This window comes from Corylus avellana, chromosome 6 (assembly GCF_965113065.1).
Source record: "Corylus avellana chromosome 6, dhCorAvel1.hap1.2, whole genome shotgun sequence".
In the NCBI taxonomy this organism is placed as follows: domain Eukaryota; kingdom Viridiplantae; phylum Streptophyta; class Magnoliopsida; order Fagales; family Betulaceae; genus Corylus; species Corylus avellana.
The window spans coordinates 29168700-29312104 of record NC_142495.1 but is presented as its reverse complement, the minus strand read 5'-3'; the positions used below and the strand labels follow the sequence as shown (position 1 = coordinate 29312104).

The 143405-nt window shown below is 36.0% G+C and overlaps 13 protein-coding genes, 1 long non-coding RNA gene and 4 pseudogenes across 17 annotated transcripts in view; 13 read left to right on the top strand and 5 right to left on the bottom strand.

The window, feature by feature from the left end:
• Positions 1-391, top strand: part of LOC132186808 (Yippee family putative zinc-binding protein) — a 2706-nt gene extending 2315 nt beyond the window's left edge. The window contains exons 5-6 of the mRNA XM_059600877.2: positions 1-46; positions 153-391. The exon at positions 1-46 is cut by the window's left edge and continues 10 nt beyond it. Coding sequence (XP_059456860.1) covers positions 1-46; positions 153-237 — 131 coding nt within the window. The 3' untranslated portion in view covers positions 238-391. The remainder of the gene's footprint in view (positions 47-152) is intronic.
• Positions 392-3438: 3047 nt separating this feature from the next.
• Positions 3439-7836, bottom strand: LOC132187689 (arginyl-tRNA--protein transferase 2). The gene is made up of 6 exons (XM_059602083.2): positions 7591-7836; positions 7046-7084; positions 6211-6361; positions 4592-5731; positions 3916-4234; positions 3439-3824 (listed from the first exon to the last, which is right to left on the bottom strand). The coding sequence occupies exons 1-6, from the start codon at positions 7727-7729 to the stop codon at positions 3711-3713; spliced, it is 1902 nt and encodes a 633-aa protein (XP_059458066.2). The 5' UTR covers positions 7730-7836; the 3' UTR covers positions 3439-3710.
• A 1189-nt stretch (positions 7837-9025) lies between these two features.
• LOC132188748 (arginyl-tRNA--protein transferase 2) lies at positions 9026-13775 on the bottom strand. The gene is made up of 6 exons (XM_059603283.2): positions 13457-13775; positions 12791-12829; positions 12227-12377; positions 10503-11642; positions 10029-10347; positions 9026-9597 (listed from the first exon to the last, which is right to left on the bottom strand). The coding sequence occupies exons 1-6, from the start codon at positions 13578-13580 to the stop codon at positions 9487-9489; spliced, it is 1884 nt and encodes a 627-aa protein (XP_059459266.2). The 5' UTR covers positions 13581-13775; the 3' UTR covers positions 9026-9486.
• Positions 13776-16759: 2984 nt separating this feature from the next.
• Positions 16760-31706, top strand: LOC132188714 (flocculation FLO11-like protein). 4 transcript variants are annotated; one of them, XM_059603243.2, is made up of 5 exons: positions 16760-17606; positions 18074-18191; positions 18961-19075; positions 19496-20521; positions 20718-21298. In XM_059603243.2, exons 1-5 carry the CDS (start codon positions 17399-17401, stop codon positions 20973-20975), a joined length of 1725 nt encoding a protein of 574 aa, XP_059459226.2. In that variant the 5' UTR covers positions 16760-17398; the 3' UTR covers positions 20976-21298. The 4 variants fall into 4 exon arrangements, with proteins under 4 accessions (XP_059459226.2, XP_088373282.1, XP_088373281.1 ...); XM_088517156.1 differs by lacking the exon at positions 18074-18191 and having other exon boundaries at positions 17517-17606; XM_088517155.1 differs by lacking the exons at positions 16760-17606; positions 18074-18191; positions 18961-19075; positions 19496-20521 and adding exons at positions 27667-30288; positions 31252-31706 and having other exon boundaries at positions 20723-20789; positions 21001-21040.
• On the bottom strand, positions 22439-25968 carry CLC2 (Clathrin light chain protein). The gene is made up of 3 exons (XM_059603244.2): positions 25517-25968; positions 24920-25073; positions 22439-22994 (listed from the first exon to the last, which is right to left on the bottom strand). The coding sequence occupies exons 1-3, from the start codon at positions 25912-25914 to the stop codon at positions 22632-22634; spliced, it is 915 nt and encodes a 304-aa protein (XP_059459227.2). The 5' UTR covers positions 25915-25968; the 3' UTR covers positions 22439-22631.
• A 4677-nt stretch (positions 31707-36383) lies between the features above and the next one.
• On the top strand, positions 36384-41321 carry LOC132188131 (LRR receptor-like serine/threonine-protein kinase EFR). The gene is made up of 2 exons (XM_088517828.1): positions 36384-39060; positions 40867-41321. The coding sequence occupies exons 1-2, from the start codon at positions 36384-36386 to the stop codon at positions 41319-41321; spliced, it is 3132 nt and encodes a 1043-aa protein (XP_088373954.1).
• Positions 41322-51375: 10054 nt separating this feature from the next.
• On the top strand, positions 51376-56466 carry LOC148585167 (LRR receptor-like serine/threonine-protein kinase EFR; annotated as a pseudogene).
• A 1501-nt stretch (positions 56467-57967) lies between these two features.
• On the top strand, positions 57968-61741 carry LOC132188130 (uncharacterized; annotated as a pseudogene).
• A 2077-nt stretch (positions 61742-63818) lies between these two features.
• On the top strand, positions 63819-67749 carry LOC132188129 (putative receptor-like protein kinase At3g47110). The gene is made up of 2 exons (XM_088517406.1): positions 63819-66501; positions 67280-67749. Exons 1-2 carry the CDS (start codon positions 63819-63821, stop codon positions 67732-67734), a joined length of 3138 nt encoding a protein of 1045 aa, XP_088373532.1. The 3' UTR covers positions 67735-67749.
• Positions 67750-71584: 3835 nt separating this feature from the next.
• On the top strand, positions 71585-73005 carry LOC132188128 (putative LRR receptor-like serine/threonine-protein kinase At3g47570 pseudogene; annotated as a pseudogene).
• Positions 73006-76076: 3071 nt separating this feature from the next.
• Positions 76077-80868, top strand: LOC132188123 (putative receptor-like protein kinase At3g47110). The gene is made up of 3 exons (XM_059602526.2): positions 76077-78846; positions 79798-80255; positions 80664-80868. Exons 1-3 carry the CDS (start codon positions 76149-76151, stop codon positions 80679-80681), a joined length of 3174 nt encoding a protein of 1057 aa, XP_059458509.2. The 5' UTR covers positions 76077-76148; the 3' UTR covers positions 80682-80868.
• Positions 80869-84941: 4073 nt separating this feature from the next.
• Positions 84942-129670, bottom strand: LOC132188785 (uncharacterized). The gene is made up of 2 exons (XR_009440915.2): positions 129405-129670; positions 84942-85165 (listed from the first exon to the last, which is right to left on the bottom strand). It is a non-coding gene; the product is annotated as an uncharacterized LOC132188785 (long non-coding RNA).
• Positions 104578-109165, top strand: LOC132187463 (putative receptor-like protein kinase At3g47110). Its single transcript, XM_088517403.1, has 3 exons — positions 104578-107284; positions 108095-108558; positions 108971-109165. Exons 1-2 carry the CDS (start codon positions 104578-104580, stop codon positions 108544-108546), a joined length of 3159 nt encoding a protein of 1052 aa, XP_088373529.1. The 3' UTR covers positions 108547-108558; positions 108971-109165.
• Positions 110066-118853, top strand: LOC148585166 (LRR receptor-like serine/threonine-protein kinase EFR pseudogene; annotated as a pseudogene).
• Positions 120211-125559, top strand: LOC132188124 (putative receptor-like protein kinase At3g47110). The gene is given in 3 exon segments (XM_088517374.1): positions 120211-123628; positions 124492-124961; positions 124963-125559. Coding segments are annotated over 3 exon segments (3198 nt in total). The 5' UTR covers positions 120211-120930; the 3' UTR covers positions 124993-125559.
• A 1050-nt stretch (positions 129671-130720) lies between the features above and the next one.
• On the top strand, positions 130721-131456 carry LOC132188784 (Pleckstrin homology (PH) domain superfamily protein). Its single transcript, XM_059603322.2, has one exon. It carries the CDS (start codon positions 130821-130823, stop codon positions 131250-131252), a length of 432 nt encoding a protein of 143 aa, XP_059459305.1. The 5' UTR covers positions 130721-130820; the 3' UTR covers positions 131253-131456.
• Positions 131457-133857: 2401 nt separating this feature from the next.
• On the top strand, positions 133858-134735 carry LOC132186031 (small ribosomal subunit protein bTHXc). Its single transcript, XM_059599803.2, has 3 exons — positions 133858-134116; positions 134214-134278; positions 134466-134735. Exons 1-3 carry the CDS (start codon positions 133972-133974, stop codon positions 134556-134558), a joined length of 303 nt encoding a protein of 100 aa, XP_059455786.2. The 5' UTR covers positions 133858-133971; the 3' UTR covers positions 134559-134735.
• Positions 134736-136007: 1272 nt separating this feature from the next.
• On the bottom strand, positions 136008-142058 carry ASA1 (anthranilate synthase alpha subunit 1). Its single transcript, XM_059600821.2, has 11 exons — positions 141789-142058; positions 140833-141017; positions 140562-140751; positions 139038-139189; positions 138529-138644; positions 138199-138445; positions 138033-138089; positions 137667-137819; positions 136980-137060; positions 136783-136869; positions 136008-136511 (listed from the first exon to the last, which is right to left on the bottom strand). Exons 1-11 carry the CDS (start codon positions 141961-141963, stop codon positions 136188-136190), a joined length of 1767 nt encoding a protein of 588 aa, XP_059456804.1. The 5' UTR covers positions 141964-142058; the 3' UTR covers positions 136008-136187.
• Positions 142059-143405: the final 1347 nt, after the last annotated feature.

Genomic DNA, 143405 nt, shown 5'->3' with positions numbered 1-143405 from the left:
ATGAAAAGGGCCAGAAGTACAAGGAAGGAAAATCTGTACTTGAACGGTCAGTAGATCTTTGGAGAAAGAAAATTCCAATTCCAGTTTGAAGTTTTGTTATTATTATTACTTTTTTGGGTAAATAATGGTTGTAGAGTTCGTTATTTGAGTAGGTACAAGGTGTCAGGTCCCGATGGAAGCAATTACTGGGTCAGCCATGGAGCACATATTGGTGGAAGTGATGCAGATGATGCTTGATTATCCTTCACCCTTCATTTTCAAGTGTACATTCTTTAACCCCAATGTTTCTTATTCAACTCATGTGAATTTCGAACTTGTAATTCCTCATATTGGCAGTTTGCCCAACTTGCTGTCGGTAACATTAATGAAAACATTTGATTGTTGATTCCTATTTAGTTGTTCAAACTCCCATTACTTTTTGAATACTCAGTTGCTGGTAAACTCTCAATCTTAAGTATGTAACTCGCATCAGAAATACAGAAATGCAGCCTCTTATGCTCCTTTTATTAATGTGTTTGGAGGGGGTTTTTTTTTTTTTTTGAATCGAAATGGTGTTCCAATGTGACATAAGGTAAAAATAGTTTTGAGTGTTTTGGGGTGGTTGTTAATGTTTTTGTTTTGAATTAGAAAACAAAGGAAGAACAAAAAAGCTTTTAACAAGGGTTGATGTCAGCTCTGAAGCTTGTGGTGGAAGTTTGTTTCTGCCTGAAGTGATTTCAGCTCACTTCTTAGATTGAGATTTTGGGTTGATGCCAGCTCTGTACAGAAATGTCATTGTAGAAGTGTCCTTTACTAGGCTAGATTCAAAGTTCTTGTGATCAAAGAACCAAAAACATTCCTAGTAGTTTGGTATGGCAATGAAGCTGAAGGACTGTTGGCCATGCCTGCCTTGACCAAGGTTTGAAACAATCGATGACAACGCTTAAGGTACTACAGCTTTTATTATAATCTCTTTACAAACTTACAAAGTCACATGAGTTGAGTAGCACAATATGAGTTAAAAAATTAAGCAATAAAATTTTACAGGTAAGTTTTTAATTGTCTACTAACTTATGTAGCAAGTGTTACATAGATTTTCACAACATTTTGTAAGGGACTTGCAATAAAAGTTGAAAATATTTCTTACAACACTCATAGTTTTTGTATATTCTACTGCCCAATAGGCTAACAAATTGATCCTATCCAAAATACAGATCAACCGACCAACAAATTGACCCTCTATTCATTTGGCTATAACAAAAAGTTGACCCTTCAGATCACCGAACAATTTCTTTATAATCCCAATTATGACTACCAAAAGGAAAAAAAAAATAATTCCAATGATGGAAATGGGTGTTACTATTTTGTTCTAACTTTATTGGACGCTTCCGAGATATGGAAATTGGTTACAAATACATAGATGGATATAAAAGAATATAAAAATAAAAACAAACAATAGAGAAATATAAATATAAATAATAATAAAAAATCTAAGAGGCGGTCAAACCACTCCAAACTGACTAGAGGGGTTAGCTGAATCCTTGGGAGAGGTTTGGAGGCCGTTTTCAACAAAATTTCTAAAGGAAGTTTGGATAAGAAGTTATTTGTCATTTACTTATTACCACATAGAGTTTTAAGTAATTTTTTAGACCTAAAGGAGCTTATTGCAAATTGGTGCATTTCCATGTACTAATTTTGTATTTTTTTTTTTTCCTAATTCTAAATCTCTAAGTAGCATTTTTAAAATGCTTTGGGATAAATGATCTTTTGGATTATCTATTTTTGTGGTGAAAGAGCAGAAAACAACTTTTGAATTTTGATGTTCTTCAAAATAAAGGCACCAAGATTTTTTCAAAGATTATGGCCAAACTAAGGATTAGTTTTCCTTCAAATTTAGTTGGAGAATTTTTTTTTTAACCCAGTTTATTAAATTGATATTTGTCTTTATAGTATGTGATTTTCACGTCCTCCATATATTTGTTAAAATACATATGAGAATCACACTATATATATATATATATATATATATATATATATATAAACTATTGGTTAAGAAGAAAACTTTGTTCCAAAATAAATAACATTACTCAAATATAGCAAGACAATCATGACGTGTCATAGCATCCCGGTGATTATTTGCGATTACAAACCTCTTTTCTTAAACATTATCAGCTATAAAGGAACCTCGGTAGTTGGCTACTTGGCTTTGTCATCTGTCCTTGGTTCACGCCAACAAGGAAAGCATCTTTATTCCTTAATGGACGGGTTGATTCGTTCCGTGCCATTATATTACTCTTATAAATCACATTTCTTTCTATTTTAATTCTATAATCTCGCACAGTGAGGACAATTATTGTTTCATGAATCAAAATGTCAACTTCCAAGTAGGTTTGCCGCATCAAATGGAGATATCATGCAATACCTAGATATTAAACGGGATAAAATAGCTCTAATTTTTAAATGAACGGCTCAAAATATGACAATAACTAAAAGAGAAAAGGAAAGGGTGGCTTGCACTTTAAGAACTGATTTCCGAACAAGCAAAATCAATTCCAAAGACATCTAGAAATTGTAAATGCCAGCCAGATAACTTCAGATGTTATTACTCTAAATAACTAAGTGTTTGTTTCTAAACATGCGGTTTGGAAATATAATGATTTTCAAACATAATTAAGCATTTGGTAAAATTTCAGTTTGAAAATGTGAATTTTGTGTTGATAATGGCTCAAATTGTCAATAAGTGTGAAGATAATTGCTAGAAAATATCAATATTCAAATTGGTGGGCTCAAGTCCTATTTATCTATAAGAGGATAATGTTAGTTTTAAAAGGAGTCCAGGAACAATTTAGAATTGGATTTCTGAAAAAAACGTGTGTGGGTAAACATGTGGGCTGTAATGTTTATCTTCATCATGGAAAAGACTTTGTATTCATGATGATTTCGTTTTCTCAGCAGTAATTGGATTAAAATTGTTCTCCTATTTTTCGTGATTAAGCCTCTATAAAAAGACATGTAATCCTCGGTTGAGATCATCCGGAAATTTCAAATTGGTGAGAGCATTTTGTGACATTTACAAAATGTACTAAGTTTTTTTTTACTTAGTATTTGAGAGGAACAGTACAAGGGGTTGGGATATTAAAATTGAGCAGTTTAAGCTTCCACCATTGTACTCAATATTTCTAAATAGTAAAAAAGGAGAGCGAATCACGCCACGTGAATGTAAACATATTGTCAAACCACGTAAACTCCTTGTGTACGTGTGTGATTGGTGTGTGTTTCTTTCCAAACTTATCTTTCGCATAAAGGTCTGGTGAAAAATTGGTTGCCAATTAATATCAATTTTCCCAACATTTTGTTACGTTTTTAAACTGCTATTTTTTCAAATGCACTTCCAAGAAAGAAACTTTTTGCGATTTTGTTTTTAAAAATACACTTTTAGCCCGTGAAATCAGGGTCAAGTAAAAAACCCAGTTCATTTTATTGACAAACAGATTACATAAATACAAACAGACATGCATACAAACTGCATGAATCTTGAATAGGAATCTGTACTTCATTACTGGACATGGAAAATGGATCAAACAAAAAGAATCCCCAATCCAAGTAATAATGAACTTCCACAATACCTAATTTTCCAGCTCCCGACTTGAATCAGCAGGCAGCAAACTGAGGAACATACATCCTTTGTTTGGGATGACATTCGAGGGAGTGCCCTTCATGAAGACGAGTCATCAAAGTGAATAAACCATTCGCTTGGACAGCTCTGCACCCACGACCCCCATGTACCTATGCAAACGGGATTCCAAGTAACTCCTCTCAGTGGGACCAAAAGCTCGTCGGAGATCCTTCAGGAAAGAAACAGTGCCAGAGAATGAGAGAATGCACAAGGAAGAACAAAAAGAGTTCTACTGAATACTGGGGTTTGACTAAACATACCTTGTATCTCAAACGAGATCTCTCTAGCCCAATTAATATATCACTGATTTCACCATCATCTATTTCAATAGAAACCAGATTCCCGCTCTCTGGGCCTGATTCATCATCAGAACTTTCAGATTCAGGGTCATTCGCTTCTTCATCCTCATCCATACAAAGATCGTTCGAGTCTTGGCAAATGTCTTCATGTTGCACTTCCACGACATTTTCAGGAACGTGAGATGGTGATGACTCTTCATTTTGTAAAATGGCAAAATCTGATAAGACTACATATGGCTTTCTATCAAGCAGAGGCCTTGCAATATCATAAGGAATCCACCTGCAATAAGATTTCAGCTTGTCAGCCAAACCTGAAACTTCGAATGCCACAGAGACAAGCAAAAAGTAATAGGGAACCGCCAAACCCAGTGCAAAATGATCCGACTCTGACATCTGTAATCGTGAAAAAGTTAAAATATATATATATATATATATATATATATATATATATATATATATATCCTTTCATTGGTTTGTTTTTTTGGTAAACTGTAAGTTTGTTTTATATGGTTTAGTGCAACCATGCCATCTGGATAAACAATCTTCCAAGTCTAAGAGATAGGTACGGGGGTGGATGGTGCTCCAACACACAGTAGAACAGGGTACTGAAACGGTTGATAGATACAGAAGAACTTACTGGTAACGAAGAGGACAGAGAAGCTCAGATGGATGATATGCGGCTTTATATCTCATCTTGCTGCATGAATGAATATAATAACCAAGATAGTAATACTGAAGACTAGGACAATGGACTTTATTCTCTCTCACCCAACCTATTTCTTGCAGGGCTGAGTATTTCCCTAGTGATAGGAGGGCAAAGTCTGGGTCCCAGAACAAGTATTTACTTGACAAACATCTAGGAAGGATATCTATTACACCAACTGCAACTAGTCTGCCATCAATCACATATTGCTGATGAAAAGAACCAAAGCCACAATGAGGAACAGTGCCATCGCCAGTTGGTGGAACAAATACTAATGGAGTGTCCACCAAAAATCTTCGATACGAGCTTTCAGTCACATGATCTGGTGAATCATTATGCACTTTCGTTTGATATTGTCTATATAAAGCAAATTCTTCTGGATCAAAACTGGACCTTTTCATACGGATCTCAAGCCTCCGCTTTTTCCCCTGAGGTTGTTCAGAGCTCTTCTTCAAACAGCCCTTTTTACTTACACAACCTGCCGCAGATTCATTTAAAACTGTATGAACTTGAACACTTTCATCCAGTAATGATTGCTCGCTAGAAGAATAAAAATTTATGTGTCCATTGCAAGCCTTGATTAACAGACCAGAAGTTTCTGCCAGCTGACATAAAGAGCTCGACAATTTTTCTGCAATAACTTTTGGAGACAACTCATTTTCTTCGGCAGAATGTCCTGATAGTCTTAACTCGCGGTTATCACATGATTGTGCCCGCCTTATTGCAGCTGCTATTTGAAATGCAATATTGCTGGAGTACAGGAGATCTTCTGATCCTTCAACTAGTAGCTTCCTTTTGGCTTGTGAAACCTTTTTGACAGAAGCTTTTGGTAATAGAATATCGTAAGGAAATTTCCCACTTTCTTTGCACATGTGTACCACATTGTCAATTTGGTCTGACAAATAATTTAAAATTTGTCCTGCTTCATTCTTCTTTGTATAGTTACTAGACAAGGATTCCTTTGTGGACGAACTTGAAACTTCATTACCAGCAGAGCTGCACGTACCCTTGGAAGTATTCGGATCCTCTATGAGCTCAACTGTTTTCTTAATATCCAACGTGCCATCTAAAAACCTAGGAATATTGAGCACCCAAATACGGAATGAAAATCAGAAGATAAGCTGTGGTAAGAAACTAATGCTAACCTAGCAACATCAAGCAAATGTAATCTGCTGATATTGAAGGTGGATGTAATCAGCCAGTCAACAATCCACTAAAACTCCAAGGAAAACCCAGACAGAAAAGAAACCCTGTGGTCTAGTGTGTGAAATAAGTTAGAAAACATTCAAAAATTAATAGGAAAAAAAAAAAAAAAAAAAAACCCATAAGATGAGGTCATTTTAACTTGCAAAGTTGGATTCTTGGACAAAGGACAGAACAAGCCACTCTCACCTCTTAAGGTCCTTCACGATGCTCACAAAAGTTTTCTAATAAAGTCACAAGGACTTCAGTTAAAGCAGATCATTAAAAAAACCAAAGGTCCTAAATTGTAAAATACAAGGTAGTAAAAAGAATTGAGTTGCAAATGACTTAACATCCAAAACTTTGAATACCTTTGCATTCGTCTAGACACTCGAAGTTGCTCCTTAGAATGAATAAAATCAGCAGGCCTCTGACGAATAGTATAAGAAGGGCAGCACGTTCTTTCCATCTCAGGTTTGTACAGGAAGGAGCCTGATCTTCTCCAGCCCATGTCAAGAAGATCTGCCAAGGACCATTAAATTTATGACAGGCAATCAAGATATAACTATAACCAACAAAAGCGCTGAAAGTTGAAACATAAATTAACATATATTATTATGGTTGCCAAGCTGTGAAAGCTATCAGACCAGAAAATAGAAGAGAAAAGAAACATCATAAATCCCCTGGCAGATGTAACGGGATTAATAAAAGAAACACAGAAGCAATCTATATGCATCTTGTACACTCCGGAGAGGTACTTACATTACTATCATTACTCATACTCAATGTCCCATTTAATTAGGGCATGAACAACACAAAATTATTGAAAGTGGCAACTCTTTAACGTAACAAAACTAGCTATATTCTTATTCAAAGATATTTGAAGGCCCTTAGTAGTATCACCAGGCCTCTAGGGATGAAGGGAAGACTTTGGAGAAAAATATAACATTACGATTGTGATGTACCCATAATGATTGCATCTATACTATATATGAGTGAGACAACCATAAAATTCCCAGCAGCACAGCAACAATGCACCACCCCAATTTTTGCTGTTGGGCAACAAGGACTCCACACGACCCTTTTATGACACAAGAGTCAACTGACTGAGGTAGTATGAAGTGCAATCTGAAGTCGTCCTATACATCTGTGTGCAAATACAAGTGTTAATTTTGCAAAATAGAGCAAGAAGCGAATTCCACCAACCTTGGTAGTCATCAACTGTCATGCTATGCGCCCATAAACCTGCGAAACAAGACAAATAGGGCAAAAACAAATCAGAAATGTTACACTTCAGATTCGTGGCTGTTTAAAACACAAAGATAGAAGATATAAACGTGTATGCACAAACACACCCACGCACACAAATGCAAGCATAAGAGCAAACAATTTCTTGCTTTCAACATATCTTTTTGATATACATATGAATGCCTGAATACGCATCTCGGCCTATGTTGAATTCTTTACAACACATGTATCACTGATCAGGGACTAAAAACCCTGACAAAGCTCCACTCATGAACAAAACCTCGCAAAATTTGCCTAATTCTCATAGTAACCCTCAAATTTCAGCAAAATTAACGGAGTTTTTGAATAGAAATGAAGTAATAATTTGTCCAAAATCCAACAGATACGCGTTCTTCCCCCAAAATTTAAAAAACAATCACAAGCCATATGAAAAGAAAGAAGTCGGAAACCTGACAATTCAGCAGCCAAAAACATTATGCGATTGAATAGAAAGAAAGACGGACCGTGAGAGACGCTGGTGCGACCGGGGGATCGGCAATAGCCGCAAGAGCTTTTGCGCCTACCGCAGTCGACAACGACGCTTTCCCCTCTGCTATTGCCGCGACTGCTGCTACTTCCATCGCTCCTCATCGTCCCTGCCATCACACAACGTTGTTAACACTCCCAAACCCTTCGTTTCTCTCGAATTCTCTGTCCTGTCCCTGAGAAAGTCTCTGGCTCGATCACTCGGCTAAAATATAGAAACTCTTATTTATTTTTCCAGTACTTTTGTCTTTTTTTTTTGTAGTCTTTCCTTTTTTTTCATTAATTCTAAGAATGTCTGCATCTTTTCTACCAAGAATAATGTGATTATTAAAATTACTATTTAACTTGTGATCGATCATTATTAAGTTTTGATCCAAGAGTAATTTTAATAGTCCTATCATTCTTAGTAGGACACTGACCATTTAGAATTATTTTCTTCTTTTTACACTTTCTTTTGTCCGAACATTAAAGTAGCATTTGTATCATGTAAATATTATTTTGGCTAGCTTTTTATCCTAAAATGGCACCAAATTAAGTTGCATTCCGCTCAACTTGGACTATAGAATCACCAAATGTAAAATCAAAGTGTTTTTTTTAATCTCTAACATTGTATTTCCTCTCAATAAAGAACAAATAAAAAAAAAAAAAAATCATTGAAAACGAATATTTAAATAAAATAGTAAAAATAAATAATTAAAATAGAGAGAAAGTGTTTTGAAAAAAGAAAAAAAAATAGTTAAAATAAGAAAGAATGGAACCTTTGTAAGTTTGGAATTGGAATTGTTTAATTGGGAAGATAAAGTCAGATATTCGGAGAATGATGCTAAGAGTGGCATCTTGAACTTACAGGTATTTTTCTTTTATGGCATTTCTTGTTTTGCAATGAAGCATTATGATAAGACGGTTGAACGGGTCCCATACAAATGAAAACAACTGTTGCGATCGTGCACTTCTCAGTCGCTTGTGTGAGAATTGAATGTTTGAAAGGATCAAATAGTTTTGAATTAGAGAGGGAGAGAACCATTACTTTGGGAATCAAAAAGCTCACACATGGAATGCTTGGAGAGGGTATCTCTAGAACTGAAAATCTTTTTTTGGGAGATATCCGTTGGACAGCAGGTGATGGTATATATATATATTTCGTTCTATTTTCTCATTCATAATTGGGCTGTTAAATATCCATTAATTTGATTTATCACGTGAATCTGAGCATAGATTGAACAATGAGTGTTGCACGGACAAAGATTTAATATTGTTACTTTTGACTGTAAAATATAATATTATTGTATCTATTAATGTAAATAATGCCTCATAAATTATTATATGACGTCATTTACACATCTAACGAGAAAATGCCTTCTATTTTTTTTTTTTTTTTTGACATGTCCGCACAAGAAGGGAGAGAGGGATTCGAACTAGTAGCCTCCACTTTATTAAGTGTGATCCAAGCCGATTGAGCTACCTATTGAAGATATGTCCGCACAATAGAAGATGCCTTCTATTGGATCTATGTCACCAATATGTCAAATGGTGAGTTTATAGTTGAGTCCAATAGGTCTTCAAAAACTGAGATAGGGATGAATGACTCTTTGTCAATGGTTACTCCTTTAAAAAAATCGGGTTATTTGTGTGTTATGCATTTGAAGAGAAATGTTGCACTTTCCAAATTTTTTCTTCAAACCATTCCAAGACAACACAATTCAAGGACTCGGTTTAATTTTTTCTCTCTACCTTCTCAGCTTTGTTCAGCTCCATTAGCAGTTCCTTCAAACTCAATCACTTTGTTCTCGGTTTCAGCTTTTGCTCTAACAATGGCGGTTTTCTTGAGCTGAACATAATCTCTCTCTGATTGCCTTCCGGAAAAAATCGAGTCATCAAAGTGAATAAACCATTCGCTCGGATAGCTCTGCACCCACGACCCTCATGTACCTATGCAACCGGGATTCCAAATCTCTCGTCTCAGTGCGACCAAAAACTCGTAGATCCTTCAGGAAAGAAACAACGTGGAGAGTGAGTAAAAGCACAAAGAAGGCATTTCAAAAAAAAATAAAAAATAAAAAACACAAAGAAGGAGAAAAATAATTAAAAAAAAAAAAGAAAAAAAGAAGAAAAAAAGGAGTTCAACATGATAGTAATTCCGTCCATTGGAAGCAGGTTTAGTCCTATATGACTATATCATGTAGCTGTAGGAGCAGCCTTCTGTTAGACCTACCCAGCAGGCAGCAACATTGCCAACAATCAGTTAAACTATTCCTTTTTCCTTAACAACTTCATTGGTTGTTACTTCTGTTTTACCCACACCAGAACAGCCATTAGTAATTCAAATTGAACGAGTATGTTCACTTAAACAAACTTGATTTAAGAAAAATAAGATGTTGCAGAGTAATCGATGCACCTGGGGTTTGACTAAACATACCTTGTATCTCAAACGAGATCTCTCCCACCCAATTAATATATTACTGATGCCACTGTCGTCTCTTTCAGTAAAAACAATATCGCTGCTTTCTGGGCCTGATTCATCATCAGAGCTTTCACATTTAGGATCAATCATTTCTCCATCCTCTTCCATACAAAGATCATTCGAGTCTTGGCAAATGCCGTCATGTTGCACTTCCACGACATTTTCACAAACTTGAGATGGTGATGACTCCCCATTTTGTGAAGTGGCAAAATCTGATAAGACTACATATGGCTTTCTATCAAGCAAAGGCCTTGCAATATCAAAAGGAATCCACCTGCAATAAGATTTCAGCTTGTCAGCCCAATCTAAAACTTCGAATGCCACAGAGACCAGCAAAAAGTGATAGGGGATGGATGGTGATCTGATTATAACTTGGTGAGCAAAGTAGGGCAGGGTACTGAAACGGTTGATAGATAAAGAAGTACTTACTGGTAACGAAGATGACAGAGAAGCTCAGATGGATGATATGCTGCTTTATATCTCATCTTGCTGCACGAATGAATATAATAGCCAAGATAGTAATACTGAAGACTAGGACAATGGACTTGATTCTCTCTCACCCATCCTATTTCTTGCAGGGCTGAGTATTTTCCTGGCGACAGGAAGGCAAAGTCTGGGTCCCAGAACAAGTATGTACTTGACAAACATCTAGGAAGGATATCTATTACACCAACTGCAACTAGTCTGCCATCAATCACATATTGCTGATGAAAAGAACCAAAGCCACAATGAGGAACGGTGCCATCGCCAGTTGGTGGAACAAATACTAATGGAGTGTCGACCAAAAATCTTCGATATAAGCTTTCAGTCACATGATCTGGTGAATCATTATGCACTTTCGTTTGATATTGTCTATATAAAGCAAATTCTTCTGGATCAAAACTGGACCTTTTCATATGGATCTCAAGCCTCCGCTTTTTCCCCTGAGGTTGTTCAGAGCTCTTCTTCGAACAGCCCTTTTTACTTACACAACCTGCTGCAGATTCATTTAAAACTGTATGAACTTGTTGAACACTTCCATCCGATAATGATTGCTCGGTAGAAGAATAAAAATTTATGTGTCCATTGCAAGCCTTGATTAACAGACCAGAAGTTTCTGCCAGCTGATATAAAGAGCTCGACAATTTATCTGCAATAACTTTTGGAGAAAACTTATTTTCTTCGGCAGAATGTCCTGGTAGCGTTAACTCATGGTTATCAAATGATTGTGCCCGCCGCCTTATCGCAGCCGCTATTTGAAATGCAATATTGCTGGAGAACAGGAGATCTTCTGATCCTTCAACTAGTAGCTTCCTTTTGTCTTTTGAAACCTTTTTGACAGAAGCTTTTGGTAATTGAATATCGCAGAGAAATTTCCAACTTTCCTTGAATATGAATACCGCATTGTCAATTTGGTCTGACAAATAATTTAAAAATTGGTCCGCTTCGTTCTTCTTTCCATTGTTACTAGACAAGGATTCCTTTGTGGACAAGCTTGAAACTTCATTACCAGCACAGCTGCATGTATCCTTGGAGGTATCCTCCATGAGCTCGACTGGTTTCTTAATATCCAAAGTGCCATCTAAAAACCTATATTCAAAACCAAATTATGGAATGAAATTCAGAAGAAAGATAAGCTGTGTTTAGAAACTAATGCTTTATTTTTTGACTAATAATTTATTAACGAGAAAAGGAAACACCCTCGTACACGAAAGGTATACAAGAAAAGCTAAGTTGTGGTTAGAAACTAATACTAACCAAACAACATCAAGCAAACTAGTCTACTGATGCTGAAGGTGGATATTATCAGCTATACAACAATCCACTAAAATTCCTAGGAAAAGCTAGATAGAAAAGAAACCCCATGGCCTAATGTGTGAAATAAGTGAAAATAAAACTTAGAATAGGAATAAAAAAACAATCATAAGATAAGCCATTTTAAATTGCAAAGTTGCATTATCTTACAAAGGACAGAATAAACCCCTTTCACCTCTTTAAATCATTCATTATGCTCACAATCATGTATTTCAAATTTTCTAATGAAGTCACATGGAATTAGTGACAACATCTTCAATTAAAGCAGATTATATAGAAAGGAGGTCCTAAATTGTAAAATATAACGTAATAAAACGAATTGAGATGCAAATGACTTAACTTCCAAAACCTTAGAATACCTTTGCATTCGTCTAGACACTCGAAGTTGCTCCTTAGAAGGAATAAAATCAGCTGCCCTCAGCCGAATAGTATAAGAAGGGCAGCATGTCCTTTCCATCTCAGGTTGGTACAGGTAAGAGCCAGAGCGTCTCCAACCCCGGTCAAGAAGATCTGCCAAAGGACCATTAGATTTATGACAGGCAATCAAGATATAACTATAACTATCAAACCAGAAAATAGAAGAGAGAAGAAACATCATGAATCCCCTGGTAGATGTAATGATGTTGATAAAAGAAGCATTGTATATGCATCTTAATGCATTCTGGAGAGGTACTTATCACAATATCATTACTCACGCTCAATGACCCATTTACGTGGGGCATGAAAAACAAAAAATTATTTAAAAAGCAAGTATTTAACTTAACAAAACTGACTATATTTTTGCTCAGGGCCCTAATTATTCTTATTCAAAGGTATTTGAAGGCCTTTAGTAGGAAATGCAATCTAAAGTCCTTCTAAATATCTGTGCGCAAATAACTAAGTTTTGATTTCGCAAAAGAGAGCAAGAATCCAATTCCACCAACCTTGGTAGTCATCAACTGTAAGGCTATCTGCGCATAAACCTGCAAAACAAGAAAAATAGGGAAAAAACAAATCAGAAAGTTGCATCTTATATTCATGGTTGTTTATTAAAACCCAAAGATGGTATATACGTGTATGCATACATACACACACTGTTCTTGAAACCCTGATGGTCATACTTTCTGAAATGGAACACAAACCTTCACATAAGAACAAGCAATTTTTTTGCTTTCAGTTAATCTTTTTGATATACATATGAATGCCTGAGTACGCATCTCTGCCTATGTTGAGCTCTCTACAACACACGTATCACTGATCCAGTTCCTCCGCTGTAATACACAAGCGGTGATCAGGGACTAAGAGCCCTGACAAAGCTCCACTCTTTTCCAGTGAGCGAAACCTCCCAAAATCCTCCTAGTTCTCGTTGCAACCCTCTAATTCAGCAAAATTAACAGTGTTCGATCTGACCTCACCGGCATGCACTTCTTTGCGTTGAAATGAACTAATAATTTGTCCAAAATCCAAATGATAAAGCATCTTTCGCAATATTTAACAAGAAGCGAAGCAATCAACCAGCAAGAACGCAAATTAATCAACACAAAAAATTTGCTCAATCGCAATCAACAAATCGAAATAAATTATGTGATTGAATAGAAAGAAAGACAGACCGTGAGAGATGCTGGTGCAACCGGGGGATTGGCAATAGCCGCAGCGGCCTCTAGACCTCCCCCAGTCTTCCACGACGCTTTCCCCTCTGCTACTGCGGCGACTGCTGCCACTTCCGTCGCTCATCCTCGTCCCTGCCGTTCCACGACGTCGTTAATACACCCCCGGCCCCTCCGTTTCTCTCAGTATCTGTCTCTCACCGGGCCGAAGATCGAGACTTATTTTTGTTAATTGTTCAAAGCACCTAGAAAAAGGAGCAAGTTGCGAATATGTTAGTCCGGATTATCTCTCTACTCTGATTTTTACTCACGATTGGGTCGTTGAATCTTAGTTAATTAACAAAGTTGTTTCAGGAATTTGTTTCTTAATCTTTAATTCAGGCCATTTATGCATTAGTAAAAATCCATTTTTATACGATTAATATTTCATTTTGTTAACGTTGACGCGCTAATCACCTTTAAAATTACTTTTATATAAGGGTTGGTCAAAAGGTAGCTCAACAAAGTGAAATAAACGTATGTGATATATAACATTTATTTTTTTCTACCTTTATAGTTTGTTTTCAATCATATTAGTTGGTTGGGATCAAGGACAAAGCTTTTATCCAAATTGTGAGAGAGGCCATCTTCATATGACAGGGGTGTAAATAACCACTCGTTGACCACTATAACTGTTAATCGCTATCCGCTTAATCGCTAATCATCTTAACCGCTATAATCGTATGACGGTTAGATGTTAGTGGTTATTGAGTTTATTAACCGTAACCGCTAACCACATTTTGATATAATATATTTTTATAATTATAATTATAATAATATTTATACATATAACATAATCAATTGATCATTAAATTATTTGATTATATAATAATAAATTACACATATATAATATGACATAACTCATAAGTCATAAGTATCCAAGTTCATACTAATATAACAATTAAGTATCTAAAAATTTAGTTATAATGTATGTTATAAATTTATAAGTACATATATGTTATAAATTATAATTATACATTATAAACATGCAATTATGCATTTTGAATAATATAAATGTATAAGATTAATACTTAATTATATGATTCAATGCCAATTCAAATACTTATTAAAGTTAATTATGTTATTAATGTATAATGATAATGTGATTCGTATAATATCAAATTAAGTAATTGATATTTGATTAAACAACGTATTACTTATAACCACAATTGAAGTATTAATGTATTATCATTCTAATTTTATTTGTAAAAGAATTGATGAGAGTTTTATTTGTATAATTTCTTGTGTAAAAGTTAACCCATAAGGATTGTGGAACTTTTTTTTTTTTTTTACATGTTGTGTTGATTATGTTGAAGTCTCTGTTCAAATCCTTGTTAAAACTAAATGTTATTTTAAGGACTTTTTACATGTTAAAACTAAATTTTAACAGGTTATGATTTATATTTAAGAATTTTTTTTTTTTTTTAAAAAAAAAATTACAAGTAAATATAAATTTGGGGTCAAATATTTTTGGTTTTTCAATATGGGCTATTTTTATTGCAATTTGGCCCAAGAAGACACTAAAAACGCACAACAAAAAAAAAAAAAAAAAAGGAAACAAAAAAAAGATAAAAAATGCTACATTGATCCAAAAAAAGAAAGAAAGCTAAAAACTGAAAATTTGTTATATGTTTATCTTGAGAAAGTCTAAAAAGTCAAAAATAAAAAAGCCCAAAGAAGCCCGCCAAATTTTGAAAAAACAGTTATTACATGTTTTACTAACCGCTAATCGGCGATTAGTAACTAACCGCTAAGGGGTTACAGTTGCGGTTAGTGAAATTTATTAACTGCTAAGACAATTATGATAAGTAATTTTTACTAATAACTGTTAACCGTAATCGCCTTTACATCCATAATTTTTGGAGCATATGAGTTTTACTACAATAAAGTGGGCATTGACAATGAATGAGATGAGGCAATTCATGAAGATTACCTTTTTCTGCATCCTTGAATAAATGAGCATGCTCTGCCCGACTCCAAATAAAATAGATAACTATTCTCATTTTGTTGTGAAAGAAAGTGAGAATAAGCTTCCGGATGAACGAGCGGAATCTAAACACCAAAGGATGGGGCAACATGTAGATAAAAGGCGAAGAGATCAATGGAGAGTGCATACATGGCAAAGGTGGACGTGCGATATCAACTATACAAAAAATATTGACACAATAATAATCAATTATTATGAAAATGGGTTACAATGCATAAGTTATATATTTACAATTAAGGATTTGTTTTTTCATCTTAGAATTTAGGATTTTAAATTTATACCAGTATTTAAAAATAATAAAAAAAAAACAAAAAATTATAAGTAAATTATCATACGTTAGATTTGTGTTAGGGTCACCTTTAACATCAAAACTCAGTAGCTTTAGGCGAGGGAAGGAAAAACGGAAGCTTCTTTCTAGTCTCCGATGGATCCCTTATGAATGATGAATTGGGTCCCGGCAATAGTGGGAAAATTGCCCATCAAAATTTTCTCAAATCTTGGCCATCTGATGTCATCCAACATCTATCAACCCGCCACGTGTTCCACTAAATATAAATAGTAAAATATTATTTATTTTTTAAAAAGAAAATGCAAAACAAAATATTAAGATAAAATAATTAAAACTCTTGAGTGACTGGCCACCCCAGCTGAGCTATGGGGTTGGCTTTGGCCACCCTAGGGGCTGGTTGGGGGTGGCAGAAGCCACCCTCATGGCCCTAGGGGATGATTCAGAGCCACCTCCCAACCGGCCCTTGGGGTGGCCAAAGCCACTCCTAAGGCTCAGTTGGGGTGGCCGACCACTCGAGAGTTTTAATTATTTTATTTTAAAATTTTGTTTTATATTTTATTTTTAAAAAATAAAAAATATTTTATTATTTATATTTAGTGGAACACGAGGTGGGTTGGGAGCTGTTGAATAACATTAGATGACTAGGATTTGAAAAAAAAATTTATGAGCAATTTTCTCTGCTATTACAAGGGGATCCCAATCGGTATGCTCAATACAAAGGGTATTTAAGAGAAAGTTTCGAGACGTCAATTTAATAGAACTTGGACGACCCAATAGCACAAAGACAGAGATATCTTGTCCTTAAAATAAAACTTATTCAAGCCACCGAAACAACTGCTCACGTGACAAAGCCAACAGCCAACAGCTCGATTTGATCGTACATCGTGTAAATATCAAAGACCGGACTCCGGACAAGTCAATGTAAAGAACCGCAAATTGACAATGCATCAATCATAATTACAGAAGAAATCAGGGACTAAACTGCAAAACCACCATTTCAAATTTCAAAACGAGAACTGAAAAAAGAAGAGGCCAGGGTATTATCGTGATTATAGGCCCACCTAAATGCGCAACCTGAAAACGTAGGCTTTAAGTGATAGAAACCAGGAGAGCTGAAAGGTCCACCTTGCACTCTTTTCCCCATTTCAGACTTCAATCCCCCACCTATTTACCATTTCATGCCACTCCCATCCTCTCTCTATCCTTCCCTCTACTGTGAAATCTCCGATCTCTCTCTAGCTTCGCTGCTTCGTTCAGCTCCATCGGCGGTTCCTTCAAACTCAGTCTTGACTCTTTTTCTAGGTTTCAGCTTAGGTCTGCAACAACGGCGGTTTACTTGAGCTGAAGATATCTCACTCTGTGTGGGCCATTAGACGAGGTCAAAGTTCTGATTTAAAGAAATCCTAGCAAAATGCAGTGATTTACGCTTCGGTTTCAGATCTAATTATTACTAGCTTTGGTCATTTTTGGTTTGGAGGAAGTTCATGATGACCAAAACGATGCGTTTGGTGTAATAGAAACTGTTGTGAGTGGTTGGAGACGTGAATGAGACGCTAAGCTGGGGTTTTTGGGGATTTGTTTAGTTTGATCTGTGATTATTGGTGCTATTCCGGAGCTAGGGTTTTGGGCGATGAATCGGAGTTTTAGGGCTCAGGACCCGCAAATGCAAGCGGCGGTAAGGCAGAGGCAGCAGCAGCAGCAGCAGCTGGGGGGTCTGAGGGCTTCGGTGATGAAGGAGAAGGAAGAAGAGCTCGCATTGTTCCTCGAGATGAGGAAGCGTGAGAAGGAACGGAATGATCTTTTTCTAAACAACTCGGAGGTGTTGGATGCGCCTTTAGGTACCGATTTCTTCAGGTTTTGTTTGGGAATTTTTTAATGCTCCTGAGGGCTTTGATATAGTGCAATGTAGTATGAGTGTTCTCACTCCAATGTTATTTATAGAATGTAGAGTTGCAAAAAAGACTGTTTTTATTTATTTATTTTTATTTTTTATGAATAAGAAAAAATATATATATTGATTTTGCTTATGGTTCTCTATATTCTTCTGCAATTTCTCAGCTAAATATATTTCTATTTTTAGCTTAAATTGTATGGAATTTTGATAATTTCAGATTAGGTAAGTGTTCTTGATTTTGATTTGATAATTTTGCTTGCTTTGTGGTTTGATATTTTATTTTACTGCATAAGTTACTGCTGCAGATTTTGTGTTGAAATTACTGCATTATTGTGGTTGTGTGCCATGGGGTCAAAGCTTGTGACTTTTAGATATTGTGTTTGTAATTTGGTGGTGTTGTTCGTATTGCAGGATCAAAACCCGGAACCTCTCCTATATTTAATATTTCATCATCAACGCCGGCACCTGCACGCAAGGCCGGTGCTGATGATTTCCTCAATTCGGACAATGATAAAAATGACTATGACTGGTAATGTGGTTGTGTTCTTACATTTCTATTGTAAACTTTGCTGGTTACAATAGAATTTGATGTTTCTCTTGTGGGTTTCAGTCATCATTAGCGGAGATAGATTCTGGCAAAACTACTGCTTATGCAAATTAAACCTAGCTTCTGTTGACCAGATAGATTTATTATTTCAGTTAGTTCACTTGGTTTTACTTTTAGTTTTGAGGTTTCGTAAGAAGTTGAACTTGAATTACGGGATGTAGTTCCAAAGAATAAAAAACAAAGAAGAAAGAATTTTTAAAGGTTATTAATATCATGTGCAGTCGATGGAAGTGGATACACTATAGATGTGATGAAAGAACATTTTCAGATGTTCTAAATTCTATTATTGCAATGAAGAAAGTCTTGTCATCCTTAAAAAGAAACATTTTTGTTTCCTTTTCCTGTTTATGGAACTTTAGCAATGTCATAGTAGGATGTTTATGAGAACTTGAAAGAGGTTTCTCTTCCCTATCATCAACTCAGCATCCTACAGTTTATTCCCATCGGATATCCAATTGAGCTTAAATATTTCCATTAATATTGGAAGTCATCAAACTTTCAATTTCTTCGATTCATTACTAATTCAATAAAAGAGCTTTTGCTGTTGAAGATAATGAAGTAGTGTCTGTTTGTCTCTGTTCCTTCTATATGTGTGATTTTATTGGATTACAGTTACTTATTTACAGATATGTAAAAGGTGTGAATTGGTGTTATTTAAGTTGCTCTTAATAGAATTTTCTTCTGTTTTCAGGCTTTTAACCCCTCCTGGTACACCTCTATTTCCTTCTTTGGAGATGGAATCTCAAAGAACCATAATGAGTCAACTTGGTACCCCAAAGGCTCGCCCCACTGCGCTGAAATCTAGGGTAGGTACCCTTAAAATCTTAAAAGTTTTTGGTACACTTCTATCCTCAGTAAATGAAGGTTTCTTGTGGATCAGAATTTCACATGTGTATTCATCTGAGCGTTGTTGGAACCTATCAATATATTGCACGTCTGACAGGGTGGTCTTGAGATTGCTCAATTGAAATTTCACATTTTAACAAGACTGGACTAACGTATCTAAGTATTTAGGGATATTAATACCTTAGCTGCTGTTGCAGTTAAAAATTGTTGTAGTTTCCCCTAGAAATAAAGATGTGTCTTCTCAAATGTATCTTAGTCTTTTGAAGTCCATATCCATGAGGCAATTTTAGTGGCAATCTATTATTGATGATATTGGGGTTAGAATTATGCTTGGAGTCATATAGTCAATTTGCTCACTCATTCCATAATTGTTGTTACAGTTAGCAAACCCACAGCTAGAGCCTACTACAAGGACGAACTTAGTAACTAAACAAGCAGTTTCCTCCCCTGGGTTGAACACTTCAAGTGGCCCCCGCAGGCCACCATCATCTGGGGGTCCAGGATCAAGACCTGCAACACCAACTGGGCGCCCGACATTGACATCAGCGTCTAGGCCTTCAAGATCCTCAACACCTACATCAAGGGCGACCTTGCCTTCAACTAAGCCCTCAGTTTCTGCAACTAAGCCCTCTGTTTCTGCAACTAGGACTACGGCTCCTGCAGCTAAGTCCACAGCTCCTGCAGCTAAGCCCACAGCACCAGCAAGATCCTCTACACCGTCGAGGTCTACGGCAAGATCTTCAACTCCAACTGCCAGACCCACTTTACCTCCATCCAAGTCCACGTCGAGGGCAGCAACACCAACTCGGCGACCATCCACACCATCAAGTGCACCCAATGTATCTGCTCCTCCAGCTAGGTCAACTTCTTCAGTTTCAAAGCCAGCTCCGATGACATCAAGAAATCCTGTGCCATCACGTGGTACTTCCCCAACGGTGAAATCCAGACCATGGAAACCCTCAGAGATGCCTGGTTTCTCACTTGATGCTCCACCAAATTTAAGGACATCAGTTCCGGAAAGGCCACTATCGGCCACTAGGGGCAGGCCTGGACTACCTAGTTCTCGATCTTCCTCCATTGAGCCCAGTTCTAATGGAAGACCAAGGCGGCAATCATGCTCACCCTCAAGAGGACGCACCTCCAATGGCATGCTCCATGCCAGCGGAGGCTCTGTTCCTGCAGTGAGTCGTATGTATTCTAAAGCTAGTGACAATGTGAGCCCAGTCTTAATTGGAACAAAAATGGTTGAAAGGGTAATAAACATGCGGAAACTGGCACCACCAAGGCAAGATGACAAACATTCTCCTCATGGTAATCTCTCAGGGAAGTCATCTTCATCCCCAGACAGTTCAGGCTTCGGAAGAACGCTCTCGAAGAAATCCCTAGATATGGCTATAAGGCATATGGTATGTATATCTTTCCATGTTATGGAGAATCAAATTATTCACATTAGTTTCAGTTCAGACTAGATTTTCTGGTGTCATATTAAGAAAATTTCCATGTTATACCTAAGTTTATCATATATCTACTCGTGAGGGTATGGCATGACTCATTCTTTTCGTTTTCAAAACCATCTTTCTGATTCAAGTTTCCCCTGAGCAGGATATAAGGCGAAGCATTCCGGGTAATTTACGGCCATTGATGACAAATATTCCGGCATCCTCTATGTACAGTGTGAGGTCAGGGCCTGCACGAAGCAGAGCTATTAGCGTTTCAGACTCTCCTCTTGCCACGAGCAGCAATGCTAGTTCTGAAGTTAGTGTGAACAATAATGGCATGTGTTTAGATGGGAGTGAATTAGAAGATGATATTGGGAGCGAGAGGGGTGGTCGATCCCCTGCTAGTATGCGTGGCAGGTGATAGTTCTGAGGCCTATTATCCTGAGATATATAAACTGCATTCTAATCTCCCTATATTTTTATGTTGAATCTGGATCATTCTGACAGCTACAGAGAGTCGGCTTCCTGAAATTATTACTGACCCAAATCATGCTTCTATGATTAATGTAAAGTTATTGGAATTGTTGGGATTTGAGATTATGTAATTCACGGTTGCCGTTTAATCAGGGAAGCTAGTTATGTGGTGAACAGTCTCCTTGCCCATTTGTCTACACGGTTATGCCCGTGTGTACTGTTTTGAGAAGTTGGACCCATCTCATTATGAAATAGAAATCAAATTACCTCTCCCTACCCCTTCCTCCCCAATTCAAGATCACTATAATATCTGCTGGTGATCAACTTACTTTCTTGCTATGTTCATCTTTACCTGCATGGATGGTGCAATTAGGGCAATCAAAGTACTCGAAATTACTTGTTTCGATCTGTTACTGTGTGTGTGTTAGGTCTGATAAAATAGGAATACGAGCAATAATTCTTTTGAAGTGACATGTAATTTAAAGATTGGCCTTTCTTTTGGCCAGCGGTAAGAGAAATCGTCATCCATCAAATTGCGCAGTGGTAGGATAATTCTGATCCACCAAAAAACACAATTGATATTTTTCAGGATGACAACACCAAGAAGGTGGACCACTTGTAGACCTGTGGAAGGCAAGAGCTTCGAAGGCATCAAAATTGCCATCAACAAGCCATCCTCTGCCATTATCCCAATGTCATGAACACCTCCCGATTGCGACAGTTCCCTTAGCTAGGGTCACCCGTTGTATAGAGTTCAAAGCTAGTTGCAATCACTACTAGGAGTTCCAACAATCAATGATCTACGCAGGAATAATAATAAGCCAGGCTTTTCGGGTAGTTGAAAATTTAATGACTCAATGGAGTAAAGCCAGTGACCTCAAGCGCATACGCAGTGGATGGGGTAGGGTGAATCTTGACATTATCTTAATAAATATCAAAATGTGCAATATGAAAACACAATTTAAAAAAATCTAATAAATGTTTAGTAAGTGATTTGACCTTTAAAATCGCATATTTTTTAAAATGCACTTTCTTGCTTAAAATTTAAAAATGTAAATTTTTCTATGTATTTTATAAACCCACCTCCAAACGAGGCACTTCGCAATTTTGTTTCAAAACACATTTTTGACCCACAAATCGCAAGGCCCAATAAACTTGAAGTCATCTCAATTTCAAATTAACTTTTTACTCTGGATTGGAATTGGTTGGAGCCAATCCCTCAATTGGAAGCCTCCTATGGGGCTCATCTAGCCCAGCATGTGCTTGGATAGGTAGGGGCCCGATGGGCTCTATCGAGAGTCTTTTACAATTATAAAAAATCCTAGTCCTTTCAGTCTCTCGTAAATTACTAGTCAACTCAGTCATACAAGCTTTGCCAAGCACCAAACTTGTAAATTACTAATAGAGAGCTTGAAACCAAAGATAAAATATTATCATATATTCGAGGCCATAAGTCGAGATTTATACATTAAAAACACAAAAAAATAGCCTCGCACATTCAAATATTGCCAGCGATGATATTCAAAGGTCTTGATTTCACATACCCTAACAATAGAGTCGCTTACAGTGAAAATATCCTGACTTACAAAGGCTGACATAACTATCAAGCAGCCACAACAGTCTCAGGAGCCGCAACAGCAGCGGCCTTGGGAGGAGCAGCTGCAGCAGCTGCGCCACTGGCTTGAGCATCCTTCTTCGTAGGGGCTGGTGCTGGTGGCGGAGAAGGCTTCAGGTGGGGAGGTGTGTTGTGCTTTAGTTTTACGATTATCTGCCGCATCCTTGAAAGATCAGTAGGCTTTCCAGGCTTGGGACCTTGGACAATGACAACAGAAGGCTTCTTCTCCGGATCTTTCTTCCCTCTTTTTTTTTCGATGGCTGGCACCTCATAAGGAATGAGCTCTGCAATGGTCTTCCAGTAGTTCTTATCCGCCTCAGCATGGAACTTCTCTTGATTGGCAAGAAATAACTGACACAAAAGAAGATATGAGTTCAAAAAGATGCAATCAAGGAAAGAGCCGAGTAACTGCATGATATCTTATATGTCAGAGAGATTAAGCTCATTATCTAAGAAAATTAAGGTAAGACTCCCTCATATGTACAAGTTTCACCCCTCAATGCTTAGCAAAAGAGACTCTACCTAGCGGATAAGGATCACCTGTGCAAATTGTTGGCAATTATGGCAGCGTTATGTGAGAACTCACGTGGGACTCACTTGCTTGAGTGGGTGACTAGATAACTAAAAATTTATGTGGACAGATAAATTCCATATGGCTCCCTCATAATATGCTGCTCAAATTGCTAGTAATTTATTCATACAATCCTGAGCTCAATTACCAACTAAAAAAAATACATATAATAAATAAAATCCCAGGAATGCACAAATTCAGCTAATCAACTTCCAGGATTCACGCATGTCACATTGAGTTCTACAAAAGTGGCAAGTTCACAATTTGTGGACACTGGAAGCTCACAATCTGTGTACTAGGTGACCCCTAAAAAATACAAATCACAAGGGTAAAGAGTCCGACTACCCCAAAAGGAGTACCGTTACTATCTTGAGACATTTAATGAAAGAGCAATCTAAAGAACAGATGCTCCAGTCTGTCGTACAAAACTTTCATATCGATCACATAACCAAGTTGCTTCCTTTCTAAGTCCATGGGTATGCAGTTAAATCTACAAGATCTAGTAATGGTGACCTACAAAATCAAGTTGCTTCAGTTTTAGTTCATGGGTATGCAACTAAATTTACAAAATCAAGTAAGGGTGTGACCTACTTCCAAAATAATAGATATGAGATCTCCCCGTAAATATAATGAAGTTGCCAGAAAACTGGGGATATGTTTGCTAAAGTTTCCAAAAAAGTCTTTTCTCTTTTCAAACACAAAAACACACTTTTCAACCACAAGGACTGGGCAGAGGCATTTGGTTTTTTCATGTTGTCAAAATGCAAAACACTTTAAAAAAAAATTGTTAGAAAACTTCCCACACCATCTTATAGGAATATTTTGAGAGAACATGTGTTTATTTTTCATGTGTAGAGGCTGACTTCTAATTACAAAATAATAATTCTAAGAAATAAAGGTGGCTACATAGCCACTCCCAATGGAGGAGAGAGTGTAGCTGCTTGGCCACACCCACACCAATAGGACACAACTAGCTGCTTGACCACCCCTTCTTGTCTTGTAGGGGTGGCCAAGTGGCTGCCTCTCTATTTTTTTTATAAATAAGAAGTCAACCTCCACAGATGAATATATATATATATATATATATATATATATATATATATATATATATATATATATATTTCTCTCAAAATAGCATGTTTAATGTTTTTTTACTTTGAAAACACAAGACACTTTTCAAAAAGTTTACCATACAATTTAATTAAGTAAATACGATGGATAAAGTTATTTGTTACTTGAAAATAACAGTTAAACCATGACCAATTATATTTGATACCAACAATAGAGTAGGTATCATATTAACAAACTCCACAACAGCCTACTTCATATTATTTGTTACTTGAAAATACCAGTACGTGCATTTTTCCTGGTGTTCTACATTTAACAAGAAACCCACATTTTTCAAATCAAAGCAGAATCAACATTTATCTCTTTTGAGAGTCCATAAGCTCCCATATCTTGTTTTCACTCGTGTGGAAGTAAACAGCAAATGTGATCCTTATAACTATATTTTCAAGTTTCTACACTCTTCCAATACCAAATTTCAACAATTACATAGCCAACACATTATGTTTGCAGCATGTCATCATATACATTGATTTTAATCTTGTAATTCAAGAACAAAACAAAGCAAACAATAGACAGCTATAGATCCAAACATTAATCAAGAAAGTAACTAAGTAGGATATTGCAAATAGCGACAAACCTTTTCCTTCTCCCTGTTAGTGGCTATGTTGTTCTCACAGGTGATCTTCCTCCTCCTGTAGAAATCAACTTTGTATTCATCTGCTTCATCGATTATCTGGTTCAACAACTCCTTCTCAATCTTCTCCTTCTCTGCCAGCTGGATCGCATTCTGTCTGTGGTGCATCACAAATCCAACACGAAAAATGAACCATACAACTACACAAGATTCCATCAAATTCACTAAGCAAACAGAACGTTGTAAGAAAGACGAAAAAATAAAGCTCTTAATCCATAGATGATAATCAATTTCCATAAATTTTCAGTGAAATATTTGATTTTACTTATTTCTCTGTTTGGCTGCCGCGAGAATCTTAGGAAGATAACTAAAAAGATCATTGTCTCAAAATTTCAATCATAATCCAAATTGAACCTAAAAAAGCATTCAGTTGAGTTAAGTGACTGAATCATGATTGATGGAAACGCAAACCAGGACAATTTCCCTTCATTTCTCGGCAACGAAACGGACCACAACTCTAACGTAATAAGTTCGAAGGAATACGGATACACAGTAAAATTTCCAAATATCAGACAAGTAAAGTGAAAACCAAAACCCTACCTCCTCCATTCTCTGAGAGCGAAGCCCTCTTCAGGCTCCATCTGGGCCGGAGGAGGCAAAACCGGACCGTCCGATCCACTAAACCCTCCATCGAAGCCCTCGCCGTTCGCTCCGGCGTAGATCTCCGGCTCTGGCTGCGACACGAACTCGTCATCTCCAGCAGAGAAAGAGTAATTGTTGTCGTTGTTATTGTTATCATGGAAGATCGGCGAGTCGGTGGCCGAGTCCTTGACTGAGTCGGAGTCGGCGAAGTGAGTGGCAGTGAACGAGTCGAATCGCTGGGAGGGAAGGCGCGGGTCGTAGCCTATGTAGCCGTCGTCGTCGAACGGACGAGTCGACCCGGCCGTGGGTACCGAGTCGCCGCCGGGTTGAGTGAATGAGTCGTCGAACGATGACATGGCTGGCTCGTTGGTTATGTACGGACACGTGAAAGGCCTCTCTCTTTTATCAAAACGAAATGTTAAACGACTTATTAGTCGGAGATAGAGCCTCGAGCTTCCGTGTCTTTGTGGGCCTAACAAACGAAATCTTTAGTGGCCCATTAAAAACGGATTCTTTAGTAAGCCTTGTCCAGTGGGTGAACTAGGCTCAATTACTTTATTTTCTTTTAGTTCGGCAAGGCTCCTCTCTACCACCGGTCCACCAACTATTTGCAAAATCAAATCACTACAAAACAATTAATTAAGAAAAATGTAACAAATATCAATAAATAAGTTATACATCAGTTTAAATAAGTTATGGATCCTCTTACTATTTTAACTATTAAAAATATAATTATTTTTTTAATTCATTTCTTTGATTCTTTCACTTCGCTCTCTCACTCTCGCTCACGACGTTGAGAGACACTGTATTGTTATTGCTAGAGGCAGACACCTCAAAAGTCTTCCACTTGGGTTGTCTCAAATTCCCAAAATCCAAGCTTGTTGAAATTGAAAACACGTATCACAAATCCACTCTCAAGCGTGGGATTCCCAGCTTGAGAGTATAATTGCAACTAGCCTAATTGCCACATTAATGGTTTTCAATAACTACTTAATTAGATCCATTAATGCACGCGTATGAAACGGCCACTTTGCCAAAGACTTTGAGTCATGCTAGTGAAGTCTTTTCAGTCTTCTGCCAAAAGACTTGTAACAATTCCTTTTGGCCCACTTCTCACGCGTTCAAGATATTTCATATCAGCGGGTCAAGGACTCAATCACTTGTGCCATGAAAATTCTTCAACACCCTCAACTCTTAAGTGAGCCCTACCAATAGCACACATAATGCTATGTATCTTGCTCCTCCGCTATTGCTTGTGGTGTAGTATTTATTAGATGATTAATTTTTTTAATTTTTTATTTATTTGTTTTTATAATTTAAGTTTTTGAAATAATTGATAATTTAATATATTATCATAACCAAATATCTTGAATTTGAATCAAAGATCTTGAATTTGAACACTAACTCTATCAATTCACCTTCCCATTTTAATTAAACATGCCCATTGATGCGGAGTTTGAGCTTTGAGCTTACACCTAAGTGGAATAACAAGACCACAAAGAGGCTGATTAGTTAGTCCAAACTATATTTTATAAGATCAGCAACGAGGAATAATTTTCCATAGAGAAAGAAACAACGAAGATAGGCAATAGAAGGAAACTGGCCGGCCACATATCCATAGATCTTTTATTAGCTTAGCGATCATTTTCGATGGATATTTTTTTCATAGAGAAACAATAAGACATATCCATAGATCGTAAGGGTGTAAAGACATAAGACAATAAGACATCACTTGCTGTCTTTTAAGATTTTTCTTCCGAAAACAACCAAGACACTAATTGCAGAAACAAACCTTTTAGGGTCGTTCGGCCAAAGACCTTCTAGTCATGGTAGGGAAGTATTTTTCAGTGTTCTGTTAAAAGACTTGGCCCACTTGTCACGCGTTCAAGATATCAGTATCAGTGTGTCAAGGACTCGAGAACTTGTGTTTTGAAAATTATAAATTCATACACCCTTAAGTGAGTCCTACAAAGATCTTGCTCTACCTCGCACAATATCTCACAAATACTCTGCTTCCTTTCTCTCCATTCCAATGAAGCTTCATGATGCCCACAAATTACTTGCACTATGCACTACATACCTTGGTGTCATTCTTCTCCTTTCTATAAGCCTACTATGCTGGAGACCTGCTACTGCTGCCGCTCCAACCAACGAGACAGATCGTTTGGGTGTGCTCAAATTCAAAGAAATGATACCCAGTGACCCATTTAACATCTTCGCCTCTTGGAATGATTCTATCCACTTCTGCAACTGGCAGGGAGTTACATGCGGCCACAAGCATCAAAGAGTTACAGCCTTGGACCTAACTGGCTATAACTTAGGTGGATCCATATCACCTTACATTGGCAACCTCAGCTTTCTAAGGTTCGTCAACCTCTCATACAACTTCTTACACGGCGAAATTCCACAACAAGTTACTCATTTGCTCCGGCTACAACATCTCAATCTTAGCATTAACTTGTTAACGGGGGAAATTCCAAGCAACTTCACCAACTGTCCTCAACTCAGAGTCCTAGACTTCCAAAGTAATAAACTTACTGGGAATATTCCTGTTGAACTCGGCTCTTTAAAGAGGCTTGTGTACTGGCTTGACGTTTCCTCAAATCATTTGACGGGAGGCATCCCACCTTCTCTAGGAAATGTTTCTTCACTCCAAGTACTTGACTTTTCGCTTAATTATTTCGTGGGAAATATTCCAAATGAAATAGGTCATTTGCAAAGGTTAGTTTACTTTGCAGTTGTGGAAAGTAATATGTTTGGTACGTTCCCTTATTCCCTTTACAATATATCGTCTTTGAGGACCATTACCGTCGGAGCTAACCGACTTAATGGCACTCTTCCAGCCAACATAAGCCTCACTCTCCCTAATCTCCAATTTTTGTCCATCACTAGTAATCAATTCTCTGGTCCAATCCCAGTTTCACTATCCAATGTTTCCCCGCTTGAATATCTTGATCTCTCCATAAACAATTTTGTGGGACAAGTTCCAACTGATCTAGGCAACCTGCTAAATCTCTCTGTTTTAGGTGTTGGTGGAAATAATCTTGGAAGTAATTCAGTCAAGGACATGGATTTTTTAACATCTTTGGAAAACTGTACCAAACTTGAAAGCCTAGGTTTTTTTGATAATAATTTCGAAGGTAGTTTACCTGATTCTATAGGAAATTTGTCGAAGCAACTCAGTGCTTTATATATTTATGGCAATCAAATATCTGGAATTATTCCTTCAGCATTAGAGAATCTCATCAACTTAAGAATCCTCGGCATGGAGGAAAATCTGTTCACAGGCACCATTCCCACTTATTTTGGGAAGTTTCAAAAGCTGCAAGGATTGGATTTGCAAAGAAACAGATTGTCGGGGCAGATACCATCCTCTCTAGGCTACCTCACTGAATTGGTAGATCTTTACTTAAATCAAAACAAATTGGAAGGAAGCATTCCATCAAGTTTTGGAAACTGCAAAAGTTTGCAGTTCTTAAATATTTCCCAAAATAACCTTAGTGGAGCCATACCACAAACAAGTCTTTCTTCGCAATTACTTGGAATCGACTTATCACATAACTCCTTCACGGGCATCCTACCCATGGAAGTAGGCAATTTGAAAAATATTGTGGTTTTGGATGTATCTGAAAACAATTTGTTTGGTGAGATTCCTACAACCATTGGAGATTGCTTGAGTTTGCAAAACCTTTACTTGCAGGGTAATTCATTTGAAGGAAACTTGCCTCCATTTATGGCTTCCTTGAAAGACCTTCACTATGCAGATCTTTCACGAAACAATTTTTCGGGAATAATTCCTAAAGATCTACAGAAAGTTTCTGTTCTACTGTATTTGAATCTTTCCTTTAATAATTTGGTGGGCGAGGTACCAACAAAGGGAGTCTTCCAAAATGCTAGTGCAATATCAGTGATAGGAAATAAAAAGCTTTGTGGAGGTATCCCAGAACTAAAACTACAAGCATGCTATGTCGAAGTTATGAAGCAAAGAAAATCCCATGTATTCCAATTAACCGCCATAATTGTTAGTGGGGTTTTATGTTTTATTCTATTTTCATCATTTGTTGTCCTTTATAGGAGGAGAAAATCAAAAAAAGAATCATCTTCTACACTCCCGAAAACCAACTTTCTTTCAAATGTTTCATACAAGGAGCTCTATCAAACTACTGACGGATTTTCTCCTAGCAATTTAATTGGATCTGGTAGTTTTGGTTTCGTATATAAAGGAATTCTTGCTCAGGAAAAAATGATGGTTGCTGTGAAAGTATTGAACCTTCAACAAAAAGGAGCTTCCAAGAGTTTCATGGTGGAATGCAATACGTTAAGAAATATACGGCATCGAAACCTCGTGAAGATCTTAACTTGTTGCTCAAGCGTGGACTATAATGGCAATGAATTCAAAGCACTAATTTATGAATTCATGGCAAATGGAAACTTAGACAAGTGGCTGCACCATGATAGAGACAATGAAAGTGCACCAAGATATTTGAACCTCCTTCAAAGACTAAATGTTGCGATTGATGTAGCTTCTTCATTACATTATCTTCATGATCATTGTGAAACACCAATCATTCATTGTGATTTGAAGCCAAGCAATGTTCTTCTTGATGATGACATGATTGCTAAAGTAAGTGATTTTGGTTTGGCAAGGATCCTCTCTACAGCAAATGATGATTCTCAAAATCAAACTAGCACAGTTGGAATAAAGGGTACTATTGGCTACGCTGCTCCAGGTACATAACTACTTCAATCTTAAATAATTTAAATCATGATTTTGTTAAAGTTGAAAAGTATTATTAACCGTCTTTTTACTATGCTCAAAAAATTCATTTTAGCCTTGTCGATATTATTTCCTTAAGGCTCTCCATATTTATTATGATAACATGTTCATTAGATATATCGAATTTATATGTCGGCTAACAAGAAGGAGAACATGTAAACCCTGTCATGAAAATGGTGAGAACTTTTTTCAAAATAAAACTGGTCTTCTGTATACATTGCTTGAAAATATTGGTCACATATAGTATTTAGGCTTTGATAGAGGTTAATAGGGCGTGCATGTAAAAGAAAAGACATGGCATAGCTTTCGTTGGACTAGACAGTCTATGGATTATTTTAATTGAAGTATGTGATAAATTAGGGGTACAAGGTTTAGACTTAAAACTTTGCTTTGATATTATTTTAAAGGGGAAAATCCACACACCCTTATCAAATTACCACCTAATTGACAATGTCTCCCCCAAACTTTTAATTGTGACATTATCCTCCAAGCTTGGAAAAAGACAATATGTAGGCTATTTTAATTGAAAGAAGGGATACATTACATATAACTTAAAACTTTACTCTGATAGCATGTTAAATCTTTACTTATCCCAAAAAGTTAAAGTGATAAGAAATTGTAAATTTAATTATTTAAATTATTACGTTAACGTACTCCTTAACTTGTCCAACAAATAAGGGAAAACTAAGGAAAGATAATGATTAGTTGATCGATCTGATTGCAATGCTAGCCTATTTTATTATTCAATTTTCCAAAATCTTTCACAAATTCTAATTTTAAAATATATATATATATATAAAAGACTAATTATGTGTAACTTTTAAATATTAAATCCCATACCTTTTAAATTTTGTATTAAACAAGTATTAGAAATCATTATCATGTTAATTGTGCATATGAAATATATGAATTGCAGAGTACGGAATGGGCAGTGAGGCATCAGCACAAGGAGATGTCTATAGCTATGGAATATTTGTGTTGGAGATGTTCACGGGAAAAAGACCCACTGAGACAATGTTTAAAGATGGTTTTAACCTTCATAACTATGTTAATATGGCATTGCCAGAAAAACTTGTGCAAATTGTAGACCCAAATCTCCTAAAAAGAGAAGTAAATGAATCAGCAATAGCAATAGAAGAAGATGGCTACAACTACATCGAACACAAGGATATTGAGGCAATAGATGAAAGAGTCCTTAATCAAAATCTAAGCCAGATGAATTCTAATGTGCAAAAGTGCTTGCTTTCAATTTTCAAGATTAGCATTGCTTGCTCATTAGAATCACCAAAAGAAAGAATGAATATGAAGGATGTCACAAGGGAACTACATCGGATCAAAAATGCTTTTCTAGTGGTTGGGAACCATGGGTAAGGACCAAGAAAGGTAAGGTACTACAAATTTGATTTAGAAGTTCCACCAATGATAAACAATCCATAGAGTGACTAAAGTCTATCTTAAGTATATTGTGTTTTACCTTAAATTTCAAACCTTAAAGTTTTCGAATAATAGGTAGATGACCTGCCAGCACTTTTCAAACATTTACCTAAGGATTTCCACCTTATTTAAGTCCACAGCTAACCTTATAAGTGAATTCAATTTTTTTTTTTTCCCTAACGCTTTTAGAGTAAAATTTGTTTTGTTTCTTGTATCATAGAATTTTCTAAATTTTTCAACATGATAAATATACTCAACTTCTACTTTTGTAGGAAAATGGAGCTTTGTGAAGAAATGATCAGATTGCAGAAAAGTCTCCTTTGTAATGACCCCATTGAGCATTGGCTTGGCTATTTGTGCGAGTAAGTATTTTGTTGCAATAAATCAAACCTACGTTTGATGAGCTACATGTTTAAGACTATATATTTTCTTACAAACATTTGTATTTAAGCATATGGTAATGCACCAAAATATATGAGAATAATGTCAGGAGGTATTATTTTCTAAGCCCAATTCTTCTTATTCTTTCTTTGTGCAACCTCAAAGGACTTCCACTTCCTGAAACGAAATATCATTCAGATCTTTTCTGGAGCAGCATGCGTGCAAATATATATGCAACATGTTCAAGTTAACCCTTAAAAATGTTCCTTGCATGATTCACAATGCTCCATTTCAGTAACCAAAGAAACTTAAGGCGCACCAATTAAGAGCCTTCCTTGTATTTGTTCTCACTATTAATATTGTCCTTAATTATTACTCTTCATGGTATTCTTATCACATTTTAATTCTTTGCTGACCAATATTTTTAGTTTCTAAAGCATCAGATAATTACTTTGAACGGTCTGACGATATTACTTATAACTAAGAATTTCAAGGATGAATTCGAAACGTTTTAAAATTTAGGTACTGAACTGAACTTTATACTATATTGTAGAGACCAGAATATATTTAATTCTAACATTGAATTACATCAACAAACGTCCTGATTTGATTCGAATAACCTCATATTAATATATATATATCATAATTAGACCATGTGTGGTCCGGTGGTGATCCTTGAGCTTTCAAAGGCGAAAGAAAGCCTATTTACTGCCAAATATATAAATAAAAAAAGAAGTTGTTAGAGCATTCACATTGGTTTATGTATATTTTTATGCAAGAAAAATGTTAGGTGCACTTCTAGTGTTCTCTTAGTATTCTCCTGGTTCTAGGTGGAATTTAATTTTTTTTTTTTTTAAAATCAAAATTAAAGTGGCCCCACCACCGGTTTCTATCGAACTCTCTCTCTCTCCGGAATGGAAAAATCTAGCTGTCTCTCTCTCACCGGAACGTGACAAGTCGAGAAAACGAAATCGACGCCAACACACAACGTTGAAGCAAATCTCCAAACCTCAATGGATGTTTGGTTATGCAAAATAGCTAATCAAAACCCACTTTATCTAGTTTAGCTAATAAGTTTTAAAAGTCATCATACATCCGATTATCTTTTTTTTTTTTTTTTTTTTTTTTTTTTTTTATCTATATCATTTTAATTTTTTTTTATAAGGATTGTATTTTTTCTAAAGATGATATTTTTCAAATTTTGAAAAAAAAAAAAGAGATGTAGAGAGAGAAATAGTATGAGAAAATTTTGGGAAAAGAGAAATGTAAAGAAAATTTTGAGAAAAGAGAGATGTGAATAGAGAAATAGTATATAATGAGGTGGATGTGTGAACAATGAGACGTTAATTGTTTAGAAATGCAAAAAAAGAAAAGAAAAGTATTTTGCATTTGAGATGCATAATCCATTGTAGAGGGTATTTTAATGTTTTGCTTATAACAAATGACTAAGTGCCCATTTGAGAGTGCGATTTTAATAAGTACGATTTTAAAAATTGCGTTTTTTAAATCACTACATTTTAAAATCGCATAGACGTTTGGTAAAACATGTTAAGAATTATTTTTTTATCAATTGAGTGTTTGGATAACATTAGCATATAATTGTGGTTTCATAGCCAAATAAGTAAATATTGTTTTAAGCAAAATCGTGATTTTGGTTTAAATTCGTACTTTTTTAAATAAGCACCCTTAGTTAGCTTATAGAAATCGCGAATTTTTTCACGATTTTAAAATTTACGTTTTTAAAATCGCAATCCCAAACACTCAAAAATTGCGATTTAGTTTAAAAATTAACGTAAGTTATTTTTTTAAAAACTCACTCCCAAACAGACCCTAAGCCATTGTGAGTGGTCTTAGGGATAATATATTGATAAAGGGTATCCAAATTTAGGTATTAAAGTGAATTTTTTGTGTTCTCTGAATTTTGTCATCCCTCGGCCTATATCCTAACTGGGGAAGAAAATTTGGGATTCTCAATTAAATTTATTGTCCAAATTGCGCGCAGTTTGAGGATTTGACGCACTTCATACGCCGTTGAACTTTTGGTCGTGATTGACCCGGTAGGGAGAAAGAATTTAGCGTCAAACGTGATACAATACCAAACCCAACTAAGGTTTGTCTTCTAAATTTTTTTTTTTTTTTGCCAATTTTATATTTTTCGGAAGCCTTGAAAAATTTTAAATTGGCGAAGGTTGGAACGGAGGATGACTGGGCGAGAGGCGAGATCTTCCTTTCGTTTCTAATTTCTATATATATATATATATCTTGAAAACCCTAGTAATGAAAGAGCAGAAAATTTGATAAATAAAATATAAAAATGGGTTGATTTGAAAAAATAAAGTTGCTTAATGATTTAATGACTGATGATCTTTTATTGATCTGCTTACAAATTTATAGAATACAAGTGATATATAAAGATAAACATGCATGCTTTCCTTAAACAACTCGTCAACTCCCTTAGTTTTCTCATGAGATAACTCTTATTAATTAACCAAATCCTAATTACATGTGATAATAATAATAGAATAAAAGTAATTCTAGGAGGCCTACTTGTGTCATACTAAGAATAATGTGGCTATTAAAATCACCATTGGGTTTGTGATTGATCATTATTGAGTTTTGATTTAAGAGTGATTTTACTAACCACATCATTTTTAGTAGGACACAAATAGGACATAAGTAGGTCATTTAGAATTACTTATAGAATAGAGTAATTCTAGGAGGCCTACTTGTGTCCTAATAAGAAAGATGTGGTTATTAAAATTACTATTGAGCTTGTGATTAATCATTATTGAGTTTTGATTCAAGTATGATTTTAATAGCCACATCATTCTTAGGGCTTGTTTGGGATTAAGTTTGAAAGGCTTAAAAGTGTTTTTAACACTCAAAAAGCCCGTTTGAAGAAAAAGGTACCCGTTTGGTAAAAAAATTAAAAGCGTTTTTAAGGATAAAAAAAACCTAAAAATGGCCAAAAAAACACTTTTGGCAAAAGCTTCATAGGTTTTTGCCCAAAAGATCTTTTTGACTTAAAAGCTCTATTTTTCAAACGCAATCCTAAACAGGGTCTTAGTAGGACACAAATAGGATAGAAGTAAGCCATTTAGAATTACTCATAGAATAGAGTAATTCTAGAAGGCCTACTTGTGTCCTACTAAGAATGGCGTTGCTATAAAAAGACTTCAGTAGGACTCTTTGGATGGGATCAGGATCCCCTCCAATTGTGAGTTATTGGAGAATCTCATTTTTTGAGATCTTAGCCATCCAAAGCATCTAAGGGTCTAAAACATCTAGGAATACAAAACTCAAAAATAAACCCAACACACCTGATTATAAATAATAAAAACATTTATTTATTTATTTGTTTTTTTTTAAATAATTGGAGGAGAAGCTACCCCATGGGGTGGCTCGTCGCTGCCGCGGGCCATCCCATGGGTGGCTGTCTGCTGGGGGTGGTTGCACGGCCACCCCATGGCCAAGGGGTGGCCTCGCGCCAACCCCAGATCTATTGGGGGTGGCTGCACGACCACCCCATGGCCAAGCGCCACCCCTTGGCCATGGGGTGGCCGCGCGCCACCCCTAGATGGGCGGCTGTGGGCGGAACCGCCCCTTGGTTTTTTTCATTTTGTTTTTAAATTAATTAATTTTTTAATTTAAATTTGGTATAAAATCCTGTGTGGTTGTGTTTGTGTTTGAGTTTTGAGATTGAAATATTTTGAACCCTTAGATTCATCTAAGGGCTGAGATTAGAGAAAATGAGATTCTCATTTTCCCCCTCAAGTGGAGGGGAGCCTGATCCCTTTGGATGACTTTGACAAACAGCATTCAAGTCCTACATGATTGCACATTAATTTGTGGATGACTTTGACAAACAACATTCAAGTCCTACATGATTGCATATTTGTGGATGACTTTGACAAACAGCATTCAAGTCCTACATGATTGCACAATATTTGTAGATGACTTTGACAAACAGCATTCAAGTCCTACATGATTGCATATTTGTAGATGACTTGGACAAACAGCATTCAAGTCCTACATGATCGCACAATATTTGTGGATGACTTTGACAAACAACATTCAAGTCCTTCGTATTTTAAAAGAAGAATTCAACGTACATCGTGTCTTGAAAATTGCCTATAGTAAATTCGATCACACCATAAATGCAAGTCCTTCCTGTATCTCACTCTGCCTTACACCAATATTTATTCACCAAGTTTCTGCTTTTCTTCATTTCCAATGAAGCTTCATAGCCGCAACTTATATCTTGATGTCATTCTTCTCTCTTCTATAACCCTACTATTCTTCCAACCTGCCACTTTTGCTGCTTCCACTCCAACCAATGAGACAGATCGTTTGGCTTTGCTGAAATTCAAGGAGATGATAACCAATGACCCATTTAACATCGTCACCTCTTGGAATAATTCTATCCACTTTTGCAAATGGCAGGGAATTACATGCGGCCGAAAGCATCAAAGAGTTACGACCTTGGACCTGCGTGGCTATACCTTAAGTGGATCCATATCACCTTACATTGCCAACCTCAGCTTTCTTAGGGTGCTCAATCTCTCATACAACTTCTTACACGGCGAAATTCCACAACAAGTCACTCATTTGTTCCGCCTGCAGCATCTCAATCTTAGCAGCAACTTGTTAACGGGGAAAATTCCAAGCAACTTCACCAACTGTCCTCAACTCAGAGTCCTGAACTTCAAAAGGAATAATCTTACTGGGAATATTCCTGTTGAATTCGGCTCTTTAAAGAGGCTTGTGAGGCTTGTTGTTCACACAAATCATTTGACAGGAGGCATCCCACCTTCTCTGGGAAATGTTTCTTCACTCCAAGTACTTCACTTTTCGCTTAATTATTTCGTGGGAAATATTCCAGATGAAATAGGCCATTTGCAAAGGTTAGTTTTCTTGGGAGTAGTGGAAAATGATTTGTTTGGTACGTTCCCTTATTCCCTTTACAATATATCATCTTTGAGGACCATTGCAGTCGGAGTTAACCGACTTAATGGCACTCTTCCAGCCAACATAAGCCTCACTCTCCCTAATCTCCAATATTTGTCCATCAATACTAATCAATTCTCTGGTCCAATCCCAGTTTCACTATCCAATGCCTCTCGGCTTGAATATCTTGATCTCACCCGAAACAATTTCGTGGGACAAGTTCCAACTGACCTAGGCAACCTGCTAAATCTCTCTGTTTTAAGTGTTGGTGGAAATAATCTTGGAAGTAATTCAGCCAAGGACTTGGATTTCGTAACATCTTTGAAAAACTGCACCAAACTTAAAATCCTAGGTTTTTTTAATAACAATTTTGGAGGCAGTTTACCTAATTCTATAGGAAATCTGTCGACGCAACTCAGTGTTTTACATGTCGGTGGCAATCAAATATCTGGAATTATTCCTGCAGTATTAGAGAATCTCATCAACTTAAGTCTTCTCGGCATGCATAAAAACTTGTTCACAGGACCCATTCCCACTTATTTTGGAAAGTTTCAAAGGCTGCAAGGATTGTATTTGGATGGAAACAGATTGTCGGGACACATACCATCCTGTCTAGGCAATCTTACTCAATTGGTCATACTTTCCTTATCAAAGAATAAATTGGAAGGAAGCATCCCATCAAGTTTTGAAAAATGTAAAAGTTTGCAGTTCATAGATATTTCACAAAATAACCTTAGTGGATCCGTGCCCATAGCGAGTCTTTCTTCCCAATTTCTAGGACTCAACTTATCAAGAAACTCATTAATTGGCATCCTACCTATGGAAGTAGGCAATTTGAAAAATATTTTGCAATTTGATGTCTCCGAAAACAATTTGTTTGGTGAGATTCCTACAACCATTGGAAATTGCTCGAGTTTGCAGAACCTTTACTTGCAGGGTAATTCATTTGAAGGAAACTTACCTCTATCACTGGCTTCTTTGAAAGATCTTCACCATGCAGATCTTTCACGAAACAATTTGTCCGGATTAATTCCTAAAGATCTACAAAATGTTTCTGTTCTATTATATTTGAATCTTTCTTTTAATAATTTGGTGGGCGAGGTACCGGCCGATGGAGTCTTCCTAAATGCAAGCGCAATATCAGTGATAGGAAATAAAAATCTTTGTGGAGGTATCCCAGAACTGCAATTGCAAGCATGCGATGTCAAAGTTATGAGGCAAGGAAAATCCCATGCATTCAAATTGACAGCCATAGTTGTTAGTGGGATTTTATGTTTCATCCTATTTTCATCATTTCTTATTCTTTATAGGAGGAAATCAAAGAAAGAATCATCTTCTACACTCATAAAAACCAACCAACTTTCAAATGTTTCATACAAGGAGCTCTATCAAACGACTGACGGATTTTCTCATAGCAATCTAATTGGATTTGGTAGTTTTGGCTTAGTATATAAAGGAATTCTTGATCAAGGAAAAATGATGGTTGCTGTGAAAGTATTGAACCTTCAACAAAAAGGAGCTACCAACAGTTTCATGGCTGAATGCAATGCGTTAAGAAATATTCGACATCGGAATCTCATTAAGATTTTAACTTGTTGCTCCAGCATGGACTACAATGGCAATAATTTCAAAGCTCTAGTTTATGAATTCATGGAAAATGGAAACTTAGACAAGTGGTTGCACCAAGATATCAACAATGAAAATCGACCAAGACATTTGAACCTCCTTCAAAGACTAAATATTGTGATTGATGTAGCTTCTGCACTACATTATCTTCATGATCACTGTGAAGCACCAATCATTCATTGTGATGTAAAGCCAAGCAATGTTCTTCTTGACAGTGACATGATTGCTAAAGTAAGTGATTTTGGTTTGACGAGTATCCTCTCAACAACAAACGATGTTTCTCAAAATCAAACTAGCACAGTGGGAATAAAGGGTACTATTGGCTATGCTGCTCCAGGTACATAACTAATTACATCTTATATCCTCTACATCATGATTTTGTTCAACTTGAAAAGTTTCACTACCTGTCTTTCTACTATGCTTTACATATTCATTTTAGCCTTGTCGATTTTATTTCCTTCAGTCTCTACATGCTTAATTATTTTGAAGCATTTTTCATACGAGAACTAGTCTTTTGTATATATTGCTCAGGAATATTGGGCACATATTTTTTTTGACTTGTCTATACAAGAGGGGGGGAGAGATTATTCAAACTAGCGACCTCCGCTTTATGAAGCGTAGTCCCCAGCCAATTGAGCTACCCCTTAGAGACATGAAATATTGGGCACATATGAGATTTAGGCTTTGATAGAGAAGGGCTTCCATACATAGAAGGATTTGACAACTATTATTAAACAAGTCTCGAATCATTCATGAATATGCGAAAATAATTGCATTTCTCTTTTTCCCCTCCCCTGTTTTCCCATATTTGCTCAGAAAAAAAAAAAAAAAAATTGCATTTCTCTTTCATTAAATAAGAATACATTGATATTAGAATCTAAAGCTCAAGGAGGGAAAAATCAAACCAAACAAAATAAATAAAGTAACAATGAAATTTAATGTTGGTCAAATGGAGACAAACAGCAAGAAGCAAGAATAATTCAGACCCAATAATCCCAAGATTTCAGGTGAAGCTATTGTAATAGTAAACGTTTAAGGACATAGGCCGGATACACTAAAAATTGAAATCCTGAGTGGCTGAAAAAAAGAACATACAAATAAACATGCCATAGATGTTCTTTAACAGATTCTTAAATAGCTGATTCATTATCTTTTATTTTCTGTTTTTGTGTTTTTAAAATTACTTCATTGTTTTGTGATTCACTAAAAGTTCTGGTCAGGGGCAACCACTCTCCGTGGCCAGACATGAAGCTATGCCTTTTCTTTTTCTTTTTTTTTTTTGGAAAAAATGCACTTTACCATGTGAATTATCTACTTATTTGCACTTTTAACCCCAATGTTTAAAAATTGATATTTTACTCCCTCAAAGTATCTGACATTGACACTTGACTCCATGAAGTACATTTTACTCACTGAAGTATTTTGAGTTGACACTTTAGCTCCCGAAGTAACTAAGTTTTGGGGGTAAAGTGTCAACTCAAAGGGGTAAAGTGTCAATTCAAAATACTTCAAGGGGTAAAGTGTACTTCATGGAGTCAAATGTCAATATCAGATACTTTGGGGGGAGGGGGGAGGGTAAATTGTCACTTTTTAAATATTGGGGTTAAAAGTGCAAATGAGTGGATAATTCAGAGGGTAAAGTGTATTCCCCTTGATCCTCCCGCCCTTTTTTTTTGAGAAATGCTAGAATCTAATAAAAACTTCACATTTTGCTCATAAAAGTCCAAGTGACAAGATGCCACATCATATTTTTAGTGGAGAGAAAAGACAAAACAAAAAGAAGATGATGTGACATTTTGCCACATGAACTTTTATGTGCAAAATATGGAGTTTTTATTAGATTCTAGCATATCTCTTTTTTTATTTTTTATTTTTTATTTTTTTAAACCATGCCTTGTTGGTATACCTTTATCTATTCCTTAATTGGTCCATCAAATAAAGAAAAAAAAGGACAATAATTACTTGATCAGATCCTAATATTGGCCTCTTTTATTATCCAATTTCCCAAAAAATTTCACAAGTTCTGATTGTAAAACAAAAACTATTTTTCGCACTATTTTCTAGAACTAAATAAAAAAAATGTAGCTTTTAAATATTAAATCCTAACTTTTCACATTGTGCATTTGAAATGTATGAGTTGCAGAGTATGGAATGGGTGCTAAGGCATCAACACAAGGAGATGTTTACAGCTATGGGATATTCATGTTGGAGATATTTACGGGAAAGAGACCTACTAACAAAATGTTCAAAGATGGTTTCAACCTTCATAACTTTGTTAATATAGCATTGCCAGAAAAGCTTTTGCAAATTGTGGACCCCAATCTTCTCAAAAGAGAAATACATGAATTAGCACTGGCGACAGAAGAAGTTGGGTACAACTACAATGATCACAATGATATTGAGGCATTAGAAGAAAGAGTCCATATTGAAAGCCTAAGCCAAGTGAATTCCAATGTGCAAAAATGCCTACTTTCAGTTTTTCAAATTGGCCTTGCTTGTTCATTAAAATCGCCCAAAGAAAGAATGAATATGGGGGATGTCACGAAGGAACTACATCGAATCAAAAATACTTTTCTACATGTTGGGAGCCATGGATGAGGACCAAGTTATAAGGTAAGGTACTGTAATTTTTAATTTCGAAGTTCAACCAAATAAAATAATACCCAATAATTTATAGAGTGACTAAAGTCTATCAAAAGTACTATTATATTTTGGCCTTAAATTTGAAAACTTACAGTTTCCTAATATTTCTTTCAAATCACAAGCAAAAGACCTTTAGACGGCCTGCCAGTACAAGTAGACTTTCTGGTGATGATTGTACGTATTAGGATCAAAGCATTCACCAAAGGTTTTCCACCTTATTTAAATTCACACGTAGCCTTATAAGTGAATTCGGTTTATTTTCCTAATGTTTTCATAGCAAAAGTTATTTTGTTTCTTGTATCATGTTCCAGCATAGCAAATATAATCAACTTATACTTTTGTAGGAAAATTGAGCTTTGTGAAGAAATCAGATTGCAGAAAAGTCTCTTCTATAATGCCCCTGATAAGCATTGGCTTGGCTGTTTGGCTCGTATGTATTTTGTTGGAATAAATCAAATGGACTTTTGATCTACATGTTTAAGCATATATATATATATTCTAACACACCAAAATATATGAGAATAATGTGAGGAGCCATAAGTTTTTTCAAATTTTAAAATTGCTAATTGCACTGCCCTAGGCGATTATCAGTTTTTTTTAACTGCCTTCAAAAGCGGTTAGGCAGTTAGCGGTTAATAACTTCCCGCTATTTTAGCCCTACGAAATACCATTCGAATCTTTTCTCGAGCAACACTCATCTTAACAGCTTCGTAACATGCGAATGCATATACGGTTATTTACAATATATGCAGCCACATTCGCAAAATGAGAATATTCATTTTAGATATTTGCATCCGCATGGTTATTATGGTCGTTAAATATGGTTATTATCCGTTATCCACATATTAGGTAATGGACTTTTTATGACTACTTAATCTTTTTTGACATTCTTTGGGTCTCTATTAGGGCATATTTTAAACAATTTTGAAAATAATCTGAGCTGCTTTTTAGCATTTTCATGTTTTGGGCTTGTTTCAATTTTTTTAAGTCATAATATTTTGAAAATATATTGATTTTTGGTATTAAACACTAAAATGACCTCGTTTTGATAAATTTATTAAATATAATTATATATGAATGATATGTAGATGTAGTTAATAACTATGTCTGTATACTTTAAAATCGCTATTCACATATGTGGACAATGGTTTTTGTTATTATTCACACTCATGTAGACCCTAATCCCAACCCTACTTTCTTGCTTTGGCTTTCTTGAATATGCATTTTCAATCTCTTATTGATGAAGCCTTGAAAAAATTGTCCATTCAAAGTATAATAATTGCATCTTTATGGATGACTTTGACAAACAGCGTCGAAGTCCAACATGCAGCTACAAAAGTCCAATAAGTAGGCCGGCAGCTTTTCTCATGACTTGAAATTTGAGCAGCCTAATTTCAAGAATCATCATCTAACTTTTTTATATTTGTAATTTATTGAAAACATTTGTGGTTAGAGCAAGTTTCAACAGAAGAATCCAATAACTTTACATGAATCTTCAAAATTTGAAGTTCACACCATGAGTGACCCCCGCAATGATAAACTCAAAACTGGAACCTGACCAACAATTTACTTCACTACTTTCCATGGCCTTGAGAGGGATTGACATGGGTCTAGCGGTGGTCCTAGTTAGCTTGCTTTGGGCAGATCCCCGGTGCGGCGCGAGGCCTTTAAATTTCTATTGGCCTCAAAAGTTTTGGAGGCTGATGATTATTCTCACAAATAAAATTCATTGAGAGAAGCATTCAGCACAACAGATATTTCATCAACCAACTGATGACACTAGTGATATTAACTCCCGTTTAGCAAGTTGCAAGTGAAAGATATATTTTGTAAAATGTGTGAGAAATAATTCTTCTTTGAGTCTCTGCTGTAAATCCATAAAGCCATATTCTGCAAAAATCAAACTACAGGTCCCCCACCTCAGAATTAGAAACTGATTAGCAAAAAGAGGAATATATAATTAATAAGACCAAAAAGAGGCTGATTAGCTAGTCCCAGGTATCTATTATAAGTTCAGCAATCATTTACGAGGAATAATTTCTCATAGAGAAAGAAACAATGAACATAGATCTTTATTAAGTAAGCGATCATTTTCGAGAAATATTTTTTCATACAGAAATAAACAATAAAAATAGGCACTAAAAGGATAATTAGTAGATAATAAACGTAGTTACGTAGGGCTTGCTCGTTGCTACATAATAGATTGTCACGGTGTAAAGACATAATACATCACTTGTTCTGTTGTAAGACTTTTCTTCCGAAAACAAGACATTAATTGGAGAAACAAGCTTTCAGTGTACGTTCTGCCTGTCAGATTTTGTGACTTGTTTTCAAAAGTCTTACCGTGGGCCCACAGCAGTATGGCATCCTATACTCTTTGTCTTGTTTTTTTTCTCTCCCACCACACGTCTCTCTTTCTCTCCATCTATTGAGCTTCTTCTAGAAGCTTTGAGAAAAGGCTAGCTTTGTTTTATTTGAAGCCATTCGGTCATCAAGAAGGAGGAGAGGGCAGCAGCAACTTAAGCAAGAAAAGGAGAGAAAGAAGAAAAGAAAGAGTTGCCAAGAGAGAGGGACTTGTGTTGCAAAGAGAAGAAGGGATACACCATTTTTTTCCTTCATTTTGATCTCACTTTTGGAGTGCTTAAAGCTTAGAGAATTTTAGAGAATATTTTTCTCTTTTGTATCTAATTCTCTTTTGAGTGAAATTGGGGTGTATTGGGGCTTTTGGGTTTGAGTGGTTTTGTTTGTACTATTCTTTGTACTCCACTCTTTTGTTAGTGAATTTCTCCTGGATCGTCTCCGCCAGTGGATGTAGGCTTGTTAAACCGAACCACTTAAATCTTGGCGTCTTGTGTGGTTGTGTTTATTTTTCTATTTTGCACTTTTCTACTTTGTTGGTGATCTTGGAATTTGCATTTGTCACAACAAACTGATATCAGAGCTCGGGTATTTATTTTGCGGGATGGCTACTGCAAAATTTGAAGTAGAGAAGTTTGATGGCCAGAATAGTTTCAGCCTTTGGCGCATCAAGATGCGAGCTTTGTTACGACAACAAGGCTTGGCGAAGATTTTGGATGGCGAGGTGCCATCAACATCATCAACGGAGGAAACGAAGGAACTTGAAGAAAAAGCCCACAGTGCAATTTTGTTGTCTCTTTCAGATGGAGTTTTAAGAGAAGTTGCCGATGAAGAAACGGCCGCTGGACTTTGGAAGAAGCTGGAGAGCTTGTACATGAAGAAATCCCTCACAAACCGATTGTATTTGAAGCAACGGTTATATACCCTCAAGATGAAAGAATGTATGCCTCTTTGTGATCATCTTGATGACTTTAATAGAATTATTTTGAATCTGAAAAATATTGATATTAAAGTAGATGATGAGGATCAAGCCTTGATTTTGTTATATTCACTACTGGATGCCTTTGATAATTTTGTTAATTCAATGTTGTACGGTAGAGATACTATCTCCTTAGCTGATGTTAAATCTGCTTTAAATTCTATGGAGTTGAGGACAAGATTGAATAGTAAAGGTAGTGATAATCAGGCAGAGGGTTTATTTGTTAAGGGTCGTTCAGAAAATTCTTCTAATTTTAGAGGTCGATCCAATGAGAGGGATTCAGGTAAAAGTAAATCAAGAGGCCGATCATAGTCCAGGTCAAAGAAGAAAGTAAAGTGTTACTATTGTAAAAGGTATGGGCATTATAAATCCGAGTGTCCGAAGTTGAAAAATAAAGAGGAAGGTGACAGGCAAAGTTCCTCTTCTGTGGCTGGTGTTGTCGAAAGAAATTCTAAAGGTTCAAACCTTGTCCTTGCAGTTACCATTTCTAATGATCGTTCTAACAACAAGTGGGTCCTTGATACTGCTTGTACATTTCATATGTCCCCTAAAAGGGATTGGTTTACTACCTATGATTCAGTCAATGGTGGTTCAGTCTTGATGGGAAATAATGTCGCCTGCAAGATTGTTGGTATTGGTACAATCAGAATTAGGATGCATGATGGGATTGTGAGGACTTTGACGAATGTTCGACATATACCAGATTTGAAGAAAAATCTTATTTCATTGGGCACTTTGGACTCCCTTGGATACAAGTATTCCGGTGGAGGTGGAGTCATTCGGGTTAGCAAAGGCTCATTGGTTATAATGAAAGGTAACAAGGTTGATGGCCTCTACTTTCTTCAAGGTAGTACGGTAACAGGTTCAGCTGCTGTGTCTTCTTCAGATGATCCAGATTCAGACACTACCCGATTATGGCATATGCGGTTGGGTCATATGAGTGAGAGGGGTATGACAATCCTAAGCAAGCGGGGTTTGCTTTGTGACCAGAAAACAAGATCTCTTGACTTTTGTGAGCATTGTGTGTTCGGGAAACAGTGCAGAGTCAAGTTCAGTACAGGCATCCACAGAACTAATGGTACATTGGATTATATCCATTCAGATCTATGGGGTCCTTCTCAGGTTCCATCAAAGGGTGGTGCTCGATACTTTGTTACATTTATTGATGATTATTCAAGAAAAGTCTGGGTGTATTTTTTGAAGAAGAAAAGTGATGTGTTTGTCACTTTCAAGCAATGGAAGACATTAATTGAGAATCAGACTGGGAAGAAAATCAAGCGACTCAGAACAGACAACGGCATGGAATTTTGTAGTGGTGAATTTAATAAATTCTGCAAGGATGAAGGCATCGCTAGACATCGCACAGTTAGTCATACTCCACAGCAAAATGGAGTTGCTGAGCGGATGAACAGGACTCTCTTGGAGAGAGCGCGTTGCTTACTTTCAAATGCTGGGTTGTCTAGAGATTTTTTGGGCTGAGGCGGTCAATACTGCTTGCTATTTGGTCAACCGTTCTCCATCAACAGCCATTGATTGTAAAACTCCTTATGAGGTATGGTCTGGTACTCCTGCTGATTATTATTTTTTAAAAACTTTTGGTTGTCCTGCTTATTGTCATGTGAATGATGGTAAGCTTGAGCCTAGGTCAAAGAAATGCATATTTCTAGGCTATGCGGATGGGGTGAAGGGATATAGATTGTGGTGTTCTGATCCTAAATCACCTAAGTTTATAGTCAGTAGGGATGTTGTATTTGATGAATCTGCCATGCTTCACCCGAGAAAGGAGTCTATTGTCTCTACAGGAAAGGAGCAGGGTTTTAGCAAGGAAGTGGAGCTTCAGGTGGAGGCTTCATAGAGGGTGCGAGATAACACTCAAGATTAGCCTGTTACAGACGTTCATGATTCCAGTTCTGATGATGATGATCCACAAGAAGAGCAAGAGACCAGTATTGCGGCTGGTAGACAGAGGAGGCAGATTAGGCCACCTCAAAGATATGGCTATGCAGATTTGGTAGCATATGCACTTACTGTGGCAGATGACATTGCAGTCCAAGAGCCTTCCACTTACTCAGAAGCTGTCACAAGTAGTGAGTCTGCTCAATGGGTTGTTGCCATGAATGAGGAGATTGAGTCTCTTCATAAGAACCAAACATGGGAATTGGTGAAATTGCCTAAAGGCGCTAAAACTGTTGGTTGCAAATGGATCTTCAAGAAAAAGGAAGGAATCCCAGGTGTTGAAGATGCAAGGTTTAAGGCACGTTTGGTAGTAAAGGGCTATAGTCAAAGAGAAGTTATGGACTTCAATGAAGTTTTCTCTCCTGTTGTGAGACATAGTTCTATTCGTGTTTTGCTTGCCATGGTTGCTTTAAATGATTTGGAACTTGAGCAACTTGATGTGAAAACTGCATTTCTGCATGGTGAGCTTGAGGAAACCATTTACATGCATCAGCCAGAAGGGTTCATTGCTGAAGGTAAAGAAGATCATGTTTGTCAGTTGAGGAGGTCGTTGTATGGTTTAAAACAATCTCCAAGACAGTGGTACAAGCGCTTTGACAGCTTTATGATCGGACATGGTTACACAAGAAGTAGCTATGATAGCTGTGTGTATTACATGCAATTGTCTGATGGTTCTTTTGCTTATTTGTTACTCTATGTGGATGACATGCTTATTGCTGCTGAAAGCATGTTGGAGATTAAGAGATTGAAATCTATGTTGAGTGATGAGTTTGAAATGAAGGATTTAGGTGCTGCGAAGAAAATCATTGGTATGGAGATTCACAGGGATAGAAAAGCGGGAAAGTTGTACTTGTCACAGAAAAAGTACATTGAGAAAGTACTTGAACGCTTTGGTATGCATAATTCTAAATCAGTGAGTACTCCACTTGCAGCTCATTTCAGACTTTCAGCAGTGTCAGTACCACAGAGTGAGGAGGAGGAGTAGTTCATGTCACATGTTCCTTACTCCAGTGCAGTTGGAAGCATCATGTATGCTATGGTGTGCACTCGTCCAGATATTTCACAGGCAGTCAGTGTTGTTAGTCGCTACATGGCGAATCCGGGCAAGGTTCACTGGCAGGCAGTGAAATGGATACTCCGTTATTTACGGGGCACTAGAAATGTTGGTTTAGTCTATGATAGAGGCAGTGGTATCAGTTCCAGTGTTACTGGTTATGTTGATTCAGATTATGCTGGTGATTTGGATAAAAGAAGATCTCTGACAGGTTTTGTTTTCACTCTCTCGGGGTGTGCCATTAGTTGGAAAGCGACTTTACAGTCGACGGTTGCTTTATCCACTACGGAGGCAGAGTATATGGCAGCAGCAGAGGCAGTGAAAGAAGCTATTTGGCTCAGAGGTTTGGTTAGTGATCTGGGTTTGCAACAGGATGAGACTGTTGTATTTTGTGATAGCCAGAGCGCAATACATTTGACCAAAAATCAAATGTATTATGAGAGGACCAAACACATTGATGTCAGATATCATTTTCTTCGGGAGGTCGTGACACAAGGTGATATCATAGTGAAGAAAATTGCTTCGGCGGAAAATCCAGCAGACATGTTGACTAAGCCACTTCCGATCCTCAAGTTCAAGCATTGCTTGGGCTTGATTGGTGTTTGTCGTTTGTAATTACCCTTAGGGGTGTTGGAGGAGACGTCTTGAGGAGATTTGAGTTGAAGACTTGATGAAATTCAAGTCAAGGTGGAGATTTGTCAGATTTTGTGACTTGTTTTCACAAGTCTTACCGTGGGCCCCACAGCAGTATGGCATCCCATACTCTTTGTCTTGTTTTTTTTCTCTCCCACACGTCTCTCTTTCTCTCCATCTATTGAGCTTCTTCTAGAAGCTTTGAGAAAAGGCTGGCTTTGTTTTATTTGAAGCCATTCGGTCATCAAGAAGGAGGAGAGGGCAGCAGCAACTTAAGCAAGAAAAAGAGAGAAAGAAGAAAAGAAAGAGTTGCCAAGAGAGAGGGACTTGTGTTGCAAAGAGAAGAAGGGATACACCATTTTTTTCCTTCATTTTGATCTCACTTTTGGAGTGCTTAAAGCTTAGAGAATTTTAGAGAATATTTTTCTCTTTTGTATCTAATTCTCTTTTGAGTGGGATTGGGGTGTATTGGGGCTTTTGGGTTTGAGTGGTTTTATTTGTACTACTCTTTGTACTCCACTCTTTTGTTAGTGAATTTCTCCTGGATCGTCTCCGCCAGTAGATGTAGGCTTGTTAAGCCGAACCACTTAAATCTTGGCGTCTTGTGTGGTTGTGTTTATTTTTCTATTCTGCACTTTTCTACTTCTTTGGTGATCTTGGAATTTGCATTTGTCACAACACTGCCAAAAACACTTTTCACAAGCGTGTCAAGGACTCAAGAACTCGTGCTTTTAAAAAATGCGGTAATTACCTTTTTTTTTTTTTTTTTTTTTTTTCCTCAACAACTACAATGCATTGTCACTTTGTTTCCATGAATAGACAATCCTATTGTCTGACCCCATCAAACTACCATTTTGTGCCAAAAACCTTCATTCTATAAGTCAAACTCAGACAGTCAACCCATCACGTGCCATTTTGAAAATTTTTATCCCACCTTTTCTCCCATCAATTACAACGCATTGTCACTTTGCCCCCGTGAACTACAACGCATTGTCACTTTGCCCTCATGAACTGACAACCCTATTATGGGCAAAAGTGGTCGACCGCTGAGTTTAACGCCTTTAATTGATGGAAGGAGGATTTTGGCACAAAATAATAGTTTGATAGGGTCGAGCAGTAGGGTTGTCAGTTCATTAGGACAAAGTGACAATGCGTTATAGTTGATGGAAAAAAGGTAATTGCCCCAAAATTCTATCTTCATACACCCCTACCCCTTAAGTTAAGCGAGTCCTACGAAGAGCACACATAAATAATACCCTGTACGTATCTTGCTCTACCTCGCACAATATCTCACAAATACTGATATGCTTCCCTTCTCTCCATTCCAATGAAGCTTCATACCCGCAACTTATTACCTGCACTATGCACTAAATACCTTGGTGTCATTCTTCTCTTTTCTATAAGCCTAGCTACTATGCTTCCAACCTGCCGCTGCCGCTCCAACAAACGAGACAGATCGTTTGGGTTTGCTTGCTCAAATTCAAAGAAATGATACCCAATGACCCATTAAACATCTTCACCTCTGGGAATGATTCCATCCACTTCTGCAACTGGCACAGAATTACATGCGGCCACAAGCATCAAAGAGTTACGGGCTTGGACCTAAAGTTTTGGCCATAAATTTCTGTTAAATTACCAATTAGTTTAACACTCCATCTCACGTGTGGGCTCAAACTCCTTTTTAATAGGTAAGACCCAACACGTGGAATATTTAATTTAAATAGGGGTGAATTGACAGAGTCAAGGTTCGATCCCATGACCTTTGGCTCTGATTCCATGCTAAATTACCAATTATCCCAAAAGCTTAAACTGATAGGAAGATGCAAATTTAATCATTTAATCATTAGTTTAACAATTTCAAACCTTAAAGTAATTTCCAAATAATTCTTTCAGACCACAAGCACAAGAGCATCATAGGTAGATGACCTGCCAGCACAAGTAGACTTTCCGATAATCTTATTAGGATCAAAACACTCACCTAAGGGTTTCCACCTTATTTATGTCCACTGGTAATCTTATAAGTGAATTCGATTTTTTTTTTGCCTTCTAATGTTTTCAGAGCAAACGTTGTTTTTGTTTCTTGTATCTTAGAATTTTCCAACATGGAAAGTATACTCAACTTCTATTTTTGTAGGAAAATGGAGCTAGCTTTGCAAAGAAATGATCAGATTGCATAAAAGTCTTCTTTGTAAATGCCCCGTTGAGCATTGGCTTGACTGTTTGTGCGAGTATTTATTTTGTTGGAATAAATCAAACCCACTTTTGATGATCTACATGTTTAACTATTTTCCATGGTCTTGAGAGGGATTGACATGTTCAAAATTTTCTATTGGCCTCAAAAGTTTTGGAGGCTGATGATTATTCTCACAAAATTCATTGAGTGAAGCATCAACCAACTGATGACAATGATGATTTAACTCCTGCTTAGAAAGTTGCAAGTGAAATATATATTTTGTAAAATGTGTGAGAAATAATTGTTCTTTGAGTTTCTGCTGTAAATCCGTAATTTTTGCAGAGTATTTGTTGACATATTCTGCAGAAATAAAACTAATGGTTCCCAACAAAATACCATGCATAAAATAAAAAACAGAAAATGACAAAAAAAAAAAAAAAATCAGAATAGATCAAAGTAACACATTTTTTTTTCTTCTAAATTTTGTCCTTTTTTGTCTATCTTATGCAGGATATCATTGTCATTTTAATTCTAAGGATTGGGAACATTGCAAGTTGCAACTCAATGATAGAGCAATGGACATTTGAAAACAACATCAAGACATTTGAAAAAAAAAAAAAAAAAAAAAAGCTGGGCCAGACGTCCACTTCTTCTTGGACAAAGATTCGGCCGGCCGGCCAAAGACTTTGTCAACGTTAATTTAGCAGGCCAGGTGCAGGGGGGCTCCGCCGGTGTGTGTCAAGGACTCTAGAACTTGTGTTTTGAAACAATTTACCCCTACATATATAATACTCTGTATCTTGCTCTGCCTCGCACAATATTTCACAAATACTCTGCTTCCCTTCTCTCCATTCCAATGAAGCTAATTCATAACCGCAACTTTCGTGCACTATGCACTACATACCTTGGTGTCATTCTTCTCTTTTCTGTAAGTGTAAGCCTACTTTGCTTCCTACCTACCACTCTTGCAGCTGCCGCTCCAACAAACGAGACAGATCGTTTGGGTTTGCTCAAATTCAAAGAAATGATACCCAACGACCCATTTAACATCTTCACCTCTTGGAATGATTACATCCCTTTCTGCAACTGGCATTGAGTTACATGCGGCCCCAGGCATCAAAGAGTTACGGCCTTGGACCTATCTGGCTTTACTTTAGTTCGATCCATATCACCTTACGTTGGCAACCTCAGCTTTCTTCGGGTGCTCAACCTCTCCGACAACTTACACGGCGAAATTCCACAACAAGTCACTCATTTGTTCCGCCTGCAACATCTCAATCTTAGCATTAACTTGTTAACGGGGGAAATTCCAAGCAACTTCACCAACTGTCTTAGCATTGACTTGTTAACGGGGGAAATTCCAAGCAACTTCACCAACTGTCCTGAACTCAGATTCTTGGACTTCCAAAGGAATAATCTTACTGGGAATATTCCTGTTGAACTCGGCTCTTTAAAGAGGCTTGTGTGGCTTGACGTTGCCTCAAATCATTTGACGGGAGGCATCCCACCTTCTCTGGGAAATGTTTCTTCACTCCAAGTACTTCACTTTTCGCTTAATTATTTCGTGGGAAATATTCCAGATGAAATAGGCCATTTGCAAAGGTTAGTTTACTTGGGAGTTGCGGAAAATGATATGTTTGGTACGTTCCCTTATTCCCTTTACAATATATCATCTTTGAGGACCATTTCAGTTGCACTTAACCGACTTAATGGCACTCTTCCAGCCAACATAAGCCTCACTCTCCCTAATCTCCAATATTTGTCCATAAATACTAATCAATTCCCTGGTCCAATCCCAGTTTCACTATCCAATGCCTCTCGGCTTGAATATCTTGATCTCACCTGAAACAATTTCGTTGGACAAGTTCCAACTGACCTAGGCAACCTGCTAAATCTCTCTGTTTTAGGTGTTGGTGGAAATAATCTTGGAAGTAATTCAGCCAAGGACTTGGATTTCTTAACATTTTTAGAAAACTGCACCAAACTTGAAAGGCTAGGGTTTTTTTATAACAATTTCGGAGGCAGTTTACCTGATTCTATAGGAAATTTGTCGAAGCAACTCAGTGCTTTATATATTTATGGCAATCAAATATCTGGAATTATTCCTGTAGCATTAGAGAATCTCATCAACTTAAGTTTTCTCGTCATGTATGAAAACTTGTTCACAGGACCCATTCCCACTTATTTTGAAAAGTTACACAATCTGCAAGGATTGTATTTGTATGGAAACAGATTGTCGGGACCCATACCATCCTCGCTAGGGAACCTCTCTCAATTGGTCGAACTTTTCCTATCACAGAACAAATTGGACGGAAGCATTCCATCAAATTTTGGAAACTTCAAAAGTTTACAGTACTTAGATATTTCAGAAAATAACCTTAGTGGAGCCATACCCAAAATGAGTTTTTCTTCCCAATTACTAGGACTCAACTTATCACACAACTCATTAACAGGCATCCTACCAACGTACGTAAGCAATTTGAAAAATATTGTGGATTTGAATGTCTCCGAAAACAATTTGTTTGGTGAGATTCCTACAACCATTGGAGATTGCTCGAGTTTGCAGAACCTTTACTTGCAGGGTAATTCATTAGAAGGAAACTTACCTCCATCACTGTCTTCCTTGAAAGACCTTCATTACGCAGATCTTTCACGAAACAATTTTTCGGGAATAATTCCTAAAGATCTACAGAAAGTTTATGTTCTACTGTATTTGAATCTTTCATTCAACAATTTGGTGGGCGAAGTACAAACCGAGAGAGTCTTCCGAAATGCAAGTGCAATATCAGTGATAGGAAATAAAAAGCTTTGTGGAGGTATCACAGAACTAAAACTACAAGTATGCGATGTCAAAGTTATTAAGCAAGGAAAATCCCATATATTCAAATTAACTGCCATAATTGTTAGTGGGGTTTTATGTTTTATTCTATTTTCATCATTTGTTATCCTTTATAGGAGGAGAAAATCAGAAAAAGAATCATCTTCTACACTCCCCAAAACCAACTTTCTTTCAAATGTTTCATACAAGGAACTCTATCAAACTACTGACGGATTTTCTCCTAGCAATTTAATTGGATCTGGTAGCTTTGGCTCTATATATAAAGGAATTCTTGATCAGGAAAAAAGGATAGTTGCTGTGAAAGTGTTGAACCTTCAACAGAAAGGAGCTTCCAAGAGTTTCATGGCTGAATGCAATGTGTTAAGAAATATACGGCATCGGAATCTTGTGAAGATCTTAACTTGTTGCTCAAGCGTGGACTATAACGGCAATGAATTCAAAGCACTAGTTTACGAATTCATGGCAAATGGAAACTTAGACAAGTAGCTGCACCATGATAGAGAGAATGAAAGTCCATAAAGATATTTGAACCTCCTTCAAGGACTAAATATTGCGATTGATGTAGCTTCTTCACTATATTATCTACATTATCATTGCGAAACACCAATCATTCATTGTGATTTGAAGCCAAGCAATGTTTTTGTTGACGATGACATGATTGCTAAAGTAAGTGATTTTGGTTTGGCAAGGATCCTCTTTGCAACAAATGATGATTCTCAATATCAAACTAGCACAGTCGGAATAAAGGGTACTATTGGCTGCGTTGCTCCAGGTACATCACTACTTCGATCTTAAATCCTTTAAATCATGATTTTGTTCAAGTTGCAAAGTGAAAATTCTATATACGACTCCAAACGACACCTATTCTGAATGTATAGGTGTTTCACACAATATTATGCGGAAATAGATCTAACCTAACAAATAATAATTAAACAAAAACAGATATGCAATGAACAATAAAGAACACATATATTTTGGTTATGAAGAGAAAACCAATTAGAGAACTCTCTAAAAGTAAAACCTCTCCGGGGCAGCCAAACCCAGGAAATCAACTAACTCAGTAAAAGAATAAAGGATTACAAAAAGTTCACACTTACAAAACCTTTGCAATTGACACGATCTTGTATAAGACAAGCGACCCACTTGCCTTCTACCGCAGTAGCCCTTTCCAGAGACAACTGGCACAATCCTTCTACGTGATCTCCCTTCACCGGAACTCCGATTGACTTCACTTCAACAATCAACAAATAAACACAAACGATCACTCTAAGAGAGAGAACAGACTCTCTATATCACAGACTCTCTTAGTACACGACGGCGAATTCTAGATCAGAAATTCGTTCCTCTCTCTTCCTATAAAGGTGTATTTATAATAGTCCCATCATCCCTAGACCTAGGAAAGAGTTTATATTCATTTAAAACTGTTACAGGTACGCGGCTTCCGGACGGGAACATGTGCCGTCCGGACGGGACAACAAAACACAGCCAGAACGTGGTTTTAACACATGGCCGTCTGCAATCTCGTCCGGACGAGATTGCACACGAGTCATTTTGCCCCATCTTCGTAGTCTTCTCTTTATGGCCCGTTTTGACCTAGTAAACATTGGAATTAGCTAAACCTCGTGAAACATGACTTTGTAGATCCTGGAGTTAGCTTTCCAACGCCGTAAAGATTGCTCCAATCAGAGGCCTGAAACTCAAGATATGACCTTTTTAGTAAAAGTCGTCCGGACAGGGTTCAGACGAGGCTCTCGGGAATTCTTGTTTATCGAGCTCGTCCGAATGGGATTGCAAACGAGATTGTAGACGAGGCTCTCGGGGAAAATATAATTCTTTGAGCGTCCGAACGGCACTTCTTCTCGTCCGAACGGTAATTGAATGGATGATGAATCTTGGCACTTTTTGGTCACCATTTTGCTTACCGAATTAAGCCAACAAGAACTTACAAAAAGTATTACTAACCGTCTTTTTACTATGCTCTCTATCTTATTCTGATAACATGTCCATTAGATATATATATATATATATCAAATTTATATGTTGGCTAATTAACAAGAAGGGGAACATGTAAACCCTGCTATAAAAATGGTGAGAACAACTTTTTTCAAAATTAAACCGGTCTTTTGTATACATTGCTTGAAAATATTGTTCACATATAGTATTTAGGCTTTGATAGAGACTAATAAGGCGTGCATATATAAGAAAAGACATGCATAGCTGTGTTGGACCAGACAATATGCGGATTATTTTAATTGAAGTATGGGATAAATTACGGGTACAAGGTTTAGACTTAAAACTTATTTTAAATTACCATTTATCCCAAAAAATTGAGTCGATAAGAAATTGTGAATTTTAAGTGTTTAAATTAATATTTTAACATACTCTTTAGTTTGTCCAACAAATAAGTTAAAACGAAGGAACGATAATGATTAGTTGATATGATTATAATACTGACCTATTTTACTATCCAAAATTCCAAAACATTTCACGAATTCTAATTGTAGAATACAGACTATTTTTCACATTATTTTCTAAGACTAAATAAAATATGTTGCTTCTAAATATAAAATCCCAACTCTTTTAAATTATGTATTAAATTGCTATTTGAAATCATTACCATGTTAACTTTGTGTGTGAAATACATGAATTACAGAGTATGTAATGGGTGGTGAGGCATCAGCACAAGGAGATGTCTATAGCTATGAAATTTTTTTGTTGGAGATGTTCACAAGAAAGAGACCCACTGACAAAATGTTTAAAGATGGTTTCAACCTTCATAACTTTGTTAAAATAGCATCGACAGAAAAACTTGTTCAAGTTGTAGACCCAAATCTTCTCACAAGAGAAGTGGAAGATTTAGAAGTGGCAACAGAAGTAGATGACTATAACAACGATGATCACAATGATATTGAGGTAGTAGAAGAAAGAGTCCTTATTGAGAACCTAAGCCATATGAATTCTAATGTGCAAAAGTGCCTACTTTCAATTTTCAAGATCAACCTTGCTTGTTCATTAGCAGCGCCAAATGAAAGAATGAAGATGGAAGATGTCACCAGGGAACTACATCAGATCAAAAATGATTTTCTACAAGTCAGGATCCATGAATAAGGACCAAGTAAGGTAAGGCACTACAAATTTTGATTTATAAGTTTATCGAATGATAGACAAGTAGACTTTCCAGCGATATTATTAGGATCAAAACATTCATTTAAGAGTTTTCACCATGTTTACGTTTGATTTGTGATCCATTATAATTAATTGCCCAAATTGCATACAATTCGTGTAACCTCATAGCAAGGAGAAGTGTAGGGCCCAATTATTCTCGGCCGAGAGAGCCCAAACCCTAAGTTGCCCAAGGCACATACGCCCCACATATGTCCTCATGGTGGCTACCCAAATTCAATGCAATTTGGACAATCAATTATAAGATATCTTAATTCTTTAAGTCCACTGGTAACTTTATAAGTGATTTGATTTTTGTTTCCTTATGTTTTTTGAGCAAAAGATGTTTTGTAGGAAACGGAGCTTTGTGAAGAAGTATGGTTGCAGAAAAGTCTCTTTTGTAATGCCCATGTTTTTTTTTTAGTTGCTTTTTAAAAATTTGGACGCTAATGACCCGAATGCTTGTAGTGTGTTGAGCTAGCATTGGCTTGGCTGTTTGTGCGCGTATGTGTTTTGTTGGAATAAATCAAACCGACTTTTGATCTACATGTATTACGAATCTTTATTCTATATATATTTCATCAAGTCTAGTTTTAAAATTTACAGAAAAAAATGTTCCATTGAATATTAATTATGATTGCAAGGAAATACATCGTCCATGAGACCAGCAGAGTCATTTTGTGATGCAATGGATGTTAGTGAGGCAAATCACGTGTGTAATGTGTCTCTAATGCGAATTGTGTATGCTTAATTTTAATTGACTTATACTTAAAAAAAATATAAATCAATAATATAAAATCAGAAAATATTCTAAATATATTCTAACAGGCATGAGGCATGATTTACTGTGTAGGCAGCCAACACGTCATCAAGTAGACGAGGATAAGCAAACCAAACCAAACCAAACATGTGAATGATTTAAACACCGTAATATATTAAAAACCTGTCCAAATTAACCTTATTATAAAGATGTGTTGCCCATTTCTACAAAGAAAAAAAGATATATAATCATGGCCCAGACAGAATGGTTGAACAGATTTATATTGAAAGCAAAAGTCAACAATTCCTTATTTTGTTTATTTTGTTAATTAATGCTAACTCAAGTTGAAACTCAAAGATACGACAATTGCTTTGAAAGGCATCCTCTCAACGACCATTTTGTCTCCTACTCACCTCCTTCAAGTCAAATGTACCTTAACAAGATATGCAGCCGCAACAAGCTTATTAGAATTGAATAGAAACACTTATTTCACTTCTCAGCCAATGATTTCCATACTATTATGTCGTTTCATGCCATACTGGTCTCCAATAGTGGCTCTTGGTAATGGTAGCTGGATATATATTAGATGGATGAAGTTGACAAGAATTCTCATAATGTTCTACATCTTTCTCTACCTTGTTCCAATATTTCACCTCCTTCAACTTTCTCTGCTTCTCATAATGTACTATTGCTGCCGCTCTAATAAATGAGACAGATCGTCTGGCTTTGTTCAGATTCAGAGAATTAATAGCAGACGACCCGCATAACATCTTGAGCTCCTGGAATGATTCTATCAACTTCTGCAGATGGCAGGGGATTTCATGTAGCCGTCAGCATCAAAGGGTTACAGCCTTGGACCTACAAGGCTATGTTTTGCGTGGACCCATATCACCTTTCATTGGCAACCTCAGCTTTCTTAGGTTGTTTGATCTCCAAGACAACTTCATATACGGCAAAATTCCACAACAAGTTACTCATTTGTTCAGACTGCAGAATCTCCTTCTTAGCAATAACTCGTTGACAGGGGAGATCCCGAGCAACTTCACCAACTGTTCTGACCTCAGAGTGATGGACTTCACGAGGAATAAACTTACTGGGAACATTCCTAATGAGCTTGGCTTTTTGAAGAAGCTTGAGATGCTTCAGATTGGAGGAAACAATTTGACAGGACGCATCCCACCTTCCTTGGGAAATATTTCTTCTCTCCAAGAGTGTTAGGAAATTAATCCTATTTTCCAAGACCTGTGAGATGTGAAAAATAAGAAGAATGCGGAATAACAAAGATAAGCAATCACACACGACACAAAGATTTAAGTGGTTCGGCTTAACAAGCCTACATCCACTGGCGGAGACGACCTGGAGAAAATCCACTATCAAAAGATGGAGTACAAAAATAGTAGAGACAAAATCACTCAGATCCCAAATCTCACTATCACACAAGAGAGATTATTCCTAAAATAGAATGCAAAAGACAGATGTACAAACTCTTTTTTTGCTGGAACGGATGGCGGCTGATCTCTATTTTCTTCTCTCACTCTGCAGCACCCTTTTTTCTTCTAATCACTTGTTTTTGGCTCCTCCAAAAACCACCAAGAAGAAAACACCCTTGCTGCCCTTGTACCTCCTTCTCTCAAATTCTCTCTTTTTTCTCCTCCCTTTGGTGCTTCACGTTTTTGGCACACACACAAATTCACCTTGTGCTTTGTTCCTTATATAGAAGCTTAACTCTCCTTTTACATGTTGGTCTAGGACTTCTACTATAAGTCAAACAAGGAGTCCAATTACACATAGGAGAATGACTTCAAAACAAACTTGGACAAAAGTCTCCTAAACCCAAAAGGAGTAGAGAACTAGTGGGGCCCACGTGTGATGGGTGGCAAGTCACACCTAACACAAGAGCTATCCTTGGCGCTTAACAATTTTGTGGGAAAGATTCCAGAAGAAATAGGCCGCTTGCAGAGGTTATCTTTCTTCGAAGTGGTGGGCAATAATCTGACCGGTAAGATCCCTTATGCCTTTTACAATATATCAACAATGAGCATCATATCAACTGCAGTTAACTATCTTAGTGGCACTCTTCCAGCCAACATAGGCCACACTCTCCCTAATCTCAAAATTTTGTCCATCTCGACCAATCAATTCTCTGGTCCAATCCCACTTTCACTGTCCAATGCTTCTAAGCTTCAAGTGCTTGCTTTTTCCAAAAACAATTTTGTGGGACAGGTTCCTACTGATCTGGGAAACCTGCCAAATCTTTGGTGGCTAGGTGTTGGTAGAAATAAGCTTTGAAGTTATTCAACTAGGGATTTGGAATTCTTGGCATATTTGGAAAACTGCACCCAACTGGAAATGCTTGATTTTTCAAATAACAAATTTGGAGGAAGTTTATCCAACTCTATAGGAAATTTGTCGAGGCTTCTTAGTCAACTATATCTTGATGGCAATCAAATATCCGGAATTATTCCATCAAAATTAGAAGACCTCGTAAACTTAACCACCTTAAACATGGCACAAAACCTGTTCAATGGCACAATTCCCTCTTATTTTGGGAAGTTTCAAATGCTGCAGGGATTGGGTTTGGATGGAAATAGATTGTCAGGACAAATACCAGCCTCTATAGGCAACCTCACTCAAGTGGTTGAACTTTTCTTATCACATAACAAATTGGAAGGAAGCATTCCATCAAGTGTTGAAAATTGCAAAAATTTGCATGAGTTGGACATTTCACAAAACAACCTTGGTGGACCCATACCCAATATCAGTATTTTTCCCAATTACTAGAACTCAACCTGTACTAACAATAAGGAAAACGACAGACACTGCTGGAAAAATGGCAGGGCTGCTTTTCAGAACTAGTTTCTTCTACAACTGAGGAATATTGGTCCCATATATCATATATGATTTTAAGGCTTTGATAGAGATTAATAGGTTGTGCTTAGAACTTGAGCACTATTTAACAAGTCTCAAATATGAGAAAATAATGGCACATTTCCTTTGTAAGAGAAGAATACATTGAGATAAGGATCAAAAGCTGAAAAGTGAAAATTCAAACCAAAAGAAATTTTCAAGATCAAAGAAGACTTAATAGGTACATCTGAGAATGAATGTTGGTTAAGAGGAGACAAAAACAGTAAAGAAGAAGAATATTATCTTTCATCTTGTGTTTTGTGTGTGTAAAGATACTTCATTGAATTGTCATCTAATAAAGAATTAGGTCATGGATAACCAATACATGCAGCCAAGGCTTGTTGGAAAGCCTTTATCTAGTACTTAATTGGTCCAGCAAATAAACCAAAACCAAGGGAAGAACATAATTAGTTGATCCTTATCATTAATATTAATTTTATCTTCCCATGCCACATGTACCAAGCAAGTATGAAAATTGATCCCCTTTATCATGCAATTTCCAAAAAAAATTAGTTCTGATTTTGGAATGCAGGCATCACTTTATTTTCCAAATATTAACTAAATTTTGTTTCTAGTTACTAAATCCTAGATCTTTTAAAGTATGCATTAAGCTGCTATATGAAATCATCGTCACATTACCTATGAAATCTATTGATTGCAGAGTATGGAATGGGTAGTGATGCATCAAAAGAAGAAGATGTCTATAGCTTTGAGATCTTCGCATTGGAACTGTTCACGGGAAAGAGGCCTATTGACAAAATGTTTGAAGATGATTTCGACCTCTATAACTTTGTTAAGATGGCATTGTCAGAAAGACTTATGCAGATTGTAGATCCAAACTTTCTCACAAGAGAAGTAAATGAAATGTCAATGCCAATAGAAAACGCTAGTTACAAGTATGATCATCGCGATGATATTGAGGAGGAAGAGGAAAGTCACATTGAGAACCTAAGCCGGATGAATGCCAATATGCAGAAGTGTTTACTTTCAGTTTTCAAAATCAGTCTTGCTTGTTCATTGGAATCACCAAAGGAAAGAACAAATATGCAGGACGTCACTAGGGAACTACATCGAATCAAAAATGCTTTTCTAGGTATTGGATATGGACCAACTCAGGTACTGCAACACATTTTAATTTAGAAGTTTTGGCCAGTGATAGATAAATCATAGAGTGATTGAAGACTATCCTAAGTATTGTATATGGGCTTTGAAGTTCAAACCTTTAAGTTTTCAAATAATTCTTTTGGACCTCAAGCATAAGTCTTACTTAGGTATACAATCTGCTAGCACAAGTAGATTTTCCAGGGCTCTTACTAGGATCAAAACATTAAATTAAGGTTTTCACCTCATTAAAGTCCACATGTACCTCTTATTAGGACTAAAACATTAAACTACCGAAATTTCCATCTTATTTTAGTTAACAGGTGGGTTTTACTTCCTAATTCTTTTAGAGAAGAAGTTGTTTTCTTTCTACTGTATTATGGGAATTTCCAAACATTCTAACATATCAAATATAATTAACTTCTGCTTTTGCAGGAACATGGAGCTTTGTGAAGAAATTAGATTGCAGAGGAGTCTCTTTCATAATGCCCCCATTGAGTATGTTGAGTATAGGCTTTATTCCAACAAAGTACTTAAATTAGAACATTTGTAAGTGATCAACATGTTTAAGACATTCTTAAAAACATGTACTAAGCAAATTGTAACATGCAAAATATATGCTAATGAGAATAATGTCAGTAGCTATAAGACAATATTACACCTTTGAATCAAGGCACATTTTGTAGCATAAAGAAACTATCAGCCCTAGATATATATTAGTCGATCTGGGGGGTTATTCTCTGCGGGTGTATCTTCTCTGAGGGTGGTACTCTTGCCTTCTTGGGCCAACCCAGCCTTCTGATGTTCTTGGCCGCCGCGGACTTGCGTTGGACTAGCAGCCTAGCGTTTAGTGAGGGAGAAATGCAACCAAAATGGCTTTGGACTTTGGAGTCGAGAACCAAAAGTGCAAAATGGATCAGACAAGTGAATTGGTTCTCACAAATATACAAATTTTGACGTCTACAATATAATTCACAAATTTCCCCAAAAACGAAATTCTAAGGACAACATTAACATTGTTTGATAAGATTTTATTAACAGTTTGAAATTTTGTTAAGGGCTAACAAGTTTAAGAAGATTTTGTCACTTAAATACATTATTTGTTATTGTTTATTCCTTTTATTGAAACCTGTTTTTATTTATTTATTTATTTTTGATAATTATTAGAATATGCTAGTAATTTGATTAGAATACTTCATTTCTATTTTGAATTATAATCATTTTCTTATATATATAATAAAAAATTATATATATTAAAAAACAAAAAAAATATTTTACTATTATATTGTATTATTTTAGTTTTGCTCCTCCTCATATCAAACCATAACTCCGTCACTGTGTGGAGAGAGAAATAATATATTTATGAGATTGATGTATGAATAGTGCCCGCTACATGTAAAGGTGAATTGTTCACAAATGCAAAAAAAAAAAAATATATATATATTTTGTATTTGAGATGCATAATCCAATATAGAGTAAAAAATGGCTAAACCATTGTTAATGCTCTTAATTAGGGGTAATATATTGATAAAGGGTATCCAAATTTAGGTACTAAAGTGAATTTTTTGCTTTTTCTGAATTTTGTCATCCCTCGGCCAATATCCTAAAGACTTCGAAAACACTGCCTGGGGAAGAAAATTTGGGATTCTCAATTAAATTTACCGTCCAAATTGTGCACAGTTTGAGGGGATCCTCATCAAAAGATTTAACCCACTTCATACGTCGTTGAACTTTTAGTCGTGATTGACCCGGTAGGGAGAAAGAATTTAGCGTCAAACGTGATACAATACCAAACCCAACTAAGGTTTGTCTTCTAAATTTTTCTTTTTTTTTTTTTTTTTTTTTTTTTGTTGCCAATTTTATATTTTTCTGAAGACTTGAAAAATTTAAAATTGGCAAGGGGTGGAACGGAGGATGACTGGGCGAGAGGCGAGATCTTCCTTTGGTTTCTATATATATATCTTGAAAACCCTAGCAATGAAATTAAAGAGCAGAAAATTTGAAAAATAAAATATAAAAATGGGTTGATTTGATTTAACGACTGATGATCTTTTATTGATCTGCTTCCAAATTTACAGAAGACAAGTGATAAATAAAGATAAACATGCATGCTTTCCTTAAACAACTCCTTAGTTTTCTCATGAGATAACTCTTATTAGCCAAATCCTAATTACACGTGATAATAATAATAATAATAGAATAACGTTGCTATCAAAAAGACTTCGGTAGGAATCGTTGGATGACTTTCAAGTCCTACATGATTGAATATTTGTGGATGACTTTGACAAATAACATTCAAGTCCTATTAGATATGATTGCATATTAATTTGTGGATGACTTTGACAAATAACATTCAAGTCCTACATGATTGCTATTTTAAAAGAAGAATCCAAGAACGTACATCGATCGTGTCTTGAAAATTGGCTATAGTAAATTCGATCACACCATAAATTCAAGTCCCTGTATCTCACTCTGCCAGCTTCCACCAATATTAATTCACCAACTTTCTGCTTCTCTCCATTACGTACCAATGAAGCTTCATAGCCGCAACTTATACCTTGATGTCATTCTTCTCTTTTCTATTATAACCCTACTTCGCCAGCAACCTATCACTGTGGTTGCTGCCCCTCCAACAAGCGAGACTGATCGTATGGCTCTGCTCAAATTCAAAGAAATGATAACCAATGACCCATTTAACATCTTCACCTCTTGGAATCATTCTATCCACTTTTGCAAATGGCACGGAATTACATGCGGCCGAAAGCATCAAAGAGTTACGGCCTTGGACCTGCGTGGCTATACCCTAAGTGGATCCATATCACCTTACATTGGCAACCTCAGCTTTCTTAGGTTGGTCAACCTCTCAGACAACTTCTTACACGGCGAAATTCCACAAGAAGTCACTCATCTATTCCGGCTACAACTTCTCAGCCTTCGCAGTAACTTGTTAACGGGAGAAATTCTAAGCAACTTCACCAACTGTCCTCAACTCAGAGTCCTAGACTTCAAAGGGAATAATCTTACTGGGAATATTCCTGTTGAACTCGGCTCTTTAAAGAGGCTTGTGAGGCTTGACGTTTCCAGAAATCATTTGACGGGAGGCATCCCACCTTCTCTGGGAAATGTTTCTTCACTCCAAGCACTTGGCTTTTCGCTTAATAATTTCGTGGGAAATATTCCAGATGAAATAGGTCATTTGCAAAGGTTAGTTTACTTCGGAGTTGTGGAAAATGATATGTTTGGTACGTTCCCTTATTCCCTTTACAATATATCATCTTTGAGGACCATTGCAGTCGGAGGTAACCGACTTAATGGCACTCTTCCAGCCAACATAAGCCTCACTCTCCCTAATCTCCAATTTTTGTCCATCAACACTAATCAATTCTCTGGTCCAATCCCAGTTTCACTATCCAATGCTTCCCAGCTTGAATTTCTTGATCTCAACCAAAACAATTTCGTGGGACAAGTTCCAACTGATCTAGGCAACCTGCTAATTCTCTCTCTTTTAGGTGTTGGTGGAAATAATCTTGGAAGTAATTCAGTCAAGGACTTGGATTTTTTAACATCTTTGGAAAACTGCACCAAACTTGAAATCCTAGATTTTTCTGCTAACAATTTTGGAGGCACTTTACCTGATTCTATAGGAAATTTGTCGAAGCAACTCAGTGCTTTATATATTTATGGCAATCAAATATTTGGAATTATTCCTGCAGTATTAGAGAATCTCATCAACTTAAGTCTTCTCTCCATGGATGAAAACTTGTTCACAGGACCCATTCCCACTAATTTTGGGAAGTTTCAAAGGCTGCAAGGATTGTATTTGGATGGAAACAGATTGTCGGGACACATACCATCCTCTCTAGGCAACCTCACTCAATTGGTCGCACTTTCCTTATATCAGAACAAATTGGAAGGAAACATTCCATCAAGTTTTGGAAACTTCAAAAGTATTCAGTACTTAGATATTTCAGAAAATAACCTTCGTGGAACCATACCCAAAACAATTCTTTCTTCCCAATTACTAGGACTCAACTTATCATACAACTCATTAACGGGCATCCTACCCATGGAACTAGGCAATTTGAAAAATATTTTGGAATTGGATGTATCTGAAAACAATTTGTTTGGTGAGATTCTTACAACCATTGGAGATTGCTTGAGTTTGCAAAACCTTTACTTGCAGGGTAATTCATTTGAAGGAAACTTGCCTCCATCTATGGCTTCCTTGAAAGACCTCCATTATGCAGATCTTTCACGAAACAATTTCTCAGGATTAATTCCTAAAGATCTACAAAAAGTTTCCATTCTATTGTATTTGAATCTTTCATTTAATAATTTGATCGGCGAGGTACCAACGGGAGGTGTTTTTCGAAATGCAAGTGCGATATCAGTGGCAGGAAATAAAAAGCTATGTGGAGGTGTTCCAGAATTGCAACTGCAAGCATGCGATGTCGAAGTTATGAAGCAAGGAAAATCCCATGTATTCAAATTAACTGCCATAGTTGTTAGTGGGGTTTTATGTTTTATTCTATTTTCATCATTTCTTGTCCTTTATAGGAGGAGAAAATCAAAAAAAGAATCATCTTCTACACTCTCCAAAACCAACTTTCTTTCAAATGTTTCATATAAGGAGCTTTATCAAACTACCGACGGATTTTCTCCTAACAATTTAATTGGATCTGGTAGTTTTGGCTCCGTATATAAAGGAATTCTTGATCAAGAAAAAAGGATGGTTGCTGTGAAAGTATTGAACCTTCAACAGAAAGGAGCTTCCAAGAGTTTCATGGCAGAATGCAATGCGTTAAGAAATATACGGCATCGTAATCTCGTGAGGATCTTAACTTGTTGCTCAAGCATGGACTATAGCGGCAATGAATTCAAAGCACTAGTTTACGAATTCATGGCAAATGGAAGCTTAGACAAGTGGCTGCATCATGATAGAGACAATGAAAGTCCACCAAGATATTTGAACCTCCTTCAAAGATTAAATATTGCAATTGATGTAGCTTCTGTGCTACATTATCTTCATGATCATTGTGAAACACCAATCGTTCATTGTGATTTGAAGCCAAGCAATATTCTTCTTGACAATGACATGATTGCTAAAGTAGGTGATTTTGGTTTGGCAAGGATCCTCTCTACAACAAATGATGATTCTCAAAATCAAACTAGCACAGTTGGAATAAAAGGTACAATTGGCTACGCTGCTCCAGGTACATAACTGCTTCGATCATAAATCCTCTAAATCATGATTTTGATTGAGCTGAAAAATATCACTAGTTTTCTTTTTACTATGCTCTACATATTCATTTTTGCCTTGTCGATATTATTTCCTTAAGGCTCTCCATACTTATTATGATAGCATGTCCATTAGATATATCAAATTAATATGACGACTAACAAGAAGGAGAACATGTAAAACTGGTGAGAACAACTTTTATAAAAATAAAACTGGTCTTCGGTATACATATTGCTCGAAAATACTGGTCAGTTATGATAGTTAGGCTTTTGATAAAGATTAATAGGTCGTGCATATAAAAAAAAAGGCATGGCATAGCTGTGTTGGACCAGACAATATGTAAATTTTTTTAATTGAAATATGGGATAAATTACGGGTACAAGGTTCAAACTTAAAACTTTACTTTGATATTATTTAAATTATTACTTATTCCAAAAATTTAATTTGATAAGAAATTGTGAATTTAAGTGTTTAAATTAATACTTTAACATAAACAAATAAGTGAAAACGAAGGAAAGACGATGATAATTAGTTGATATGATTCTAATACTGACCTATTTTATTATCCAATATCCCAAAAAATTTCACGAGTTCTAATTGTAAAATACAGACTATTTTTCACATTATTTTCTAGGACTAAATATAATATGTAACTTCTAAATATGAAATCCCAACTCTTTTAAATTATGCATTAAACCGCTATTTGAAATCATTACCATGTTAACTTTGCGTGTGAAATATATGAATTGCAGAGTATGGAATGGGTGGTGAGATATCAACACAAGGAGATCTCTATAGCTATGGGATTTTTTTGTTGGAGATGTTCACAAGAAAGCGACCCACTGACAAAATGTTTAAAGATGGTTTCAACCTTCATAACTTTGTTAACATGGCATTGCCAGAAAAGCTTGTACAAATTGTGGACTCAAATCTTCTCAAAAGAGAAGTAAATGAATTAGCAGTGGCAACAGAAGAAGATGACTACAACTACAATGATCACAATGATATTGAGGCAGTAGAAGAAAGTGTCCATATTGAGAACCTAAGCCAGATAAATTCTAACGCGCAAAAATGTCTACTTTCAGTTTTTCAAATAAGCCTTGCTTGTTCATTAGAATCGCCAAAAGAAAGAATGAACATGGGAGATGTCACAAGGGAACTACATCGGATCAAAAATGCTTTTTTAGAGGTTGGAAGCCATGGATAAGGACCGAATAAGGTAAGGTAAGGTACTAAAACTTTGATTTAGAAGTTCAGCCAATGATAGACAATCCATAGAGGGACTAAAGTTTTGGCCATAAATTTCAAACCTTAAAGTTTGCAAATAATTCTTTCAAACCACAAGCACAAGAGCTTCGTAGGTAGATAACCTGCCAGCAAGTGTAGACTTTCCGATAATATTATTAGGATCAAAACACTCACCTAAGGTTTTCCACCTTATTTATGTCCACGTGTAATCTTATAAGTGAATTCGATTTTTTTCCCTTCTAATGTTTTCAGAGCAAACGTTGTTTTTGTTTCTTGTGTCTTAGAATTTTCCAAATTTTCCAACATGGCAAATATACTCAACTTCTACTTTTGTAGGAAAATGGAGCTTTATGAAGAAATGATCAAATTGCAGAAAAGTCTCCTTTGTAATGACCCCATGGAGCATTGGCTTGGCTGTTTGTGCGAGTATGCATTTTGTTGGAATAAATCAAACCTACGTTTGATGATCTACATGTTTAAGACAATATATTTTCTTACAAACATTTGTGTTTAAGCATATGGTAATGCACCAAAATATATGAGAATAATGTTTAAGACAATATATTTTCTTACAAACATTTGTATTTAAGCATATATGGTAATGTACAAATTCTTCTTACTCTTTCTTTGTGCAACCTCAATGGACTTCCACTTCCTGAAACAAAATATCACTCAAATCTTTTCTCGAGCGATATGCAACATGTGCAACTTAAGCCTAGAAAATGTGGCATGTGTTAAAACCACGTGGCCACATTAACACCCATTGGAGGGGAAGATTTGGTTGAATACTAACGGGGAGCATTTTCAAGAGGGGCGTAATTTCTTTAAAAGCATGCGCGCACCTCTCTCTCGGGAGGGATTGACATGTTTAAAAGCACCAAGTTATTCAACTACTTTCCATGGTCTTGAGAGGGATTGACATGTTCAAAATTTTCTATTGACCTCAAAAGTTTTGGAGGCTGATGATTATTCTCACAAAATTCATAGAGTGAAGCATCAACCAACGTACTGATGACACTAATGATTCAACTCCTGTTTAGCAAAGTTGCAAGTGAAATATATATTTTGTAAAATGTGTGAGAAATAATTATTCTTAGAGTCTCTGCTGTAAATCTGTAATTTTTGCAGAGTATTTGTGACATATTCTGCAAAAATCAAACTAAAGGTTCCCAACAAAATACCATGCATAAAATAAAAAACTGAAAATGACAAACAAAAAATCAGAATAGATCAAAGTAATGCATTTTTTTTTTCTTTCTAAATTCGGCCGGCCAAAGACTTTGTCAACGTTAATTTAGCAGGCCAGGTGCAGGGGGGCTCCGCCGGTGTGCCATGTGTGTCAAGGACTCTAGAACTTGTGTTTTGAAACAATTACCCCTACATATATAATACTCTGTATCTTGCTCTGCCTCGCACAATATTTCACAAATACTCTGCTTCCCTTCTCTCCATTCCAATGAAGCTAATTCATAACCGCAATTTTCGTGCACTATGCACTACATACCTTGGTGTCATTCTTCTCTTTTTTGTAAGAGTAAGCCTACTTTTCTTCCAACCTACCACTCTTGCTGCTGCCGCTCCAACAAACGAGACAGATCGTTTGGGTTTGCTCAAATTCAAAGAAATGATACCCAACGACCCATTTAACATGGAAGAGTAAGCCTACTTTTCTTCCAACCTACCACTCTTCATCTCTTGGAATGATTCTATCCACTTTTGCAAATGGCACGGAATTACATGCGGCCTAAAGCATCAAAGAGTTAGGGATCCATATCACCATACATTGGCAACCTCAGCTTTCTTAGGGTGGTCAACCTCCCACACAACTTCTAACACGGCGAAATTCCACAAGAAGTCACTCATTTGTTCCGCCTGCAACATCTCAATCTTAGCAGCAACTTGTTAACAGGGAAATTCCAAGCAACTTCACCAATTGTCCTGAACTCAGAGTCATCAACTTTGCCAGGAATAATCTTACTGAGAAAATTCCTGTTGAACTCGGCTCTTTAAAGAGGCTTGTGTGGCTTGACGTTTCCTCAAATCATTTGACGGGAGGCATCCCACCTTCTCTGGGAAATGTTTCTTCACCCCAACTACTTCACTTTTCGCTTAATTATTTCGTGGGAAATATTCCAGATGAAATGGGTCATTTGCGAAGGTTAGTTTACTTCGCAGTTGTGGAAAATGATATGTTTGGTACGTTCCCTTATTCCCTTTACAATATATCATCTTTGAGGTTCATTGCAGCCGGAGCTAACCGACTTAATGGCACTCTTGCAGCCAACATAAGCCTCACTCTCCCTAATCTCCAATATTTGTCCATCAATACTAATCAATTCTCTGGTCCAATCCCAGTTTCACTATCCAATGCTTCCCAGCTTGAATTTCTTGATCTCACCCAAAACAATTTCGTGGGACAAGTTCCAACTGATCTAGGCAACCTGCTAAATCTACAACATCTAAATATTGGAAGAAATAATCTTGGAAGTAATTCCGTCAAGGACTTCGATTTTTTAACATCTTTGGAAAACTGCACCAAACTTGAAAGGCTAGGCTTTTCTTATAACAATTTTGGAGGCACTTTACCTGATTCTATAGGAAATTTGTCGATGCAACTCAGTGCTTTATATATTTATGGCAATCAAATATTTGAAATTATTCCTGCAGCATTAGAGAATCTCATCAACTTAAGTCTTCTCGTCATGTATAAAAACTTGTTCACAGGACCCATTCCCACTTATTTTGGGAAGTTTCAAAAGCTGCAAGGATTGGCTTTGCATAGAAACAGATTGTCGGGAAACATACCATCCTCTCTAGGCAACCTCACTCAATTGGTCCTACTTTCCTTACATCAGAACAAATTGGAAGGAAATATTCCATCAAGTTTTGAAAACTGCAAAAGTTTGCAGTACTTATATATTTCACAAAATAACCTTAGTGGAGCCATACCACAAACAAGTCTTTCTTACCAATTACTTGGAATCAACTTTCACATAACTCATTAACGGGAATCCTACCCATGGAAGTAGGCAATTTGAAAACTATTCTGGAATTGGATGTATCTGAAAACAAGTCCTACAACCATTGGAGATTGCTTGAGTTTGCAAAACCTTTACTTGCAGGGTAATTCATTTGAAGGAAACTTGCCTCCATCTATGGCTTCCTTGAAAGACCTTCACTATGCAGATCTTTTATGAAACAATTTTTCTGGAATAATTCCTAAAGATTTATAGAAAGTTTCTGTTATACTATATTTGAATCTTTCATTCAACAATTTGGTGGGCGAGGTACCAACAGAGGGAGTCTTCCGAAATGCAAGTGCAACATCAGTGATAAGAAATAAAAAGCTTTGTGGAAGTATCCTATAACTAAAACTACATGCATGCGATATCAAAGTTATGAAGCAAGGAAAATCCCATGTATTCAAATTAATTGCCATAATTGTTAGTGGGGTTTTATGTTTTATTCTATTTTCATCATTTGTTATCCTCTATAGGAGGAGAAAATCAAAAAAGAATCATCTTCTACACTCCCAAAACCAACTTTCTTTCAAATGTTTCATACAAGGAGCTTTATCGAACTACTGACGGATTTTCTCCTAGCAATTTGATTGGATCCGGTAGTTTTGGCTCAGTATATAAAGGAATTCTTGCTCAGGAACAAAGGATGGTTGCTGTGAAAGTATTGAACCTTCAATAGAAAGGAGCTTCCCAGAGTTTCATAACGGAATTCAATGCGTTAAGAAATATACGGCATCGGAATGCGTGGACTATAACGTCAATGAATTCAAAGCACTAGTTTATGAATTCATGGCAAATTGAAACTTAGACAAATGGTTGCACCGTGATAGAGACAATGAAAGTCCACCAAAATATTTGAACCTCATTCAAAGACTAAATATTGTGATTGATGTAGCTTCTGCACTACATTATGTTCATGATCATTGTGAAATACCAATCATTCATTGTGATTTGAAGCCAAGCAATGTTCTTCTTGAAGATGACATGATTGCTAAAGTAAGTGATTTTGGTTTGGCAAGGATCATCTCTACAACAAATGATGCTTCTCAAAATCAAACTAGCACAGTTGGAATAAAGGGTACTTTTGGCTATGCTGCTCCAGGTACATAACTAGCTACTTCTTTTTAAATCATGATTTTGCTCAAGTCGCAAAGTTTTACGTACTAACAGTCTTTTTACTATGCTCTACATATTATTTTAGCCTTGTTGATATTATTTCCTTAAGGCTCTCCATACTTATTCTGATCATATATAGCATGTCAATAGATATATCAAATATGTCGACTAAGGAGTAAAGAGTGTAAACCATGCTGTAAAAATGGTTGGAATAATTTTTTTTCAAGAGGAAACTGACCTTTTTGTATAGCTCCGGAACATTGGTCACGTGAGATTTCTTAGATAGAAATTAACGAGGTGTGCACATATAGGACGATTTTGACAACTATTAATCAAGTCTTGAATTAGTCATAAATATGATAAAATAATTGCATGCATTTCTCTTTCGTTGCAGATTAATACATTGATTAACAGTTGATCTGATCCTAATATTGGCCTCATTTATTCCAATTTCCCAAAATTTTCACAAGTTCTTATTTTAAATTACAAACTATTTGTCACAATATTATTTTCTAAGGCTAAATAAAATATGTAAATTCTAAATTTTAAATCCTAAATATTTTAAATTACGTACTAAACAACTATTAGTAATATTCATTATTATGTTAATTGTGCAAATATGGAATATATGAATTGCAGAGTACGGAATGGGTGGTGAGGCATCAACACAAGGAGATGTCTATAGTTATGGGATATTTGTGTCGGAGATGTTCACAGGAAAGAGACCTACTGACAAAATATTTAAAGATGGTTTCAACCTTCATAACTTTGTTAAAATGGCATCGACAGAAAAACTTGTGCAAGTTGTAGACCCAAATCTTCTCACAAGAGAAGTGGAAGATTTAGAAGTGGCAACAGAAAAAGATGACTACAACAACAATGATCACGATGATATTGAGGCAGTAGAAGAAAGAGTTCGTATTGAGAACCTAAGCCATATGAATTCTAATGAGTAAAAGTGCCTACTTGCAATTTTCAAGATCAACCTTGCTTGTTCATTTGCTATGCCAAATGAAAGAATGAAGATGGAAGATGTCACCAAAGAACTACATCGGATCAAAAATGATTTTCTACAAGTCGGGATCCATGAATAAGGACCAGGTAAGGTAAGGCACTAGAAATTTTGATTTATAAGTTTATGAATGATAGACAAGTAGACTTTCCAGCGATATTATTAGGATCAAAACATTCATTTCAGAGTTTTTACTTTTTTTACGTTTGATTTGTGATCCATTATAATTAACTGCCCAAATTGCATGCAATTTGAGTAACCTCACAATAAGGGCAAGTCTAGGGTCCAATTAGTTTGGGCCGAGGGAGCCCAAACCCTAGGTTGCCCAAGGCACATAGGCCTCACATCTGTCCTCATGGTGGCTACCCAAATTCAATGCAATTTGGACAATCAATTATAAGAGATCCTAATTCTTTAAGTCCACAGGCCAGTTACTCTGTAAGTGAATTTGATTTTTGTTTCCTTATGTTTTTAGAGCAAAAGTTGTTTTGTTTATTGTACCGTGTAATTTTGTAGGAACACGGAGCTTTTTGAAGAAATATGGCCGCAGAAAAGTCTGTTTTGTAATGCTTTTTTTTTTTTTTTAATTTTTTAGTTGCTTTATAATGCCCATGTTGGGCATTGGCCGGCTTGGTTGTTTGTGGGCGTATGTGTTTTGTTAGGATAAATCAAACCGACTTTTGATCTACATGTATTATGAATCTTTATTCTATATATATTTCATCGAGTCTAGTTTTAAAATTTACAGAAAAAATGGTTCCGTTGAATATTAATTATTATTCCGATCGCAAGTAAAATAACATGAAGCTACATCATCCATGAGACCCTAGCAGAGTCATTTAATTTATGATGCAATGGATGTTAGTGAGGCAAATCACAAGAGTGTAATGTGTCTCTAATGCGAATTGTGTATGCTTAATTTTAATTGACTTATACTAAAAAAATATAAATCAATAATATAAAATTAGAAAATATTCTAAATATATTCTAACAAGCATGAGGCATGATTTACTGTATAGGCAGCCAGCAGGCCCAGCACGTCATCAAGTAGACGAGGATAAGAAACCAAACCAAGCATGTGATGGGCAGCTCGTTTAAATGATTTAAAGCCACGGCATTTGATCTGTGATATATCATTATTGACTTTTAATAATAATTTTAAAAGTCACATCAATTTTTAAAAAACACAAAAAATTTAAAGAACAAAGATAAGAGTTTAAGACTAAAAAGGTATTTCATTGTATAAATTAGTTTTAGACAATTAAATGATTAATTTATTATTTTATTATTATTATTTTATATTGACTTCAATTTTTGGCACAAATGATAATTTAAGATGATATCAAAACCAAAGATTATGGTCCCCAAGAAGCAACTCAATCGGTTAGGACTACACCTAATGAAACGGATGTCACTAGTTCAAATCCACCTCTCTCCTCTTGTGTGGACATGTCAAAAAAAAAAAAAAAAAAAAAAAACACCAAAGATCATGAGTGAATCTTAACTCCACAATTCACCTTATTTCAATTAAATATTTGAAGCGTTGAACCTCACCTATTAAAGAAGAGTCCGAACACACATGTAAAAAAATAATTAAAATATAAATTAAATAATCAATACAAAATGGGAAAAAAAAAAAAAATCAACATTTGTTGCGTTTGGTTGCCTTGTTTTTTCCTCCAAGTTATGATAATCATTTGGCTTTGATCGAAATGCAAGTCACGAGACTCACGACAGTCGACAGGAGCTATCAAGTCAAGATAGACGAAAGATTCACGAGGAGAAATTATAGCCGTAAGAAGCTCTCAGGTGAATAACATTTATTCGAGAGCCAACACCCCCCTGCAATTTATAATAATTACTAATTATCAGGTCCTGCAAATACCACATATTAAAATTAACCTAGGAACTGATGGTAACTACTAAAGGCACCAACAATAAAAGCTTGACAGAGATTCAAATATCCTAATTGTTAGCTACGGACATTCAAATCCTGTAATATTAATAGATATATAGGAACTGTAATGAGATATCTATTCTTGCCCATTGGGCTTTTCGGAGGCTATAAATTGCTTTGAAATTTTTTTACCAATCACATAATTTTTATTTTAAAATAGCTTTTTAGTTATTAAAAGTATTTTTTTAGACACTTAAGAAGCTCTTAATTAGTTTTTAAAATCCAAAATCCCATGAACCAGTCTTGCAGCCCGACTTTATTGAATATACATTTTCAATCTTTCATCGATGAAGCCTTGAAAAAAATTAATAATTGCATATGCATACTTGAGGATGACTTTGACAAATGGTGTTGAATTCCGGCAATAAAAATGTGAACAGAAGCTACAAAAGTCCAATAAGTAGGACTCGAGCTTTTTCTCTGTCAAAAATTCCAGCTGCAGCCCGATTTCAATAACTTACAAAAAAAAAAAAAAGGTTATTGAAAACATAAAGTGGTTAGAGAAAAATTCAAAAGAAGAATCTTTAACTTTGTATCTTCAAAACAACGTCGAAGTCACGGCTACAAAAGTGAACAGAAGCTACAAAAGTCCAATAAGTAGGAGTGCCTGCAGCAGCCTCACGCGTTTCCGCCCACTTCTCACGCGTTTATACTTAAAAAATATAAATCAATAATATAAAATCAGAAAATATTCTAACCGGCATGAGGCATGCTTTACTGTGTCGGCAGCTACCACGTCATCAAGTAGATGAGGATCATAAGCAAACCAAACCAAATTTATATTGAAATCAAAAGTCAACAATTCCTTATTTTGTTTATTTTGTTAAATGCCAACTCAAGTTGAACTTCAAAGATACGATAATTGTTTTAAAAGGCATCCTCTCGACCACCCCATTTTGTCTCCTTCTCTGGCATTTTAACTGGTTTCGGCCATCACCTACTCTCCTCCTTCAAGTCAAATGTACCTTAACTCGAATGCTGATCCCCATGCATTAAACAATTAACAAGATAATGTAGACACAACAAGCGTATCTTTGACTTAGATTTTTCAGCCAGTGATTTCCATAAATTATCCAGAAGGTCTTCAAATGCTGAAATACTATTATATCGTTTCATTCCATACCGGTCTACAACAGTGGCTCTTGGTAATGGTAGCTGGATATTAGATGGATGAAGTTGACAAGAACTCTCATAAATCATAATGTTCTGCATCTAATTGCTCTGCCTTGTACCAATATTTCACCAACTTTCTCTGCTTCTCCAACCCAATGAAGCTTCCCATCCTCAACATACGTGCATTATGCTTCATAAACCTTCATCTCATTCTTCTCTCTTCTATCAGCTTACTCTGCTTGCGACCAACCAGCATTGCTGCCGCTCCAACAAATGAGACCGATCGTCTGGCGTTGTTCAGATTCAAAGAATTAATAGCAGACGACCCGCATAACATCTTGAGCTCCTGGAATGATTCTATCAACTTCTGCAGATGGCAGGGGATTTCATGTAGTCGTCAGCATCAAAGAGTTACAGCCTTGGACCTACAAGGCTATGCTTTGCGTGGATCCATATCACCTTTCATTGGCAACCTCAGCTTTCTTAGGTTGTTTGATCTCCAAGACAACTTCATATACGGCAAAATTCCACAAGAAGTTACTCATTTGTTCAGACTGCAGAATCTCCTTCTTAGCAATAACTCGTTGACAGGGGAGATCCCGAGCAACTTCACTAACTGTCCTGACCTCAGAGTGATGGACTTCACAAGGAATAAACTTACTGGGAACATTCCTGTTGAGCTTGGCTTTTTGAAGAAGTTTGAGATGCTTCAGATTGGAGGGAACAATTTGACAGGACGCATCCCACCTTCCTTGGGAAATATTTCTTCTCTCCAAGAGCTATCCTTGGCGCTTAACAATTTTGTGGGAAAAATTCCAGAAGAAATAGGCCGCTTGCAGAGGTTATCTTTCTTCGAAGTGGTGGGCAATAATCTGACCGGTACGATCCCTTATGCCCTTTACAATATATCAACAATAAGCATCATATCAACTGCAGTTAACTATCTTAGTGGCATTCTTCCAGCCAACATAGGCCACACTCTCCCTAATCTCAAAATTTTGTCCATCTCGACCAATCAATTCTCTGGTCCAATCCCACTTTCACTGTCCAATGCTTCTAAGCTTCAAGTGCTTGCTTTTTCCAAAAACAATTTTGTGGGACAGGTTCCTACTGATCTGGGAAACCTGCCAAATCTTTGGTGGCTAGGTGTTGGTAGAAATAAGCTTGGAAGTTATTCAACTAAGGACTTGGATTTCTTGGCACCTTTGGAAAACTGCACCCAACTGGAAATGCTTGATTTTTCAAATAACAAATTTGGAGGAAGTTTATCCAACTCTATAGGAAATTTGTCGAGGCTTCTTAGTCAACTATATCTTGATGGCAATCAAATATCCGGAATTATTCCTTCAGAATTAGAAAACCTCGTAAACTTAACCACCTTAAACATGGCGCAAAACCTGTTCAATGGCACCATTCCCTCTTATTTTGGGAAGTTTCAAATGCTGCAGGGATTGGGTTTGGATGGAAATAGATTGTCAGGACAAATACCAGCCTCTATAGGCAACCTGACTCAAGTGGTTAAACTTTTCTTATCACAGAACAAATTGGAAGGAATCATTCCATCAAGTTTTGAAAAATGTACAAATTTGCAGGAGTTGGACATTTCACAAAATAAGCTTAGTGGAGCCATACCCAATATCGGTCTTTTTTCCCAATTACTAGAACTCAACTTGTCACAAAACTCATTAACTGGCACCTTACCAATGGCAGTAGGCAATTTAAAGAGTCTTTATCAATTGGATGTCTCCGGCAATTATCTATCCGGTGAGATTCCTACAACTATTGGAAACTGCTGGGGCTTGGAGTACCTTTACCTAGAGGGTAATTCATTTCAAGGAACCTTGCCTCCATCTCTGGCTTCCTTGAAAAGCCTTCTATATTTAGATCTTTCACGAAACAACTTGTCAGGCCTGATTCCAAATGATCTACAAAAACTCTCTGTTTTGCGATATTTGAATCTTTCTTTTAATGATTTGGAAGGTGAGATGCCAACAAAAGGAGTCTTCAGTAATGCAAGCACAATATCGGTGATTGGAAATAAAAATCTTTGTGGGGGTATCTTGGTCCTGCAATTGAAAGCATGCAACATCAAAGTTATGAAACAAAGAAAATCTCATGCTTTCAAATTAGTACTCATAATTGTTTGTGGGGCAGTGTTTTCCCTGATTATGCTTGCTTTATCTCTTATTATTTACAAGAGGAAAAATTCAGGAAAGAAATCATCTTTTACTCTCTCACAAACTGATATTATTTCAAAGGTTTCATATGCAAAACTCTATCACATGACTAGCGGATTCTCGCCAAGAAATTTAATAGGATCTGGTAGTTTCGGCTCCGTTTATAAAGGAATTGTTGATCAAGAGGGAAGGATGATTGCTGTCAAGGTCTTGAACCTTCAACAAAAAGGAGCTTCCAAGAGTTTTATGGCTGAATGCAATGCGTTAAGAAATATACGGCATCGGAATCTCGTTAAGATCTTAACATGTTGCTCCAGCATGGACTATAGCGGTAATGAGTTCAAAGCTCTAGTTTACGAATTTATGGCAAATGGAAGCTTAGAGAAGTGGCTGCATCGAGATTTCGACAATGAAAATCAGTCAAGAAATTTAAACCTTCTTCAGAGACTAAATATTGCAATTGATGTCGCTTTTGCACTACATTATCTTCATGACCAATGCGAAAGACCTATTATTCATTGCGATTTAAAGCCAAGCAATGTTCTTCTTGATGATGACATGATTGCTCATGTAAGTGATTTTGGTTTGGCAAGGCTCCTTTCTACAACCAATGATGTTTCTCAACATAAAAACAGCACAGTTGGAATGAAGGGTACAATTGGCTACACTGCTCCAGGTACATAACTACATAAATCTTCTAAATCATGATTTTGATCAAATTGGAAAACCTCATTAACTGTCTTTTTTACCAAGCTATACCTGTTCATTTTTTCCCTTTCTATTTATTTCCTCAATGCTCTCTTTGCTTTTTTTGAATTTTGACAACATACCAATCTGATTTACATGGACTAACAAGAAGGAAAATGATAGACAATGCCGAAAAAATGGCAGGGCTGCTTTTCAGAACTGGTTTCTTCTACAACTTAGGAATATTGGTCCCATATATGATTTTAAGGCTTTGATAGAGATTAATAGGTTGTGCTTAGCACTTGAGCACTATTTAACAAGTCTTAAATATGAGAAAATAATGGCACATTTCCTTTGTAAGAGAAGAATACATTGAGATCCGGATCTAAAGCTGAAAAAGTGAAAATTCAAGCCAAAACAAATTTTCAAGATCAAAGAAGACTTAATAGGTACATCTGAAAATGAATGTTGGTTAAGAGGAGACAAAACAGTATAGAAGAAGAATATTATCTTTCATCTTGTGTTTTGTGTGTGTAAAGATACTTCATTGAATTGTCATCCAATAAAGAATTAGGCCATGGATAACCAATACATGCAGCCATGGCTTGTTGGAAGGCCTTTATCTAGTACTTAATTGGTCCATGCAAATAAACAAAAACCAAGGGAAGAACATAATTGGTTGATCATTATCATTAATATTAATTTTATCTTCTCATGCTACATGTACCGAGCAAGTATGAAAATTGATCCACTTTATCATGCAATTTCCAAAAACAATTACTTCTGATTTAGGAATGCAGGCTCTCCATCACTTTATTTTTCAAATATTAACTAAATTTTGTTTCTAGTTACTAAATCCTAGATCTTTTAAAGTATGTATTAAGCTGCTATATGAAATCATTGTCACATTACCTATGCATGTGAAATCTATTGATTGCAGAGTATGGAATGGGTGGCGATGCATCAAAAGAAGGAGATGTCTATAGCTTTGGGGTATTCGCAATGGAACTGTTCACGGGAAAGAGTCCCACTGACAAAATGTTTAAAGACGATTCCAACCTCCATAACTTCGTTAAGGTGGCATTGTCAAAAAGACTTATGCAGATTGTAGATCCAAACCTTCTCACAAGAGAAGTAAATGAAATGTCAATGCCAATAGAAAACGATAGTTACAAGTTTGGTGATCGCGATGATATTGAGGAGGAGGAAGAGGAAAGTCACATTGAGAACCTAAGCCAGATGAATGCCAGTATGCAAAAGTGTTTAGTTTCAATTTTCAAAATCAGTCTTGCTTGTTCATTGGAATCACCAAAGGAAAGAATGAATATGGAGAACGTCACTAGGGAACTACATCGAATCAAAAATGTTTTTCTAGGTATTGGATATGGACCAACTCAGGTAATGCAACACAATTTAATTTATAAGTTTTGGCCAGATAAATCATAGAGTTATTGAAGACTATCCTAAGTATTGTATATGGGCTTTGAATTTTGAACCTTTCAATTTTTAAATAATTCTTAATTAAGTATACAATCTGCTAGCACAAGTAGATTTTCCAAGGCTCTTATTAGGGTCAAAACATTAAATTAAGGCTTCCACCTCATTAGAGTCCACATGTATGTCTTATGAGGACTAAATCATTAAACTACCTAAAATTTCCATCTTATTTTAGTCAAGAGGCAGTTTATAAGTCACTCTGGTTTTGCTTCCTAATGTTTTCAGAGCAGAAGTTGTTTTCTTTCTGCTGTATTATGGGAATTTCCAAATGCCCCACATATCAAACATAATTAATTTCTGCTTTTGCAGGAACATGGAGCTTTGTGAAGAAATCAGATTACAGAGAAGTCTGTTTCATAATGCCCCTGTTGAGTATGTTGAGTATAGGCTTTATTCCAACAAAGTACCTAAATTAGAACATTTGTAAAATGATCAACATATGTCTCTTTTTCCTTAGAATTAAGAGTGACAAAGACCCTTCTATGTAACTTTAATTACTGCTACTGTGTTTTGTTTTCCCTTTCCTTGTTTCCCTTGTTTGAATAGGGAAAAAAAAAAAGTGATCAACATATTTAAGACTTTCTTAAAAACATGCACTAAGCATATTGTAACGTGCAAAATATATGCTAATGAGAATAATGTCAGTAGCTATAAGACAATATTACACCTTTGAATCAAGGCACATTTTGTAACATAAAGAAACTATCAGCACTAGATATATATTAGTCTAGGGGGCTATTCTCTGCGGGTGTGTCTTGTCTGAGGCTGGTACTCTTGCCTTTGTGGGCCAACCCAGCCTTCTGATGTTCTTGGCCCACGCGGACTTACGTTGGACTAGCTAGCAGCCTAGCGTTTAGTGAGGGAGTAATACAAACCAAAATGGGTTTGGACTATGGACTCAAGAACCAAAAGTGCAAAATGGATCAGACAAGTGAATGGGGTTCTTTCACATATTTACAAATTTTGACGTCTACAATCCACAAATTTACCCAAAGGCCCGAGGTGAGGCTCTGGAGGGCCAGGCCGAGAAGTCCATTTGATTAATTTACCTATTTCATTGTTTCTCGGGAAGGAAAAGGAGGATTGGATCAACTCCATCGGACGGTCCATAGTGCAACTCTCCAGGTCAGTCATGGACTCCATCGGACGGTCCATAGTGCAACTCTCCAGGTCAGTCATGGACTCCGAGGTCGTCCATTACGGAAGCCACTTGCTGTGGATACAATGCATATGAAAAGTCTCTTTGCCAAAGACTTTTTATACTCGTGCTACTGAAGTCTTTTCAGTGTTGTGCCAAAAGACTTTTAACAACTCCTTTAATTACGCCCACTTGTCACGCGTTCCTTTGAGTCTTTTCAGTGATGACGTTATTCAATTTGTAGCTCAGAATTTTTAGCAAGTTGCAAGTGAAAGATATATTTTGTAAAATGTATGGGAAATAAGTATTCTTTGAGTCTCTGCTGTTACGCTGTAAATCCATAAAGCCATAATCTACAAAAATCAAACTACAGGTCCCCAACTCTGCATTAGAAACTGATTAGCAAAAAGAGGAATAATAAGACAAAAAAGAGGCTGATTAATTAGCTAGTCCAAAGTATCTTTTATAAGCTCAGCAACCATTTTCAAGGAATAATTTTCCATAGATTAGAGAAAGAAACAATGAAGATAAGCAATCGAAGGAAACCGGCCACATATATATACATCTTTTATTAATTTAGCGATCATTTTCGATGAATATTTTTTCATAGAGAAACAAACAATAAAAATAGGCACTAAAAGGATACTTAAATAGATAATAAACGTAGGGCTGGCTAGATTGTGAAGGTGTAAATACATAAGACGTACATAACTTGTTGTCTTGTTCCCCACTTTTTCATCCGAAAACAGCAAGACATTAATTGAAGACGCAAAGACTTTTAATTTGGTCCACTTCTCACTCGTTCAAGATATTACATTATTACGTATCAGCGTGTCAAGGACTCAAGAACCTGTGCTTTGAAAATTCTAACTTCAAACACCCCAATTGAGTCCTACAAAGAGCACACATAATACTATGTATCTTCTTCGAGTCTCTGCTGCAAATCCGTAAAGCCATATTCTGCAAAAAGAAACTGAATACTTAATTACCCCACCTTATGAGGATTCTTATGAGGATGTGAAAACTTACAATCAGGATTCTTCTTGGTCTTTGAGGAGATTTTTTTGACCTTTGAGCATCTCCAAGAGAGTAGTCATGTATATGAAAATAGTTAGATTTGACTAGCTATTATGAGCTAAATTTCATTTGCATAGAATGGTTAGACTAACTTTTTTTTTTTTATTCTAACATGAAAAGTGAATAGGCTCTTTAGCCTATAGAGCATCTCCAGCAAGAGTGACTATTTTAGCCGTTCAAAATACACATTTTTACATTTTAGCTACTAATTTTTTAATGCAAACTCTAACAGATTATCTATTATAACTCTCGACTTTCTTTAAATGTTATTTTCTAATATTTTTTTAATATTGTTTTTTTTTTCCCACTTCTCTCTCTAATTGGAGAGCAAATATTATCTTAAGCGCTTATAGACCGAACTACGTAAAATAAATGACACCAATAATCTAACTCCATTTGTTGCTCAGGCCGTTCATGAACAAGTTGCAAGTAAAAGATATCTTTTGTAAAATGTGAGAAACAATTCTTCTTTGAGTCTGTCTCTATACTATGCCGTAAATCCATGATATTCAGCAAAAAATCAAGTTACGGATCCCCAACCCTGCATTAGAAACTGATTAGAACGAAAAAAGAGGAATAGTAACACCAAAGAGAGGCCGATTAGCTAGTCCAAAGTATCTTTTATAAATTAAGTTGAGCAATTATTTTCGAGGAATAATTTTCCGCATCGAAAAAGAAACAATTAAGATAGGCAATCAAAGGAGAGTGTCACATACTCACATTCACATGTAGTCTCCAAACCCAATTCTTAAAATGAGAAAAAAATAGAGAGCTCGATGGAACTTACTTTTTATAAAATTTAACTAAATTTTGATTAAAAATAAATTTTAGAGAGCTTATTAAGAATACTTTTACCATTTTAACTAGTCAAAATATAATTATGTTTTTAGTCACTAACTTTTTAATATAACTTTCTACATCTTTTAAAATATGATTTTCCATTATTTTTAATTAATTCATTTCTTTCACTTCTCTCTGTCACTTTCGCTCACGATGCTGTATTGTTATTGCTAGTGGCAGACACCTCAAAAGTCTTCCACTTGGTTATCTAAAATTCCCAAAAGTCAAGTTTGTTGAAAACCCGTATCACAAATCTACCAATCGGGATCCCGGCAATATTGCCAAAATTGTTCATCAATTTTAAAAAAAAAATTCTGGTCATCTAATATTGTCCAATAGCCACCAACCTGTCACGTCTTTCACTAAAAATAAATAATAAAATAATTTATATATATATATATATATATATATATATATAAAATAATTAAAAAATTAGGGTAGCCGACCACTCCAACTAAGCCATGGGTGACGGAAGCCACCCCTAAGAGCCAGTTGGCCACCACTTGGGAGTGGCCGAAGCTACCCATGGGTAGCATGGCCCTAAGGATAGTTCTAGATCCCGATCCCAAATCCACTCTCAAGCGTGCGATTCCCGGCCTTTGGCGTATAGTTTCGACGAAATCACCGTGTATTTTCCTTCAACTCCCAATCTTGTACGAGAAGAAATATGACCCGACATGCAACTAGCCTAATTCCCACAATGGTTTTCAACAACTACTTTAATGCGCGCGTATGAAACGGCAACTTATCCAAAGACTTGAGTCATGCTAGTGAAGTCTTTTCAGTCTTCTGTCAAAAGACTCGTAACAATTCTTTTTGGCCCACTTCTCACGCGTTCAAGATATTTCATATCAGCGGGTCAAGGACTCAACAATTTGTGCCATGAAAATTCTTCAACACCCTTAACTCTTAAGTGATCCCTACCAATAGCTATCTTCCTCTCCTCCGCGGTTGCTTGTGTTGTATTATTTATTAAATGATTAAATTTACTTCTTTTTATTAGTTCAAGTTTTTGGAAATAATTGATAATTTAATATGTTATCAAAACTAAAGATCTTAAGTTCGAACATTGACTCTATCAATTCACCCTCTCATTTTAATTAAACATGCCCATCGAAATGGAGTTTGAGCTTTGAGATTACCTCCTCCTATCTATTTAAATTTTTTAGAGATAACTGATGACTTAACACTTAGATACACACAAACTAACAACCAAATTTCAAACAGAGGTTACTTGGAATATACATGTTTATAATTAGGTCTGGGCAGCTGCAATGTGTCGTAATTTAGCAGCGTAAATACAGTTGGGGTGCAGTAGTCAAGGATATTTTATAAAAAACATTGTGGCTAAGGAAAATTCTAAAAGAAGAATCCAGGAACCTTCAGTATCTTATGATTTCTCATTTGAGGATGACTTTGATCGACAAGCAACATTCAAGTCCCACATGTGGGTAAATCAGCACTCCTCTTTTTCCAGTATTGAATAAAAAATAATAATAATAAAAAAAAAAATAAAAAAGGAAAAGGGTAAATCAGTACCAAACAGGGACTTTTAATAATTTATATATAAAAAAAATAAAAATACTGTGGTTAGAGAAAATTTTAAAAGAAGAATACAAGAACATTGTGTCTTGAAAATTGCCTATAAGTTCACACCAAAAAAAATCCAGACCAAGAGCGCACATAGAACTCTGTATCTTGCTCTGCCTTGCACCAATATTTCACCAACTTTCTGCTTCTCTCCATTTCAATGAAGCTTCATAGCCACAAAATGAACATAATTAGTCGATCCTTATCATTAATATTAATTTTATCTTCTCATGCCACATGTACCGAGCAAGTATGAAAATTGATCCACTTTATCATGCAATTTCCAAAAACATTTACTTCTGATTTTGGAATGCAGGCTCTCCATCACTTTATTTTCCAAATATTAACTAAATTTTGTTTCTAGTTACTAAATCCTAGATCTTTTAAAGTATGTATTAAGCTGTTATATGAAATCGTCACATTACTTATGCATGTGAAAGTGAAATCTATTGATTGCAGAGTATGGAATGGGTGGCAATGCATCAAAAGAAGGAGATGTCTATAGCTTTGGGATATTCGTGATGGAACTGTTCACAGGAAAGCGACCGGCTGACAAAATATTTAAAGATGATTTCAACCTCCATAACTTTATTAAGACGACATTGTCAGAAAGACTTATGCAGATTGTAGATCCAAACCTTCTCACAAGAGAAGTAAATGAAATGTCAATACCAATCGAAAACGATAGTTACAAGTATGAAGATCACAATGATATTGAGGAGGAAGAGGAAAGTCACATTGAGAACCTAAGTCAGATAAATGCCAGTATGCAGAAGTGTTTATTTTCAGCTTTCAAAATCGGCATTGCTTGTTCATTGGAATCGCCAAAGGAAAGAATGAATATGGAGGACGTCACTAGGGAAGTACATCAAATCAAAAATGCTTTTCTAGGTATTGGATACTGACCAACTCAGGTACCGCAACACATTTTAGTTTAGAAGTTTTGGCTAGTGATAGATAAATCATAGAGTGATTGAAGACTATCCTAAGTATTGTATATGGGCTTTGAATTTCAAACCTTTCAGTTTTCAAATAATTCTTTTGGACCTCAAGCATAAGTCTTACTTAGGTATACAATCTGCTAGCACAAGTAGATTTTCCAGGGCTCTTACTAGGATCAAAACATTAAATTAAGGTTTTCACCTCATTAAAGTCCACATGTACCTCGTATTAGGAATAAAACATTAAACTACCTAAAATTTCCATCTTATTTTAGTCAATAGGTGCCTTATAAGTCACTCAGCTGGTTTTGCTTCCTAAAGTTATCAGAGCAGAAGTTGTTTTCTTTCTAATGTATTATGGGAATTTCCAAATGTCCCAACATGTCAATTAAAATAATGAACTTCCACTACAAAAAAATTACTGTTTATTGACGGAGGTTTACTGACGTGTCAGGTCACCTGGCACGTCAGTAAACACTCCTGACGGGGCTTTCCTGACGCGTGTAAGGCGTGAAGAATGTGGGTGTCAGGAAATGAGAATTCCTGACGTGCCATTCTTGGCACGTCAGGAATTCCTGACGTGTCAAAAATTGAGACACGTCAGGAATTCTCTTGACGTGTTGAAATTCACACGTCAGAAGAATTCCTGACGTGTGAATTTTTGACACGTCAGGAATTCCTGACGTGTGAAAAATTTACATGTCAGTAATTATTGACGTGTCAATTTTTGACACGTCAGTAATTACTGACGTGTCAATTTTTGACACGTCAATAATTCCTGACGTGTCAAAAATTCACACGTCAATAAATTTGGTTCGTTTTGAAATTTTTTTTCCCTCCCCCCTATATTTTTTGTGATTAATTTTAGGACTATACCCGAATTTTGTGTTACGTAATACCTGATATTCAATCTATCCATCAAATCCATGCAAATAATATACAATTTTCCCATCAAATAACATACATCATATCCAATAATAGCAATCACAAATTATCCAAGAAAACTAACTTCAACACATCATAATATCACAACTAAAATAATATATATACACCAATCACAAACTATCCATCAAAACTAACTTCAACACGCCAAAATGACACAAATCACAAACTATACACCAAGACTAACTTCAACACACCAAAATGACACAAATAACATAATATACACCAATCACACAAACTATCAACGAAAGCGATCTTCAACACACCAAAATGACACAAATAACATAATATACACCAATCACACAAACTATCAATGAAAGCGATCTTCAACACACCAAAAATGGCACATACTAACTATATATACACCAATTACAAACCATCCACCAAAACAAACTTCAACACATCAAAAATGACACATACTAACGTAATATACACCAATCACAAATATAATTACATCAACTTATACACAAGTGTGAATGGCCTAAAGTTCTCAACCAGACTATCGATCATTGACATCCATAGCATCCTCTCGACGATGTCCATTACCTGCAAATGATAAAACAAACAATATTCACCAATAAAACAACCACCAAACAAATAATATATAAAACTTTGAAGGTAGCAGAAAATTCATATAAAAAATAATAGAAAAACATTAAGTCAATATATATGCATGGTCACAGAGCAATCAATAATATATAGACATGAGAGAATGAACTTCGTTTTTATTTTTCCATTGCAATTATAGAACTTCCATATAGGTTATTAATGTCGGGAATTCAATGGAAGAGATGATAAACACAAAGGAAAAGCATCCTCTCTAGCATTAAGTGCATTTATATCTATTTATATTTAGAGTTACCAAATTAAGTTTGTGAATAATTGTTCTTGATGAGTTCGATCTGCATGTGTTGCTTTGTTCCATGCAGTTATATCCATTTATACGTGCATGAATAGCTCTAAATAATTATCTCAACCAACACTATTTCATAGTATACCAAATTGAAGCCAACAATTTAGAAGTTCACCAACCCAACCATGATATATAAACCAAATTTAACCAAGAATTACAACATCATTAATTATTTAGAATGACTACAATATATCCAAACTCTTAATTTAAAAGTTCATATATATATATAGACAGTTCTAAAATTAAATTGACTACTAACAAAGGTCATACCTGATCCACTGTCGACCGACGATCGCACCATCGCAACGGGTGGGGAAGCACTGTCTGGTGGAGTGTACAACCGCATCAGCTCCTCGAGTTGGCGGAAACGGGCATCAAACCTTGCTTGACGTTCAGCCTCATGTTCAGCTACCTGTCGAGCTATCCGCTCATTGTTCTCAGCCATCTGCTCCGCCACTTGCTGAGCTACCCGCGCATTGTTCTCGGCCAACAACGCATCTATCTCTTCCTTGTGCTTCGCCCTCTCCGCCTCAAGCGCTCTATCAAGTGTGCCTTGTGATATCGTAGAGTACCTGGCGTTTTCTGACCTTGCCTGGGACGGTGTATAGTATGAGCGAATGGTCCCCCGCACAGGCAGAATATTTGGTCCAGCCATCCGAACCCGACCGGCATATTCAGGCTTATTTCCAATTGCCTGGTCAAATGCGTCGTTTGGCGCCCACCTTACCGTTCCCTCTGTGATGCTAGACGATGCTGCAGGGTCGGTGGGTATAAGCTCCTTCATCCGTTCCTGTTTGTCACATTAAATATTGAGTCAGTGGGGCGCACAACCGTTAATCAAAAATAATTTATCAAATATACAAGCAAGACAATATATGAAAGGTGAGTAGTAGCATACACATCTCTCCTTCACAATATCATTCGGATATGAACCGTTCTTCTTTTTGTGTGAACGGACGTAATTTTCTGCCCGAGTAGGTTGATGGCCCAAACGTTCGGCCTGCAGATAACATAGGACATACATATACCATATTAACATATAAAATGATGACATGTACATTCACATCTATAAGTATAGGATAAATTACACACTTACCTCCTCCTGTGTCAACCTGGCATAACTCTTTGATCCGGTGCAATGCGGTGAATCATTTAATGCTCACAATGTCTTCATTTTCGCCGCATACTCCTACACAGTTAACACTTTTAATATGTTAATACTAATACAATTAGGGTCACTACTTTAACCAAATAGTTTAACTCATGACCTACCCTATTCTCCTGGGTACACCACCTCTCTAATAATATATCCAAGTCGACAGCATTGTACTCTCCCAGTCTCTGTCCCCCCAGTCTTGCCCGTATAGTGTCCGGAGTATCTTCCTCGGTAATGGCACAATTTTTTTTAAGATCATGCCTCCATGTCCGCAGCTTAGAGCCCATATCCTTAAATGCTTCATCCTTCACAGCTTCCAAGTTGTACTCGGGCGGGACGAAAAAGTATGCCTGCACAAGATCAACATTGACAAATTAAAAAAACTTAAAATATGTGTATATACATATAGATATAAACGCGCATATATATTTGCAACTTATAGCGTATATGTACATATATACGCTCTAAGTGTCATCATATTATTAAAAAACATACCATCAATGCGTCCCAAATGTCCTCCTTGGTACGGTCTGGTACCTTCGACCAATCGTCCGGTATTCGGACAAAATTGCCGCTCCTAATTATGTCTCCGGTCATCCGCCTAAACCTCACGGCGCTAAATCCAACTGGCTGGAATGATGCATTGTACCCAGTATGATCCGTTTGCGAGGGGGGACTCCCGGCCGCCTATGCGAGTCTAGGATGGTGCACACCTCGATGATGGTGTTTCCTTCAGAATCGGTACCTAACAAATTTAAAATTAGAAAGGTAAGTTATTTCGAATTCAATATTAACTAACATATTAATTAAAACATAATATGTACGACATTAGAGCATATACACTTACTTATGGTCCGGACCTGCCGCGGGCCTAATCGGTCGCTGGGAGCAGGGTCGGTGGGCTGCGGGTCATCAGTGGCCTGTGCCCCACCAACCATGTCTTCTTGGGCCTGTGTCTCTGTATCCTCCATACCTGCTTTGCATGTTTTTAGAATATTTAGAATTCTCTGAAGTTGTAGTTGTAGTTGAATATAATTAATATTGCACCAATATAGTTAAAAATTTTCAAACTTATGAATCTTTAAAAAAAACAGGCGGGCGTACCTGCGCTATGCTGGGTGTCTAGCCGCTCGACGTCACCCTCAGCACACTGTCGTAACTCGCTGTCCCGGTACGACCCAATCCGATACCCCATCTGCGCCATGCCTATCCGACTGTATGGAGCATATACAGGGGTCTCCCCTCCCATAGTACCTGGAAGGACTGGTCTATATCCTTCCTGTACCCCTAGAAGCTGAGCAACGTCTTGTTGCTCGCTGTCATCAAGTTGGGCTGCCGGAGACCCAGGCGACATCGACTGCCGCAATACGGCCGAGCCCCTGCGTGCTCTCTTCTTCCCCCTTGTACTCATGGTACCCTGTGAAAAAACACCACATGCATATATGGGTAATACTACACGTACTTAATTAAATGGTCAAACGATATATATTGAAATGAATGATAGATTAAAATTGACGTAATGTGTTATAAATTCCTTACTAATAAGCCAACCTTTTCATTTAAACAAACCTACCAAAAAAAAAAAAAAAAAAAAAACATAGCCACATTTAAAAAGCAATTATATTTACAAAGAAAAACCTACCTACCATAAAAAACATCATTTTGCATGCATCTATATTTTCAACATACAATAAGTAATTAATTAATAGATACTCCTAAAAAAAGAAAAAATTTAACATCAATTACAAGCTCACAAATACTCAATCCCATACATTATTGAAACATCATGCGAATATATGACAAAATGAACCATAAAATTCTGCAATATACAACATAATGTATATATTTTATATATACAGCAATATATATACATTACCTAAAAACTATATAAAATAAAACAATATAGAACAACACAATATATGCATATATATATATATATTCTGCAATAATAAAACAATAGTATATATCAAATAAAACAACATAAAACAACACAATATATATATATATATATATATATATATATATATATATATATATATATATATATATATATATATATATATATTAATCTGCAATAATAGTATATATAAAATAAAACAAAATATATATATATATACCTGCAGGCCGGTGAGATGGAGGAGATTGGCGGAGCAGATTCGGCCGGAGAATCGCCGGAGACGGCAACGGCGATGTCGAGGCGGCGGCCGGCGACGGGGAGTGAGCTAGCAAGAGAGAGTACGTGGTACGTACGGCGCTCCGGCAGAGAGGTAGAGCTGATCACGGCCGGAGAAAATGTATAGTAGGAGAAGGTAGAAGAAAATGAGGAAGAGTGAGAGAAGAGATATGCAGAAGATCAAAAAAAAGCAAAAAACAGCTGGAATGGCGCCTGGCGGGAGAGAAGAGAGACGAGCTGGGTGCGTGGGGGATGAAAGTTGCAGGGGAGGGAAAATCAAAAAAAAAAAAAAAAAAACGAAAAACAAAATATCAGTGTGGTAGGTGGTGCGATGGGACGGCCAGCAGGCGCTGGCCTTCCCAAGGCAAGCTCCTGACGCGCCACATGGGCACGTCAGGAGTTCCTGACGTGCCACATGTGGCGCGTCAGGAGTTCCTGACGTGCCTATGTGGTGCGTCAGGAGTTCCTGACGTGCCTATGTGGCACGTGAGGAACTCCTGACGCGCCACATGTGGCACGTCAGGAACTCCTGACGTGCCTATGTGGCGCGTCAGGAAATATATATGTATATATATAATATGTTATAATATATTTATACATGTTCTTTTAAATAGCATATATATATGTGTGTGTGTGTTTGTCAGAACGTTAATATCATCGATCACCAATATTGTTACTTTAATTATTTTAATTAATGAAATACTAAATTTGGTCGTATCTCATAATTAAATGAACGAGATCGAGAAAAATGCATGTTATACGTACATATATATATATATATATCCTTTAGTATAATTTGAACCATGCATGCACGTTAAATTCATGTTATATAATTATCCTTTTGCATGGATTTGCTATATATATATATATATATATATATATATACATATATATGGTATCTCAAGTAAAACATGGCTGACCGTTGGAAATTTTTTTTTTTTTTTTTTTTAAGTTTTGAATGTTCAAATGGAATGGGTTACGGTACATGCTACGTAAAGAAAAGTATATATTAAAGTACTGGTCGGTGCTTGTTTTCATAAAATTAATTTTATTGAATGTTAATTGGGATTCGATCATATTGTACAATATTAAATTACCTTGGGAATATATATATATATATATATATATATATATATATATATATATATATGTATTTCTTTATATTTATATAGTATAATTCTTGACGTGTCAAAGTGACACGTCAAGAATTGTTGACGTGTCAAAATGACACGTCAAGAATTGTTGACGTGTCAAAATAACACGTCAATAATTGTTGACGTGTCATTTTGACACGTCAACAATTCTTGACACACGTCAACAATTATTGACGTGTCAAAGTGACACGTCAACAATTATTGACGTGTCAAAGTGACACGTCAGTAATTATTGACGTGTCAAATAATGACACGTCAGTAAATAATCAATCAAATATTTATTAATTTTAAAATAAAATTTGGCTCAAATTTACTGACGTGTTGAAAATAACACGTCAGCATTTACTGACGTGTTTATTTCAACACGTCAGGAATTATTGACGGGTAGGTTTTTACACGTCAGGAAATAATTTGTTGACGTTCCACTACTTGACACGTCAGCATTTACTGACGTGCCAAAAAAAATTACTGTTTACCACGTGAAGAAATTGACGTTTTTTTGTAGTGTTCTGCTTTTGCAGGAACATAGAGCTTTGTGAAGAAATTAGATTGCTAAGAAGTCTCATTCATAATGCCCCGTTGAATATAGAGTATTCAAGTCCTACATGATTGCATATTTGTGGATGACTTTGAAACAACATTCAAGTCCTATTAGATATGATTGCATATTTGTGGATGAATTTGACAAATAACATTCAAGTCCTATTATATATGATTGCATATTTGTGGATGACTTTGACAAATAACATCCAAGTCCTTCCTATTTTAAAAGAAGAATCCAAGAACGTACATCGTGTCTTGAAAATTGGCTATAGTAATTAAATTCACACCATAAATTCAAGTCCTTGCTGTATCTCACTCTGCCTTACACCAATATGTCACCAACATTCTGCTTCTCTCCATTACCAATGAAGCTTCACAGCCGCAAATTGTCAACAAGTGTGAAGATAATTGCTGAAAAATATCAATATTCAAGTTGGTGGGCTCAAGTCATATTTATCTATAAGAGGATAATGTTAGTTTTAAAAGGAGTCCAAGAACAACTGGAATTTGATTTTTGACGAAAACGTGTGTGGATAAACATGTGGATAAAAATATATATTGAGGATTAATTGTAGATTTTTATGACTACGTTTTAATGTAAATGCATAAGGATTTTAAAACTTGACAAGTCACCAAGCTCAAGATGACACATGGCATAGTATACAGTTGCAGATGAGTTTACAGATCATATGAAATGTTATATGTGCATTCATGGCACAGTATACAGTTATAGATGAGTTTACAAATCATATGAAATGTTATATCTGCATTCATGATTAAAAATGTTTAACCCAAGACACGATTACAGTGACGATCGGTACCATATAGGGTAGCATGGCAAACACACCGAAGGACGGTTACGAGAAGGTGTGTGCTACCGGCCAGGTGGCCTTCACTTAGGGAAGTTCCCAACCTGGTAGCTCTCCCCTGTGATGACAAGATGAGCCCTGGTAGCACATTATGTATTTGTGATTTTATAAATGAAAAATTATAGTACTCTAGTGACGTTATGATTTTGTTTAAATATGAATATGTTACAATTGCTCCCAATCGCTCTACCTCTAGAACTTGGGGTGTAGCAGGTGGTATCAGAGCAAAGTGGTTCAGTTGATTGGGAGACATTAGTTACTTGAGGATATTAAGTATAGATTAATGACCTATTAGGTGGCAATCCCTGCTGAAGCATTAGGTTTTAATCAAAAGAGTAAAGACATGGAGTAATTTTGGGGAATTAGGACTTACATTATTATGCACCCAAGGACAAGTTGATTGGCGTAACACCAAAGTGGAGGTTTTATAATAGTACTAATTTGTTTAATGCTTTGCAGGCATTGATTAAAGAGGAGAATACGATTCAGGTTGTCTTAATGACTAGAATGATAATGGGTGAAGATTGCTAGGTTACCACCTCAATAATCAAATTTTTCATATGTGGATAGCTTATTTAATACTAATGGTTCTCAATATGTTGTCAGAGTGGCGCAACAAGGAGTAAAGTAACTAACGACCTCTAGAAAGGAGTGCATTTAAGTTGATATTTAAGGACTAAGGTATAAAGGATCTAGAGTGAAGTATTTGCTTAAGATTTGTGTCACTGTTAGATAGTGATTAATTGCAAGTTTTTGAGGGAGTAACCAAGATTCAGAGGTCTAGTAGAGGAAAGGTTATCATGAATTTTGATGGAATGAATTTAGTATATTCTATAACTTGAGGACTAAATTGTTAAAAGTGTGGATCTTGTTAACACTACAATAAATCTTGTGACAAGTAGGATTTATGATTCTTACAAGGAGATATACATTTTGTACTGCTATGGTTTAAATTGTTTTAGTAGGATGTATCTTAAATTCAAGGGATGAGAAATTCGTAGTAATGATATATTGAAGACTTTGAAGAGAATGCTAAGATTGGTTAAGATTAAAATTATTAGAATTATATCAATAATGGTCATAGGAGTGACCGGATGATTTGACCATCATGTGTGTTGAGATACACGGACCCTGATAACTAGACTATGTACATCTGATATTTTTGTGGTTAGTGTTTAATGAAAGGATTTGAGGTTTTGAACTAGACTAGGAATTTCTTGTATAAATTGGGTTTATAAATTAGCATGATTCTATAATCTTCACTATAAGGGTAATATGGATTTATGATGTATATGTTTGGTAAAGTTGGATAAGTAATTTATCTAGATATATGGGAGTCATAATTTTTGAAACATTGTGGTATTTTGACATCAGAATTGAAGACATATTTTGAGATATCTTATTGAGTCTTAGGGATGTGATTTGTTAAAGGATTCTACATTGACATGATTTCCATGGGCTAGCATGGGTTGCTAATTCTCTTTTCGGACTCGGTCGATCTTAAGATATAAGCGGCTATCCTTGATTTTGGTTATGGAATAAAGGTACTAAAGTTAATTGATGGTTCATCTTTAAACGACGTTTTGAGGAATATATTACTTTGGGTAAAGTTGGATTCATAAGTACTATAGGATTAATATTGTTATGGTGCGAATTAGTGGATTTAAGGATGATTTTCTCGGAGGAAATTACATCAGAATTTTATTGCAGTGCTTTGTTTGGAAGTTGTTTTCATATAGGTATGATCCATGTTATGATTTGAGGTAAATAGTAAGAAAGATTACTATGGGTCAGCAATGGAAATTTCAATTTAAGTGACAAACTAGTAGGTGTTTGAATCAATCATTTATCAAAGGTCAATTTAAGTTTTAGAGAAGAGGATGGCCAAAGATGAATTCATATTATGATATGGAAACTGTCTTTCTTAAAGTTACATAGAAGATTTGACAAATGTGGTTGAAGGTATGATCATATTTTACTGGTTTGATTATCACCTTGGCAATATGGTAGGAAGCTCATTAATGTATCTGGGAATCAAACTTCTTGGGTAGTTCTGTGACAATTGAAATTAGAAGAGGTAATCTAGTGGCCGATCGACTTTTGACATTTTTGTTATGGATGATTCTTTTAATTTATGGTTGAGGAATATATGGGGCCGAATGGTTGAAGGTTGGGTTTTTGATTTTCTTGTATGGGAATATTGGTATAAGCACGGCAATTGCAAGGTATAAATGTTAGAGGCATACTATTAAATTCAATTTCAAATTTATGAGGATGAGGAGTTGTTAACGATTGTACTTGGGTATAAGAGTAATAAGATTTGATAAAAGTAAATGGGTTATTGATTCTTGTTGAGCCTCAGATGAAAGTATAGATGCATTATGACATCTTAAACATTAGGTTATATATATGGCAAAACTTTGAGGTTGAAGTTTTATATATATGACAATACTACTGTTTGAGATAGTTAAGAAAAGAGATTATTGATCAGCATATACAATGGAATTTTAGCTTAAGTGTTTAATAAAATTGAGTATGACTAAATACTTGAGATTTCACCCACTCTTTTGAGACCAATTCAAGTTTTGATGGTCATTAGAGAATACTTATGTTTGGTCAAAAGATTGTAATTGGATGACTAATGATAGTAAATGGGCATTGAAGGTTTTGAAGTATGATGATAGTACCTTGGAAATATGGTCAGAGTTATTATTAGTATCAAAAAGTTTTCTGAATTCTTGTGATGAGGAATAATTTTTTTAAACATCTAGAGTTTGTGGATACAAGGTTCATTTGCCAATATTGAGGTATAAGTATTATAAGACCATTTATGTGCTGACGACACCCAAAGGATTAAGGACACTTAAAGGAACACTCTTGCGCTAAGTTTAAGGTTTGGAATAGTGATTTATATACTCTTGAGTTATTGACGAGATCATTGATTTCGTTCTACTTCTGTATTTCTAGATAGTCTATGGAATGATTGGATTTTTGTACAAATCATCTCGTACATGATTAAGGAAATAAGGTATGTCAATGATTTATGGACAACATGTTGAAAGCCTTGTGGATTTTAGTGTGTGTACTTGGGGACTAGACTAACCATTGTAATTAGAATTGTTGTTTGATTTTAAGTTAAGAGAGACTATGTTTACTTGCAAAATCAACAGTGAATTTTGGAAGGAAAGATGGACACATGGTATTTAGCCACCTTGAATTTTTGTGGAAAGGTTGCTTCATTTAGATCATTGATTTTGGTTTTATTATATGGTTCTTTACTGTTTACCATATCTAAGTCGTTAGTTAGAGTTTGTTGTTTGTCATGAATAAGGTAGCTAATACTCTTGAGGGTGAGTGAGCTGCTTTCTGGGCTATAACAAACCTTTTTATAAAGATAAGTATGAGGTAATTTGGAATGAGGTTAACTATTTTGAATGACTCATGACTGGTTGGATTTTAAGGGATAACTACCTTGCAAAAGAAAGAACTTCAGACGAACAATTAGTTGGGTCAAAGTATATGCTGAAAGTTACTAAGGCAGGCTGTTGTAAGAGTAAATCAGTGGAATTGATAATATAGAATTAAGGCGATATATGCATGTCTTGTTACATATAGTGTAATTTGATTTTGGAATCGGTATCAAGTCTGAACATTCGTTTTGTATGGGAGTTATGCTTTACCCACAATACTTAACCTTTTGTTAAATGGTAAATGTAGGTGGTGGAATGTGCCAAACAAAGATTAGGAATATCATGAAAGCTCAAGGCATTAATGCTGATAACATTGTACATTAAGGAAGGAAATTCCAAGTAAGTTTGGCTAGTAGCAAATTCCGAGGACGGAATTTTTATAAGGGGGGAAGGATGTAATACCCTGAAATTTATACTTAGAATAAATGTGATCTTATTATCAAGGATAAGGAGGATTTGCAATTTTATTAAGATTTATATGGAGTTAGGTAAATAGACTTAATGTGAAAGATGATGGAAATTGATAGTTATAATTTTAGTGGGTTATTGAAAGAAAAGTCACATTGTTTTGGACGCCGAAAATTCTTTGAGTGACCTTAAATAAAACTGTTTTAATACCTTATAGAATGATGAGAAATGAAGATTTTAAAAGTGGTTTCATGATTTTTGGATGCTTGTAGAAGGAGTTATGATTTTTAGAAGATGCAAGTGTCAAAACAGGAATTTCAGTCAAACAGATAGGCACCGAATTTCGTGGGACTTTTGAGGTACCAAACAGTTATGGGTTAATATGATTTTTGGATATGTTGTGCATCTTTGAATGAGGAAAATTTCAAGTCAAAGTTTGTGTCATTTGGAGTTAAATTGAAAGAGTTATGATTTTTCCAAGTTTAATAGGTCAAGCTGTCGAGTAGTTAAAGTACCGGCAATTTGGAAAATTAATTGAATGGATTACTGATGTCCATAAGCCACGATTTTTGGGTATGTGGTAGTCAAAAGGTTTAGGTTCATTGAGGATTAATTGTAGATTTTTATGACCACGTTCTAATGTAAATGCATGAGGATTTTAAAACTTGACAAGTCACCAAGCTCAAGATGACACATGGCATAGTATACAGTTACAGATGAGTTTACAGATCATATGAAATGTTATATGTGCATTCATGGCACAGTATACAGTTACAGATGAGTTTACAAATCATATGAAATGTTATATGTGCATTCATGATTAAAAATGTTTAACCCGAGACACGATTACAGTGACGATCGGTACCATATAGGGTAGCATGGCAAGCACACCGAAGGACGGTTACGAGAAGGTGTGTGCTACCGGCCAGGTGGCCTTCACCTAGGGAAGTTCCCAACCTGCTAGCTCTCCCCTGTGACGACAGGATGAGCATATAGGTCCTTCGGGACACGCCAATGTGCGCTACTCACGGTAAAATTGTGGCGTCGGGTCAAAGGGTAAAACAATAATTTTAAAAGAAAAGCAAAATGAAGTGTTTGCATATCTCATAACTTACTTGCGATTCTTGTATTAATTGCCAATTACTCATTTTGCAACTATCATGCTTATTTTGTTAATTATATTATTCTGTCTAAATTGTTATTGTGCATAACTGAGATTCTGACATAGAAATTTGTATAGCATGTTTTATAGCATCTTGATTTTGTGGCTACTTACTGAGTTGTCGAACTCACCCCTTCTCCCTATATATCTTTTTCAGATTGCTCTATATATATATCGTAATATTGAAGACATGGGTACCAATGGGCCTCTTAGTTGTTAAAAAAAAATCCTATCACTGCTTTATGGTCTAGCAGGAGCAGTAGCAGTAGAAGTGTCTAGGACTCCAATCTATAGACGGCTTGGGCTAAGCATAGACGGTGTAATTTTATTGCTTATGAGATTATTGAATACTAGCACATTATGTATTTGTGATTTTATAAATGAAAAATTATAGTACTCTAATGACGTTATGATTTTGTTTAAATATGAATATGTTACAATTGTTCTCAATCGCTCTACCTCTAGAACTTGGGGCGTAGCAATTACTGTCCTTAATTGTGGAAATAGGCATTTCTAGCTACTACATAGATTGTCAAAGACTTTTCTTCCGAAAACAACAAGAACAAGATATTGATCGAAGAAAAAAAAGAAAAGGCTGGAGGTCGAAGTATATTTCCGTTAAAAGGGAAAAGACTTTTGACAAGTCCTTATTTGCCCACTTCTCACGCGTTCAAGATATTACTATCAGCGTGTCAAGGACTCAAGAACTAATTGTGTGCTTTGAAATTTCCAACTTCACACCCTACAGCTACGATGCTGTGGAACCTAGGGAAGGAAAAGGAGGATTGGATCAACTCCATCGGACAGTCCATAGACCATAGTGCAACTCTCCAGGTCAGTCATGGACTTCGAGGTCGTCCATTACGAAAACCACTTGCTGTGGATACAATGCATATGAAAAGTGAGAAAGCGGAAGATTAAGGTAACTAATTAAAGAGCAGCGTTTTGCTGTGGATACAATGCATATGAAAAGTGAGAAAGCGGAAGATTAAGGTAACTAATTAAAGAGCAGCGTTTTTTATTCTGTAAGGAGAAGCGTCTTCGTCTTCTATCCAAAAAGATAAAAACAAGCTCGCAGGTTAAAAGAAAGATAAAACTCCGCAAAGTATTTGAGATAGAATTCTCTGATTTTATAGTAATTCAATGAATTGAATTTTACATAATAAGCAAGCCTATTTATAGAAGTTAAATACTTGTAGAGAAGTAAACATACTTCTAGTAGAAAAAGTAAATCTAATCCTAGTAGAGAAAGTAAATCTAATCTTAGTAGGAAAGTAAACATAATCATAGTAGCAATAATAAACCTAATCCTAATAAGAAAATGAAAATAAAGTTTTAATAAAATAAAATAAAATCATAATATAAAATTAACAATCAGCGGGAATCGTGACAATATTTCTTTTTGTACTTTCATTGTCTAAGAACGAATAAAATTTTGATCAAGCAACGCTCCTCCAATATTATTATTAATATTTTTTTTTTTTTTTATTAAAAATATAGGTAAATATCGTCCAACATCAAAAAGTCTCTTTGCCAAAAAGACTGTTTATAGTCGTGCTACTGAAGTCTTTTCAGTGTTGTGCCAAAAGACTTTTAACAACTCCTTTAATTACGCCCACTTGTCACGCGTTCCTTGGACAAGTCTTTTCAGTGATGACAAGTGAAAGATATATTTTGTAAAATGTATGGGAAGTAAGTATTCTTTAGTCTCTGCTGTTACGCTGTAAATTCATAAAGCCATAATTGGCGGAGCCACTTAAGACTTTGGGGGTGCCGTGAAGCTTTTAAAAAAATATTTTTTTTTGCTATTTTTCTCCTAAGTTCCACACGGTACTTCCAAAAAAAAAGAAAAAAAAATATTATTCTCTCTTACTTTTGCAAGTTACCATTCGACACTCTCAAAAAACTTTTAGGGACACTCTCATTATAAATTGTTTGGCTCCGCTACTGCCATAATCTGCAAAAATCAAACTACAGGACCCCAACTCTGCATTAGAAACTGATTAGCAAAAAGAGGAAATAATAAGACAAAAAAGAGGCTCATTAGCTAGTCCAAAGTATATTTTATAAGCTCAGCAACCATTTTCAAGGAATAATTTTCCATTGGTTAGAGAAAAATTCAAAAGAAGAATATTTAACTTTGTATCTTCAAAACAACGTTGAAGTGATCACGGCTACAAAAGTGAACAGAAGCTACAAAGGTCCAATAAAGTAGGAATGACTGTGCAGCAGCCTCACGCGTTTCCGCCCATTTCTCATTCGTAAGGTATCAGCATCAGCGTTAATTTAGCAAATCCTTCGGCAATCAGCATTCAAGTTCCACGTGTGGGTAAAACAGTACCAAACACTAACATTTTATATTTTATAAATAAAAAAAAATTCCATAGAGAAAGAAACAGTGAAGATAGGTGTCAATAATGCAACATCAATGTAAAACAAAGAGAGAGATGAAGAACAGAGAGGTTGGAGAAAATTGAAAAAGAGTTGGAAAAGAAAATGTATTCTTTGTATTGCCATTAATCATCCATCCATTTCTTGACACCTTGCTCTGTTTGACGTATAGTTTCACCGAAATCACCGTGTCTTTTCCTTCAACTCACAATCTTGTACGAGAAGAATATGACCCGACATGCAACTAGCCCAATTCCCACAATGGTTTTAATTAGACCCATTAATTCGCGCGTGTGAAACGGCCACTTTGCCAAAGACTTTGACTCATGCAAGTGAAGTCTTTTCAGTCTACAGCCAAAAGACTCATAACAATTCTTTTGGCCCACTTTTCACGGGTTCACGAAGGCTGTGGCCTTGTTTGTGAAGTGAAAGCATGTTCTCTTACTTCTATGATCACTTCTATGGCACTGTTCCTCGAGTAAGTATATCTGATCATGCTGAAGGAGACACGGTTAACCGTGTGTATGAGAGAAGCTAAGTTATATTAAAAGATAAATATGTCCTTATGAAAAATAGAAAACCAATGTCCATCATTTGGGTATATTTGTGTAGGTGTTCTGAAGGGGCAAAATAAGAATTATGTCCACTTTTAATTTTCAAACCGAACCTTATTGGCTGTGTCAATCTGTTTAACATTCAGACCGTACCTGATACTTCGGCGCCACTTCAGAGGTCTACAGTGCCGTGTAAATTCAAGGGGTTTGCCAAACACCCTCTGTGTTTAGCAAAGGGTCGGACCCCATCGGACAGGATTCAAAAATTTAAAAAAAAAAAAAAAAAATTCAAAATCAATTCTAACATTCTTATTTTTTACATCACATCAATCACTTATTATTATTATTCAAATAAAAAAATCACTCCAAAACAAATTTTTTCACTTTTTTTATATAAAACATTCTTACTTTTTTCTCTCATATCAATCAAATCTGCTACAGTACCATTCCACTCCCTTGTTCTATTCCAATGCCAAACACAGCCAAAAATTTGTCTACGTCTATATTCGCGAGTGACTCTCACTTTTTTTATTTCCTTCTAATTCCTGAGGTGCTAATAGTATGTCTATTTTGGGTTTTTCAGTTTAGCCTTTACTTTCTTTCTATTTTTAATTTTAATTGTAATTTCATTCTAGAAGTACTTAATAAAAAAAAATATTTCGTATCAGCGGGTCAAGGACTCAAGAACTTAATATATTTTAATATTTTATATATATTAATATATATTTTTTAGCTTTTATTTTTAGTTTTTAGTTTGGGTTAAATACTCCAAACCTCTCTAGGGTTTTTCAACTTTATTTTTTTCTCTTGAAGTTTCATTTTTATCACAGAAGGTCTATGTGGTTTTAATAAATGACCAAATTAATTCATCCGTTAGTTGACCGTTAAGACTGACACGTGGCACAAACTTAATTTTTTAAATTTATTTTTAAATTAAAAAAAATGTATTTTTTTTTTTAAAAAAAAAAAAAAGAAAAAGAAAAGAAAAGGAAAAAAAATTGGGGGGGTGGCCCCTTGGCCATTTGGGGGTGGCTCGGCCACCCCCTTGGGCTCCAAGGGGGTGGCCGAAACCCACCCCCAGTGGGTACTGGGGGTGGCTCGGCCACCCCCATGAAGCCTAGGGGGTGGCCGAACCCACCCCCAACCACCATTGGGGGTGGTTTCGGCCACCCCCATGACCAAAGGGGGTGGCCGAGCCACCCCCTGGGCAACAGCGGGTGGCTCGGCCAACCCCATCCGGCCAGATGGGGGTGGCCAGGCCACCCCCATGACCAAAGGGGGTGGCCGAGCCACCCCCAAATGGCCAAGAGCCACCCCCAATTTTTTTTCCTTTTTTTTTTCTTTTTTTTTTTTAATTTTAAAAAAAAAAATTGAAAAAAATTAAGTATGTGCCACGTGTCAACATCTGATTGGTCCACGTGTCAGTCCGTACGGTCAACTAACGGATGGACTAACTTGGTCATTTATGAAAACAACAAGGACCTCCTGTGATAAAAATGAAACCCTAGGAGGAAAAAAATAAAGTTGAAAAACCTTAGGGGGGTGTGGAGTATTTAACCCTTTTAGTTTTTAGTTTAGGTTTAGCACTTCACATTTCTCAACTTCATGACAACTTCACAACTTGTTGTAGTAAGGGGATATTTCTTGTGGTTGTTGGTTTGTTTAAATACTTGTTTTTATTGTTTTTTTTTTAGGTTTGTAGTTGTTGTGAGGAGATATTTCTTTTTGTTATTGGTTTGTTTACATATATTATGTATTAGGTAAGCTTTTAAAATGATTTTAAATTGGATTTTTATTTTTAAGGCTGTAGGCAAAAAAAAAACATTATTTTTTACAATTTTTGGGCTTTTTTAGTTTTTTTTTTAGTTTTTTTATTTTATATTTTATTTGGAACAATCACAACAAATCCCAATTTATTGGGACAAAAAGACTAATAATTTTTTAAAAAATTAGCCAAATGTGTGCAAAAAATGGGCTTATTCTAGGCCCAATACCTAAAATAAGCCTAAAATACAAATTTTTAAAAAAATTGGTTACCCGGTCCGGATAATTGGATACAAACCAGAACCGGCCAGTTAACCGGGACCCGGTTAACTGGGAACCGGTTATCCGGTTCCGATTTCCCAAAATTAATAACCGGGATACTCCAGTTTTGGTTCCTAGTTTTGGCCAATAACCAAGAACGGAGACCAAGTTGACACCCCTGACTGACTCCATCAATATTTCACCCCCCATTTTAATTAAACATGCCCACCAGAGTTTGAGCTTTAAGAAAGAATGTGTTAAAGTATTTATTAAATGATTAAATTTACCTCCACCTATCTATTTAAGCTCGTAAAATAACTGATGATTTAACACTTAATACACGTTTCCCATCTAAACTAACAACCAAATTTCAAACAGAGGTTACTTGGAATATCTTTGTAATTACGTCTGAAAACCCGTATCACAAATCCACTCTCAAGCGTGGGATTCCCAGCTTGAGTCCGCACTTGTTGCTGGGCACCGTGACACAACCGTCATGTGTAATGCCATTAATCATCCATCCATTTCTTGACACCTTGCTCTGTTTGACGAATAGTTTCAACGAAATCACCGTGTCTTTTCCTTCAACTCCCAATACTGTACGAGAAGAATATGACCCGACATGCAACTAGCCCAATTCCCACATAATGGTTTTCAACAACTGCTTAATTAGATCCAAAATGCGCGCGTATGAAATGGCCACATTGCCATAGACTTTTGAGTCATGCTAGGGAAGTCTTTTCAGTCTTCTGCCAAAAGACATTGTAACAATTCCTTTTGGCCCACTTCTCACGCGTTCTTAAGTGAGTCCTATAAAGAGCACACATACATAATGAAGCTTGCTCACAAATACTCTGCTTCCCTTCTCCCCATTCCAATGAAGCTTCATACCTGCAACTTATTTGCACTATGCACTACATACCTTGATGACGTCATTCTTCTCTTTTTTTTAAGCCTACTATGCTTCCATTTCCAACCTACTACTGCTGCTGCTGCTGCACCTCCAACCAACGAGACCGATCGTTTGGCTTTGCTCAAAATCAAAGAATTGATAGCCATTAACCCATTTCACAGCTTGAGCTCTTGGAATGATTCTATCCACTTCTGCAGATGGCAGGGAATTACATGCGGCCGTAAGCATCAAAGAGTCACGGCCTTGTACCTGCCTGGCTATGCCTTGGGTGGATCCATATCACCTTACATTGCCAACCTCAGCTTTCTCAGGGTGGTCAACCTCCGAGACAACTTCTTACACGGCGAAATTCCACAAGAAGTTACTCATTTGTTCCGCCTGCAAAATCTCAATCTTAGCAATAACGTGTTAACAGGAAAAGTTCCAAGCAACTTCACCAACTGCCCTGAACTCAGAGTCATGGACTTCAAAAGGAACAAGCTTACTGGGAATATTCCAATTGAGCTGGGCTCTTTGAAGAAGCTTGTCAGGCTTCAGTTTTACCAAAATAATTTGACAGGAGGCATCCCACCTTCTCTGGGAAATGCTTCTTCACTCCGAGTACTCGAAATGTCGTTTAATAATTTTGTGGGAAATATTCCAAATGAGATAGGCCATTTGAAGAGTTTGTTTTTCTTCGGAGCTGGGAGCAATAATCTGTCCGGTACGATCCCTTTTGCCCTTTACAATATATCAACTATGATCATCATCTCAATTGCTGCTAACCGACTTAACGGCACTCTTCCAGCCAACATAGGCCTCACTCTCCCTATTCTCCAATATTTGTCCATCAATTCTAATCAATTCTCTGGTCCAATCCCAGTTTCAATATCCAACGCTTCTTGGCTTGAATTTCTTGATCTCTCCAGAAACAATTTCGTGGGAAAAGTTCCAACTGATCTAGGAAACCTCTTATATGTCCAGATACTAGGTGTTGGTGCAAATAATCTTGGAAGTAATTCAACCAAGGATTTGGATTTCTTAACATCTTTGGGAAACTGCACCAACCTGGTAGAGCTAGCTTTTGCTGACAACAATTTTGGAGGTAGTTTTCCTAACTCTATAGGAAATTTGTCGAAGCAACTTAGTGCTTTATATATGGGTGCCAATCAAATATTTGGTACTATTCCTGAAGCATTAGAGAATCTCATCAATTTAAGTATCCTCGACATGCCGGAAAACCTATTCACAGGTACCATTCCCACTTATTTTGGAAAGTTACAGAAGCTGCAAGAATTGTCTTTGTTTGGAAACATATTGTCGGGGGATATACCATCATCTCTAGGCAACCTCACTCGATTGGTCGATCTTAATTTATATCAGAACAAATTGGAAGGAAGCATTCCATCAAGTTTTGGAAACTGCAAGAGTTTGCAGCTCTTAAATATTTCAAAAAATAACCTTAGCGGAGCCATACCCGAAACGAGTCTTTCTTCCCAATTACTAAGACTCGACTTATCACAAAACTCATTAACGGGCATCCTACCTATGGAAGTAGGCAATTTGAAAAATATTTACTATTTTGATGTCTCTGAAAACAATTTCCTTGGTGAGATTCCTGAAACCATTGGAAATTGCTTGAGTTTGCAGAATCTTTACTTGCAAGGTAATTCCTTTGAAGGAAACCTTCCTCCATCTTTGGCATCCTTGAAAAACCTTCACTATGCAAATCTTTCACAAAACAACTTTTCGGGAATAATTCCCAAAGACCTACAGAAAATTTCTGTTCTACTGTATTTGAATCTTTCATTTAACAATTTGGTGGGAGAGGTACCAACCGAGGGGGTTTTTCGAAATACAAGTGGAATATCAGTGATAGGAAATAAAAAGCTTTGTGGAGGTATCCCAGAACTAAAACTACAAGCATGCCATGTCAAAGTTATGAAGGAAGGAAAATCTCATGTATTCAAATTAACTGCCATAATTGTTAGTGGGGTTTTATGTTTTATTCTATTTTCATCATTTCTTGTCCTTTATATGACGAGGAAAAAAAAAGAATCATCTTCTACACTCCCCAAAACCAACTTTCTTTCAAATGTTTCGTACAAGGAGCTTTATCAAACTACTGATGGATTTTCTCCTACCAATTTAATTGGATCTGGTAGTTTTGGCTCCGTATATAAAGGAATTCTTACTCAGGAAAAAAGAATGGTTGCTGTGAAAGTGTTAAACCTTCAACAAAAAGGAGCATCCAAGAGTTTCATGGCTGAATGCAATGCGTTAAGAAATATACGGCATCGAAATCTTGTAAAGATCTTAACTTGTTGCTCAAGCGTGGACTATAAAGGCAATGAATTCAAAGCACTGGTTTACGAATTCATGGCAAATGGAAACTTAGACAAGTGGCTGCACCATGATAGAGAGAATGAAAGTCCACAAAGATATTTGAATCTCCTTCAAAGACTAAATATTGCGATTGATGTAGCTTCTTCTCTACATTATCTGCATGATCATTGTGAAACACCAATCATTCATTGTGATTTGAAGCCAAGCAATGTTCTTCTTGACGATGACATGATTGCTAAAGTAAGTGATTTTGGTTTGGCAAGGATCCTCTTTGCAACAAATGATGATTCTCAAAATCAAACTAGCACAGTTGGAATAAAGGGTACTATTGGTTACGCTGCTCCAGGTACATCACTACTTCGATCTTAAATCCTTTAAATCATGATTTTGTTCAAGTTGAAAAGTATTACTAACCGTCTTTTTACTATGCTCTGCATACTTATTCTGATAACCTGTCCATTATATATATATATATATATATATATATATATATATATATATATATATATATATATATATATATATATATATCAAATTTCTATGTCGGCTAATTAACACGAAGGGGAACATGTAAACCCTGCTATAAAAATGGTGAGAACTACTTTTTTCAAAATAAAACCGGTCTTTTGTATACATTGCTTGAAAATATTGGTCACATATAGTATTTAGGCTTTGATAGAGATTAATCAGGCTTGCATATATAAGAAAAGACATGCATAGCTGCATTGGACCGGACAATATGTGGATTATTTTATTTGAAGTATAGGATAAATTACTGGTACAAGGTTTAGACTTAAAACTTATTTTAAATTACCATTTATCCCAAAAAATTGAGTCGATAAGAAATTGTGAATTTTAAGTGTTTAAATTAATATTTTAAAATACTCTTTAGTTTGTCCAACAAATAAGTTAAAACAAAGGAACGACAATGATTAGTTGGTATGATTCTAATACTGACCTATTTTATTATCCAAAATCCCAAAACATTTCACGAGTTCTAATTGTAGAATACAGACTATTTTTCACATTATTTCCTAAGACTAAATAAAATATGTAGCTTCTAAATATAAAATCCCAACTCTTTTAAATTATGTATTAAACCACTATTTGAAATCATTACCACGTTAACTTTGTGTGTGAAATATATGAATTGCAGAGTATGGAATTGGTGGTGAGGCATCAGCACAAGGAGATGTCTATAGCTATGGGATTTTTTTGTTGGAGATGTTCACAGGAAAGAGACCCACCGACAAAATGTTTAAAGATGGTTTCAACCTTCATAACTTTGTTAAAATGGCATCAACAGAAAAACTTGTTCAAGTTGTAGACCCAAATCTTCTCACAAGAGAAGTGGAAGATTTAGAAGTGGCAACAGAAGATGGCTACAACAACGATGATCACAATGATATTGAGGCAGTAGAAGAAAGAGTCCTTATTGAGAACCTAAGCCATATGAATTCTAATGTGCAAAAGTGCCTACTTTCAATTTTCAAGATCAGCCTTGCTTGTTCATTAGCAGCCCCAAATGAAAGAATAAAGATGGAAGATGTCACCAGGGAACTACTTCGGATCAAAACAGATTTTCTACAAGTCAGGATCCATGAATAAGGACCAAGTAAGGTAAGGCACTACAAATTTTGATTTATAAGTTTATCGAATGATAGACAAGTAGACTTTCCAACGATATTATTAGGATCAAAACATTCATTTAAGAGTTTTCACCTCGTTTGCGTTTGATTTGTGATCCATTATAATTAATTGCCCAAATTGCATGCAATTCGAGTAACCTCATAACAAGGACAAGTGTAGGGCCCAATTATTCTCGGCCGAGGGAGCCCAAACCCTAAGTTGCCCAAGGCACATACGCCCCACATATGTCCTCATGGTGGCTACCCAAATTCAATGCAATTTGGACAATCAATTATAAGATATCTTAATTCTTTAAGTCCGATGGTAACTTTATAAGTGATTTGATTTTTGTTTCCTTATGTTTTTTTGAGCAAAAGCTGTTTTGTACCATGTAATTTTGTAGGAAACGGAGCTTTGTGAAGAAGTATGGTTGCAGAAAAGTCTCTTTTGTAATGCCCATGTTTTTTTTTTTAATTTGCTTTTTAAAAATTTGGACACTAATGACCCGAATGCTTATAGTGTGTTGAGCTAGCACGGTTTGGCTGTTTGAGCGCGTATGTGTTTTGTTGGAATAAATCAAACCAGCTTTTGATCTACATGTATTACGAATCTTTATTCTATATATATATTTCATCAAGTCTAGTTTTAAAATTTACAGAAAAAAAGGTTCCATTGAATATTAATTATGATTGCAAGGAAATACATCGTCCAAGAGACCAGCAGAGTCATTTTGTGATGCAATGGATGTTAGTGAGGCAAATCACGTGTGTAATGTGTCTCTAATGCAAATTGTGTATGCTTAATTTTAATTGACTTATACTTAAAAAAATATAAATCAATAATATAAAATCAGAAAATATTCTAAATATATTCTAACAGGCATGAGGCATGATTTACTGTGTAGGCGGCCAGCACGTCATCAAGTAGACAAGGATAAGCAAACCAAACCAAACCAAACATGTGAATGATTTAAACACCGTAATATATTAAAAACCTGTCCAAATTAACCTTATTATAAAGATGTGTTGCCCATTTCTACAAAGAAAAAAAGATATATAATCATGGCCCAGACAGAATGGTTGAACAGATTTATATTGAAAGCAAAAGTCAACAATTCCTTATTTTGTTTATTTTGTTAATTAATGCTAACTCAAGTTGAAACTCAAAGATCCGACAATTGCTTTGAAAGCCATCCTCTCGACCACCATTTTGTCTCCTACTCACCTCCTTCAAGTCAAATGTACCTTAACAAGATATGCAGCCGCAACAAGCTTATTAGAATTGAATAAAAACACTAATTTCAATTCTCAGCCAATGATTTCCATACTATTATGTCGTTTCATGCCATACTGGTCTCCAATAGTGGCTCTTGGTAATGGTAGCTGGATATATATTAGATGGATGAAGTTGACAAGAACTCTCATAATGTTCTGCATCTTTATGTGTCTTGATCCAATATTTCACCTCCTTCAACTTTCTCTGCTTCTCATAATGTACTATTGCTGCCGCTCCAATAAATGAGACAGATCGTCTGGCTTTGTTCAGATTCAGAGAATTAATAGCAGACGACCCGCATAACATCTTGACCTCCTGGAATGATTCTATCAACTTCTGCAAATGGCAGGGGATTTCATGTAGCCATCAGCATCAAAGAGTTACAGCCTTGGACCTACAAGGCTATGCTTTGCGTGGATCCATATCACCTTTCATTGGCAACCTCAGCTTTCTTAGGTTGTTTGATCTCCAAGACAACTTCATATCCGGGAAAATTCCACAAGTTACTCATTTGTTCAGACTGCAGAATCTCCTTCTTAGCAATAACTCGTTGACAAGGCAGATCCCGAGCAACTTCACCAACTGTCCTGACCTCAGAGTGATGGACTTCACAAGGAATAAACTTACTAGGAACATTCCTAATGAGCTTGGCTTTTTGAAGAAGCTTGAGATGCTTCAGATTGGAGGAAACAATTTGACAGGACGCATCCCACCTTCCTTGGGAAATATTTCTTCTCTCCAAGAGCTATCCTTGGCGCTTAACAATTTTGTGGGAAAGATTCCAGAAGAAATAGGCCGCTTGCAGAGGTTTTCTTTCTTCGAAGTGGTGGGCAATAATCTGACCTGTAAGATCCCTTATGCCCTTTACAATATATCAACAATGAGCATCATAGGCCACACTCTCCCTAATCTCAAAATTTTGTCCATCTCGACCAATCAATTCTCTGGTCCAATCCCACTTTCACTGTCCAATGCTTCTAAGCTTGAAGTGCTTGCTTTTTCCAAAAACAATTTTGTGGGACAGGTTCCTACTGATCTGGGAAACCTGCCAAATCTTTGGTGGCTAGGTGTTGGTAGAAATAAGCTTGGAAGTTATTCAACTAGGGACTTGGATTTCTTGGCATCTTCGGAAAACTGCACCCAACTGGAAATGCTTGATTTCTCAAATAACAAATTTGGAGGAAGTTTATCCAGCTCTATATATAGGAAATTTGTCGAGGCTTCTTAGTCAACTATATCTTGATGGCAATCAAATATCCGGAATTATTCCATCAAAATTAGAAAACCTCGTAAACTTAACCACCTTAAACATGGCACAAAACCTGTTCAATGGCACAATTCCCTCTTATTTTGGGAAGTTTCAAATGCTGCAGGGATTGGGCTTGGATGAAAATAGATTGTCAGGACAAATACCAGCCTCTATAGGCAACCTCACTCAAGTGGTTAAACTTTTCTTATCTCATAACAAATTGGAAGGAAGCATTTCATCAAGTTTTGAAAATTGCAAAAATTTGCAGGAGTTGGACATTTCACAAAACAACCTTGGTGGAGCCATACCCAATATCGGTATTTTTTTCCCAATTATTAGAACTCAACCTGTCACAAATCTCATTAACTGGCACCTTACCAGTGGCAGTAGGCAATTTAAAGAGTCTTGATCAATTGGATGTCTCTAACAATAATCTATCTGGTGAGATCCCTACAACTATTAGAGACTGCTGGGGCTTGGAGTACCTTTACCTAGAGGGTAATTCATTTCAAGGAACCTTGCCTCCATCTCTGGCTTCCTTGAAAAGCCTTGTCTATTTAGATCTTTCACAAAACAACTTATCAGGCCTGATTTCGAATGATCTATAGAAACTCTCTGTTTTGCGATATTTGAATATTTCTTTTAATGATTTGGAAGGTGAGGTACCAACTAAAGGAGTCTTCGGTAATGCAAGCACAATATCCGTGATTGGAAATAAAAAGCTTTGTGGGGGTATCCCGGTCCTGCAATTGAAAGCATGCAACATCAAAGTTATGAAACAAAGAAAATCTCGTGCTTTCAAATTAATAGTCATAATTGTTTGTGGGGCTGTGTTTTTCCTGAGTATGCTTGCTTTATCTCTTATTATTTACAAGAGAAAAAAAACAGGAAAGAAATCATCTTTTACTCTCTCAGAAACTGACATTATTTCAAAGGTTTCATACGCAAAACTGTATCACATGACTAGCAGATTCTCGCCAAGAAATTTAATAGGATCTGGTAGTTTCGGCTCTGTTTATAAAGGAATTGTTGTTAAAGGAATTGTTGATCAAGAGGAAAGGATGATTGTTGTCAAGGTATTGAACCTTCAACAAAAAGGAGCTTCCAAGAGTTTCATGGTCGAATACAATGCGTTAAGAAATATACGGCATCGAAGTCTTATTAAGATATTAACATGTTGCTCCAGCATGGACTATAGTGGTAATGAGTTCAAAGCTCTAGTTTACGAATTCATGGCAAATGGAAGCTTAGAGAAGTGGCTGCATCGAGATTTAGACAATGAAAATCAATCAAGAAATTTAAACCTTCTTCAAAGACTAAATATTGCAATTGATGTCTCTTTTGCACTACATTATCTTCATGACCAATGCGAAAGACCAATTATTCCTTGGGATTTAAAGCCAAGCAATGTTTTTCTTGATGATGACATGATTGCTCATTAAGTGATTTTGGTTTCGCAAGGCTCCTTTCTACAACCAATGATGTTTCTCAACATAAAACCAGCATGGTTGGAATGAAGGGTACAATTGGCTACGCTGCGACATAACTACATAAATCTTCTAAATCATGATTTTGATCAAATTGGAAAATCTCTTTAACTGTCTTTTTTACTAAGCTATACATGTTCATTTTTTCCCTTTCTATTTATTTCCTCAAGGCTCTATATGCTTTTTTTTTAATAACATACCAATCCGATTTACATGGACTAACAAGAAGGAAAACGACAGACACTGCTGGAAAAATGGCAGGGCTGCTTTTCCGAACTGGTTTCTTCTACAACTGAGGAATATTGGTCCCATATATGATTTTAAGGCTTTGATAGAGATTAATAGGTTGTGCTTAGAACTTGAGCACTATTTAACAAGTCCCAAATATGAGAAAATAATGGCACATTTCCTTTGTAAGAGAAGAATACATTGAGATAAGGATCAAAGCTGAAAAGTGAAAATTCAAACCAAAAGAAATTTTCAAGATCAAAGAAGACTTAATAGGTGCATCTGAGAATGAATGTTGGTTAAGCTAGAGGAGAAAAAAACAGTAAAGAAGAAGAATATTATCTTTCATCTTGTGTTTTGTGTGTGTAAAGATACTTCATTGAATTGTCATCCAATAAAGAATTAGGTCATGGATAACCAATACATGCAGCCATGACTTGTTGAAAAGCCTCTATCTAGTACTTAATTGGTCCAGAAAATAAACAAAAACCAAGGGAAGAACATAATTAGTTGATCCTTATCATTAATATTAATTTTATCTTCCCATGCCACATGTACCAAGCAAGTATGAAAATTGATCCCCTTTATCATGCAATTTCCAAAAAAAATTAGTTCTGATTTTGGAATGCAGGCATCACTTTATTTTCCAAATATTAACTAAATTTTGTTTCTAGTTACTAAATCCTAGATCTTTTAAAGTATTCATTAAGCTGCTATATGAAATCATCGTCACGTTACCTATGAAATCGATTGATTGCAGAGTATGGAATGGGTGGTGGTGCATCAAAAGAAGGAGATGTCTATAGCTTTGAGATCTTCGCATTGGAACTGTTCACGGGAAAGAGGCCTATTGAAAAAATGTTTGAAGACGATTTCAACCTCTATAACTTTGTTAAGATGGTATTGTAGGAAAGACTTATGCAGATTGTTGATCCAAACCTTCTCACAAAAGAAGTAAATGAAATGTCAATGCCAATAGAAAACGATAGTTACAAATATGATGATCGCGATGATATTGAGGAGGAAGAGGAAAGTTACATTGAGAACCTAAGCCAGATGAATGCCAGTATGCAGAAATGTTTACTTTCAGTTTTCCAAATCAGCATTGCTTGTTTATTGGAATCGCCAAAGGAAAGAATGAATATGGAGGACGTCACTAGGGAACTACATCAAATCAAAATGCTTTTCTAGGTATTGGATATGGACCAACTCAATTACTGCAACACATTTTAATTTAGAAGTTTTAGCCAGTGATAGATAAATCATAAAGTGATTGAAGACTATCCTAAGTATTGTATATGGGCTTTGAATTCAAACCTTTCAATTTTCAAATAATTCTTTCGGACCACAAGCATAAGTCTTACTTAGGTATACAATCTGCTAGCACAAGTAGATTTTCCAGGGCTCTTACTAGGATGAAAACATTAAATTAAGGTTTCCACCTCATTAAAGTCCACATGTACCTCTTATTAGGACTAAAACATTAAACTACCTAAAATTTCCATCTTATTCTAATCAATAGGTGCAAGTCACTCTGGTTTTGCTTTTTCAGAGCAGAAGTTGTTTTCTTTCTATTGTATTATGAGAATTTCCAAATGTCCCAACATATCAAACATAATTAACTTCTGCTTTTGCAGGAGCATGGAACTTTGTGAAGAAATCAGATTGCAGAGAAGTCTCATTCATAATGCCTCCGTTGAGTATAGGCTTTATTCCAACAAAGTACTTAGATTAGAACATTTGTTAGTGATCAACATGTTTCTTTTTCCTTAGAATTAAGAGTGGCAAAGACCCTCATGTGTAACTTTTAATTACTGCTGCTATATTTTGTTTGTTTTGTTTTTCCTTTCCCTCTTTTCCCCTCGTCTAAATAGGGAAAAAAAAAATGATTAGCATGTTTAAGACATTCTTAAAAACATGTACTAAGCATATTGTAACGTGCAAAATATATGCTAATGGGAATAATGTCAGTAGCTAAAAGACAATATTATGAGTAATGCTAAGTATGATCATTTTATTTTAAAATCACCATTAAATTTTATATGAATCATATTTGAATTTTGATCTAATAGTAATTTTGAAAATTACATCAACTTTAAGAAGATAAAAAAATAGTCTCTAACATTACTCCAATATTATACCCTTGAATCAAGGCACATTTTGTAACATAAAGAAACTATCAGCACTGGATATATTAGTCTAGGGGGTTATTCTCTGCGGGTGTGTGACGTGTGTCTTCTCTGAGGGTGGTACTCTTACCTTCGTGGGCCAACCCAGCCTTCTCATGTTCTTGGCCCACGCGGATCTATGTTGGACTTGCAGCCTAGCGTTTAGTGAGGGAGAAATGCAAACCAAAATGGGTTTGGACTTTGGACTCGGGACCAAAAGTGCAAAATGGATCAGACAGGTGAATGGGTCCTTATATACAAATTTTGACGTCTACATTCACAAATTTCCCCAAAAACGAAAATCTAAAAGTAAATATAACAAACAAACAAAAATCCTAAAATTCTGACCAGCACGGACAACTTTTGCTTTCTTCCCTTCTCATTCAGCTTCACCAACGATCATTCAATGCTCCACACCCAAGGCCCGAGGTTAGCCTCTGGAGGGCCAGGCGGAGAAGTCCAACGGCTACAATTGCGTGGAAGTTAAAGAAGGAGAAGGAAGACTGGGACTTTGGCGGACATCGATTATGATAGCCACGTGCTCCGGATACAATGTATATATGAAATTATGAAACGGTCTTTGTTGTAAAATCCGTACAAAGTTTTCTTCCAAATACATGTAATTAATACTCACGCGGTGTAAAAAACAAATATCAGTTTTAAGATACCAGCAATTAACTTGAACAAAGTGTCACAAGTGACTCCGAGGGCGTCTTTTGACCCAAGGAAACCGTACAATTTGCTATTTCGAATTTCTAATTTATCATCCCATTTGTATTTTTATTGCTTTTTTTTGAAAAGTCAAGCAAACCGTAAACTCAACGCTAAAGCCCGATGCTCATGTGCCTTAATTGTGGAAATAGGCATTACGAGCTGCTACATACTACATTGATTGTTAAAGACTTTTCTTCCGAAAACAACATGAACAAGACATTGATCGAAGAAAAAAAAAAAAAAAAAAAGAAAGAAAAATGGCTGGAGGTCGAGGTATATTTCTGTTAAAAAGGAAAAGACTTTTGACAAGTCCTTTTTTGCCCACTTCTCACGCGTTCAAGATATTACGATCAGCGTGTGCTTTGAAATAATTGTGTACTTTGAAAAAGAGGGCGATTAGCTAGTCCAAATATCTTTTATAAGTTGAGCAATCATTTTCGAGAAATAATTTTCCGTCGAAAAAGAAATAATGAAGATAAGCAATCAAAGAAAACTTGCACAAACTCGCATAAAGTCTCCAAACTCAAACCCGAAGCCCAACGGCTACGATGTTGCGGAACCTAGGGAATGAACAGGAGGATTGGATCAACTCCATCACGGTCCATAATGCAGCTATCAGGTCAGTCATCGATTGCGATAGCCACTTGCTCCGGATGCAACGAATATTATGCAAAGAATTTTTAAAAATCGTTGAAAACCATTTTTAAATCAACTATTATCTTTAATATTTTTCTTTTAGTCCCCCCCAAATTATTTTCTCGCTCACTCAAAGTTCTGTTCCTCCCCTGCATAAGCTTTAACGTCTTTATTTTGATAATGGAAAATCTTACCTCATATGGCCACCAAAAAATAAATATAAATGAAACCCCTTTTAAGCTTTCAGTGTAATCTGGTGATAGCAGATGCCAGATGGGCGGGTAATCAGGGTAAAATGGTCGCAAGCATATACATGGATCTTTTATAACTTTAGCGACCATTTTCGAGGAATATTTTTTCATAGAGAAAACAAACAATTATAAAAATAGGCCGGGCACTAAAAGGATAACTGGGAAAAGACTTGAACAAGTCCTATTCGCCCACTTCTCACGCCTTCAAGATATCAGTATCAGCGTTAATTTAGCGGGCCAGGGATTCCAGAACTTGCGTTTTGAAAATTCTAACTTCACACCCAAACTGACCCCTACTACTTTGATATTAAATCCTCTAAATCACGATTTCAATCAACTTGAAAAGTATCGTTAACTATCTTTTTACTATGCTCTACATATTTCATCTTGTCGATTTTATTTCCTACCCCAAAAAAAAAATAAAAATAAAAAAATACTTAGATTTGAAGTCAAGTCTGTGAAGCTTTTGTGGTACTAAACGTTTAAGGACTTAGGTAGAACGTACTAAAAAATGAAATCTTGCATGGTTCAATGTAAAACTTTTATTTCAAATAGTCAAAAGTTTGCCCTATTTTCCTTTTTATAATCTATATGGCTTGCTTGTTATTTGTATTTAATTTCGAGACTTTCTTCTTAGCTCTTTCTATTTTTTTTTTTGGGAAATAACTTCTTGTTTTATTTCATATAAGCGCTTGATCTGTCAATGCATTATCTCTAATACATAAAGGAAAACTCCCTAACCAAATTTTCTTCTCCGTGAAAGACATAGCAAATCTTGCTAGGCAGTCTGCCACTGCATTGGCTTGTCGTGGAACATGTTGGGCCCTCCATTCGTGCAGCCCACTCAAAGACTCAACTGCTTCCTGAATCACATGCCCATATTTTCCACCCCGGTTGTCCTCTTGTTGCAGAGCCTGGACTACCAATTTGGCATCTCCCTCCAGGTAAACACGTTCCAGCCCCAGGTGAAGACACAAATCAACTGCGCTCAACACAGCTAAAGATTCAGCCCCTTCTGGATCAGTGACTTCTTAGCTCTTTCTAGGTTTCTAATATCTCTCGTCACTACATTTATATGTTACAGAAAAAAGAACATGGCATATCTTTTCTTTAATAGATTCTTAAATAGCGTATTCTTTATCTTTATCTTCTGTTTTGTGTGTATAAAAATAATTTATTGCCTCGTCATTCAATAAATATTCGACTCCTTAATTGGTCCAACAAATAGTATACAAACTAAGGAAAGACCATGATGAATACTTGATCCTAATCATTTACTCTGTTTACTCTATCTTTTGCAAAATAAGTTAGATCTATTATGTTAAATTATTATTTATCTTTAAATTTTAAATTATTAGAAAAATGTGACTTTAATTATTTAAGTTAAAAATATTTTAATTGAAATATGGGATAAATTACAGATACATGATTTAGATTTAAAACTCTGCTATGATACTATTTTAAATCATCAGTTATTTCAAAAAGTTGAATTGATAGGAAATTGGGTTTAATGATTTAAATTAATATTTTAACATACTTTTAAATTTTCCAAAAAAGAAGTGAAAACTAAGGAAAAACAATGATTAGTTGATCGAATTCTAATACTGACGTCTTTTATTATCCAATTTCCCAAAAAAGTTCACAAGTTCTAATTTTAAAATACAGACTATTTTTCATATTATTTCTTTAACACTAAATAAAATATGTAACTTCTAAATATTAAATTCCAAATCTTTTGAATTACGTAAAATTATTATTATTTTAATTGTGCGTATGTGGAATATATGAATTGTAGAGTATGGAATGGGTGGTGAGGTGTCAACCCAAAGAGATGTTTATAGCTATGAAATTTTTGTGTTGGAGATGTTCACAGGAAAGAAACCCACTGACGAAATGTTTAAAGGTAGTTTCAACCTTTATAACTTTGTTAATATGGCATTGCCAACAAAAACTTGTGCAAATTGTATACCCAAAACTTCTTAAAAGAGAAGTAAATGAATTAACAGTGGCAACAGAAGAAGATGACTACAACTACAATGATCATGATGATATTGAGGCAATAGAAGAAAGGGTCTATATTGAGAACAAAAGCCAAATGAATTCTAATATGCAAAAGTGCTTACTCTCAGTTTTTCAAATAAGCCTTTCTTGTTCACTAGAAGCTCCAAAAGAAAAAATGAATATGGGAGATGTCACAAAGGAACTATATCGGATCAAAAATGCTTTTCTAGAGGTTGGAAGCGATGGATAGGGACCAAATGAGGTAAGGTACTACCATTTTTTATTTAGAAGTTCAGCCAAATGATACTCATTCTATAGAGTGACTAAAGTTTGTCCTGTATTATGGGAATTTTCAAATGTCCCAACATGTCAAACATAATGAACTTTTGCTTTTGCAAGAACACAGAGCTTTGTATGTGAAGAAATCAGATTACAGATCAATCTCCTTCATAATGCCTCTATTCTGTTGAGTATAGGCTTTACCATTTGTGCGTTTAAGTACTCTGTTGGGATAAATCAGAACATTTGTGAGTGATAACATGTTTAAGACATTCTTAAAAACACGTGCTAAGCATATTGTGACAATATTACACCCTTGTTTAAAAACATGCAGTCCATAATCTGGTAGGGAGTTGCGTTTAGACTTTGGACTCGAGAACCAAAAGTGAAAAATGGATCGGACAAGTGAATGGGTTCTTTCACAAATACACACATTTTGACGTCTAGATTCACGAATTTCCCCAAAAACTAAAATCTAAAAGTAAATAAAACAACAGAAAAAAAAATAATAATAATAAAAAATTAAAAAATTAAAAAATTAAAAAACAAAAAACAAAAAAACAAAAAATCAAAAAGGAGGTCCGTCAGGGTGCTTTAGCATTCTTCTCACTAACGATCATTTCAACGCTCCAAACCCAAACCCGAAGCGCAACAGCTACGATGGTGTGGGACATAGAGAAGTAAAAGGAGGATTGGATCAACTCCATCGGACCGCCCATAGTGCAGCACTGCAGGGCAGTCACGGACTCCGAGGTTATCAATTACGATAGCCACCTGCTCAGGATACAATTTATATGAATATCTTTGGTGGCTACAGTGTATTTATGGTGCAATTATTATTATTTTTTTTTTATAGATATTATGGTGCAATTAATTGTTTGTACTGCATTTGTTCGGACAGGTCCGCGTCCACTTTAATTATCTGTCTCTATTAAATGTGTAGGGTATGTTATGTTTTTAGGAGTAATTTTAAATAATTTATTTGTGTTTTATTAAGAATGATGTGATTATTAAAATTATTTTTAGATCAAAATTTAATCATAATCAATCACAAGTTTAATAATAATTTTAATAGTCACATCATTCTTAATATGACACAAATAAGCCTCCTACAATCACTCGAGATTTTAGTAAGATAGAAGAGAGACATTACAACTCCAATAATAGATTAGTAAGATATATTAACAAAATTAAAATGTTAGAATATTTGATATTATTTATTTTATTATGTTTCCTTACATATTTTAGGATTTAGTCTAGAGTTTCTTGCCCACTCCTTCTTCTCTCTCTATAAATAGAGAGTTATGTAATCAGATTATAACATAAAAAAAAAAAATCAATACAATGCAGTCCATTATTAGCTTTTGTACTCTCTTTTCTCTCTTTCTTCCTCTCTCTACAATATATTCACAATATATTTAACATAAAAGATTGGGTGAACATTGTAAGTGTAATTTCACCAGCAATAAAAACAGTCAAAAGATAAATGGATTATAAACGTAGGGCATGCTACATAGATTGTCACGATGTAAAGCAATCACTCTCTCTCTCTCTCTCTCTATATATATATATATATATTTCATGGGCATTAATAAGACATACTTGTTCACATTATAAGACTTTTTAGAGATATTTTATAGTGCAATAAAAAAAATATTTTTTGCTTATAAAAGTTCTGGATAGGAAGAGACTATATGCCCTATATATAGTTGCTGTGACCCTATCCACTGATGAGCCTCTAACCTCTAGTGATCTAAAACTTTTATGGACAAAAAATAATGTTTTTATTACACCGCAACTTTTTATTCCCAATACCACAAGACATTTCAAAAAAACAAAGCTGGAGGTCTATTTATGTTAGATGGGAAGAGACTTTCAGGGTTGGGCCGGACAAAGACTTTTGTTGCCAAAAGACTTTCTCAGCCAGTGGGCTCCGCCGCCAGTGTGTGTCAAGGACTCCAGAATTTGTGTATTTAAAAATTCTAACTTCACAGTTCACACCCTAATACTCTGTATCTTGCTCTACCTCGCACAATACTTCACAAATACTCTGCTTCCCTTCTCCAGCCATTCCCATGAAGCTTCATAGCGGCAACTTCCGTGTATTATGCACTGCATACCTTGGTATCATTCTTCTCTTTTCTATAAGCCTACTTTGTTTCCAACCTACCACTCTTGCAGCTGCGGCTCCAACAAACGAGACTGATCGTTTTTCTTTGTTCAAATTCAAAGAAATGATAACCAATGACCCATTTAACTTCTTCGCCTCTTGGAATGGCTCTACCCACTTCTGCAACTGGCAGGGAATTACATGTGGCCGCAAGCATCAAAGAGTTACAGCCTTGGACCTACATGGTAATTCCTTAAGTGGATCCATATCACCTCACATTGGCAATCTCAGCTTTCTTATGGTGTTCAACCTCTCAGACAACTTCTTACACGGCGAAATTCCACAACAAGTCGTTCTTCTCTTCCGTCTGCAACGTCTCGATCTTACCAATAATTCATTGATAGGGGAAATCCCAAGCAACTTCACCAACTGTCCTCAACTCAGATTCATGCAACTTTCAAATAATAAACTTACTGGGAATATTCCGATTGAGATGGGCTCTTTGTTGAAGCTTGTAAGATTTCAGATTCTTCAAAATAATTTGACAGGAGGCATCCCACCTTCTTTGGGGAATATTTCTACACTTGAAGTACTCCAGCTTGCATTTAATAATTTCGTGGGAAATATTCCGGATGAAATAGGTCGTTTGCAAAGGTTAGTTTACTTAGCAGTTGTGGACAACAATTTGTTTGGTACGTTCCCTTCTTCCCTTTACAATATATCAACTCTGAGGTTCATGCAAGTCGGACATAACCAACTTAATGGCACTCTTCCAGCCAATATAGGCCTCACTCTCCCTAATCTCCAAATTTTGAACATCTATAAGAACGAATTCTCTGGTCCAATCCCAGTTTCACTATCCAATGTTTCTCGGCTTGAAATAGTTGATCTCTCCTATAACAATTTCATGGGACAAGTTCCAACTGATCTAGGAAACCTGCTAAATGTCCGGTGGATAGCTATTGCTAGAAATTCTCTTGGAGGTAATTCAGCCAATGACTTGGATTTCTTTACATCTTTGGAAAACTGCACCAAACTGGAAAAGCTAGATGTTTCTTATAACAATTTTGGAGGCAGTTTACCTGATTCTATAGGAAATTTGTCTAAGCAACTCAGTGCTTTTTATATTCAAGACAATCAAATATCTGGAATTATTCCTACAGCATTTGAGAATCTCATCAACTTAAGTCTTCTCAACATGTGGAAAAATCTGTTAACAGGCACCATTCCCTCTTACCTTGGGAAGTTACAAAAGCTGCAAGGATTGTATTTTTATGGAAATAGATTGTCTGGACGCATACCATCTTCTTTAGGCAACCTCACTCAATTGGTCGAACTTTCCTTATCACAGAACAAATTGGAAGGAAGCATTCCATCAAGTTTTGGAAACTGCAAAAGTTTGCAGATCTTAGATATTTCAAAAAATAATCTTAGCGGAGCCATACCCAAAACGAGTCTTTCTTCCCAATTACTAGCACTCGACTTGTCACAAAACTTATTTGCGGGCATCCTACCTATTGAAATAGGCAATTTGAAAAACATTTATTATTTGGATGTCTCTGAAAATAATTTGTTTGGTGAGATTCCTGGAACCATTGGAGATTGCTTGAGTTTGAAGAACCTTTACTTCTAGGGTAATTCATTTCAAGGAAACATACCTCCATCTTTAGCTTCCTTGAAAGACCTTCAATATGCAGATCTTTCACGAAACAATTTGTCAGGATTAATTCCTACAAATTTACAGAAAGTTTCTGTTCTACTATATTTGAATCTTTCTTTTAATAATTTGGTGGGCGAAGTACCAACTGAAGGAGTCTTTCGAAATGCAAGTGCAATATCAATGATAGGAAATAAAAAGCTTTGTGGAGGTATCCCAGAACTGCAACTACAAACATGCGATATCAAAGTGATGAAGCAAGGAAAATCCCATGCATTCAAATTATCAATCATAGTTGTTAGTGGGGTTTTATGTTTCATCATATTCTCATCATTTCTTGTCCTTTATAGGAGGAGAAAATCAAAAAAAGAATCATCCTCTACAATCCAAAAAACCAACCAACTTTCAAATGTTTCATACAAGGAGCTCTATCAAACGACTGAAGGATTTTCTCCAAGCAGTTTAATTGGATCCGGTAGTTTTGGCTCCGTATATAAAGGAATTCTTGATCAGGAAAAAATGATGGTTGCTGTGAAAGTATTAAACCTTCAACAGAAAGGAGCTTCCAAGAGTTTTATGGCTGAATGCAATGCCTTAAGAAATATACGGCATCGGAATCTCGTTAAGATCGTAACTTGTTGCTCCAGTGTGGACTATAACGGCAATGAATTCAAAGCTCTCGTTTATGAATTTATGGCAAATGGAAACTTAGACAAGTGGCTGCACCTAAATAGAGAGAATGAAAGTCCACCAAGATATTTGAACCTCCTCCAAAGATTAAATATTGCGATCGATATAGCCTATGCTCTACATTATCTTCATGATCATTGTGAAACACCAATCATTCATTGTGATTTAAAGCCAAGCAATATTCTTCTTGACGATGACATGATTGCTAAAGTAAGTGATTTTGGTTTGGCAAGGATTCTCAGTCCAACAAATGATGTTTCTCAAAATCAAACTAGCACAGTTGGAATAAAGGGCGCTATTGGCTATGCTGCTCCAGGTATATAATAACTTCGATGTAAATCCTCTAAATCGTAATTTGAATCGAGTTGGAAAGTGTCACCAACTGTCATTTTGCTATGCTCTACATATTCATATTTTCGACTTTATTTCCTTATGGCCCTCCATACTTATTATGATAGCATGTCAATTAGATATATCAAATTAATACAAAAAAGAAGGAAAACGTGTAAACCCTACTGTAAAAATGGTGGGAACAACTTTTCTGAAGAGAAAACTCTGGTCTTTTGTATTTATTGCTCGGAAATATTGGTCACATACGAGATTTATGCTTTGATAGAGATTAATAGGGCTTGCATATATAGATGGATTTTGACAACTACTATTAAACAAGTCATGAATTAGTCGTAAATATGTGAAAATAATTGCATTTCTCTATCGTTAAATAAGAATACATTGAGATTAAGATCTAAAGCACAACGAGTGAAAATTCAAAAAAATATATATATGAAAATGAATGTTGGTCAAGAGGAGACCAACAGTAAAAAAGAAGAATAATTCACACCAATAATCCCAATAAAAAAAAGAATACTTAGATTTGTACTGAAGCTATTGTAGCAGAAAATGTTTGAAGAACTTGTCCAACAAATAAGTAAACACTACGGAAAGACTTATGTTTATCTCATTCTCATACTGGCCTCTTTAATTATTATCCAATTTCTCAAAAAAAATTCACTAGTCCTAATTTTAAAATACACATTATTTGTCATCTTTTTTTTTTTTAAGAGTGAATAAAATATGTAACTTCTAAATATTAAATTCCAAATCTTTTAAATTACGTATTAAACAACTATTAGAAATTATTATCATGTTAATTGTGCATATATAATATATGAATTGCAGAGTACGGAATGGGTGGTGAGGCATCAACACAAGGAGATGTTTATAGCTATGGAATATTTGTGCTGGAGATGTTCACTGGAAAGAGGCCAACTGACACTATGTTTAAAGATGGTTTCAACCTTCATAACTTTGTTACAACGGCATTGCCAGAGAAACTTGTGCAAATTGTGGATCCAAATCTTTTCAAAAGAGAAGTTAATGAATTAACAGTGGTAACAGAAGAAGATGACTACATCGACAATAATCACAATGATATTGAGGCAGTAGAAGAAAGAATCTTTATTGAGAATCTCAGCCAGATGAACTCTAATGTGCAAAAGTGCCTACTTTCAGTTTTCAAGATCAGTCTTACTTGCTCATTAGAATCACCAAAAGAAAGAATGAATATAGGGGATGTCACTAAGGAACTACATCGAATAAAAAATGCCTTTCTGAAGGCTGGGATCCATGTATAAGGACCAAATAAGGTAATGTACTACAAACTTTGATTTAAAAGTTTAGCTATTATAAACAATTCATGGAGTGACTAAAGTCTGTCCTAAGTATTGTATTTGAGCCTTAAATTTCAAACCTAAAGTTTCCAAATAATTCATTCAAAACCACAAGCACAAGACCTTCATAGGTAGATGACCTGCCAACACAAGTAGAGTTTCCAGTGATCTTATAAGGATCAAAACATTTGCCTAAGGATTTCCCCCTTATTTAAATTCACAAGTAACCTTAGTTAATTCAATCTTTTTTTTCTAATATTGTTTTCAAAGCGAAAGTTGTTTTGTTTCTTGTATCCTGAAATTTTCTAAACGTTTCAACATGGCAAATATACTCAACTTCTGCTTTTGTAGGAAAACAGAGCTTTGTGAAGAAATGATCAGATTGCAGAAAAGTCTCCTTCATAATGCCCAACATTAGCTTGGCTGTTTGTGCGAGTATGTATTTTGTTGGAATAAATCAAACCAAATTTTGATCTACATGTTTAAGACTTCTTTTCTTACAAACATGTATTTAAGAATATGCAGGTAACGCACCAAAATATATGAAAATAATGTCAGGAGCTATTATTTTAAACTATATTTTTGGTCTTTAAAGTATAAGACATATTTCAATTTAATTCTTATTGTAGAAATATATGATGAGAATATGAAAAAGAGAAGAGGGAGACTGGAAGCAGAAAGACATAGAGAGTGATGAGCTATATCTTTAGTATACTTCAATAGTCTCTATTTATAGAGAGACTAAGAGTAATGAATAAGTAAACTTAGACCAAGTAAGGAAGAGAATAAGAAAAGGAAGAGAATAAATCATATAAGGAAAAAGAATAAAGGAGAATATAAAATCTTCTAACACCCCTCTCAAACTCAACGTCTAAACTTGAGTTTAGAAGAGAAAGGGTTTTGGATTTTTTGTTCTTCACTGAAGAAAGCTACTAGAGTTGGCTGAACAAGGCTGCCAGAAAGTGGTCGAAGGGCTGCCAAAAAGTGGCTAGAGATGCTACCAGAGGTGATTGTTGGAGGGCCGGTGATGGCAGGATGCAGTGGAAGGAGCCAACGGAGGTGGAAGGCTAGTAATAGGCTACCAGAAGACGCCAAAGGGACGGCAATGGTTAGCAGCGGCGCGGCCGTTGGCTGGGCCAGTGGATTGGGTCTGAGGAGGTTGAAGGACACTGGGTGTGGACTATATGAATGGGCTGGTTTGGCCCAAAACTTGTGGATTGTTTGAATGGGTCGGTGTGGCCCAAAACCCATGGAATTGATTGAATACAGTGAGCTGGTTTGGCCCGAACCCGCTAGACTAGGTTGAAGATTGGGTCATTGGCTTGGACCCCCGTTGGACCCGCGCCGCTGCAATGGTTAGCAGCGGCGCGGCCGTTGGCTGGGCCAGTGGATTGGGTCTGAGGAGGTTGAAGGACACTGGGTGTGGACTGTATGAATGGGCTGGTTTGGCCCAAAACTTGTGGATTGTTTGAATGGGTCGGTGTGGCCCAAAACCCATGGAATTGATTGAATACAGTGACCCGCTAGACTAGGTTGAAGATTGGGTCATTGGCTTGGACCCCCGTTGGACCGAGTCGAATGTTGGGCCAAATTGGATTGAATCAGTTTGGATCGGGTTGACAAATTGGGCCAAGAGATGTGTGGAACACATGTAACATGTAAAAAGTGTGAGCCACATGACACATTTAGTACATGGAGAAAGCGGTGCGCATGCATTTGTGAGGCACGTAAGAAAACGTTATGGGAGTTCAATAGAAGTGTGGGTGCACGATTCGCCTTCTCAAACAGTAGTTATGACTCAAATTGAACATTCCACAGCGGGTGAGAACCCCGATACTCACGCTCAAGGGAAAAAATTACACTGATCGCCCCTTCCTGGCCTTTTAATAAAAAAAAAAAAAAAAACAACAGCAGCATAACCTTGAAGCTAAGCATGTGAGGTTCAAGGTGGCGATTCATGGCAGTACTAGAATGGCTGCCGAGAGATCTGTCGAATGGCACAACCACCGAAGTGATTGGCCAACTGTGGCGGTGCATGGCTGAACAAAAAAAAATCCAAGCGTGTGGCGGCACGTGGGACTCTCGATGGAGTTGTTCTCGGCAGCTCTAGAGTCTTCATCGTCGGACCTGTCAAATGGCACAATCAATGGGCCAATTGAGAGACTGTGGCGGCACATGGCTGCACAATTAAAAACTTTGAGCAATGCGTGGAGGCGCATGTGGCAGCTATTGGCGACGTTCCTTCTACTTATCAATAGATCTGTACCTTCCAAGCTCAATTCTGAAATTATTTTTCTAAAATGAGCTACAGTGAAGGTGTAATGTCCCACATAATTAACACCACTATTTGAATAGAAATATAATAGAACAATGAAGATTGCCCTACTATACAATTTCTTGCATGTTTTAATATTACAAATTCCCTAATAAATAAAATGTCTTTCAAAGTTATTTAAAAGGACCCTTTAAATATTATTTTAAAACACTACGACAATCGAAAGTTATTCAAACTATCGTTGTCAAGAGACGTTCGAAATTGGATTTGAACGATTGTCAAAGAACGTTCAACGTTTTCAACGAACTTTTGTTTCTGCACATACACCTTTTTTTCAAAAAAAGGAACCATTTCTTTTGACCATACCAGCAAGGAGAAGCTCTACAAGAAGGCTTAGGATAAACCCTAAACCTCCCTATGCATTTTTCTAACCACCCCAGACCTAGTGAGAGAGAAGAGAAGAATAGAGAGAGGAGTACGTTCTTGTTGGTTGTGTCCCTCTAAGTTTGAAGGACTCCCACTTAGAGGTAATTTAACTTCTAACCTCTTGATTTTTCTTCTTTTTTTTTTTTTCTTTTTTCAAGGAGTCGCTTTCTTGATCTATCAGAGGATACGATGCTTCATGGAGAGTTGTAACACTCCGATACTGTTTTTTAATCTGAAGAATTCATATGAAAGCTACCACAATGCTCTCCAGAGAGATACTAGCTATCAATATTAAAATCATACTGTCATCTATGTAAAATAAGTTTGCAAAATGATTATCCATGAATCACTTTTTTTTTATAAGTAAAAATGAAAGAATAAATGATTATCCATGAATCACAATTGGACTTAAAACAGCAAAGAGAAGTTGCTCTTTTTATTATTATTATTATTCTTTTTACTTTTTGGGCCGGCAGCAAAGAGAAAATAAGTGGATGATTTGAAGTGAAAAAAGGTTATTATAATCCAGGACCAGGTCGACTGTGAGTGTCGCAATCAAGGGAAAGAAGCTTAGTGAATTCATGAAGGCTAGCTCTCTTGGCTTCTTGATCGCATTCCCCTAATCACTATACAAGTATACACAGATTCTATAAAAGTATACAACTTTCATCCAACAACGTTGCCAGCAAGTTGTTGCCAGCAAACCAAAAGGAAAAAGAAATACTAAATACTGTAAAAGCATCTAATTTTTATCTAACCATGCCGACATGACATGATCCAATATTTAACATTTCTAAATGCTTTCTCTTTCCGCCCATATAAAAAAGCACGTATCAAAATGAGATGTCAGCCATGACAAAAGCTACTGTTTAAGACTTCAAACCCATGAGGCATGAGGTGTACAAAGGGCCCCGCCACTCCAGTACCAAAACAGAGAACGTAATAGAGAAGTACCCAGCTCAGAATAGAGAATAAATTTTGAGATGTTTAATTTTTAATATATTCAATTAAAAAGACATATTAAAATCTGACTTTTCTAGCCTCCATCAATGGACCATTTGAAGCAGAGCAGATTTGACTAATGTTCATTCCACAAACTAAAGGCTACCACGTGGTAGGTAGGTTTCTGAACACAATTAAAGTTTTTTTCTTCTTCTAACTATTTCAGTGTGAAATGTTTTTACCGTAATCAATGTTTTCTTATGGAAAATTTCTGTCGAGATGTTTTCCGCCGAATCAAACAAAACCTAAATCCATGGAATCTGATACCCTTTCCGCTGAACTTTTACAATATACAATTGTTGAATCACAATGCATTAAACAGAAATAAAAGCTAAGGGTTGCCAATAGAAACCACAGAAAGTGTAAATGCAATTTATGGGAAACAACTTATCTTAAGAAATAGGGGGTGAATGCTTGGCATATCCATACAAATCAGGTTCTGAAATATTACTCTTACTAATCAATCACCAATCGAAGTTAACAGCCAAAGCCCCAAGCCCATCTCAAACATCAATAAAGGAAATTTAGTTTTAAACATGTTGATGGTGCAAGCAATTCTTAAGCTCAGAGAAAGAATTTGGACCCAAAAGAACATTCAGAAGAACCAAAATCCCTAATATCTTTGATCAGTTCATCAATTCGTAATAAATTAATTAAAAGTTGAAACGCAAAATCCCAAATCACATACGTCAGTGTAATTCAAAAGTAATACTTCTTACCTTCAAACTTGAAGAATTCAGGTATGTGAATTCTTATTCTGCTCCCCACAAATCAAAGCAGGTGTAGTCGTGAATCGGGCTACAGAGAGAGGCAAGGCCATCATGCGCGAGTTGAGGCGGACCAGGCAATCCTTCCCCCGGTCCGCCGCAACTCGCGCACCGTGGTCTCCCAATCCATTTGTTAGGCGCAGAGGGGTGTGAAGGAACTCAAGGAAGAAGATGGTGTGTGAAAGGAGGCGAAGGCCGTGATATTTGGGAAAGTGAGATTAGGGTTCCCGCAGGCTGAATGAATCCCACGTGTCCAAGCCAATTCAAAAGCCATTGGCTTTTGGGCCTACCACATTCCAGAAGATTCCTCAGAGTTGGGCTTTTTTTTTTTCTTTTTTTTTTTCTTTTTTCTTCTTTTTTCTTTTACATATTCACGCAAGGAAATGAGATGGGAGATTCGAACTAGTAACCTCTATTTCATGAAGTGTGGTTCATAGTCAATTGGGCTACTCCTTAAAGACGGATGCTTATATTGATAATGGGTCATTTATGTAAATGTTGGGTGTTACAAATTTGTTTCATTTCGTGATCAAAATTTGGGGTGTAAACCTTGCTTACGATGATTGGTAAGTTATGATTAAATAGTATGTTATATTAGTTATTACATAATTGCATCTATATCATTTTTGTATATTTTATGTGAGTAATATTATTTAATATATTTTTATACGATTATCATACAAGTAAGATAATATAATAGTGAAAACCAATCCTTAAATTAATAATTGTAATTAGAAAAAAAAAATACTTAAAAAATTGCTATTTGTCATTTTCCCATTAAACATCATCAGTAAATCCCTTAATTCTACACTAAACTATATTTTTAATCTCTAAAATATATGATAGATTTCAATTTAATTCTTATATTTTAAAAGTTTTGAATTTCGTTAATGTCCTTTTGTCATCAAACTAATATTATCATTATAGAAGTTGATAGTGTGACCAAAATTGTAAAAAAGTTAGGTCCTCAATTTTTGTAAAGAGTATGGTAATTAGTTTAGATGGAATGGTTAAATTAAGAATGAAATTCATGCTCTTTATGTTTTAGATATGAAATAGAGTGAGAACTATATTTCAAAGACCAAGCATATATATACCTAAAAAAACATAACCTTATAATCTTGATTTGATTTTAATAACCTCATGTTAAATATACTAAGGGGCATATTCACAAACATACAAAGTTTGACGGGTACATTCATAAATTTATCCAAAATAAAAACTAAAACTAAAAGCAAATAAAGCAAAATACGACAACAAAAAAATCCCAAAATTCTGTCCGGCACGACAGCTCTCTCTTTATTTCCTTTCCATATCACCAACGATCATTCAACGCTCTTAACCCGAACCCGGAAACCCCAAAGTCCAATGGCGAGCCTATGGCGGGCCGCGACGGGCCAGGCGGAGAAGCCCAATAACTACGACGGCGTGGAGTTCTGGTCGAACCCGGAGCGCACCGGGTGGCTGATGAAGCAAGGCGAGTACATCAAGACGTGGCGCCGCCGCTGGTTCGTGCTCAAGCAAGGCAAGCTCTTCTGGTTCAAGGAATCCACTGTCACCCGCGTCTCTACGCCACGTGGCGTCATCCCAGTGGCCAGCTGCCTCACCGTCAAGGGCGCCGAGGACGTCCTCAACAAACAGTACGCCTTCGAGCTCTCCACCCGGGCCGAGACCATGTACTTCATCGCCGACTCAGAGAAGGAGAAGGAGGACTGGATCAATTCCATCGGACGGTCCATAGTGCAGCACTCCAGGTCTGTTACCGACTCCGAGATCGTCGATTACGATAGCAAGCGGTGAGACTTAACAGACTACGGACTAGGTGAGCTCGGTCTTTGTACTTTCGCTCGTGGATAATTTGGTGGATTTTGTGGTGCCTCCGTCTATGCTTTTGTATATTGATTCGGATCGTTTCGTGTGTGTGATCTTTTGTAAGAAAACGCTCTCTGTTTGGTAATGATCGGTCATCAGATCTTCAATTGCAATAATTTTTTGTTTTTTTGATGTTCAATTTTGTTGAATTCATGGTTATATCTTTCGATTCTTTGCGAATTGTTAGGGTTTATGTTAATTCAGTATGCTTTTTTTGGCTTATTTCATGCTTGAATTAGCTTTATTCATACTTCCATATACTTCTCCAACTGAATTATGCTTGTCTGTATACATACATGCATACATATAAACAGATACACTTTTATATATAAGAATAAAGAGAATAGCTGAATTTTGCGAAGATGGGAGAAGATTTGGGACGGTGCTAAAAGCAGTCAAGGAAGATGAGGCCCTAAGTGTTTGAAAGGATGGGTGACTTTGGTTTTGGGCAGAGCCAGTTCTCCTAGTAGTCAGAGACTAGGGAAATTGGGAACTATCTTGTGAAGGTAAGGCAAGGAGCAAGGTAATTTGTGTTCTGGTATTCGTTCTATGCAATATTTATTCAATTGAATATCTTGAAGGTGAGGAAATGAGCTTTCTTATTGAAAGGATCAGGACTTCTGCACGGAACAATGTGGCATCTCTGAATATGTCATCCTCTTTCAGTCATTGATGATTCTCCTTGTCTTCTTCATCACTTAATGCCCTCTTTCTAGGTTGTTTGATCTCCTTAATAGTGGGTTAGTTTTAGAAGGAGACATGGGTTCAATTGGCAGTTCTAATACCTTCTTTCAACCAAAAGAATCAGATAAATCAAGCTGGTTGATGAGTTTACTAAGTTTTTTTGTTTGCTTAACTGTAGGAAACTTGTTCTTCCATTTCTAAGGTGTGCCCACTTGAAACCTATAGATTTAGTAACAAAAACTTCAGTTTGAATTTTCTTGGTGTTGGGTTGGAATTGGGAGGTTTATTTTATACATCAGTAGATTATGTATCAGTCTGATACCATATTTATTCAATTGCCTTGCTTGTTACTAGCTCTCTTGGTTCGCGTCATCACTTGTCGATCTATTTTAAGATTGAGAAGGCAACCAAACCACATTGAACTTGAATTTGGAGTGATGGTATTTAAACCTTCAAGATTTATCAGTTATTAGCACATGCATGAAGATGCATTACACTAAGAGCTACTAGAGCATCCATGGTTGGTGATATCATACATGTGTTTTTGCTTTGCATACCAGCATGGTAGCTTGAGAGCGAGAGCAAATGCATTCAACAGGGGGAATATGAAGGAGATCTTCAGCCTTCTGATCTCTTCAGAAGGCTTCATGCTCCCGCTGTTCAAGTAAAGGTTATTTATATTTGCCATTTTTGAAATGTTTGGGAATACCATGATAGCAGTAACAACTTTTGCATGAAAAACATTAACTAAATACTTTCAAGTACCTTATAACATACGATAGCTTCTGATAAAGTTCTAATCTAACTTATGTGGCAATAGCTTTGTTTGGGATTCTCCTTGATCTGTTTCTGCAAATCATAACACCAAGAAAAGCATATTTCTTACCAGATGGAGTTCCTTGGTGACATGCCCACCCTCTGAGGGTGGGTCGATGGGGACTCTCCCACCCTGCGACCACTTCCTTCCCCCGCCTGCGGGTGAGTCACAGGGATGGGGCTAAACTTACAAACTTTTATGAGCTTTGCTACTAAAGGTTTCAGAAGAATGGTACTGTTTATTGATTACCAGCAGCCATAATTGTTATTTACGTGGAGGATAGACGTATACCATCCCAAAGAGAATTACTTTATTTCCAAATAAGTTTAGCCTAATCCAAATAGTTCTGCGAGTTCTACCGGATGGGTATCTATTAGAAGTTCTTGACGGAAGAATTTTTTTTATCAACTGCCTTGGACAACAAGAAGACGTTTGGATTGGATGATCGAAGAAAGCTACATTCACTTGCAAGTTGCATCTTGAAAGTTAGAAAAATGCTACATACCACAATGTGATTTCACTATGTCCAAGTGGCATTGCTAATCCACTATTTCGTTTGATAAGAATGCGATGATTGCATGCCCCGTATCTTCCTCAAAGCACAAAATCAATCAATAACTTTTCTTAGAAACCGTGGCGGCACTAATCCTGCATAAATGACACGAAAAAAAAAAATATATATATATATATATATGTGTGTGTGTGTGTGTGTGTGTGTGTGTGTGTGTGTTGCTTAGGCAAAAAGGTTTGGTTTTAGTTGGAATTAGACCCGTTCAAATTGGACATGTGTCCTATAATAACATGGGATGAGAGTTCTAATCTCAACAAATCCGGTTCTAAACTGAATTTTCAAGCAAAGAAAATGGGGAAAGGCATATTTTAGTTAGTTTTCCTTTTACTGAAAAATATTTTGCTTTGGCTTGGATTTTTTGCTTACACCGAATAATAAAAATATGAAAATACTTATTAGTAAGTACGATGATTGAGTTTAGCCTATGTAGTAAATAACTGAAACTTGCTGTCGGTTAAGAAAAACGAACAACTTTCAAGAACCTTACGTCCATGTAGTATGAGTGAAACGACGACGTCTTTTCGGAGGGTTTAGCCGCTTATAATAATTCTCCGCATGTCCCTTTGAATTCTTTCATGGCGTCTCTGCTTCTGGGATCACTTCCAATTCCATCTCTGGCCCCCAATTTATCGTTGTCTGAGTCAGAAACCCTTTCTCTTCCAAAATCCAAATGCCCCAATTCTATTTCGCTCTCTGCAACCAAGCCAACGCCACCACTAAGTACGTGTATCGAGTATAAATACATATATGCATATGTAATTTGTTTCTTTTTTTATTTTCATTTTGTGTCCTAATTTCTTGATTTGTTTGGTTTCAGTTTACTGTGGCAGAGGTGACAGAAAGACAGCCAAAGGCAAGCGCTTTGCGCACTCCTTTGGAAATGTGAGTTTCTTCAATTAATGATTTTCTTTTTTCTAAATGAAGATTTTTGTCCTCTGTTTGGTTGCTCAGAAAGACCGGTAAAAGCATAGAAAACATAACTGTGAAACTCATAAATTGTTTTGGGGAATAACCGAATATGAAACACTGTTTGAATTGAGGATTTTGGGTTTTAATTCTTTATCAACAGGCGAGGCCACGGGACAAGAAGAAGGGGAGGGGTCCACCGAAGCCTCCGGTGCCTCCGTCGCAGCCTAAGAAAGATCGGTTCGATGATGATTAGGTCGTGAAGATGGGTCCTCCTTTTCTAACCAACGTTGCTCAGCCCAGTTTTTCATTTTCGTGTAATTTTTTTTATCCTGGAATTGCTTCTAACGCTCACACCATTCCTTCTATGGATTTTTAATTTCCAAATCAAAGCAACTGTCTATTAAAATGTCTTTTTCTTTTAGATGACTTATTTTCCTTTTCTTTTCATCCAACGATATTTGGGCTGATTGTAATAGAAAAATTCAGAAATATTCTAGCGAAGAAGATTATTTCCTAAACACATAGGAAGAAGAATTTGGATCCGTAGAAGCACAGTAGTTTTTGGAAGAGATCTTACTCATCTTTCCCAATTAGTAAGATGTATAAAGGAGTCAATGGCGGATTATTACAAAAAATAAGGATGAGAGCATAGAATATAATTGACCCAAGAATAATTATAGCTTTTGCAGCATAGAATGTAGTGGAGCTCAATAGAGATTTAGGACTTTAACATGTGCACTGGAATTAGTATATGCCTTGCAAAAGGAAGGATATTGTTGGAGTCGATATGGAAAGTTAATTAGTGATGCAAAGGTGTTAAAATGTCTTAAATTATGGTATGTGGAGCGCGTCAAAAGGGAAGGAAACATGACAGCTCATCAGTGAAGACAATTATTCATCAATCTTTGGAGTAAGTTTGGACGGAAGATTATCCCTGTTTTTATTCATGACATTGTACTTGCTGAGCAAGTTGTTTCCAACAACCTGACTCTCGCTATCATAATTATTTAAACTTAATTGGATTCAAATATGTTAGGCTCGTCGACTCCGATGCTTCACAACTAGGAGCAATTTATTGTTTTTCATAAATCCTTCGGTATTTATTAGTAGAAAAGGCTATCACTGAGTCTACCCAAGGATTAAAGAGAAGATACACATACATATACATGTGTATCTATAAGGGCTACAGTATTTATATGATTTTAGAACTGCCCCTTTTCATGTTGGTAATAAACATATGGCCAACCCTATTTTTAGGGCTTCACCAAATTATTAGATTGGATTCTTCATATTTTTTAAGGTAACTCTAAAGTGAAAATTTTTAAAATTCGAACTATTATTTTTCTCTTATTTATTACGTCTCATTGTAAAAATAATAACAATCTAAAAAACCTTGCCCCAATTTTATTTTATCTTTTTTACTTTTTCTTATTAAAAGACGAATCAAATTCCCTATCTCACATGAGCGCACAAAAGTTTTAAAGATAATGTAACGATTAGAATCCTTTCAATTTCAAGTGAAATTAAAAATAAAAATTAAAAATTAAAAAAAAAAATCATTTAATGATCTATTATTAATTTTTTAAAAATTTGATGGTGTATAAGTTAATAAATCATTTAAAAATTTTATAATGAAGTGGCACTACGTATATTGTAAAATATAACAAAACAAAATCTAAACCGTAAAATGGGATGCTCAACAACTTAAGACATAATTTGAACTCTGTGAAGGTTTTATTATATATTGCTATAAAAGTAGTCTAATTTCTCTTACATATTTTCCTCTCTTCAACCCAAGCAACTGTCGACATAAAGGAGGTTGAGATTTCTTATTCTTGGGTCACCATTTAACTTCCATTTCATCGGTTGGTAAAGCCCGACATCATTTGTCAACAAAAGCCGATTCAGCCAAGTCAATGGCGCGGGCGAGACCGGCAGCCTTGTTCTGACATTCCTGTTGCTCGTCATCAGGGTTGCTGTCAGCCACAATACCAGCACCAGTTTGAAGGTTAGCAACCCATTCCTGGCGCTTGGTTGCATCCTTGTATGAATACATGGTGTCATATCGGGTTCCTGTGGGGAACACAATTGTCCTGAGAGCTAATGCAATGTCCATGTCTCCAGAAAAAGAGACGCTTCCGAATCCGCCGCTGTATGGCCCTCGCCGAGTTACTTCCAAATCATCGATTATTTCCATGGCCCTGACCTGAATCCAATCATCCATGACAAACAGAAGAAAGAGGGAAAGAATATACCTTGATCAGAGACTGCAATTCTAGAAACTTGGCAATGGTGATTGTAGATAGCTTATACACATTCAGAATGTGAAAATAGAAATCAAATCTGAAAATAATGATGAACTATCTTTAAGAGCAGCTAGCCCACATTGTTTTGGCAGCACTGTCATAGATTTAGAACCAAATATGCAGGGAATAGGTAAATGAAAAGAAGGGAAACAAGGAAAAAAAACTATAAACCTTAGGTGCTCCACTAACAGTTCCGACAGGCAACGCAGCACGCAGGGCATCCCAGCAAGTGAGATGATCTTGCAACTCTCCGGTAACCTGCATAAGATAAATCAGCATGATCTTGCAGACAATCATTCTCTAGAAGAAATAGAAGCATCTCATTTTACAATTTCAACCAACAATAGACATAAAGCATGGATTCTCACCGTGGAACTTATGTGCATCACATGGGAATACCGTTCCACATTCATAAGCTTTTCCACCTTCACAGAACCATATTTTGAGACCTACATCAAGAATCATGTTACAGGACAAGTTTTATGCAGCTAACATCTAGAACAAAAGTCATACCCTTTGTAGCAAAACATAAAAGAGAAGTTTTGTTTATGGAAAATCAAACAACTTTCATGATCCACAATCAAGGGTTTCAAAAAGAAACCGGCACTACAACAACAGGCACCAAGGAAGCTTCAGTTTTTATGTTTTCTTTTAAATTGACAAAAGCCAGTCTCTCCAGTCTCTATCTTTTCTTTTAAATTGACAAAGGCACATATACCTAACCTAGGAGATTCTTCTGGACACAATATGAGGAACTGAAACACTAAGTGTCCGAATAACAAGTTTTCCAAAAGTAAAGAGACTAAACAGGTAAATCACTATTATTAAGTGACAGGATGGCTACAATTGATGAATGATATACCTGCCTTACTATTTAATGGCTATTCTGGTGACGAAGGGAAAAAAAAAAAAACACACAACATGATAAGAAAGATAGCCTCTATAATTAGTAAATTAATAATCCAGCCAACATAAATGAGCTACTATGAGCCTAAGAGCTTGAAGTGTGGCATGAAGCATCTGCATAATTAGAAATGATAAGATTTAAAAGACACCTTCCCAACATCATTTCGACCCAAATCAACGAGCATGACATGTTCTGCACATTGCTTTTCATCACTTAGCAGCTGAGCTTCCAACATCTGATCTTCTTGCCTTGTCTTCCCTCTTCTCACAGTGCCAGCCAATGGCCGATTGGTAATCTTATTCTGTTCATAAGCATTGTAAAGATGGATATCCTTGTTTGTAAATATTCAGAGAATAAGAACAATAAATTCTACATACATAAAATCTCACATGTATCCACAAACTTGCTTAAATTTATTGGTAGAAAAATCATATTCAGCTAAGCAATGAGCATGTCTTTTTGTTTAAGGATTTCAAATCAATGAATTTAGAAATAATTAGAGTCGTAATTATACCTTCCTTGCACGCGTAAGAATTTCCGGACTGGAAGCAACCAGAATACATCCTCTAGCCTGATTAAGAACATTTGGAAAGAATAAATCAGAAATGCAAGTTCATAACAACATAGAAAACTCATAAAACCAGGGTACTGCAATTAAAACAAGTTCAAGAGATACAAACTTGCAAGTAAGTCATATATGGACTTGGGTTCACAATTCTCAATGCTCTATAAACTTCAAATGGGTCAGCAAATGTTCGGCGTTCAAAACGTTGACTTAATACGACCTGGAAGATATCTCCTGCCATAATATGTTCTTTGGCCTGTAGTACGGCATTCTTGTATTCTTCACTGGTCATGGTTGACTTCTTTAATGAAGGACCAAAATGGCGAGTATCTAATTTCACAGAACCCGGAGCAAGCTTTGGGCTAAAAATAGACAATCAAATAAAAGAATTGTAAAAAGTGTTACAAGATCCAGTATTTTCATAAAAAGAGCAATAGTTACTCACGGTTCAATATTTTGAACTCTGGATACTAATACTTCCAAGCGTTTCACTCCGTCTTTATAAGCATTCTCAATAGAGGAGTACCGATCTAACCTCACCCAGTGAATCACATATGCTTTCTAAATACAAACAGAAGACCAAGAAGCCTTTAATTAAGAAGGTCAATCACACATAGGTGGAAGGAAAGTAATTACCAACCAACTTCAGAGAAAGGCCATCACAGATGGCAATTAGTATTTTAATATAGACATAAAAAATGTTGCAATTTATTATTAGCGAAATCTTGGGGAAGAGTATATGTGTATATCTATATTGATTGCCTTGTCCGCAACACCTCTGAGCATTACAAAGGGACAAAAGGTAGTTTTTGAACCTTTAAATGGAGACTGAAGAATAATTACTCAGAGAATTCAAGTGTTACTTAGAAAAATGTTACACACACGAACATCAAAACATATAATGGTTATCATCTAAAAGAGGTGCACATTATTAATGCAAGAAAAAAAGAGTACCTTCTCCACATGATCAAAAACAATCACGTCATCATAGAGGCCAAGATGTATGTCAGGAAGGTTTCTATCATCCTTTGGTGCCTTAGAGAATGGCAACTTTTTCTTCTCCACATAGCGAAGTGTATCATATGAGAAATAACCTACCCAGCCACCTGTTTAAGACAGCAATTCACCACTAAGCAAGGTTTGCCAAAAGTAGAAAGAGGAAAACAACAATGATAGTTTACTTCCAGTGACAGAAAACCAAGTAAATCCCATTACAAGATTTTTATTATGAGATGAAACCTACCATAGGTTTGCCAGTTTGTAATATGATGAGCATGCCAAGAGAAAATCTTAATTGAAATATGCACAAAACTTCTACATTCATTTATCTTTTACACACATATGGTGCATCCTTGAATGTGTAACACCCTCTTCCAGTAGGGATACGATATTATGCATCACTTGAATAAAAAACATAAAGATACAAGAATCCCATAAACTGAAAATCAATTGTGGTTACAAGCTGGCAACAGATTAGGTTTAAGTTTCCTTGTAAAACTAAACCTATGTTAGTTTTGAAATAAGTCAGGAAACAACTCCTACAAAATAGAGAGGAGTTGGCATGCAATTAGGGCTTGTTTTAACAAAGAAAAGTTTCCTTTTTTGAAAAGGGGGTGTTACAGAATGTATGCATGATCCCCACATCTTCTGTGTTTAACCAATTGGTCCAACTGAGAAAACTCAATTGAAATTAAGGTTTCCCATAAATTCAAATGTACACAATGATTACATGGCTACTTGATCATAGATCCCTTTTCAGATTTGACAACACAAATATTAATGTCCACAGCACCCTTGATACTGCTAAAGGATTTTAAATCATTTGCCACATTCATAGAATCCTTACACTTTTAATGATATGTGTCGAATACTTACGTAAAAGGAAAAAGTCACTTATTCCATCATTATTGAATCAATTGTTTGTCGTATGACACGTCATTGTCGTATTACCATGAGGGATCGTACCAAAGACAAGGTTCAGCACCATAATGAGGAAACAACAAACATATATTGCGAAAGAATCTAAAAATCTGCCGTTCCAACCGATTATTGAGATTCTTAGCATTTTCTTTCTTTTGACCAATCCCAAACGATTGCCAGTGCCGATAACTCCAAAACCGGACTTTGTTAACAGTCAATGATAATGGAAACTTCGTTACACTTTCTTTATATATACCTAATCATACTTCTTTGTCTAATTCAAGTGGGATGTTGAGGAAACTGTTAGAATAAGTTTACCTTTCTTTTTTTAACTATATGAATATAAAAAATAAAAATTCAAACACATGGCTCCACAAAATCTTAACAACTCATGAAGTTGTGATCCAGTCATACCTAACACCATTTGTTTATGGAAAACAAGCCATCAACAAAGTTCTCTCACCACAAATGCATTTCAAAATTCATCGATAAGTTGGGTATAATGGGGCATAAATTATCAATATAATGGAGCATAAATTATCAACAAAATTATCTTACCACAAAATGTATTCGGAAGTTCATCAATAAGTTGAGGTTTCCAATCCTCTGAGATTCTTCTAGGAATCTCCATTGGATCTTCAACAACCTCCTCAGTTAAACGCCCTTCTTCATGGTCCATTGTTGTGACCTTATGTTCTTTTGCCACAATTTCCATCGTTGGCTGAGCTCCAACTACACTATAACGCCCCTAAAATAATCAACGCAGCACTTAATTGTAAAACATGATCATAGAGATTCAAAAATTCAAAACCAAGAAAAGCACACTTACAACGCTCGAAACAATAGGATGGGGTTCCACCGACTCAAAAAGAAAGCTCGGAGCATCTCGGTCGTCTTCTTTAACTAAGCACCGATAAGCTAGAACCGGAGTAAGCTGGTCGGAGAATATGGTCCGGTAAAGCGGAACAAGATTTGATCTTCTAGAAGCTTCGGCAAATTGGGTCCCATTATCAACTGAAATAACAAAATTATTACATAAAATTTGATTCGCAAATTCGGTCGCTTTCACAAACTTTTTTTTTTTTGTTGTTGATAAATCGCTTTCACGAACTTTAATAAAATGTGATTTAGCAAAACCAAAACCGCCGGTCCATCAAACGTGTTAATGTTAAACAGTTCTCTTGCGGCTAAGCACTAGTAATAAATTATTAAAAACAAGACGAATTAAGATAGTGTCGCTTTAAGAAAGTTTTTTCCGATATTTTTTCTTAGACCTCTATTTGGTTACTGAGAAAATGTGCCAGCCAGACAAGAATATTAAAAGGAAAAATTCTTAATGTTCTTTTTTCGTTACAATTTGTGAAGCTTTGTAACATAAAATGTTAACCTTCTTCCATCAATTAAATCCGCAACATTCGGAATCTAAAATTAGAACCAGTCAAATTTCGTCTGTCCTTTCCCACGTTCTCTCGGCAGCCAAACGGAAGCTAAACATAAATTCCAATCAAATATAGATAAAGAAAAGCACAATCACTTTGAACCCAAAGTTAGTTCAATTGCCACGAAAATGGCGTAAAAGAAAATCTAGAAAGATTATGAATTCCTATGTTAGTTAACCCGCTTGCTTCTAACAGTCTTTTCCCTTTTCCAAAACAAAAGTTCTTTCACTCCATAATTAACAAAAACCTTACGACCAATAATTTTGGCCTTTTCTGTTATTTTCTTTTTTTTATCTCGGCAACCAAACACAGTTTAAAGAACACACCCGAAAGTGCGCCATTTTACCTAAAGACGAGGAGGAGCTTGTCAGAGAGCAGCATTTCACTGTGCGGGCGAACCCAACCGACGAGCTTGAGCTTCTTCCACTGGCAATGCCGATGACCGGCACCGGAGACCGGCGGTAGCTCGACGGGACCAAGCGGTGGGAAACGCCTATGCTTTGCATCTTCGCTGAGCTCATTCAAAGAACCGAAACCGACGAGTGAATACGCTGTAGCTTTGTGCCTTTGCTTCCCTCACTCTTAACTGACGAACTAATAGAGAACCCAACGAATGTGGGAAAGGCAAGTGTACTAGAGTGGTGATTGGCTTGAGACACATATTTAAAGGTGTGCATGTAATCCACTTGTATTTCCTATTATACCCTCCTTTCTCTTTTGGGAATTTTTTTTCTTTTTTTTTTTTTAATTATGTCGTATACATTTTACTGAGTTGACTTGACCGGTTGCATTTACCATTAATTTTCTTTTCTTTTTTTTAATTAAGAGTTGACAGAGCATGCCAACTCACTAACGATTTAAGTAAGATGAACATCAGAATGCAAAGAATTGTTTCTCATCTCTACTTCTAGGTTTTTGGAATGTTTTTAGTTTCTATTTTTTTTTGGGGAGGGAGGAATTCCACCTACTACAATTTATATTAAGAAATTTAGAGGATTCTATGTTATTCACATATTAGATCCTATGAAACCTAAATCCTATTCACTTCACTTGGATCTAGTTTCATTTAGAATAAAATCTACACTTGTTCAAATCTTTTAAGCAAATTTTTGAAGACTGTTATATTCTATAATTTTATCCCGACATTTATTCAATAGTGTTGACAAGACACTTCAAATTAATTTTTTGATTAATTCTTTTTAAATAAAAAGAGATCTGATGATTAATTTAAAGTGTCACGTCATTATTGTTTAGCAATTATAAAATACAAATATAGTATTTGCCATTACTTTTCTTTTAAAGTTGGCAGGATTGATCTCTTAAAAATCGGATCCTATTTTCATGTTATTAAAATAACAACATGTATGCTGTCGTTTAAGTAAATACTGAATCTCTCAAAATCTTATTTTTTTTCATTTTTTTTTTTCATATTAAAAGCTTCTTAAAGTAAGTCAACTTTAAGATTCAATCTTAACCGTTACTTACACTATAACATACATGCTTTTATTAAAATAACAGCATGTAAGTTAGATCTTTAAAATCTTGATAATTACTTTTAAATTGAATTGTTTATATTTCATAAAAATAATGTTAAACACTATATTTTTATCTCATAAATACTGATGTGGTAGATTTTTTTTTTTTTTTTAAGCAATAACCAATCCAAGAGTTGGTTATGATCATTGGCAGTTGGCACGTCAGCATTATGAGATGGTTGTAAACTAAAAAATTATAGTTTATAGCATTATTTTTTAAAAAAATAATAATAATTAATATAAGAATTGGTTAAGACCACTACATTAATACTGTGAGTAATTATGAATTAAAAATATGAATTATAGCATTTACTCCTTTCATAACAAAAGTATAATTAACATTTACTCATTTCTGTGTTTAGTTGGTTGAATACATGCACCAGGTTTGAAATTTCTGTCTTCTTAAATGCTTCCTGCAATTTTTGTGC

Bases quoted from the DNA above. Each gene is read 5' to 3' on its own strand.
- LOC132187689 (XM_059602083.2), bottom strand. From the start codon at position 7,729: ATGGCAGGGACGATGAGGAGCGATGGAAGTAGCAGCAGTCGCGGCAAT. The intron at 7,085-7,590 runs GTCCGTCTTTCT...CTTGTTTCGCAG, and splicing joins TCGCACCAGCGTCTCTCACG to GTTTATGGGCGCATAGCATG. The intron at 4,235-4,591 runs GTAAGTTCTTCT...ATCTTATTGCAG, and splicing joins CTCTGTCCTCTTCGTTACCA to GTGGATTCCTTATGATATTG.
- LOC132188748 (XM_059603283.2), bottom strand. From the start codon at position 13,580: ATGAGCGACGGAAGTGGCAGCAGTCGCCGCAGTAGCAGAGGGGAAAGC. The intron at 11,643-12,226 runs GTATTCTAAGGT...TTTTGAATATAG, and splicing joins GTGTCTAGACGAATGCAAAG to GTTTTTAGATGGCACTTTGG. The intron at 9,598-10,028 runs GTATGTTTAGTC...TCTTTCCTGAAG, and splicing joins GATCTCGTTTGAGATACAAG to GATCTACGAGTTTTTGGTCG.
- CLC2 (XM_059603244.2), bottom strand. From the start codon at position 25,914: ATGTCATCGTTCGACGACTCATTCACTCAACCCGGCGGCGACTCGGTA. The intron at 25,074-25,516 runs GTAGGGTTTTGG...GATGCACCACAG, and splicing joins GCTCTCAGAGAATGGAGGAG to ACAGAATGCGATCCAGCTGG. The intron at 22,995-24,919 runs GTTTGTCGCTAT...CTTTTGTGTCAG, and splicing joins CTAACAGGGAGAAGGAAAAG to TTATTTCTTGCCAATCAAGA.
- LOC132188714 (XM_059602535.2), top strand. From the start codon at position 27,591: ATGAAGCTTCATGATGCCCACAAATTACTTGCACTATGCACTACATAC. The intron at 30,289-31,251 runs GTACATAACTAC...TATGAATTGCAG, and splicing joins TATTGGCTACGCTGCTCCAG to AGTACGGAATGGGCAGTGAG.
- LOC132188131 (XM_088517828.1), top strand. From the start codon at position 36,384: ATGAAGCTTCATAGCCGCAACTTATATCTTGATGTCATTCTTCTCTCT. The intron at 39,061-40,866 runs GTACATAACTAA...TATGAGTTGCAG, and splicing joins TATTGGCTATGCTGCTCCAG to AGTATGGAATGGGTGCTAAG.
- LOC132188129 (XM_088517406.1), top strand. From the start codon at position 63,819: ATGAAGCTTCATAGCCGCAACTTATACCTTGATGTCATTCTTCTCTTT. The intron at 66,502-67,279 runs GTACATAACTGC...TATGAATTGCAG, and splicing joins AATTGGCTACGCTGCTCCAG to AGTATGGAATGGGTGGTGAG.
- LOC132188123 (XM_059602526.2), top strand. From the start codon at position 76,149: ATGAAGCTTCCCATCCTCAACATACGTGCATTATGCTTCATAAACCTT. The intron at 78,847-79,797 runs GTACATAACTAC...TATTGATTGCAG, and splicing joins AATTGGCTACACTGCTCCAG to AGTATGGAATGGGTGGCGAT.
- LOC132187463 (XM_088517403.1), top strand. From the start codon at position 104,578: ATGAAGCTTCATACCTGCAACTTATTTGCACTATGCACTACATACCTT. The intron at 107,285-108,094 runs GTACATCACTAC...TATGAATTGCAG, and splicing joins TATTGGTTACGCTGCTCCAG to AGTATGGAATTGGTGGTGAG.
- LOC132188784 (XM_059603322.2), top strand. From the start codon at position 130,821: ATGGCGAGCCTATGGCGGGCCGCGACGGGCCAGGCGGAGAAGCCCAAT.
- LOC132186031 (XM_059599803.2), top strand. From the start codon at position 133,972: ATGGCGTCTCTGCTTCTGGGATCACTTCCAATTCCATCTCTGGCCCCC. The intron at 134,117-134,213 runs GTACGTGTATCG...GTTTGGTTTCAG, and splicing joins CAAGCCAACGCCACCACTAA to TTTACTGTGGCAGAGGTGAC. The intron at 134,279-134,465 runs GTGAGTTTCTTC...CTTTATCAACAG, and splicing joins TTGCGCACTCCTTTGGAAAT to GCGAGGCCACGGGACAAGAA.
- ASA1 (XM_059600821.2), bottom strand. From the start codon at position 141,963: ATGAGCTCAGCGAAGATGCAAAGCATAGGCGTTTCCCACCGCTTGGTC. The intron at 138,446-138,528 runs GTGAGTAACTAT...GTCTATTTTTAG, and splicing joins AGAGTTCAAAATATTGAACC to CCCAAAGCTTGCTCCGGGTT. The intron at 137,820-138,032 runs GTATAATTACGA...GCTTATGAACAG, and splicing joins TTCTTACGCGTGCAAGGAAG to AATAAGATTACCAATCGGCC.